Source organism: Heptranchias perlo, unplaced genomic scaffold (genome assembly GCF_035084215.1).
Source record: "Heptranchias perlo isolate sHepPer1 unplaced genomic scaffold, sHepPer1.hap1 HAP1_SCAFFOLD_47, whole genome shotgun sequence".
NCBI lineage: Eukaryota > Metazoa > Chordata > Chondrichthyes > Hexanchiformes > Hexanchidae > Heptranchias > Heptranchias perlo.
Genome location: NW_027139484.1, coordinates 9,428,099 through 9,572,277, shown reverse-complemented (window position 1 = coordinate 9,572,277; position 144,179 = coordinate 9,428,099). Strand labels below are relative to the sequence as shown.

General features: G+C 44.8%; 12 non-coding genes across 12 annotated transcripts; 5 read left to right on the top strand and 7 right to left on the bottom strand.

Annotated features, from left to right (window-relative positions):
- Positions 1 to 34,061: 34,061 nt before the first annotated feature.
- Positions 34,062 to 34,133, bottom strand: trnag-ucc (transfer RNA glycine (anticodon UCC)). Its single transcript has one exon. It is a non-coding gene; the product is annotated as a tRNA-Gly (tRNA).
- Positions 34,134 to 42,156: 8,023 nt separating this feature from the next.
- On the top strand, positions 42,157 to 42,239 carry trnal-cag (transfer RNA leucine (anticodon CAG)). Its single transcript has one exon. It is a non-coding gene; the product is annotated as a tRNA-Leu (tRNA).
- Positions 42,240 to 44,668: 2,429 nt separating this feature from the next.
- Positions 44,669 to 44,741, bottom strand: trnav-uac (transfer RNA valine (anticodon UAC)). Its single transcript has one exon. It is a non-coding gene; the product is annotated as a tRNA-Val (tRNA).
- Positions 44,742 to 45,181: 440 nt separating this feature from the next.
- On the bottom strand, positions 45,182 to 45,255 carry trnan-guu (transfer RNA asparagine (anticodon GUU)). Its single transcript has one exon. It is a non-coding gene; the product is annotated as a tRNA-Asn (tRNA).
- An 8,539-nt stretch (positions 45,256 to 53,794) lies between these two features.
- trnal-cag (transfer RNA leucine (anticodon CAG)) lies at positions 53,795 to 53,877 on the bottom strand. Its single transcript has one exon. It is a non-coding gene; the product is annotated as a tRNA-Leu (tRNA).
- Positions 53,878 to 55,161: 1,284 nt separating this feature from the next.
- trnav-uac (transfer RNA valine (anticodon UAC)) lies at positions 55,162 to 55,234 on the top strand. The gene has a single exon. It is a non-coding gene; the product is annotated as a tRNA-Val (tRNA).
- A 28,205-nt stretch (positions 55,235 to 83,439) lies between these two features.
- Positions 83,440 to 83,511, bottom strand: trnae-cuc (transfer RNA glutamic acid (anticodon CUC)). Its single transcript has one exon. It is a non-coding gene; the product is annotated as a tRNA-Glu (tRNA).
- Positions 83,512 to 83,824: 313 nt separating this feature from the next.
- trnal-uag (transfer RNA leucine (anticodon UAG)) lies at positions 83,825 to 83,907 on the top strand. Its single transcript has one exon. It is a non-coding gene; the product is annotated as a tRNA-Leu (tRNA).
- A 7,222-nt stretch (positions 83,908 to 91,129) lies between these two features.
- Positions 91,130 to 91,201, top strand: trnaw-cca (transfer RNA tryptophan (anticodon CCA)). The gene has a single exon. It is a non-coding gene; the product is annotated as a tRNA-Trp (tRNA).
- A 5,412-nt stretch (positions 91,202 to 96,613) lies between these two features.
- trnal-cag (transfer RNA leucine (anticodon CAG)) lies at positions 96,614 to 96,696 on the bottom strand. Its single transcript has one exon. It is a non-coding gene; the product is annotated as a tRNA-Leu (tRNA).
- A 5,750-nt stretch (positions 96,697 to 102,446) lies between these two features.
- On the bottom strand, positions 102,447 to 102,529 carry trnal-cag (transfer RNA leucine (anticodon CAG)). The gene has a single exon. It is a non-coding gene; the product is annotated as a tRNA-Leu (tRNA).
- A 263-nt stretch (positions 102,530 to 102,792) lies between these two features.
- Positions 102,793 to 102,864, top strand: trnae-cuc (transfer RNA glutamic acid (anticodon CUC)). Its single transcript has one exon. It is a non-coding gene; the product is annotated as a tRNA-Glu (tRNA).
- Positions 102,865 to 144,179: the final 41,315 nt, after the last annotated feature.

Sequence of the window (144,179 nt, the reverse complement as noted above, 5' to 3'; positions counted from 1 at the left end):
TGGTCTGTGCTGATTCTCTGATAGTTTACTGGGTAAAGGCCCTGATCCCTGGTCTGTGCTGATTCTCTGATAGTTTCTGGGTAAAGGCCCTGATCCCTGGTCTGTGCTGATTCTCTGATAGTTTACTGGGTAAAGGCCCTGATCCCCGGTCTGTGCTGATTCTCTGATAGTTAAATGGGTAAAGGCCCTGATCCCCGGTCTGTGCTGATTCTCTGATAGTTTACTGGGTAAAGGCCCTGATCCCCGGTCTGTGCTGATTCACTGATAGTTTACTGGGTAAAGGCCCTGATCCCCGGTCTGTGCTGATTCTCTGATAGTTAAATGGGTAAAGGCCCTGATCCCTGGTCTGTGCTGATTCTCTGATAGTTTACTGGGTAAAGGCCCTGATCCCTGGTCTGTGCTGATTCTCTGATAGTTTACTGGGTAAAGGCCCTGATCCCTGGTCTGTGCTGATTCTCTGATAGTTTACTGGGTAAAGGCCCTGATCCCTGGTCTGTGCTGATTCTCTGATAGTTTACTGGGTAAAGGCTCTGATCCCTGGTCTATGCTGATTCCCTGATAGTTTACTGGGTAAAGGCCCTGATCCCTGGTCTGTGCTGATTCACTGATAGTTTACTGGGTAAAGGCCCTGATCCCTGGTCTGTGCTGATTCACTGATAGTTTACTGGGTAAAGGTCCTGATCCCTGGTCTGTGCTGATTCTCTGATAGTTTACTGGGTAAAGGCCCTGATCCCCGGTCTGTGCTGATTCTCTGATAGTTTACTGAGTAAATGCCCTGATCCCTGGTCAGTGCTGATTCACTGATAGTTTACTGGGTTAAGGCCCTGATCCCTGGTCTGTGCTGATTGTCTGATAGTTTACTGGGTAAAGGCCCTGATCCCTGGTCTGTGCTGATTCACTGATAGTTTACTGGGTAAAGGCCCTGATCCCTGGTCTGTGCTGATTCTCTGATAGTTTACTGGGTAAAGGCCCTGATCCCTGGTCTGTGCTGATTCACTGATAGTTTACTGGGTAAAGGCCCTGATCCCTGGTCTGTGCTGATTCTCTGATAGTTTACTGGGTAAAGGCCCTGATCCCTGGTCTGTGCTGATTCACTGATTGTTTACTGGGTAAAGGCCCTGATCCCCGGTCTGTGCTGATTCTCTGATAGTTTACTGGGTAAAGGCCCTGATCCCTGGTCTGTGCTGATTCACTGATAGTTTACTGGGTAAAGGCCCTGATCCCCGGTCTGTGCTGATTCACTGATAGTTTACTGGGTAAAGGCCCTGATCCCTGGTCTGTGCTGATTATCTGATAGTTTACTGGGTAAAGGCCCTGATCCCTGGTCTGTGCTGATTCTCTGATAGTTTACTGGGTAAAGGCCCTGATCCCTGGTCTGTGCTGATTCTCTGATAGTTTACTGGGTAAAGGCCCTGATCCCCGGTCTGTGCTGATTCTCTGATAGTTTACTGGGTAAATGCCCTGATCCCTGGTCTGTGCTGATTCACTGATAGTTTACTGGGTAAATGCCCTGAGCCCCGGTCTGTGCTGATTCTCTGATAGTTTACTGGGTAAATGCCCTGATCCCTGGTCTGTGCTGATTCACTGATAGTTTACTGGGTAAAGGCCCTGATCCCTGGTCTGTGCTGATTCTCTGATAGTTTACTGGGTAAAGGCCCTGATCCCTGGTCTGTGCTGATTCACTGATAGTTTACTGGGTAAAGGCCCTGATCCCTGGTCTGTGCTGATTCACTGATTGTTTCCTGGGTAAAGGCCCTGATCCCTGGTCTGTGCTGATTCACTGATAGTTTACTGGGTAAAGGCCCTGATCCCTGGTCTGTGCTGATTCACTGATAGTTTACTGGGTAAAGACCCTGATCCCTGGTCTGTGCTGATTCTCTGATAGTTTACTGGGTAAAGGCCCTGATCCCTGGTCTGTGCTGATTCTCTGATAGTTTACTGGGTAAAGGCCCTGATCCCCGGTCTGTGCTGATTCACTGATAGTTTACTGGGTAAAGGCACTGATCCCTGGTCTGTGCTGATTCTCTGATAGTTTACTGGGTGAAGGCCCTGATCCCTGTTCTGTGCTGATTCACTGATAGTTTACTGGGTAAAGGCCCTGATCCCCGGTCTGTGCTGATTCACTGATAGTTTACTGGGTAAAGGCCCTGATCCCCGGTCTGTGCTGATTCTCTGATAGTTTACTGGGTAAAGGCCCTGATCCCTGGTCTGTGCTGATTCTCTGATAGTTTACTGGGTAAAGGCCCTGATCCCTGGTCTGTGCTGATTCACTGATAGTTTACTGGGTAAAGGCCCTGATCCCTGGTCTGTGCTGATTCACTGATAGTTTACTGGGTAAAGACCCTGATCCCCGGTCTGTGCTGATTCACTGATAGTTTACTGGGTAAAGGCCCTGATCCCCGGTCTGTGCTGATTCACTGATAGTTTCCTGGGTAAAGACCCTGATCCGTGGTCTGTGCTGATTCTCTGATAGTTTACTGGGTAAAGGCCCTGATCCCCGGTCTGTGCTGATTCTCTGATAGTTGACTGGGTAAAGGCCCTGATCCCTGGTCTGTGCTGATTCTCTGATAGTTTACTGGGTAAAGGCCCTGATCCCTGGTCTGTGCTGATTCTCTGATAGTTTACTGGGTAAAGGCCCTGATCCCTGGTCTGTGCTGATTCTCTGATAGTTTACTGGGTAAAGGCCCTGATCCCTGGTCTGTGCTGATTCTCTGATAGTTTACTGGGTAAAGGCCCTGATCCCTGGTCTGAGCTGATTCACTGATAGTTTACTGGGTAAAGGACCTGATCCCTGGTCTGTGCTGATTCACTGATAGTTTACTGGGTAAAGGCCCTGATCCCTGGTCTGTGCTGATTCACTGATAGTTTACTGGGTAAAGGCCCTGATCCCTGGTCTGTGCTGATTCACTGATAGTTTACTGGGTAAAGGCCCTGATCCCTGGTCTGTGCTGATTCACTGATAGTTTACTGGGTAAAGGCCCTGATCCCTGGTCTGTGCTGATTCACTGATAGTTTACTGGGTAAAGGCCCTGATCCCTGGTCTGTGCTGATTCTCTGATAGTTTACTGGGTAAAGGTCCTGATCCCCGGTCTGTGCTGATTCTCTGATAGTTTACTGGGTAAAGGCCCTGATCCCTGTTCTGTGCTGATTCACTGATAGTTTACTGGGTAAAGGCCCTGATCCCCGGTCTGTGCTGATTCTCTGATAGTTTACTGGGTAAAGGCCCTGATCCCCGGTCTGTGCTGATTCTCTGATAGTTTACTGGGTAAAGGCCCTGATCCCTGGTCTGTGCTGATTCACTGATAGTTTACTGGGTAAAGACCCTGATCCCCGGTCTGTGCTGATTCTCTGATAGTTTACTGGGTAAAGGCCCTGATCCCTGGTCTGTGCTGATTCTCTGATAGTTTACTGGGTAAAGGCCCTGATCCCCGGTCTGTGCTGATTCTCTGATAGTTTACTGGGTAAAGGCCCTGATCCCCGGTATGTGCTGATTCTCTGATAGTTTACTGGGTAAAGGCCCTGATCCCTGGTCTGTGCTGATTCTCTGATAGTTTACTGGGTAAAGGCCCTGATCCCTGGTCTGTGCTGATTCACTGATAGTTTACTGGGGAAAGACCCTGATCCCTGGTCTGTGCTCATTCACTGATAGTTTACTTGGTAAAGGCCCTGATCCCTGGTCTGTGCTCATTCACTGATAGTTTACTTGGAAAAGGCCCTGATCCTTGGTCTGTGCTGATTCACTGATAGTTTACTTGGTAAAGGCCCTGATCCCTGGTCTGTGCTCATTCACTGATAGTTTACTTGGAAAAGGCCCTGATCCTTGGTCTGTGCTGATTCACTGATAGTTTACTGGGTAAAGGCCCCGATCCCTGGTCTGTGCTGATTCTCTGATAGTTTACTGGGTAAAGGCCCTGATCCCTGGTCTGTGCTGATTCACTGATAGTTTACTGGGTAAAGGCCCTGATCCCTGGTCTGTGCTGATTCACTGATAGTTTACTGGGTAAAGGCCCTGATCCCTGGTCTGTGCTGATTCACTGAGAGTTTACTGGGTAAAGGCCCTGATCCCTGGTCTGTGCTGATTCACTGATAGTTTACTGGGTAAAGGCCCTGATCCCCGGTCTGTGCTGATTCACTGATAGTTTACTGGGTAAAGGCCCTGATCCCCGGTCTGTGCTGATTCTCTGATAGTTTACTGGGTAAAGGCCCTGATCCCTGGTCTGTGCTGATTCTCTGATAGTTTACTGGGTAAAGGCCCTGATCCCTGGTCTGTGCTGATTCACTGATAGTTTACTGGGTAAAGGCCCTGATCCCTGGTCTGTGCTGATTCACTGATAGTTTACTGGGTAAAGACCCTGATCCCCGGTCTGTGCTGATTCACTGATAGTTTACTGGGTAAAGGCCCTGATCCCTGGTCTGTGCTGATTCACTGATAGTTTACTGGGTAAAGGCCCTGATCCCTGGTCTGTGCTGATTCTCTGATAGTTTACTGGGTGAAGGCCCTGATCCCTGGTCTGTGCTGATTCTCTGATAGTTTACTGGGTAAAGGCCCTGATCCCCGGTCTGTGCTGATTCTCTGATAGTTTACTGGGTAAAGGCCCTGATCCCTGGTCTGTGCTGATTCACTGATAGTTTACTGGGTAAAGACCCTGATCCCTGGTCAGTGCTGATTCACTGATAGTTTACTGGGTAAAGACCCTGATCCCTGGTCAGTGCTGATTCACTGATAGTTTACTGGGTAAAGGCCCTGATCCCTGGTCTGTGCTGATTCACTGATAGTTTACTGGGTAAAGACCCTGATCCCTGTTCTGTGCTGATTCTCTGATAGTTTACTGGGTAAAGGCCCTGATCCCCGGTCTGTGCTGATTCTCTGATAGTTTACTGGGTAAAGGCCCTGATCCCTGGTCTGTGCTGATTCTCTGATAGTTTACTGGGTAAAGGCCCTGATCCCCGGTCTGTGCTGATTCTCTGATAGTTTACTGGGTAAAGGCCCTGATCCCCGGTCTGTGCTGATTCTCTGATAGTTTACTGGGTAAAGGCCCTGATCCCTGGTCTGTGCTGATTCTCTGATAGTTTACTGGGTAAAGGCCCTGATCCCTGGTCTGTGCTGATTCACTGATAGTTTACTTGGAAAAGGCCCTGATCCTTGGTCTGTGCTGATTCACTGATAGTTTACTGGGTAAAGGCCCTGATCCCTGGTCTGTGCTGATTCTCTGATAGTTTACTGGGTAAAGGCCCTGATCCCTGGTCTGTGCTGATTCACTGATAGTTTACTGGGTAAAGGCCCTGATCCCTGGTCTGTGCTGATTCACTGAGAGTTTACTGGGTAAAGGCCCTGATCCCTGGTCTGTGCTGATTCACTGATAGTTTACTGGGTAAAGGCCCTGATCCCTGGTCTGTGCTGATTCACTGATAGTTTACTGGGTAAAGGCCCTGATCCCTGGTCTGTGCTGATTCACTGATAGTTTACTGGGTAAAGGCCCTGATCCCTGGGTCCACCCAACCTTGTAATGTGCAGAATGTAATATAAGATATGGAGTGACTACAACCCATCTTGTATTGTACAGACTGTAATATAAGATATGGACTGAGTCCAACCCACTGTGTATTGTACAGAATGTAATATAAGATATGGACTGAGTCCAACCCACTGTGTATTGTCCAGAATGTAATATAAGATATGGACTGAGTCCAACCCACTGTGTATTGTACAGAATATTACATGAGATATGGACTGAGTCCAACCCACTGTGTATTGTACAGAATGTAATATAAGATATGGACTGAGTCCAACCCACTGTGTATTGTACAGAATGTAATATAAGATATGGACTGAGTCCAACCCACTGTGTATTGTACACAATGTAACATAAGATATGGACTGAGTCCAACCCACTGTGTATTGTACAGAATGTAATATAAGATATGGACTGGGTCCAACCCACTGTGTATTGTACAGACTGTAATATAAGATATGGACTGAGTCCAACCCACTGTGTATTGTACAGAATGTAATATAAGATATGGACTGAGTCCAACCCACTGTGTATTGTACAGAATGTAATATAAGATATGGACTTAGTCCAACCCACTGTGTATTGTGCAGAATGCAATGTAAGATATGGACTGAGTCCACCCCACTGTGTATTGTCCAGAATGCAATATAAGATATGGACTGAGTCCAACCCACTGTGTATTGTACAGAATATTACATCAGATATGGACTGAGTCCACCCCACTGTGTATTGTACAGAATGCAATATAAGATATGGACTGAGTCCAACCCACTGTGTATTGTACAGAATGTAATATAAGATATGGACTGAGTCCACCCCACTGTGTATTGTACAGAATGCAATATAAGATATGGACTGAGTCCAACCCACTGTGTATTGTACAGAATATTACATCAGATATGGAATGAGTCCACCCCACTGTGTATTGTGCAGAATGCAATGTAAGATATGGACTGAGTCCACCCCACTGTGTATTGTCCAGAATGCAATATAAGATATGGACTGAGTCCAACCCACTGTGTATTGTACAGAATATTACATCAGATATGGACTGAGTCCACCCCACTGTGTATTGTACAGAATGCAATATAAGATATGGACTGAGTCCAACCCACTGTGTATTGTACAGAATATTACATCAGATATGGAATGAGTCCACCCCACTGTGTATTGTACAGAATGTAATATAAGATATGGACTGAGTCCACCCCACTGTGTATTGTACAGAATGTAATATAAGATATGGACTGAGTCCAACCCACTGTGCATTGTACAGAATATTACATAAGATATGGACTGAGTCGAACCCACTGTGTATTGTACAGAATGTAATATAAGATATGGACTGAGTCCAACCCACTGTGTATTGTACAGAATGTAATATAAGATATGGACTGAGTCCAACCCACTGTGTATTGTACAGAATGTAATATAAGATATGGGCTGAGTCCACCCCACTGTGTATTGTACAGAATGTAATATAAGATATGGACTGAGTCCACCCCACTGTGTATTGTACAGAATGTAATATAAGATATGGACTGAGTCCAACCCAGTGTGCATTGTCCAGAATATGACATAAGATATGGACTGTGTCCACCCCACTGTGTATTGTACAGAATGTAATGTAAGATATGGACTGAGTCCACCCCACTGTGTATTGTACAGAATGTAATATAAGATATGGGCTGAGTCCAACCCACTGTGTATTGTACAGAATGTAATATAAGATATGGACTGAGTCCACCCCACTGTGTATTGTACAGAATGTAATATAATATATGGACTGAGTCCAACCCACTGTGTATTGTACAGAATGTAATATAAGATATGGACTGAGTCCACCCCACTGTGTATTGTACAGAATGTAATATAAGATATGGACTGAGTCCAACCCACTGTGTGATGTGCAGAATGTAATATAAGATATGGGCTGAGTCCAACCCATTGTGTATTGTACAGAATGTAATATAAGATATGGACTGAGTCCACCCCACTGTGTATTGTACAGAATGTAATATAAGATATGGACTGAGTCCACCCCACTGTGTATTGTACAGAATGTAATATAAGATATGGACTGAGTCCACCCCACTGTGTATTGTACAGAATGTAATATAAGATATGGACTGAGTCCACCCAACCTTGTAATGTGCAGAATGTAATATAAGATATGGACTGAGTCCACCCCACCTTGTATTGTACAGAATGCAATATAAGATATGGACTGAGTCCAACCCACTGTGTATTGTACAGAATATTACATCAGATATGGAATGAGTCCAACCCACTGTGTATTGTACAGAATGTAATATAAGATATGGACTGAGTCCACCCCACTGTGTATTGTGCAGAATGTGATATAAGATATGGACTGAGTCCAACCCACTGTGTATTGTACAGAATGTAATAAAAGATATGGACTGAGTCCACCCCACTGTGTATTGCACAGAATGTAATATAAGATATGGACTGAGTCCACCCCACTGTGTATTGTACAGAATGTAATATAATATATGGACTGAGTCCAACCCACTGTGTATTGTACAGAATGTAAGATAAGATATGGACTGAGTCCAACCCACTGTGTATTGTACAGAATGTAATATAAGATATGGACTGAGTCCAACCCACTGTGTATTGTGCAGAATGTAATATAAGATATGGACTGAGTCCAACCCACTGTGTATTGTACAGAATGTAATATAAGATATGGACTGAGTCCACCCCACTGTGTATTGTACAGAATGTAATATAAGATATGGACTGAATCCACCCCACTGTGTATTGTACAGAATGTAATATAAGATATGGGCTGAGTCCACCCCACTGTGTGATGTGCAGAATGTAATATAAGATATGGACTGAGTCCAACCCACTGTGTATAGTGCAGAATGTAATATAAGATATGGACTGAGTCCAACCCACTGTGTATTGTACAGAATGTGATATAAGATATGGACTGAGTCCAGCCCACTGTGTATTGTACAGAATGTAATATAAGATATGGGCTGAGTCCAACCCACTGTGTATTGTACAGAATGTAATATAAGATATGGACTGAGTCCAACCCACTGTGTATTGTACAGAATGTAATATAAGATATGGACTGAGTCCAACCCACTGTGTATTGTACAGAATGTGATATAAGATATGGGCTGAGTCCAACCCACCTTGCAATGTGCAGAATGTAATATGAGATATGGACTCAGTCCAACCCACGTTGTAATGTGCAGAATGTAATTTAAGATATGTGCTGAGTCCACCCCACTGTGTATTATCCAGAATGTAATATAAGATATGTAATGAGATCACCAGATATTTAATGAGTAGCCAACCGAGTGTCCCCAGTGATCCCGCAGTCAACCCACAATGATGCCAGGGTGCAGCCAGGGTTCCCAGCTTGCACCCAGTCATGCCATAGTGATGCCAGAGTGGCGGTCTTGATGTTCAGACCACCACCACAACAATAAAAACGACCACAACAATGTCCCAGTGACCACCCCCAGTGTCCCCTGAATGTCCCAGTGACCACCCCAAGTGTCCCCTGAATGTCCCAGTGACCCCCCCAGTGTCCCCTGAATATCCCAGTGATTCCAGTGTGCACCCAGTGACCCCAGAGTAACCCAGACATTACTCACGTGCTCCCCATCGGGTCCAGGCTGTGGTGAAGGTCTCAGTCAGTCAGTCCCCAGCGGAGAGAACGATGCTTGGCCCAGGATTTCTCCCACTCCTCCTCCTCCTCACAAAATGTCTCTTTCTGGATCATCTCCTTGCAGCATTTCATCAAAAAGATTCCTGAGGGGAGAGAGAGGGAATTGATTAAAATACAAAAGCAAGGGATTAAAAAGGCACAGCAAGAGGCCAGAACTCCATCCCTCCCACTCCCTCTCTCACTCTCTCTTTTTCTCCCCCCTCTCTCTCTCTCCCACTCCCTCTCTCACTCCCTCTCTCCCTCCCTCTCTCTCTCCCTCCCTCTCCCTCTCATTCTCTCTCTCCCTCCCTCTCCCTCTCATTCTCTCTCTCTCTCCCTCCCTCTCCCTCTCCCTCTCTCTCCCTCTCTCTACCCCTCTCCCTCTCCCTCTCTCACACTCCCCCAGTTGCACAGAATCTCTCCCTAATCCAAGTCTGCAGCTTGTTTCTCCCCTGCCTTTCCTCTGAATCCCTCTAAATGGTGCCGCACTGCCTGTCTGAGCTGCTCAGTGTTTGCTGCAGGGTCCAACCCTCCCCCTGGGTGTGTTTTCTCTTCTGTCCCTGGGCCTCGCCCACACCTGCTCTGGACATTGTTGCAACTTTAATTCTGGCAGTTGCTGTCAGCGAAAGGTCAACAGCTTTTCCCTCAACTGTTTTCTCCAGTTTGAATTAGAAGCTCGCCCCTCCCTGTTCAATCTCGACCTCTACCTCACCTTGTATTGTACAGAATGTAATATAAGATATGGACTGAGTCCACCTCACCTTGTAATATACAGAATGTAATATAAGATATTTACTGGGTCCACCCAACCTTGTAATGTGCAGAATGTAATATAAGATGCACGGTGCTCTCACTGTTTAAAATACAAGGTGCTCTCACAGTTTAAAATACAAGGTGCACTCACTGTTTAAAATACAAGGTGCTCTCTCCCCCTATCCCTCCTCTCTCTCTCCCTCCCTCTCTCCCTCTCCCCTCTCTCTCACTCTCTCCCTCACACTCCCCCAGTTGCACAGAATCTCTCCCTAATCCAAGTCTGCAGCTTGTTTCTCCCCTGCCTTTCCTCTGAATGCCTCCAACCGGTTCCGCACTGCCTGTCTGAGCTGCTCAGTGTTTGCTGCAGGGTCCAACCCTCCCCCTGGGTGTGTTTTCTCTTCTCTCCCTGGGCTTCACACACACCTGCTCTGGACATTGTTGCAACTTTATAATGCACGGTGCACTCACTGTTTAAAATGCACGGTGCATTAATGTTTATAATGAACGTTGCTCTCACTGTTTAAAATACAAGGTGCTCTCACAGCTTAAAATACAAGGTGCTCTCACAGTTTAAAATACAAGGTGCTCTCACTGTTTAAAATGAACGGTGCACTCACAGTTTAAAATACAAGGTGCTCTCACTGTTTAAAATGCACGGTGCACTTACTGAAAAAAATGCACGTTGCTCTCACAGTTTAAAATACAAGGTGCTCTCACTGTTTAAAATGCACGGTGCACTCACAGTTTAAAATACAAGGTGCTCTCACTGTTTAAAATACAAGGTGCTCTCACTGTTTAAAATACAAGGTGCTCTCACTGTTTAAAATGCACGGTGCACTTACTGAAAAAAATGCACGTTGCTCTCACTGTTTATAATGCACGGTGCTCTCAGTTTAAAATACAAGGTGCTCTCATTGTTTAAAATGCACGGTGCTCTCATTGTTTAAAATGCACGGTGCTCTCACTGTTTAAAATGCACGGTGCTCTCACTGTTTAAAATGCACGGTGCATTAATGTTTATAATGAACGGTGCTCTCACTGTTTAAAATACAAGGTGCTCTCACAGTTTAAAATACAAGGTGCTCTCACTGTTTAAAATACAAGGTGCTCTCACTGTTTAAAATGAACGGTGCACTCACAGTTTAAAATACAAGGTGCTCTCACTGTTTAAAATGCACGGTGCACTTACTGATAAAAATGCACGTTGCTCTCACTGTTTAAAATGCACGGTGCTCTCACAGTTTAAAATGCACGGTGCTCTCACAGTTTAAAATACAAGGTGCTCTCACTGTTTAAAATGCACGGTGCATTAATGTTTATAATGAACGGTGCTCTCACTGTTTAAAATACAAGGTGCTCTCACAGTTTAAAATACAAGGTGCACTTACTGATAAAAATGCACGGTGCTCTCACTGTTTAAAATACAAGGTGCTCTCACAGTTTAAAATGCACGGTGCACTTACTGATAAAAATGCACGTTGCTCTCACTGTTTAAAATGCACGGTGCTCTCATTGTTTAAAATGCACGGTGCTCTCATTGTTTAAAATGCACGGTGCTCTCACTGTTTAAAATGCACGGTGCTCTCACTGTTTAAAATGCACGGTGCATTAATGTTTATAATGAACGGTGCTCTCACTGTTTAAAATACAAGGTGCTCTCACAGTTTAAAATACAAGGTGCTCTCACTGTTTAAAATACAAGGTGCTCTCACTGTTTAAAATGAACGGTGCACTCACAGTTTAAAATACAAGGTGCTCTCACTGTTTAAAATGCACGGTGCACTTACTGATAAAAATGCACGTTGCTCTCACTGTTTAAAATGCACGGTGCTCTCACAGTTTAAAATGCACGGTGCTCTCACAGTTTAAAATACAAGGTGCTCTCACTGTTTAAAATGCACGGTGCATTAATGTTTATAATGAACGGTGCTCTCACTGTTTAAAATACAAGGTGCTCTCACAGTTTAAAATACAAGGTGCACTTACTGATAAAAATGCACGGTGCTCTCACTGTTTAAAATACAAGGTGCTCTCACAGTTTAAAATGCACGGTGCACTTACTGATAAAAATGCACGTTGCTCTCACTGTTTAAAATGCACGGTGCTCTCATTGTTTAAAATGCACGGTGCTCTCATTGTTTAAAATGAACGGTGCTATCACTGTTTAAAATACAAGGTGCTCTCACTGTTTAAAATGTACGGTGATCTTATTGTTTAAAATGCACGGTGCTCTCATTGTTTAAAATGAACGGTGCTATCACTGTTTAAAATACAAGGTGCTCTCACTGTTTAAAATACAAGGTGCTCTCACTGTTTAAAATACAAGGTGCTCTCACTGTTTAAAATGCACGGTGCACTCAATGTTTACAATGAACGGTGCTCTCACTGTTTAAAATACAAGGTGCTCTCACAGTTTAAAATACAAGGTGCTCTCACAGTTTAAAATGAACGGTGCACTCACAGTTTAAAATACAAGGTGCTCTCACTGTTTAAAATACAAGGTGCATTAATGTTTATAATGAACGGTGCTCTCACTGTTTAAAATGAACGGTGCTCTCACAGTTTAAAATACAAGGTGCTCTCACTGTTTAAAATGCACGGTGCACTTACTGTTTAAAATGCACGGTGCTCTCACTGTTTAAAATGCACGGTGCTCTCACTGTTTAAAATGCACGGTGCTCTCATTGTTTAAAATGCACGGTGCTCTCACTGTTTAAAATGCACGGTGCTCTCACTGTTTAAAATGCACGGTGCTCTCACTGTTTAAAATGCACGGTGCATTAATGTTTATAATGAACGGTGCTCTCACTGTTTAAAATGCACGGTGCACTGACTGAAAAAAATGCACGTTGCTCTCACTGTTTATAATGCACGGTGCTCATGTTTAAAATACAAGGTGCTCTCATTGTTTGCAATGCATGGTGCTCTCACTGTTTAAAATGCACGGTGCTCTCACTGATCAAAATACAAGGTGCAATTGCTGTTTAAAATACAAGGTGCTCTCATTGTTTAAAATGCACGGTGCTCTGACAGTTTAAAATGCACGGTGCACTCACAGTTTAAAATACAAGGCGCACTCACAGTTTAAAATATAAGGTGCACTCACAGTTTAAAATACAATGTGCACTCACAGTTTAAAATGCACGGTGCTCTCACAGTTTAAAATGCACCGTGCTCTCAGTTTAAAATACAAGGTGCTCTCACAGTTTAAAATACAAGGTGCTCTCACTGTTTAAAATGCATGGTGCATTAATGTTTATAATGAACGGTGCTCTCACTGTTTAAAATACAAGGTGCTCTCACAGTTTAAAATACAAGGTGCTCTCACTGTTTAAAATACAAGGTGCACTCACAGTTTAAAATACAAGGTGCTCTCACTGTTTAAAATGCACGGTGCACTCACAGTTTAAAATACAAGGTGCTCTCACAGTTTAAAATGCACGGTGCTCTCACGGTTTAAAATACAAGGTGCACTCACAGTTTAAAATACAAGGTGCTCTCACTGTTTAAAATGCACGGTGCACTCACAGTTTAAAATACAAGGTGCACTCACAGTTTAAAATACAAGGTGCTCTCACTGTTTAAAATGCACGGTGCACTCACAGTTTAAAATACAAGGTGCTCTCACAGTTTAAAATGCACGGTGCACTCACAGTTTAAAATACAAGGTGCACTCACAGTTTAAAATACAAGGTGCTCTCACTGTTTAAAATGCACGGTGCACTCACAGTTTAAAATACAAGGTGCTCTCACTGTTTAAAATGCACGGTGCATTAATGTTTATAATAAACGGTGCTCTCACTGTTTAAAATACAAGGTGCTCTCACAGTTTAAAATACAAGGTGCACTTACTGATAAAAATGCACGTTGCTCTCACTGTTTAAAATGCACGGTGCTCTCACTGTTTAAAATGCACGGTGCTCTCACTGTTTAAAATGCACGGTGCTCTCACTGTTTAAAATGCACGGTGCTCTCATTGTTTAAAATGCACGGTGCTCTCACAGTTTAAAATACAAGGTGCTCTCACTGTTTAAAATGCACGGTGCATTAATGTTTATAATGAACGGTGCTCTCACTGTTTAAAATACAAGGTGCTCTCACTGTTTAAAATGAACGGTGCACTCACAGTTTAAAATACAAGGTGCTCTCACAGTTTAAAATGCACGGTGCTCTCACAGTTTAAAATGCACGGTGCTCTCACAGTTTAAAATGCACGGTGCTCTCACTGTTTAAAATACAAGGTGCTCACACAGTTTAAAATACAAGGTGCTCTCACTGTTTAAAATGCACGGTGCACTCACAGTTTAAAATACAAGGTGCTCTCACTGTTTAAAATGCACGGTGCATTAATGTTTATAATGAACGGTGCTCTCATTGTTTAAAATACAAGGTGCTCTCACAGTTTAAAATACAAGGTGCACTCACTGTTTATAATGCACGGTGCACTTACTGATAAAAATGCACGTTGCTCTCACTGTTTAAAATGCACGGTGCTCTCACTGTTTAAAATGTACGGTGCTCTCATTGTTTAAAATGCACGGTGCTCTCACTGTTTAAAATGCACGGTGCTCTCACTGTTTAAAATACAAGGTGCTCTCACTGTTTAAAATGCACGGTGCTCTCACTGTTTAAAATACAAGGTGCTCTCTGTTTAAAATGAACGGTGCACTCACAGTTTAAAATACAAGGTGCTCTCACTGTTTAAAATGCACGGTGCACTTACTGATAAAAATGCACGTTGCTCTCACTGTTTAAAATGCACGGTGCTCTCACTGTTTAAAATGCACGGTGCTCTCACTGTTTAAAATGCACGGTGCTCTCATTGTTTAAAATGCACGGTGCTCTCATTGTTTAAAATGCACGGTGCTCTCACTGTTTAAAATGCACGGTGCTCTCACTGTTTAAAATGTATGGTGCTCTCATTGTTTAAAATGCACGGTGCTCTCACTGTTTAAAATACAAGGTGCTCTCACAGTTTAAAATACAAGGTGCTCTCACTGTTTAAAATGCACGGTTCACTTACTGATAAAAATGCAAGGTGCTCTCACTGTTTAAAATGCACGGTGCACTCACTGTTTAAAATACAAGGTGCTCTCACTGTTTAAAATGCACGGTGCTCTCACAGTTTAAAATACAAGGTGCTCTCACAGTTTAAAATGCACGGTGCTCTCACTGTTTAAAATGCACGGTGCTCTCACTGTTTAAAATACACGGTGCTCTCACTGTTTTATAATGCACAGTGCACTTACTGATAAAAATGCACGGTGCTCTCATTGTTTAAAATGCACGGTGCTCTCACTGTTTAAAATACAAGGTGCTCTCACTGTTTAAAATGCACGGTGCTCTCACAGTTTAAAATGCACGGTGCTCTCACTGTTTAAAATACAAGGTGCTCTCACTGTTTAAAATACAAGGTGCTCTCACAGTTTAAAATACAAGGTGCACTCACTGTTTAAAATACAAGGTGCTCTCACAGTTTAAAATACAAGGTGCTCTCTCCCCCTATCCCTCCTCTCTCTCTCCCTCCCTCTCACTCTCTCCCTCACACTCCCCCAGTTGCACAGAATCTCGCCCGAATCCAAGTCTGCAGCTTGTTTCTCCCCTGCCTTTCCTCTGAATGCCTCCAACCGGTTCCGCTCTGCTTGTCTGAGCTGCTCAGTGTTTGCTGCAGGGTCCAACCCTCCCCCTGGGTGTGTTTTCTCTTCTCTCCCTGGGCTTCACACACACCTGCTCTGGACATTGTTGCAACTTTATAATGCACGGTGCACTCACTGTTTAAAATACAAGGTGCTCTCACTGTTTAAAATACAAGGTGCTCTCACTGTTTAAAATGCACGGTGCACTCAATGTTTATAATGAACGGTGCTCTCACTGTTTATAATGCACGGTGCACTTACTGATAAAAATGCACGTTGCTCTCACTGTTTAAAATGCACGGTGCTCTCATTGTTTAAAATGCACGGTGCTCTCATTGTTTAAAATGCACGTTGCTCTCACTGTTTAAAATGCACGGTGCATTAATGTTTATAATGAACGGTGCTCTCACTGTTTAAAATACAAGGTGCTCTCACTGTTTGAAATACAAGGTGCTCTCACTGTTTAAAATGAACGGTGCACTCACAGTTTAAAATACAAGGTGCTCTCACTGTTTAAAATGCACGGTGCACTTACTGATAAAAATGCACGTTGCTCTCACTGTTTAAAATGCACGGTGCTCTCACAGTTTAAAATGCACGGTGCTCTCACTGTTTAAAATGCACGGTGCTCTCATTGTTTAAAATGCACGGTGCTCTCACTGTTTAAAATGCACGGTGCTCTCATTGTTTAAAATGCACGGTGCTCTCACAGTTTAAAATACAAGGTGCTCTCACTGTTTAAAATGCACGGTGCATTAATGTTTATAATGAACGGTGCTCTCACTGTTTAAAATACAAGGTGCTCTCACAGTTTAAAATACAAGGTGCTCTCACTGTTTAAAATGAACGGTGCACTCACTGTTTAAAATATAAGGTGCTCTCACTGTTTAAAATGAACGGTGCACTCACAGTTTAAAATACAAGGTGCTCTCACTGTTTAAAATGCACGGTGCACTTACTGATAAAAATGCACGTTGCTCTCATTGTTTAAAATGCACGGTGCTCTCATTGTTTAAAATGCACGGTGCTCTCACTGTTTAAAATGCACGGTGCTCTCACTGTTTAAAATGCACGGTGCTCTCACTGTTTAAAATACAAGGTGCTCACACAGTTTAAAATACAAGGTGCACTCACTGTTTAAAATACAAGGTGCTCTCTCCCCCTATCCCTCCTCTCTCTCTCCCTCCCTCTCCCCTCTCTCTCACTCTCTCCCTCACACTCCCCCAGTTGCACAGAATCTCGCCCGAATCCAAGTCTGCAGCTTGTTTCTCCCCTGCCTTTCCTCTGAATGCCTCCAACCGGTTCCGCACTGCCTGTCTGAGCTGCTCAGTGTTTGCTGCAGGGTCCAACCCTCCCCCTGGGTGTGTTTTCTCTTCTCTCCCTGGGCTTCACACACACCTGCTCTGGACATTGTTGCAACTTTATAATGCACGGTGCACTCACTGTTTAAAATACAAGGTGCTCTCACTGTTTAAAATACAAGGTGCTCTCACTGTTTAAAATACAAGGTGCTCTCACTGTTTAAAATACAAGGTGCTCTCACTGTTTAAAATACAAGGTGCTCTCACTGTTTAAAATACAAGGTGCTCTCACTGTTTAAAATACAAGGTGCTCTCACTGTTTAAAATACAAGGTGCACTCAATGTTTATTATGAACGGTGCTCTCACTGTTTAAAATGCACGGTGCACTTACTGAAAAAAATGCACGTTGCTCTCACTGTTTATAATGCAAGGTGCTCTCACTGTTTATAATGCACGGTGCTCTCAGTTTAAAATACAAGGTGCTCTCATTGTTTACAATGCATGGTGCTCTCACTGTTTAAAATGCACGGTGCTCTCACTGATCAAAATACAAGGTGCAATTGCTGTTTAAAATACAAGGTGCTCTCATTGTTTAAAATGCACGGCGCTCTCACTGTTTATAATGCACGGCGCTCTCACTGTTTATAATGCACGGTGCTCTGACAGTTTAAAATGCACGGTGCTCTCACAGTTTAAAATACAAGGCGCACTCACAGTTTAAAATGCACGGTGCACTCACAGTTTAAAATACAAGGCGCACTCACAGTTTAAAATATAAGGTGCACTCACAGTTTAAAATACAAGGTGCACTCACAGTTTAAAATGCACGGTGCTCTCACAGTTTAAAATGCACCGTGCTCTCACAGTTTAAAATGCACCGTGCTCTCAGTTTAAAATACAAGGTGCTCTCACAGTTTAAAATACAAGGTGCTCTCACTGTTTAAAATGCATGGTGCATTAATGTTTATAATGAACGGTGCTCTCACTGTTTAAAATACAAGGTGCTCTCACAGTTTAAAATACAAGGTGCTCTCACTGTTTAAAATACAAGGTGCACTCACAGTTTAAAATACAAGGTGCTCTCACTGTTTAAAATGCACGGTGCACTCACAGTTTAAAATACAAGGTGCTCTCACAGTTTAAAATGCACGGTGCTCTCACAGTTTAAAATACAAGGTGCTCTCACTGTTTAAAATGCACGGTGCATTAATGTTTATAATGAACGGTGCTCTCACTGTTTAAAATACAAGGTGCTCTCACAGTTTAAAATACAAGGTGCTCTCACTGTTTAAAATACAAGGTGCTCTCACTGTTTAAAATGAACGGTGCACTCACAGTTTAAAATACAAGGTGCTCTCACTGTTTAAAATGCACGGTGCATTAATGTTTATAATGAACGGTGCTCTCACTGTTTAAAATACAAGGTGCTCTCACAGTTTAAAATACAAGGTGCACTTACTGATAAAAATGCACGTTGCTCTCACTGTTTAAAATGCACGGTGCTCTCACTGTTTAAAATGCACGGTGCTCTCACTGTTTAAAATGCACGGTGCTCTCACTGTTTAAAATGCACGGTGCTCTCATTGTTTAAAATGCACGGTGCTCTCACAGTTTAAAATACAAGGTGCTCTCACTGTTTAAAATGCACGGTGCATTAATGTTTATAATGAACGGTGCTCTCACTGTTTAAAATACAAGGTGCTCTCACAGTTTAAAATACAAGGTGCTCTCACTGTTTAAAATGCACGGTGCACTTACTGATAAAAATGCACGTTGCTCTCACTGTTTAAAATGCACGTTGCTCTCATTGTTTAAAATGCACGGTGCTCTCACTGTTTAAAATGCACGGTGCTCTCACTGTTTAAAATGCACGGTGCTCTCACTGTTTAAAATGCACGGTGCTCTCACTGTTTAAAATACAAGGTGCTCACACAGTTTAAAATACAAGGTGCACTCACTGTTTAAAATACAAGGTGCTCTCTCCCCCTATCCCTCCTCTCTCTCTCCCTCCCTCTCCCCTCTCTCTCACTCTCTCCCTCACACTCCCCCAGTTGCACAGAATCTCGCCCGAATCCAAGTCTGCAGCTTGTTTCTCCCCTGCCTTTCCTCTGAATGCCTCCAACCGGTTCCGCACTGCCTGTCTGAGCTGCTCAGTGTTTGCTGCAGGGTCCAACCCTCCCCCTGGGTGTGTTTTCTCTTCTCTCCCTGGGCTTCACACACACCTGCTCTGGACATTGTTGCAACTTTATAATGCACGGTGCACTCACTGTTTAAAATACAAGGTGCTCTCACTGTTTAAAATACAAGGTGCTCTCACTGTTTAAAATACAAGGTGCTCTCACTGTTTAAAATACAAGGTGCTCTCACTGTTTAAAATACAAGGTGCACTCAATGTTTATTATGAACGGTGCTCTCACTGTTTAAAATGCACGGTGCACTTACTGAAAAAAATGCACGTTGCTCTCACTGTTTATAATGCACGGTGCTCTCACTGTTTATAATGCACGGTGCTCTCAGTTTAAAATACAAGGTGCTCTCATTGTTTACAATGCATGGTGCTCTCACTGTTTAAAATGCACGGTGCTCTCACTGATCAAAATACAAGGTGCAATTGCTGTTTAAAATACAAGGTGCTCTCATTGTTTAAAATGCACGGCGCTCTCACTGTTTATAATGCACGGCGCTCTCACTGTTTATAATGCACGGTGCTCTGACAGTTTAAAATGCACGGTGCTCTCACAGTTTAAAATACAAGGCGCACTCACAGTTTAAAATGCACGGTGCACTCACAGTTTAAAATACAAGGCGCACTCACAGTTTAAAATATAAGGTGCACTCACAGTTTAAAATATCAGGTGCACTCACAGTTTAAAATGCACGGTGCTCTCACAGTTTAAAATGCACCGTGCTCTCACAGTTTAAAATGCACCGTGCTCTCAGTTTAAAATACAAGGTGCTCTCACAGTTTAAAATACAAGGTGCTCTCACTGTTTAAAATGCATGGTGCATTAATGTTTATAATGAACGGTGCTCTCACTGTTTAAAATACAAGGTGCTCTCACAGTTTAAAATACAAGGTGCTCTCACTGTTTAAAATACAAGGTGCACTCACAGTTTAAAATACAAGGTGCTCTCACTGTTTAAAATGCACGGTGCACTCACAGTTTAAAATACAAGGTGCTCTCACAGTTTAAAATGCACGGTGCTCTCACTGTTTAAAATACAAGGTGCTCTCACAGTTTAAAATACAAGGTGCTCTCACTGTTTAAAATACAAGGTGCTCTCACTGTTTAAAATGAACGGTGCACTCACAGTTTAAAATACAAGGTGCTCTCACTGTTTAAAATGCACGGTGCATTAATGTTTATAATGAACGGTGCTCTCTGTTTAAAATACAAGGTGCTCTCACAGTTTAAAATACAAGGTGCACTTACTGATAAAAATGCACGTTGCTCTCACTGTTTAAAATGCACGGTGCTCTCACTGTTTAAAATGCACGGTGCTCTCACTGTTTAAAATGCACGGTGCTCTCACTGTTTAAAATGCACGGTGCTCTCATTGTTTAAAATGCACGGTGCTCTCACTGTTTAAAATGCACGGTGCTCTCACTGTTTAAAATGTATGGTGCTCTCATTGTTTAAAATGCACGGTGCTCTCACTGTTTAAAATACACGGTGCTCTCACTGTTTTATAATGCACAGTGCACTTACTGATAAAAATGCACGGTGCTCTCATTGTTTAAAATGCACGGTGCTCTCACTGTTTAAAATGCACGGTGCTCTCACAGTTTAAAATGCACGGTGCTCTCACTGTTTAAAATACAAGGTGCTCTCACAGTTTAAAATACAAGGTGCACTCACTGTTTAAAATACAAGGTGCTCTCTCCCCCTATCCCTCCTCTCTCTCTCCCTCCCTCTCACTCTCTCCCTCACACTCCCCCAGTTGCACAGAATCTCGCCCGAATCCAAGTCTGCAGCTTGTTTCTCCCCTGCCTTTCCTCTGAATGCCTCCAACCGGTTCCGCTCTGCTTGTCTGAGCTGCTCAGTGTTTGCTGCAGGGTCCAACCCTCCCCCTGGGTGTGTTTTCTCTTCTCTCCCTGGGCTTCACACACACCTGCTCTGGACATTGTTGCAACTTTATAATGCACGGTGCACTCACTGTTTAAAATACAAGGTGCTCTCACTGTTTAAAATACAAGGTGCTCTCACTGTTTAAAATGCACGCTGCACTCAATGTTTATAATGAACGGTGCTCTCACTGTTTATAATGCACGGTGCACTTACTGATAAAAATGCACGTTGCTCTCACTGTTTAAAATGCACGGTGCTCTCATTGTTTAAAATGCACGGTGCTCTCATTGTTTAAAATGCACGTTGCTCTCACTGTTTAAAATGCACGGTGCATTAATGTTTATAATGAACGGTGCTCTCACTGTTTAAAATACAAGGTGCTCTCACTGTTTGAAATACAAGGTGCTCTCACTGTTTAAAATGAACGGTGCACTCACAGTTTAAAATACAAGGTGCTCTCACTGTTTAAAATGCACGGTGCACTTACTGATAAAAATGCACGTTGCTCTCACTGTTTAAAATGCACGGTGCTCTCACTGTTTAAAATGCACGGTGCTCTCACTGTTTAAAATGCACGGTGCTCTCACTGTTTAAAATGCACGGTGCTCTCATTGTTTAAAATGCACGGTGCTCTCACTGTTTAAAATGCACGGTGCTCTCATTGTTTAAAATGCACGGTGCTCTAACAGTTTAAAATACAAGGTGCTCTCACTGTTTAAAATGCACGGTGCATTAATGTTTATAATGAACGGTGCTCTCACTGTTTAAAATACAAGGTGCTCTCACAGTTTAAAATACAAGGTGCTCTCACTGTTTAAAATGAACGGTGCACTCACTGTTTAAAATACAAGGTGCTCTCACTGTTTAAAATGAACGGTGCACTCACAGTTTAAAATACAAGGTGCTCTCACTGTTTAAAATGCACGGTGCACTTACTGATAAAAATGCACGTTGCTCTCATTGTTTAAAATGCACGGTGCTCTCATTGTTTAAAATGCACGGTGCTCTCACTGTTTAAAATGCACGGTGCTCTCACTGTTTAAAATGCACGGTGCTCTCACTGTTTAAAATGCACGGTGCTCTCACTGTTTAAAATACAAGGTGCTCACACAGTTTAAAATACAAGGTGCACTCACTGTTTAAAATACAAGGTGCTCTCTCCCCCTATCCCTCCTCTCTCTCTCCCTCCCTCTCCCCTCTCTCTCACTCTCTCCCTCACACTCCCCCAGTTGCACAGAATCTCGCCCGAATCCAAGTCTGCAGCTTGTTTCTCCCCTGCCTTTCCTCTGAATGCCTCCAACCGGTTCCGCACTGCCTGTCTGAGCTGCTCAGTGTTTGCTGCAGGGTCCAACCCTCCCCCTGGGTGTGTTTTCTCTTCTCTCCCTGGGCTTCACACACACCTGCTCTGGACATTGTTGCAACTTTATAATGCACGGTGCACTCACTGTTTAAAATACAAGGTGCTCTCACTGTTTAAAATACAAGGTGCTCTCACTGTTTAAAATACAAGGTGCACTCAATGTTTATTATGAACGGTGCTCTCACTGTTTAAAATGCACGGTGCACTTACTGAAAAAAATGCACGTTGCTCTCACTGTTTATAATGCACGGTGCTCTCACTGTTTATAATGCACGGTGCTCTCAGTTTAAAATACAAGGTGCTCTCATTGTTTACAATGCATGGTGCTCTCACTGTTTAAAATGCACGGTGCTCTCACTGATCAAAATACAAGGTGCAATTGCTGTTTAAAATACAAGGTGCTCTCATTGTTTAAAATGCACGGCGCTCTCACTGTTTATAATGCACGGCGCTCTCACTGTTTATAATGCACGGTGCTCTGACAGTTTAAAATGCACGGTGCTCTCACAGTTTAAAATACAAGGCGCACTCACAGTTTAAAATGCACGGTGCACTCACAGTTTAAAATACAAGGCGCACTCACAGTTTAAAATATAAGGTGCACTCACAGTTTAAAATACAAGGTGCACTCACAGTTTAAAATGCACGGTGCTCTCACAGTTTAAAATGCACCGTGCTCTCACAGTTTAAAATGCACCGTGCTCTCAGTTTAAAATACAAGGTGCTCTCACAGTTTAAAATACAAGGTGCTCTCACTGTTTAAAATGCATGGTGCATTAATGTTTATAATGAACGGTGCTCTCACTGTTTAAAATACAAGGTGCTCTCACAGTTTAAAATACAAGGTGCTCTCACTGTTTAAAATACAAGGTGCACTCACAGTTTAAAATACAAGGTGCTCTCACTGTTTAAAATGCACGGTGCACTCACAGTTTAAAATACAAGGTGCTCTCACAGTTTAAAATACAAGGTGCTCTCACTGTTTAAAATGCACGGTGCATTAATGTTTATAATGAACGGTGCTCTCACTGTTTAAAATACAAGGTGCTCTCACTGTTTAAAATGCACGGTGCACTCACAGTTTAAAATACAAGGTGCTCTCACAGTTTAAAATACAAGGTGCTCTCACTGTTTAAAATGAACGGTGCACTCACAGTTTAAAATACAAGGTGCTCTCACTGTTTAAAATGCACGGTGCATTAATGTTTATAATGAACGGTGCTCTCACTGTTTAAAATACAAGGTGCTCTCACAGTTTAAAATACAAGGTGCACTTACTGATAAAAATGCACGTTGCTCTCACTGTTTAAAATGCACGGTGCTCTCACTGTTTAAAATGCACGGTGCTCTCACTGTTTAAAATGCACGGTGCTCTCACTGTTTAAAATGCACGGTGCTCTCATTGTTTAAAATGCACGGTGCTCTCACTGTTTAAAATGCACGGTGCTCTCACTGTTTAAAATGTATGGTGCTCTCATTGTTTAAAATGCACGGTGCTCTCACTGTTTAAAATACAAGGTGCTCTCACTGTTTAAAATACAAGGTGCTCTCACAGTTTAAAATACAAGGTGCTCTCACTGTTTAAAATGAACGGTGCACTCACTGTTTAAAATACAAGGTGCTCTCACTGTTTAAAATGAACGGTGCACTCACAGTTTAAAATACAAGGAGCTCTCACTGTTTAAAATGCACGGTGCACTTACTGATAAAAATGCACGTTGCTCTCATTGTTTAAAATGCACGGTGCTCTCATTGTTTAAAATGCACGGTGCTCTCATTGTTTAAAATGCACGGTGCTCTCACTGTTTAAAATGCACGGTGCTCTCACTGTTTAAAATGCACGGTGCTCTCACTGTTTAAAATGCACGGTGCTCTCACTGTTTAAAATACAAGGTGCTCACACAGTTTAAAATACAAGGTGCACTCACTGTTTAAAATACAAGGTGCTCTCTCCCCCTATCCCTCCTCTCTCTCTCCCTCCCTCTCACTCTCTCCCTCACACTCCCCCACTTGCACAGAATCTCGCCCGAATCCAAGTCTGCAGCTTGTTTCTCCCCTGCCTTTCCTCTGAATGCCTCCAACCGGTTCCGCACTGCCTGTCTGAGCTGCTCAGTGTTTGCTGCAGGGTCCAACCCTCCCCCTGGGTGTGTTTTCTCTTCTCTCCCTGGGCTTCACACACACCTGCTCTGGACATTGTTGCAACTTTATAATGCACGGTGCACTCACTGTTTAAAATACAAGGTGCTCTCACTGTTTAAAATACAAGGTGCTCTCACTGTTTAAAATACAAGGTGCTCTCACTGTTTAAAATACAAGGTGCACTCAATGTTTATAATGAACGGTGCTCTCACTGTTTAAAATGCACAGTGCACTTACTGAAAAAAATGCACGTTGCTCTCACTGTTTATAATGCACGGTGCTCTCACTGTTTATAATGCACGGTGCTCTCAGTTTAAAATACAAGGTGCTCTCATTGTTTACAATGCATGGTGCTCTCACTGTTTAAAATGCACGGTGCTCTCACTGATCAAAATACAAGGTGCAATTGCTGTTTAAAATACAAGGTGCTCTCATTGTTTAAAATGCACGGCGCTCTCACTGTTTATAATGCACGGCGCTCTCACTGTTTATAATGCACGGTGCTCTGACAGTTTAAAATGCACGGTGCACTCACAGTTTAAAATACAAGGTGCACTCACAGTTTAAAATGCACGGTGCTCTCACAGTTTAAAATGCACCGTGCTCTCAGTTTAAAATACAAGGTGCTCTCACAGTTTAAAATACAAGGTGCTCTCACTGTTTAAAATGCATGGTGCATTAATGTTTATAATGAACGGTGCTCTCACTGTTTAAAATACAAGGTGCTCTCACAGTTTAAAATACAAGGTGCTCTCACTGTTTAAAATACAAGGTGCACTCACAGTTTAAAATACAAGGTGCTCTCACTGTTTAAAATGCACGGTGCACTCACAGTTTAAAATACAAGGTGCTCTCACAGTTTAAAATGCACGGTGCTCTCACAGTTTAAAATACAAGGTGCTCTCACTGTTTAAAATGCACGGTGCATTAATGTTTATAATGAACGGTGCTCTCACTGTTTAAAATACAAGGTGCTCTCACAGTTTAAAATACAAGGTGCTCTCACTGTTTAAAATACAAGGTGCTCTCACTGTTTAAAATGAACGGTGCACTCACAGTTTAAAATACAAGGTGCTCTCACTGTTTAAAATGCACGGTGCATTAATGTTTATAATGAACGGTGCTCTCACTGTTTAAAATACAAGGTGCTCTCACAGTTTAAAATACAAGGTGCACTTACTGATAAAAATGCACGTTGCTCTCACTGTTTAAAATGCACGGTGCTCTCACTGTTTAAAATGTACGGTGCTCTCATTGTTTAAAATGCACGGTGCTCTCACTGTTTAAAATGCACGGTGCTCTCACTGTTTAAAATACAAGGTGCTCTCTGTTTAAAATGAACGGTGCACTCACAGTTTAAAATACAAGGTGCTCTCACTGTTTAAAATGCACGGTGCACTTACTGATAAAAATGCACGTTGCTCTCACTGTTTAAAATGCACGGTGCTCTCACTGTTTAAAATGCACGGTGCTCTCACTGTTTAAAATGTATGGTGCTCTCATTGTTTAAAATGCACGGTGCTCTCACTGTTTAAAATACAAGGTGCTCTCACTGTTTAAAATACAAGGTGCTCTCACTGTTTAAAATGCACGGTGCTCTCACAGTTTAAAATACAAGGTCCTCTCACAGTTTAAAATACAAGGTGCTCTCACTGTTTAAAATGCACGGTTCACTTACTGATAAAAATGCACGGTGCTCTCACTGTTTAAAATGCACGGTGCTCTCACAGTTTAAAATGCACGGTGCTCTCACTGTTTAAAATACAAGGTGCTCTCACAGTTTAAAATACAAGGTGCACTCACTGTTTAAAACACAAGGTGCTCTCTCCCCCTATCCCTCCTCTCTCTCTCCCTCCCTCTCACTCTCTCCCTCACACTCCCCCAGTTGCACAGAATCTCGCCCGAATCCAAGTCTGCAGCTTGTTTCTCCCCTGCCTTTCCTCTGAATGCCTCCAACCGGTTCCGCTCTGCTTGTCTGAGCTGCTCAGTGTTTGCTGCAGGGTCCAACCCTCCCCCTGGGTGTGTTTTCTCTTCCCTCCCTGGGCTTCACACACACCTGCTCTGGACATTGTTGCAACTTTATAATGCACGGTGCACTCACTGTTTAAAATACAAGGTGCTCTCACTGTTTAAAATACAAGGTGCTCTCACTGTTTAAAATACAAGGTGCTCTCACTGTTTAAAATGCACGGTGCACTCAATGTTTATAATGAACGGTGCTCTCAGTTTAAAATACAAGGTGCTCTCATTGTTTACAATGCATGGTGCTCTCACTGTTTAAAATGCACGGTGCTCTCACTGATCAAAATACAAGGTGCAATTGCTGTTTAAAATACAAGGTGCTCTCATTGTTTAAAATGCACGGCGCTCTCACAGTTTAAAATACAAGGCGCACTCACAGTTTAAAATATAAGGTGCACTCACAGTTTAATACAAGGTGCACTCACAGTTTAAAATACAAGGTGCTCTCACTGTTTAAAATACACGGTGCATTAATGTTTATAATGAACGGTGCTCTCACTGTTTAAAATACAAGGTGCTCTCACAGTTTAAAATACAAGGTGCTCTCACTGTTTAAAATACAAGGTGCTCTCACTGTTTAAAATGAACGGTGCACTCACAGTTTAAAATACAAGGTGCTCTCACTGTTTAAAATGCACGGTGCACTCACAGTTTAAAATACAAGGTGCTCTCACAGTTTAAAATGCACGGTGCTCTCACAGTTTAAAATACAAGGTGCTCTCACTGTTTAAAATGCACGGTGCATTAATGTTTATAATGAACGTGCTCTCACTGTTTAAAATACAAGGTGCTCTCACAGTTTAAAATACAAGGTGCTCTCACTGTTTAAAATACAAGGTGCTCTCACTGTTTAAAATGAACGGTGCACTCACAGTTTAAAATACAAGGTGCTCTCACTGTTTAAAATGCACGGTGCACTTACTGATAAAAATGCACGTTGCTCTCACTGTTTAAAATGCACGGTGCTCTCACAGTTTAAAATGCACGGTGCTCTCTCAGTTTAAAATACAAGGTGCTCTCACTGTTTAAAATGTATGGTGCTCTCATTGTTTAAAATGCACGGTGCTCTCATTGTTTAAAATGCACGGTGCTCTCACTGTTTAAAATGCACGGTGCTCTCATTGTTTAAAATGCACGGTGCATTAATGTTTATAATGAACGGTGCTCTCACTGTTTAAAATACAAGGTGCTCTCACTGTTTGAAATACAAGGTGCTCTCACAGTTTGAAATACAAGGTGCTCTCACTGTTTAAAATGAACGGTGCACTCACAGTTTAAAATACAAGGTGCTCTCACTGTTTAAAATGCACGGTGCACTTGCTGATAAAAATGCACGTTGCTCTCACTGTTTAAAATGCACGGTGCTCTCACTGTTTAAAATGCACGGTGCTCTCACTGTTTAAAATGCACGGTGCTCTCACTGTTTAAAATGCACGGTGCTCTCATTGTTTAAAATGCACGGTGCTCTCACTGTTTAAAATGCACGGTGCTCTCATTGTTTAAAATGCACGGTGCTCTCACTGTTTAAAATGCACGGTGCTCTCACTGTTTAAAATGCACGGTGCATTAATGTTTATAATGAACGGTGCTCTCACTGTTTAAAATACAAGGTGCTCTCACAGTTTAAAATACAAGGTGCTCTCACAGTTTAAAATACAAGGTGCTCTCACTGTTTAAAATGAACGGTGCACTCACAGTTTAAAATACAAGGTGCTCTCACTGTTTAAAATGCACGGTGCACTTACTGATAAAAATGCACGTTGCTCTCACTGTTTAAAATGCACGGTGCTCTCATTGTTTAAAATGCACGGTGCTCTCATTGTTTAAAATGCACGGTGCTCTCACTGTTTAAAATGCACGGTGCTCTCATTGTTTAAAATGCACGGTGCATTAATGTTTATAATGAACGGTGCTCTCACTGTTTAAAATACAAGGTGCTCTCACTGTTTGAAATACAAGGTGCTCTCACAGTTTGAAATACAAGGTGCTCTCACTGTTTAAAATGAACGGTGCACTCACAGTTTAAAATACAAGGTGCTCTCACTGTTTAAAATGCACGGTGCACTTCCTGATAAAAATGCACGTTGCTCTCACTGTTTAAAATGCACGGTTCTCTCACTGTTTAAAATGCACGGTGCTCTCACTGTTTAAAATGCACGGTGCTCTCACTGTTTAAAATGTATGGTGCTCTCATTGTTCAAAATGCACGGTGCTCTCACAGTTTAAAATACAAGGTGCTCTCACTGTTTAAAATGCACGGTGCATTAATGTTTATAATGAACGGTGCTCTCACTGTTTAAAATACAAGGTGCTCTCACAGTTTAAAATACAAGGTGCTCTCACTGTTTAAAATGAACGGTGCACTCACAGTTTAAAATACAAGGTGCTCTCACTGTTTAAAATGCACGGTGCACTTACTGATAAAAATGCACGTTGCTCTCACTGTTTAAAATGCACGGTGCTCTCACTGTTTAAAATGCACGGTGCTCTCACTGTTTAAAATGTATGGTGCTCTCATTGTTTAAAATGCACGGTGCTCTCACTGTTTAAAATGCACGGTGCTCTCACTGTTTAAAATGCACGGTGCTCTCACTGTTTAAAATGCATGGTGCTCTCACAGTTTAAAATGCACGTTGCTCTCACTGTTTAAAATACAAGGTGCTCTCACTGTTTAAAATGCACGGTGCACTTACTGATAAAAATGCACGTTGCTCTCACTGTTTAAAATGCACGGTGCACTCACAGTTTGAAATACAAGGTGCTCTCACTGTTTAAAATACAAGGTGCTCTCACTGTTTAAAATGCACGGTGCACTTACTGATAAAAATGCACGTTGCTCTCACTGTTTAAAAGGCACGGTGCTCTCACTGTTTAAAATACAAGGTGCACTCACAGTTTAAAATACAAGGTGCTCTCACTGTTTAAAATGCACGGTGCACTCAATGTTTATAATGAACGGTGCTCTCACTGTTTAAAATGCACGGTGCACTCATTGTTTATAATGAACGGTGCTCTCACTGTTTAAAATGCACGGTGCTCTCACTGTTTAAAATGCACGGTGCTCTCATTGTTTAAAATGCACGGTGCTCTCATTGTTTAAAATGCACGGTGCACTCCTTGTTTAAAATGCACGGTGCTCTCACAGTTTAAAATAGAAGGTGCTCTCACAGTTTAAAATACAAGGTGCTCTCACTGTTTAAAATGCACGGTGCACTCAATGTTTATAATGAACGGTGCTCTCATTGTTTAAAATGCACGGTGCTTTCATTGTTTAAAATGCACGGTGCTCTCACTGTTAAAAATGCACGGTGCTCTCACAGTTTAAAATGCACGGTGCTCTCCAGTTTAAAATACAAGGTGCACTCACTGTTTAAAATGCACTGTGCTCTCACTGTTTAAAATGCACGGTGCTCTCACAGTTTAAAATACAAGGTGCACTCACGGTTTAAAATACAAGGTGCTCTCACTGTTTAAAATGCACGGTGCTCTCACTGTTTAAAATGCACGGTGCTCTCACTGTTTAAAATGCACGGTGCTCTCACTGTTCAAAATACAAGGTGCAATTGCTGTTTAAAATGCTCGGTGCTCTCACTGTTTTAAATGCACGGTGCTCTCACTGTTCATAATGCATGGTGCTCTCACTGTTTAAAATGCACGGTGCTCTCACTGTTTAAAATGCACGGTGCACTTACTGATAAACATGCACGTTGCTCTCACTGTTTAAAATACAAGGTGCTCTCACTGTTTAAAATGCACGGTGCTCTCACTGTTTTAAATGCACGGTGCTCTCACTGTTTATAATGCACGGTGCTCTCACTGTTTAAAATGCATGGTGCTCTCTCTGCCCATAATGCATGGTGCTCTCACTGTTTAAAATGCATGGTGCTCTCACTGTTTTAAATGCATGGTGCTCTCACGGTTTATAATGCATGGTGCTCTCACTGCTTATAAAGCATGGTGCTCCCACAGTTTGTCATGCAGTGTGCTCTCATTGTTTAAAATGCATGGTGCTCTCACTGTATATAATGCTTGGTATCTCACTGTTTACAATGCATGGTGCTCTCACTGTTTTTAATGCATGGTGCTCTCACAATTTATAATGCATGGTGCTCTCACAGTTTAAAATACAAGGTGCACTGTTTAAAATGCACGGTGCTCTCACAGTTCAAAATACAAGGTGCACTCACAGTTTAAAATACAAGGTGCACTCACAGTTTAAAATACAAGGTGCTCTCACTGTTTAAAATGCACGGTGCTCTCACTGTTTAAAATGCACGGTGCTCTCACTGTTTAAAATGCATGGGGCTCTCACTCTTTATAATGCATGGTGCTCACACTGTTTTAAATGCATGGTGTTCTCACTGCTTACAATGCATGGTGCTCTCAATGTTTATAATGCATGTTGCTCTCACTCTTTATAAAGCATGGTGCTCCCACTGTTTCTAATGCAAGGTGCTCTCACTGTTTATAATGCATATTGGTCTCACTGTTCATAATCAATGCTCCTCTCACTGTTTGTAATGCATGGTGCTCTCACTGTTTAAAATGCATTGGTCTCTCACTGTTGATCATGCATGGTCCTCTCACTGTTTAAAATGCATGGTGCTCTCACTGCTTATAATGCATGGCGCTCTCACTGTTTATAATGCATGGCGCTCTCACTGTTTATAATGCATGGCGCTCTCACTGTTTATAATGCATGGCGCTCTCACTGTTTATAATGCATGGTGCTCTCACTGGTTGAAATGCATGGTCCTCTCACTGTTTAAAATGCATCGTGCTCTCACTGTCTATAATGCTTGGTATCTCACTGTTTATAATGCATGGTGCTCTCACTGTTTAATGTGCATAGTGCTCTCACTGCTTATAAGGCATGGTGCACTCACTGTATATAATGCATGGTGCTCTCACTGTTTATAATGCATGGTGCTCTCACTGTTAATAATGCACGTTCCTCTCACTGTTTATAATGCATGGTGCTCTCACTGTTTATAATACACGTTGCTCTCACTGTTTATCATGCATGTTGCTCTCACTGCATTCAATGCATTGTGCTCTCACTGTTTATCATGCATGTTGCTCTCACTGCTTATAATGCACAGTGCTCTCACTGTTTATAATGCATGGTGCTCTCACTGTTTATAATGCATTGTGCTCCTACTGTTTATAATGCATGGTGTTCTGACAGTTTATAATGCATGGTGCTCTCACTGTTTAATGTGCATAGTGCTCTCACTGCTTGTAATGCACGGTGCACTCACTGTATATAATGCATCGTGCTCTCACTGTTTATAATGCATGGTGCGCTCACTGTTTATCATGCATGGTGCTTTCACTGTTTATAATGCATCGTGCTCTCACTGTATATAATGCTTGGTATCTCTCTGTGTATAATGCATGGTTCTCTCACTGTTTATAATGCATGGTGCTCTTACTGTTTATAATGCATGGTGCTCTCACTGTTTATAATGCATATTGGTCTCACTGTTCATAATCAATGCTGCTCTCACTGATTATAATGCATGGTGCTCTCACTGGTTATAATGCATGGTGCTCTCACTGTTTATAATGTATGTTGCTCTCACTGTTTATAATGCATGGTGCTCTCACTGTTTATAATGCATGGTGCTCTCACTGTTTATAATGCACGTTGCTCTCATTGTTTATAATGCATGGTGCTCTCACTGTTTATAATACACGTTGCTCTCACTGTTTATCATGCATGTTGCTCTCACTGCATTCAATGCATTGTGCTCTCACTGTTTATAATGCTTTGTGCTCTCACTGCTTATAATGCACAGTGCTCTCACTGTTTATAATGCATGGTGCTCTCACTGTTTATAATGCATTGTGCTCCTACTGTTTATAATGCATGGTGTTCTGACAGTTTATATTGCATGGTGCTCTCACTGTTTAATGTGCATGGTGCTCTCCCTGTTTATAATGCACGTTGCTCTCATTGTTTATAATGCATGGTGCTCTCACTGTTTATAATGCACGTTGCTCTCACTGTTTATCATGCATGTTGCTCTCACTGCATTCAATGCATTGTGCTCTCACTGTTTATAATGCTTTGTGCTCTCACTGCTTATAATGCACGGTGCTCTCACTGTTTATAATGCATGGTGCCCTCACTGTTTATAATGCATTGTGCTCCTACTGTTTATAATGCATGGTGTTCTGACAGTTTATAATGCATGGTGCTCTCACTGTTTAATGTGCATAGTGCTCTCACTGCTTGTAATGCATGGTGCACTCACTGTATATAATGCATGGTGCTCTCACTGTTTATCGTGCACGGTGCTCTCACTGTTTATCGTGCACGGTGCTCTCACTGTTTATCATGCGTGGTGCTCTCACTGTTTAAAATGCATGGTGCTCTCACTGTTTAAAATGCATGGTGCTCTCACTGTTTATAATGCATGGTGCTCTCACTGTTTACAATGCATGGTGCTCTCTCTGCTTATAATGCATGGTGCTCTCTCTGTTTATAATGCACGGTGCTCTCACTGTTTTAAATGCATCGTGGTCTCACTGTTCATAATCAATGCTGCTCTCACTGTTTGCAATGCATGGTTCTCTCACTGTTTATAGTGCATGGTGCTCTCACTGTTTATAATGCACGGTGCTCTTACTGTTTATAATGCATGGTGCTCTCACTGTTTATAATGCATATTGGTCTCACTGTTCATAATCAATGCTGCTCTCACTGATTATAATGCATGGTGCTCTCACTGTTTATAATGCATGTTGCTCTCACTGTTTATAATGTACGGTGCTCTCACTGTTTATAATGCACGGTGCTCTAACTGTTTAAAATGCATATTGGTCTCACTGTTCATAATCAATGCTGCTCTCACTGTTTGTCATGCATGGTGCTCTCACTTTTTTAAATGCATGGTGCTCTCACTGATAACAATGCATGGTGCTCTCACTTTTATAATGCATGGTGCTCTCACTTTTATCATGCATGTTGCTCTCTTAAAATCTATCGATCTCAGCTTTGAATATAACTCAACGACTGAGCATCCACAGCCCTCTGGGTTGTAGAGAATTCCAAAGATTCACAATCCTTCGAGTGAAGAAATGTTTCCTCATGTTGGTCCTAAATGGCCGACCCCTCATCTTGAGAGTATGAGCTCTCGTTCTTGACTCTCCCGCCAGGGGAATCAGACTCTCAGCATCCACACTGCCAAGCCGTCTAAGAATTTTATACATTTCAATGCGATCAACTCTCATTCTTCTAAACTCCAACCAATATTGGCCAATTTTGCACAATATTTCCTCATACTACAATTGCAGCAAGACCTCCTCACTCTTATATTCCAACACCCTTCCAAAAAAGGCTAACATATCATTTCCCTTCCTCACTCTCATTCGACCCTTGGCAAATCAGTATTTCCAGCATGTTTTTCCTCTTTTCCTTCGATAGGGAAAATAAATGAAGGTTGATAACATTTTACTGCAATTACACTCGATTCTGTCTTGGAAACAATTTCCAACTTAACTGCATCAAATTCGATTGTGAACTTAACAGTTTCTGATGGAAATAAACTAATAAGAACACTTAATTGCGATGGCCGGGAATCGAACCCGGGTCAACTGCTTGGAAGGCAGCTATGCTCACCACTATACCACCATCGCTGAAAATAACCAACATTAAAATAGTTCCCAAACATCAGATCCTGAACAGACACTGCAGGCTGTTGGATTTTGTTCTTCATTTTCACTGGTTTCTGACGGATCCTTTCTCGCTCTGTTGCAGTTCCTGTTTCCGCCCAGTAGATTTCACCAACCCCCAATCAATGGAAATTCCACACCAGCCAGTAATTCTTCACCTGATATCGGACTGAAGAGACAGTCGATACCTGCAATACTTGACCAGCTGGAAATACATTTTACCACAGCTCACATCAGCCATTGAGTAAAGTTAAATAATTCCATTAAATCATTACAGAGACCTGACTACCAACTGGGCAGGAATGGCAGCTTAATATTCAAGTCCATAAGAACTTTAAAAAGGACAGGGAAATAGGGAAAGGAGGAGGAGCAGCAATATTACTAAAGGTCAATATTACAGCAGTTCAAAGATAGAATATCAGTGAGGGTGAGCGGGCAGTGTAAACACTCTGAGAGAGACACATCACAAGTGCCCCCACTGTACTCCTCCAGAAGGTATAAGAAGGGCGAGTGCGGGAGGATTTCTTCATTCTTTGTGAAAGTGTTTGTGAGATTGTGGAAATGTCTGGAAGAGGAAAAACCGGCGGTAAAGCTCGGTCCAAGGCCAAGTCTCGCTCCTCCCGGGGCGGACTGCAGTTCCCTGTTACCCGTGTTCACAGGCTCCTGCGAAAGGGGAACTATGCTGAACGTGTGGGTGCCGGAGCCCCGGTCTATCTGGCTGCTGTGCATCAAGTATCTGACGGCTGAAATCCTCGAGCTGCCCGGCAAAGCGGCCCTGGACAAACAAGAAGACCCGCATCATCCCCAGACACCTGTGCAGCTGGCCATCCGCAACGACGAGGAGCTCAACAAGCTGCTGGGACGGGTGACCATCGCTCAGGGTGTTGTCTGATATCCAGGCCGTGCTGATGCCGAAGAAAACCAGCATTGTGAGCTCCAAGAGCAAGTAAACCGGCCAAGGCTTAATCTGATAACCCAAAGGACAGGACCAACCTTATTGAAATCTTTGAAGAAGGAACAGAAAGTGTAGACAAGTTTAATGCAGTAGATGTGATATATTTGGGTTTTCCGAAGGCCTTCTATAATGTACCACATTGTAGATTCATGGCTAAGTTCAGAGCACGTGGAGTCAGGTCAGGTGGCAGAATGAACAGTAAGTTGGGTACAAAATTGAAAGCCGAGAATAGAGGTTAAGGGTCGCTACTCAGAGTGGCAAAACGTGGGAAGTGGAGTTCCAGGTGATGGGACCACTGTTCTTCACAATTTACATTAACGATTTGGATTCGGGAATCGGAAGTACAATTCCAAAATTTGTGCACGACACCAAATTGGGGGATTTAGTTAATACAAAATGCAAGAGGACATTAATAAACTTGCAGAATGAAGAATCAGGAGGTCACACACTGCTTGGATAATAAGAGTCTAAACGGGATAGAGGAGCAAAGGGATCTCGTGGGACAGATACACAAATTACTAAAAGTAACGACCCAGGTTAATCAGGTCATAAAAAGACAAATCAAACACTAGGATTCATTTCTAGAGGGATAGAGTTGAAAAGCAAAGAAGTTATGTTAAACTTGTATAGAACCTTGTTTAGACCAGACTTGGAATACTGCGAACAGGTCTCGTCTCCATATTATAGACATAGGGGCACTGGAGAAGGTTCAAACAAGATTCACAAGGATGATACCAGAAATGAGAGGATATTCTTATCAGGAAAGACTGAACAGACTGGGTCTCGTTTCAGAAGAAAAGAGAAGGCTGAGGGTTGATCTGATCGAAATTTTTAAGATAATGATAGGGTTTGTTAGGATAGATGCAGAGAAAATGTTTCCACTTGTGGGGAGTCCAAAACTTCAGGTAATAAATATAAAATAGTCGCTAATAAATCAAATAGGGAATTCAGGAGAAATTGCTTCACCCAGAGAGTGGATAGAATGTGGAACTTTCAACTACAAGGAGTAGCTGAGACAAATAACATCGGGGCATTTCAGGGGAAGATAGATCAGCACATGAGGGAGAAAGGTATAGAAGGATATGCCGATAGGGTTCGATGAAGTAAGGAAGGAGGAGGCTCATGAGCAGCATAAACACCGGCATAGATTAGTTGGGCCGAATGGCCTGTTTCTGTGCTGTAGTTTCAATGTAACTCGGTGTAAAGGCTCTTTTCAGAGCCACCCTCTGTATCTGTGAAAGGCCTGGTTACTGTCTGAAGGGAGACGCTGATATGCTACCAGTGTGGCTTTGAGCTGCTTTTTTCTCGTTGTGGACGAGATGAGGTATTAATGGGACTGGAGTCGGGGCAGTGACTACAGTCCGGTACTTTAAACGGTGACTTATAGACCCCAGCCCACACATCACCAGATTTCTTGTATTTATTTAAACTACTTGCCATGCTGGGCTCGTAATGAATCACCAGAACTGCTCGATTAACCTTTCTACATCTGTGGAATTCAGCGCTTCGCTCCGTTTCTGTTCTATTTGTTGGATTATTTACATAACGCATCAAACTCACTGGGGAATCACTGAAATGTAACTCTGTACAGAAACAAATAACAGTGAATTGCCTGGTGCCCAGGAGATCAGGAACATGACTCGCCTTTCGTCCTGTTAACGAGTAAACCGTGTTTAGAGTCCACCGACCCGCTTTGGTTCCATATGGGGGATTAAACAGAGAAATCGGGAGGGGAGGAGACAGTCAGAGTGACAGAGCGGAGAGCGGCCTCTGATCTTCCAGCTCCACCTCCAGTTCTCTCCATCCGACAGTTTCAAACCGTTTATCGATAATAGAACCGAACCTCAGCGCTCCGCACAAACCCTGACAGACCCGGGCTTCATATTCAAGGATTCCCAAAACCCGAAGCTTTCAAATAAGCCCCGTTACAATGAGAAATCGTTAATATTCCTGCCTAAATACAGTCCATTCAATAACAAGTCAACTCGGCTCCTCCATTTCAGTCTGTTTCCCTGTTCTATCTCCCCACACATCCCCTCCCAGACGGGTTCAGCGTTTTACAAACACCTTATTCCAGCTTATTTGGAGAATCTCATGTGTTGGGGTTTGAGTTATGACGCGGAGTTTCTCCGCCAGTGTTACCGTCTCACAGAGACTCTCGCCCTGAATCTGTGAAAAGATTATGACCATGAACTGGGACTGGAGCCGAAACATCCCCAGTTACAGTGAGGCCCGGCCCGGCCATCGCATTCTCTCTATTTTATATCAGACAGTATCCCACTTTCATTTCCAGCAATAGAGCGAGAGATAGACAGTATCAGTCTTACACTCCCGATCTGTGTCCAAATCACGCTCAATAGCAGTATCCGCCTTCATGTACAGCACCAGAGAGAGAGAGGGAGGCAGACATGGTGAGAGAGACAGAGAGAGCGGTGAGTCACAGTGACAGACAGACGTTAACAGTATTAGTTCCAGACTGACCGGTAAAGTTGCTGTTTTATCGAGAAAGATCGCGTTGGAGAGACAAAAAATGCAATCTCATCTCTCACTGATATTGTACAAGGGTCAGAAACACTATTAATCCCACACTCAGCGACAGTACAGAGAGGGACAGAAACAATGGGTCACATTTAACCCTCTAATGCCTGTTGTACTATCTGCAGTTTTACAGCTCAGGGCTGTTCGATATTACTCTCAGTGACCTACAGTTTCACTCCGGTTACATTAATCTGCGACTGTTGCTGCCTGATATTAACCCTACACGGTCCCAGCAAATACACCGACTCCCACTTTCCTCCCATGTTTCTCCAGGATTGTTTTGAGAAATCCTCTCTCAGTCACACATTATAGGGGCCATTAATGAAGAGAATCCATTGGCTGATTTCACAGCCGCACACTTTATCTCTGAAAGGCTCTTTACCATCAAAAGACCCCGAGAGAAACAGCAGGGATGGAAACATCTAGTTTAATAGTTGGAGATTGTAAAGTCAGTCTGGATTCCAGCGTTAGGCACTGATGGAATCCCATCTGTTTCCCATTCTGCTGCCTGTTCCTGCACTGCCTGTGGACCCCATTCCCTCTGACCTTTCCCCCAGTCCCACTTCCTTTGCTCAGACTCGGAAAAATTCCAATTGGGGAAAGTTTCCATCGATTTTTGGATTGGGAATTGTGGGCGCCATTCCCTCAGTGAGCGGAAGAAGATGGTTTAAAACAGCCGGGAATGGAGAGATCACGGCCCCCGGGGGAAGGGAGCAAAGAGCAGCCTCGTTACAGCAGATCATCGCTTCGGGACCGTGTCCGCAGATGGGCTCAGACATCGGCATTGAGTCCGGGGGAAGGTCAGGGGGAGTCCGGGGGCTGTTTGTAAGAGGCGGAGTGGATCAGGAACTGGTCCCGGAACATGGAGTGAGAGGGGGGAAGGGAGAGGTCATTCTCGGACTGTGTGTGGACAGGGTGTGTCCAGGGGAAGGGAGAGAGAATGGGAAGAACCTGCTATTAAAATCATTGCTGCTTTCTCTCCCCAAACCAGTAGTGAATGGTCCTGGTTTAGTTCCAGCCTCACCCTGTTTATTGTTATTGGACAGTGAAGAGTGGAAACAGAGCCGGACAGTAAGGATGTGGGGAGTTATACAAAGAGCATCTATTGCAGGCATCAGGTGAGAAGTGTCAAGGACACATTTTAAACTGCGGCTGTTTGGTTTCGGTTGAACGGTTAGTCCCATGGGAGAGGGGATTAGAAACCTGACCTGTACAAAGGTCCCTGCCCCATCGGGTCGTCCCATTCATGGATCGGTGCAGGGGTTGGGCCGTGTCTGGATGTTATTAAATTGTTGTAAAACAGCCCAACACACCTGGTATGCAGAAGCGGAGTGCTGCAGTACTGCAGTGGAGTCAGACACTGACACTGTTTGTATCACTGGATTTCATTTGTGGATATTCAAAATGATCATTAACAGAGATATTAAACTGATCACTTCTGTCTTTTCTACCTCACCTGTTCCTGAGTAACAAGAGATCATTTTCTTTCTCCAGGCAAACCCTTGAACGATCCAGAATAAATGTGATGCTTCCTCCACCCGAGGCAGAAGGAACAGTACAGCCAGCTCCTTCTCACACACAGTAAGTATATTATCACTCACAGAGCACAGAGACACAGACAGGTCATCAGTTCCACAGTCTCAGACAGCAGGAGTAGTCAGTCCCACAATGATCACAATTTCCAGAGACACATTTTCAACCCAACAGTCAAGCAGAGTAGGTGAGGCAGACACTGTTCCATTTCCCCCTAACTCAGTCCCGCTGACAGGTAGATACAAAAATCCCAGTCCAAAATCACACTCTCAGAGTGAAAGGCACAGTGTCAATCTCACAATAGAGCAACATTAGCTACGAATTAAATACCAGATAGAAATCACACATGGTACCCGATTCAAAGGTACAGAATGAATCCCAATAATGTACCCCGAGATTCAAATTGAATACTAGCCCAGAACTCTCACACACATGACTTTAATCCATGGAATATCCATTCGAAAAGTGTATCATATGATACAAATTGCACACAAGTCCAAAACTCAGGCAGAGTATCAGAGTGAGAAATATTGAAAGATAGTAAACCTGAGAGACAAATTAGACACCTGTTCAGAATGAACTCGTAGAATGAGATTTAAAGATAGAGTATCAATTCTATTCGTGCAGACTGAGATACACATTACATACCAGTCCAAAAATCTCATACAATATTAGACTGAAAGATACGGTATCAATTCCATTTCTACAGACTGATCTACACATTACATACCAATTCAAAAATGTCACCTTATCAGTTTTAAAGATACATTATCATCCACAACAGTACTCACAGAGATACAGATTTAATAGTACTCCAAAAAGCACACAAATAATCTGGTTAAAACCTCCAGCATCAAATCCGAAAGTATGTCCATATTTACCAATTAAACAAGGAGTAAAACTATTTAAACATTGAGATATAAAAGCTGCAATATTGAACACCATAATTTAATCTGAGAGAATAATTACGTACAGATACAGAATGAATCTCACATTCAGAGACAGTACCAGAGACACACAGACACAGAATGACTCCAACTCTCACAGATGCAGAACGAATCCCAAACTCACATACAGTACAAGAGACTGACAGACACACAGTTAATCCCACACTCACACACAGTGCCAGAGACTGACAGGTACAGTATGAATCCCACACTAACATGCAGTATGAGTAACTGCATATATAGGATGAATTCAACTCCCACATACAGTACTGGAGACTGTATATACAGAATGAATCCCACAATCACATGCAGTATGAGTAACTGCATATATAGGATGAATTCAACTCCCACATACAGTACTTGAGACTGTATATACAGAATGAGTCCCACAGTCACATGGAGTACCAGAGACTGACAGATACCGAAAGAATCCCACACTAACACACAGTTTTATATAAAGAATTAATCACAAACTCTCACACACACTGCTGACAAGATACAGAATCAATTCCAAACTCACACACAGTATCAGAGAGTGACAGATACAGATGAATCCCACACTCACACACAGTACCAGAGACTGACAGATACAGAATGAATCCCACACTCACACACAGTACCAGAGACTGACAGATACAGAATGAATCCCACACTCACACACAGTACCAGAGACTGACAGATACAGAATGAATCCCACACTCACACACAGTACCAGAGACTGACAGATACAGAATGAATCCCACACTCACACACAGTACCAGAGACTGACAGATACAGAATGAATCCCACACTCACACACAGTACCAGAGACTGACAGATGCAGAATGAATCCCACACTCACACACAGTACCAGAGACAGACAGATACAGAATGAATCCCACACTCACACACAGTACCAGAGACTGACAGATACAGAATGAATCCCACACTCACACACAGTACCAGAGACAGACAGATACAGAATGAATCCCACACTCACACACAGTACCAGAGACTGTCGCAGCATGAAATGGTCCTTATCAAAGTCACAAATGATACCCTATGTGACTACCACCATGATAAACTATCCCTCCTCATCCTTCTCAAATACAATATCTCACCGTGCTGTTATGCTGTTAGACGAGTTTCCTCTCTCTGCTCTTATTTGGAATGTGTTGCTTTTCCATCTGATAACACTTGGTATCATCGTATTATGTTAGTCCACAAGAGGAGATCATTCGGCCCATCGTGGCTGTGCCGGGTCAAACACACGTATTCGTTCAAGATTCGTTCAGAGATAGATTGAGTGCTTTGTTATCAGAAAATTGCCTGAACCCCCACAGTCTACAGCTTTCCTCCTCGCTATCAACCACACGGCCTATTTTTGTGTCACCCGCAAATGTCTTTATCATGCCTCCGACGTTTAAGTCCAAATCGTTCATGTATACCACAAAAATCAAAGGACCAAGTACCGAGCCCTGCGGCACCCCACTGGAAACAGCCTTCCATCCGCAAAAACACCCGTCGGCCATTAACTTCCTGCCACTGAGCCAATTTTGGATCCAACAAGCCGCATTCCCTTGTATCCCATGGGCCTTTACTTTTTTGACCAATCTGCCATGTGGGAACTTTTCAAAAGGCTTGCTAAAATCCACGTAGACTGCATCAATTGCGCGACCCTCATTGATCCTGCTCGTCACCTCCTCGAAAAATTGAATCAGGTTAGTCAGACACGACCTCCCCTTGACAAATCCATGTTGACTGCCCTTGATTCATCCGTGACTTTCGAAGTGACAGTTGATCCGATCCCTCAGAATTGATTGCAATAATTCGAAATTGAGTCTTTCTCCTGCTTGCTGTCATGACAGATCAGGCGGTGAACAATACTCAGGCCCGGCCAGCTCAGTCGGACAGAACACGAAGCTCTTAATCGTGGGTTCGAGCCCCACGTTAGGCGAGTGCCATTTTAAACTTTTATGATGCTTTCACTGGCCAACAGTGCAGAAATGATGCAGAATAAAACATGAAATCGGTCGTCAGGATGGCCGAGCGGTCTAAGGCGCTGCGTTCAGGTCGCAGTCTCTTCTGGAGGCGTGGGTTCGAATCCCACTTCTGACATTTGTTATCTTTACTGTTACGTGGAAATATTTTATTTGTGGATTGGGCTGCAGCTGATTTTACTGCCAAGTCGATTTGCTCCTCCCATAAAAGCAACTGGCTTTGTCATGGATATGTGACTTGAGAAGTTTCGAACGGTGAAATGGTTGACATATTAATGACCTGGACAAAGAAATAGAGCCGCAGTGGAAACATTTAAAACGCTGATCAATAGAGTCCAGGAGAAATATATCCCACTAAAAAGTAAGAACAAACTAGCCAGAAATGACACACCAGGGATGAATAAAGAAATAAGGGCAAAATTGAAACGAAAGTAAAAGGCCCACACTGGACAATAAAGGAGAGGGGGAATGTGAAAAGACTGGGAAAGAAGTCTAAAGAACTATTAGAAAGGCAAAAAGGAATATCAAAAAAAGCAAAGTATTCTGGACACATCAACAGCCAAAGAAAGTTTAGGATAGGAATCGGGTCACTAAGGGATACACACGACAAACTCACAGGCAATGACAGCGAAATGGCAGAAATATTAAATAATCACTTTTCTTCAGTATTTACCAGGGAGACCAGCATTGAGTGCATGACAGTGGAAGAAGAGATCAAAAAAATATAAAGACATTTAAGATCGAAAGGGGGGGGGAGATAATTGATAATCTCATCAAAATGAGAGGGGAAATTTCATGTTAGGTGCCTCACCAGAGTTTCAAACCGCTCACCCACGCTAATTTCCGTATTACTGTTCAGATTCATTTCACAGGGACACGATTACTGTGCACCATTTAGAGAGGCTCAGTGAAAGGCGGAAATTGATCTATTAATGGAATCATGGAATAGGACAGCGCCATTCGAATGCCATTCGTCCCATCGTGCCTGTGCCAGCTCTCTGAAAGAGCTGTCCAGTTAGTCCCACTCGCCTGCTGTTTCCCCATAGCCCTGAAAATGTTTCCATCCAAGCGTTTATCCAATTCCCTTTTGAAAACTGTGAGTTAAAAAAACAATATTGAAAGGGGTGCTGGGGCCTGTGCAGCGTCGATGTAGAGTGTGTGATGATTGAAGTTATCAAGATGTTTCTTTACACATGGTATGTTGTGCAATCATCCTGAAATATCTTCAATATCCAACACAAATTGAATTGCAAACCTGACGGACCAACACTGGAAAACAAGTCACGAGTGAACGCAAATCATCTGGGACCCGTTTTCAGCCTCACGGCACTTTAAGTAAAGTGAAATAACTTTGCATTGAAAAGATTTGGAACTTGCATCTGTGCCTTTATCTGTTCCATTTCTTAAAGTTGCTGGTGTCTGATGATGTACACGCCGCTGCTCCCTCTATTGAACAAGAAAGGAGATGTTTGACGATGACGGGACCTGTTGGTTATGAGCTCATCCTTTACATTGAGTGGGTTCGCGTCTTTTGAACGGCGTCAACTTTAGCCCAGTGGTGAACTTCACAACAAACAAGTTCATCACCGTCTCACCGTGGGCGCTGACTGACATGTTTATTGTTATTTCTTTCAGACCTAAATAAATAGTAACCGTGATTTTAAATTTGCACTAAGTGATTTTTAGGTAGTCGCCTTTAAATGTTTCAAAAGCGACTCCTAATTTATGATCGTCCGCCATTTCTCCAGCCGTTTTGAAAACAAAACATGTCTCTGCTTTTCGCGTCTTTTTTGGAAAGGGAAAAAAATATATTTACCGTGACCTCTGAAGGATGTACAAGTACATTTCAGAAAGCTGAAGCAAGTTCACCGAGCTTAAATCGTCTGACCACGTTAAAGGCGCTATATACATATATATAAATATGTATATATATGTAATATATGCAAGTCGTTGCTGTCTGTTTCTGTGGCTGTCTTTTTTCTGTGTGTGTCCATCTGCAGGTCAATTTTGAATCAATACCAGTGTTCGTGTCAGTTTGTTGCATGAAATAAATGAGAGTATCAGGCGCTCCCCTCCCTGCCATTGGGTCGGTACTGAGTCAGGGTTTAGACCAAACTTCTGTTTTTTTTTGTGAAAAAGCAATTAAAACCTTCATTCGGGAATTATCCAGTCTCATGTGAGCGGTGAAAGAAACAGTGACCCCGATGTGATGTGAACACGCAGCCTTTTAATCCGGAGTCAGACCTTTGCACCACGCGCTCTGAAGACAGGATCCTGGATGTTATCATTTATATGAATGTTTCTCAAACACCGTTTCATTTCTCCCACCTTGGTTGAATCGATGGGGCTTATCAAATCTCCGCCAGATCCCACCGGGAATGAGACAGTATTGGAAGCAGCCTTCACCCCCACGATCACGCTGGCTTTCATCGCCTGCTCTCAGCGGACTGCATGAACAGGGCTGGGAGATATGGACTTTGTTCATATTATTCAGCAATGTGAATCGTTAAATATTTACTAATTTTTAATGGAAACAAGGTTTTAAAATGTTTCCGCCTGGTTTCGAACCAGGGACTTTTCGCATGTAAGGCGAACGTGATAACCACTACACTACGGAAACCTGATGCTGCAAACTCCGTGTTAGGGATATAACCCCTCAGCCAAACTAATTTCCGTATTACTGTCCAGGAGCTCATTTCACAGGGAGACATTTACTGCGCTGTATTTCGGAAGGCTGCAGAGAAGGATCGGTGGAGATGGTCAGGCAGGGAATCTCAGAGCATCGCGCCCACACAAACATTTCACTGTTTTTTATCATGTGCCTGATATCCGACCGCAGTGTAAATTATGGCGAATCAGGCATGCTCAGATGACATTGTTCACAGAGTGTTTTCTTGCAGCCAAATCACACATTAGAAAACGTGAAATGAGATGAAGAGATCGGAGCCATTTAAAGTGCTCCCAGTTACTGCAGATCAGGAATTGAAACATGGAACCGGCTTCAGGGCGATCAGAATGAGGCAATGAATCCAAAAGTGGGAAGAAAAAAAGCGCAATTTTCGTCCCTGGGTGGGCTCGAAGCACCAACCTTTAGGTTAACAGCCGAACGCGCTAACCGATTGCGCCACAGAAACCGCCCGGTGCTTTTTCTTGCAAGATACACTAAAGCAGCGTGTCACCTAGCCAAAGTTACATGTTGCAGCCACAGAAATGCAATTGTCCACTATCAGTCTTACTTTTCCAGAAATAAAGGATGGGACATTGTTTATGGAAACGGTCTGGTCTCGCTCACAGCATCGATATCACCGCGAACCAGCTCTCCTGCAACCGGCGCGCCCACCGGTGCTTTGTCTGTTATTGAGTCGGACTGTGGGAGAACCTTCACCACACGGACTCCAGCGATTCGAGAAGGCGGCTCACCACCACCTTCTCAAGGGCAATCAGGGATGGGCAATAAATGCCGGCCTCGCCAGTGACGCCCACAACCCATGAACGAATGAAGAAAAAGTATTCTCAGCGTCCTGACGCTGTTATCAGGTTTTGATGCCTGATCTGTAGTAACTGGGAGCGCTTTAAATGGCTCCAACCTCTTAATTTCACCCACAACATCAGAGTAACTGTTCCAGGGGGACATGCCGACTCAACTGCGTCTTGGCCGCCTGTCTGCTCAGTCCTTTATTCGTCTCCAATTCCGTTTCCCAAAGCGTATCTACAGATACACAAAGCTCTTTGTCATTTCGGTTCCTTTCGATTTGTCCAGCTCCCGATTGGCAATAATTTGCAAACCTGGTTGCAGCCCTCCGCCTTCCATCGTGTCCAGGGATGGGTTATGTGGAGAGACTGGAGAAGCTGGGATTGTTCTCCTTCGAGCAAAAAAAAAGGTTAAGGGGAGATTTAATAGAGGTGTTCAAAATTATGAGGGAATTTTGATAGAATGGATGGGGAGAAGCTATTTCCATTGGCAGGAGGGTCGATAACCAGAGGACACAACCTGCATTTATATAGCACCTTTAATGCAGTAAAACCTCACAAAGTGCTTCACAGGAAGAGTTTTTGAACAAAACTTGACACTAAGCCACATAAGGAGATATTGGGACAGGTGACCAAAAGCTTAGTCGAAGAGGTCGGTTTTAAGGTATGTGTTAAAGGAGAGAGAGGCGGAGAGGTTTAAGGATGGAATTCCAGAGCTGAGGGCCGAGGCAGCTGAAGACACAGCCGAAAATGGTGGAGCGATTAAAATCGGGGATGCGCAAGAGGCCAGAATTGGAGGAGCACAGAGATTTTTTTTATTCGTTCATGGGATGTGGGCGTCGCTGGCGAGGCCGGCATTTATTGCCCATCCCTAATTGCCCTTGAGAAGGTGGTGGTGAGCCGCCTTCTTCAAACGCTGCAGTCCGTGTGGTGAAGGTTCTCCCACAGTGCCGTTAGGAAGGGAGTTCCAGGATTTTGACCCAGCGACGATGAAGGAACGGCGATATATTTCCAAGTCTGGATGGTGTGTGACTTGGAGTGGAACGTGGAGGTGGTGTTGTTCCCATGTGCCTGCTGCCCTTGTCCTTCTAGGTGGTAGAGGTCGCGTGTTTGGGAGGTGCTGTCGAAGAAGCCTTGGCGAGTTGCTGCAGCTGCAGTGCATCCTGTGGATGGTACACACTGCAGCCACAGTGCGCCGGTGGTGAAGGGAATGAATGTTCAGGGTGGTGGATGGGGTGCCAATCAAGCGGGCTGCTTTGTCCTGGATGGTGTCGAGCTTCTTGCGTGTTGTTGGAGCTGCACTCATCCAGGCAAGTGGAGATTATTCCATCACACTCCTGACTTGTGCCTTGTAGATGGTGGAAAGGCTTTGGGGAGTTAAGAGGTGAGTCACTCGCCGCAGAATACCCAGCCTCTGACCTGCTCTTGTAGCCACATGATCTGTGATGGTTGTCGGGCTGGAGAAGGTTACAGAGATAGGGAGGGGGCGTTTGCCATGGTGGGATTTGAAAGCAAGAATGAGAATTTTTAAATCGAGGCTTTCCCGGACAGGTGGTTTGACTGGAGCGTCACAACGTCCCCTCTCGTGTTTACTGCCACAAACGTAAATTGGGACAGGGCTTGGGCGGATTTTTCTGTGTCTCACCCGGGGCCGCTGAGTCTCCTGCAGTCCCCCCGATCACCAACTCACCCAGTTTGTAAATTTAAACCGGAACAAATGCCTCGCAAAGAGCAAGAGATGAAGGCAAGGCTGGAGCCTCTGACAAAAAAAATTCTTGCCCACCAGCGAGGTTTGTGTACCTGAATCGTTAACTCTTCTTTTAAAGTTTTGACATTCATTGGACGCCACGCAGCACCTACAGACTTGTCTCTTGCACTCACAGTGAAGCGGAGGGCCGTTTTCACTCGCACGCCAGCAATTGTGATATCAAGAAACAGGTGGCGGAGAAATTCTCCATTTCAGCGAAAATGGAGCGCTGGGGACCGTAAAAGTGCAGCGTAAAAGTTGAAACTCGCACCCACGATCATGAGGTGAATGCCTCTCCCGACTGAGCTGGCCAAACCTGAGGAAACTGCAACTTCCTTGTCTGTTGTTGCAGCGAGCCGGCTGTTGGCTCCGCTCCAAGGGTTCAGTACAAACCATGAAACAGGTTCTCCTGAATTCCATGGTGTAGAAGGCAATCGAGTAACAAGTCGAGCAATGTATTCTGCTCAATCATTGATCATTCCATTCAGATCTTCTGCTTTTGCGCTGCACTTCCCCCAAACATTGCAATTAATTTTGCTCAGTATTTGTTTCGCTTGTTTAATATTTTGTTCGCCGGCTTTGCCAGATTAACATTTCATTTCAATTATCAATGACAGGGAGCAATGAACATCACTTGTAAAATTCCCTCGGGCCCATCAATGTGTCAGAATCAAGCACCCGGGCGTTCAAGCACCAACCAACTGAACGAAGACGGTTCACTCACTTGTCCCAACACCTGCTGTGCCTTAACTTGCTCACCGCTACCAGTAGTTTATTTTTAAATGACGCTTCCCTCCCTGACACCGCAGAACTTGTGACCAAAGTTCCGTTTATTGTTAAAAAGCATTAATTCCGAAATTATCCAGGCTTACATGCATGGTAATGTTAATAGTGACTTCCACGTGATTTGACACCGCATATTCTTATTGATTTGGAATCAGATGCGCTGCTATTGCGCTATGAGTTCGATTGAGAGCATAGATTATGCATGTATATAGAATTATTATATACTTAAATATATATGTTTGCTGCAATGTTCCTTGGTTGTTGGGAATAGTTCATTGCACAAAAATAATTCAAGTCTGTGAGACACTGAATGTTTTTTTTTATCACCATTAATACGTTCTGTTGCACACTGAAGAAAATGCTAACTTGTTTGCCATGTGACAATTAAAACGTTAATAAATCTTTGTGCTTTGCATGTCATGAACTTTTATCTCTTCCCATTTTACAAACTGTATTTTAGGAGTCTGCTTAAAAATGTTTAGTGCTTATTATACCAGGAATCTGGTGCAGCCGCTCTTAAATTTAAAAAGGTTTGTAGCCCCTTTCACGCATGAAGAAGCTCGTCTCTGGAGGTTTATGGGGAGCAAGTCCCAACAACATGCTTCCCTCCGAGGTCAAATCGGGAACATTCTGCGTGTAACTGGTGAACATGATAACCGCTTCACTACGGAAACGACAAACTTTTCGGTCTCAGGTCTGAAGGTAGTGTCTCGGGAAAACATGAACTGCTGACTCTCTTTACACTGACTCTTTTCACGAACATTTCATCGATCGAAACCATACAAGTCACAGGGAAAAAATGTCAAAGTCATTAAACTCCCGAATTAGCCCCAAAATCTATCAATCTCTGTTTTGAAATTTTCAATTGACCCCCAGCCTCAACAGCTTTTTAGGGGAGAGAGTTCCAGATTTCCACTCCCCTTTATGTGAAGAAGTGCTTCCTGACATCACCCCTGAATGGCCCAGCTCGAATTTGAAGGTTATGCCCCCTTGTTCTGGACTCTCCCCACCAGAGGAAATAGTCTCTATCTGCCCTGGCAAATCCTTTAATCATCTTAAACAACTCAATTAATCTTCTATACTCAAGGGAATGAAAGTCTCGTCCATGCAACCTGTCCTCATAATTGCTGATCAAGGATAGCCACCAAAAAGGGTTTTACGATGGCTGGATCTTAAGTGCATTGCTCGTTGTTATTGGTCTCGTTGGTCTCGGGGTATGATTCTCGTTTAGGGGTTTTTAGTCCAAATATGCGAGAGGTCCCGGATTGAAATCCCGGACGAGCCCTTATTTCACTTTTGATCTTGAACTTCCAAAGACAGAAAAGTACCCAAATCAGCCCACATGAGTGGAACAATTCCTATGTTTCATACTATTACCAACACAACTGCCCAACTTGGTTCTGATGAGAGGTTATTGACCTGAAACATTAACTCTGTTTCTCTCTGCACAGATGTTGCCTGACCCGCTGAGGGTTTCCATCATTTTCTCTGTTATCAGAGTATCACTTCCCTCATCACCTAACTACACTCCTCCACTAGATGTCGCCTTGTGGTACAAACAGGCTCCTTCCGCACAGCCAGGTGTTCTGCTTTAGGCATTAATTATAACTATAACTTTTGAACTTGTGAGTTAAAACATATGGCCTTGCCCATTGACCAGTGAGCAGAATGGTGTTTATCTCTCACCAGTGCAGCCCTTTCCCGCTGCGTCAGCTTGGAATGATACGGAGCAATCGTACAGATGTCACACCTCTCCTGCTTCCCTGTGAAGCTGTTAAGACGAATAGCACACAATGCTGTCTGACACACAAACACACCAGCTGTGAATGATTTAAAGGCCTTGTTATGATCGTCAGAGAATTGTTTATATCAAAAGGATAATTAAACTTATGAGTATTATGATATCAGCTCCGATCGAAGAGTTGCTGGACTTCAGAATCTACTAGTCTCTATATTAAACATATGCATGCATATAAAATGAAGCAAATCTGTCTTATGATTGTAGTTTCATTCTCCCAACAGAGATTTATACTTCCTTACTTAAGAGGCAAAAGGTAAAGGTTAATATTAATTCAATATAAAGACTAACTCTTTCCTTACAATACAGATACCCCAAACTAATATAACACCTCAAACTGATAGAGCTTCTCAAATTAAAACAATACCTCAAACTAATACGGTACCTCAAGCTAATACAATACCTGAAACGGATAGAGAACCTGAAACTAATATAATACCTCAAGCTAATACATCATCTCAAACTAATAAAGTACCTCAAACTAATACAGTACCTCAATCAAATACAACACCTTAAACTAATACATTACCTCAAACCGATACAGAACCTGAAACATAAATTAATACCTCAAACTAATACAGTATCTCAAAGCAATAAAGTACCTCAAACAAATACAACAGCTTAATCCAATACAGCACCTCAAACTGATGCAGAATCTGAAATTAATATTTTTTTTTATTCGTTAATGGGATGTGGGTGTCGCTGGCGAGGCCGGTATTTATTGCCCATCCCTAATTACCCTGGAGAAGGTGGTGGTGAGCCGCCTTGTTGAACCGCTGCAATCCGTGTGACGAAGGCTCTCCCGCAGTGCTAATAAGTAACAGACAAAGCAGCGATTAGCGCGCCGGTTGCAGGAGAGCTGGTTGGCGGTGATATCGATGCTGTGAGCGAGATCAGACCGTTTCCATGTTTCCACAAACAATGTTCCTTCCTTTATTTCTGGAAAAGTAACACTGATAATGGACAACTACATTTCTGTGGCTGCAACATGAAACTTTGGCCAGGTGACACGCTGCTTTCGTGTATCTTGCAAGAAACCACACCGGTTGGTCTCTGTGCCGCAATCGGTTAGCGCGTTCGGCTGTTAACCGTAAAGGCTGATGTTTCGAGCAAGAAAACACTCAATGAACAATATCATCTGAGCATGCCATTCGCAATAGTTTAAACTGCGGTCGGATAACAGGTACATGAAAAAAACAGTGAAATGTTTGTGTGGGCGCGATGCTCTGGGATTCCCTGCCTGACCATCACCACCGATCCTTCTCTGCAGCCTTCCTAAATACAGCGCAGTAAATGTATCCCTGTGAAATGAGCTCCTGGACAGTAATACGGAAATTAGTTTGGCTGAGGGGTTATATCCATATCACAGAGCTTGAAGCATCAGTTTTCCGTAGTATAGTGGTTATCACGTTTGCCGAGCAGGCGAAAGGTCCCCCGTTCGGAACTGGGCGGGAGCATTTTGTAAACCTTGTCCCCATTAAAAATGATTAAATATTTAACGATTCACATTGATGAATGATGTGAACAAAGTCCATATCTCCCAGCCCTGTTCATGCAGTCCGCTGGGAGCAGGCGATGAATGCCAGCGTGATATTCGGGGTGAAGGCTGCTTTCAAGACTGTCTCACACCCGGTGGGATCTGGCGGAGATTTGATAAGCCCTATCTATTGAACCAATATATGAAACGGTGTTTGAGAAACATTCAAAAAATATAATAACATCCAGGATCCTGTCTTCAGAGTGCGAGGCGCAAAGGTCTGACTCCAGATCAAAAGGCTGCGTGTTCAAATCACATCGGGGTCACTGTTTCTTTCACCGCTCACATGAGACTGGATAATTCCCGAATGAATGTTTTAATTGCTTTTTCACACAAAACGAAACAGATGTTTGGTCTAAACCCTGACTCAGTACCTACCCAGTGGCAGGGAGGGGAGCGCCTGATAACCTCATTTATTTCATGCAACAAACTGACACGAACACTGGTATTGATTCAAAATCGACCTGCAGATGGACACACACAGAAAAAAGACAACCACAGAAACAGACAGCAACTATTTGCACACACACATATATATATATATATATCGCCTTTAACGTGGTCAGACGATTTAAGCTCGGTGAACTTGCTTCAGCTTTCTGAAATGCACTCGTCCATCCTTCAGAGGTCACGGGAAATATATTTTTTGCCTTTCGAAAAAAGATTCGAAAGGTAAAGACATGTTTTGTTTTCAACACGGCTGGTGAAATGTCCGGACTATCATAAATTAGGGGTCACCTTTGAAAAATTTAAAGGAGACTACTTCAAAATCACTTAGTGCAAAATTAAAATCACGGTCACTATTTATATAGGACTGAAAGAAATAACAATAAACGTGTCAGTCAGCGCCCGCGGTGAGACGGTGATGAACTTGTTTGCTGCGAAGTTCACCGCTGGGCTAAAGCTGACGCCGTTCAAAAGACGCGAACCGACTCAATGTAAAGGATAAGCTCATAACCAACAGGTCCCGTCAACGTCAAACACCTCCTTTCTTGTTCAATAGAGCGAGCAGAGGCGTGTACATCATCAGACACCAGCAACTTTAAGAAATGGAACAGATAAAGGCACAGATGCAAGTTCCAAATCTTTTCAATGCAAAGTTATTTCACTTTACTTAAAGTGCGGTGAGGCTGAAAACGGGTCCCAGATGATTTGCGTTCACTCGTGATTTGTTTTCCAGTGGTTGTCCGTCAGGTTTGCAATTCAATTTGTATTGGATGTTGAAGATATTTCAGGATGATTGCACAACATACCATGTGTAAAGCAACCATCTTGATAACTTCAATCATCACACACTCTACATCGACGCTGCAGAGGCCCCAGCACCCCTTTCAATATTGTTTTTCTTAACTCACTGTTTTCAAAGGGGAATTGGATAAACGCTTGGATGGAAACATTTTCAGGGCTATGGGGAAACAGCAGGCGAGTGGGACTAACTGGACAGCACTTTCAGAGACCTGGCACAGGCACGATGGGCCGAATGGCATTAGAATGGCGCTGTCCTATTCTATGATTCTATTAATAGATCAATTTCCGCCTTTCACTGAGCCTCTCTAAATGGTGCGCAGTAATCGTGTCCCTGTGAAACAAGCTCCTGAACAGTAATACGGAAATTAGCGTGACTGAACGGTTTGAAACTCTGGTTCGGCTCCGAACAGGAAATTTCCTCTCGAGCTTTGATTAGTTTATGAATTATCTCCCCCATTTCGATCTTAAATGTCATTATATATTTTTTGATCTCTTCTTCTCCTGTCATGCCCACAATATTAGTCTCCCTGGTAAATACTGAAGAAAAGTGATTATTTCATATTTCTGCCATTTCGCTGTCATTGCCAGTGAGTTTGTCGTGTGTATCCCTTAGTGGCCCTATTCCAATCCTAAATTTTCTTTGGCTGTTGATGTGTCTAGAATACTTTGCTTTTTTGATATTTCTTTTTGCCTTTCTAATAGTTCTTTGGACTTCTTTCCCAGTCTTTTCACATTCCCCTCTCTCCTTTATTGTCTCGTGTGGGCCTTTTTCTTTCGTTTCAATTTTGTCCTTATTTCTTGATTCAACCCTGGTGTGACATTTCTGGCTATTTTTTTCTTGCTCTGTCGTGGGATATATTTCTCCTGGACTCTATTGATCAGCGTTTTTATTGCTTCCCACTGCTGTTCTATTTCTTTCTCCAGGTCATTAATATGTCAACCATTTCACCATTTAAAACTTCTCAAGACACATATGCATGACAAAGCCAATTGCTTTTGTGGGAGGAGCAAATCAACTTGGCAGAAACATCAGCTGCAGCCCAATCCACAAATAAAATATTTCCACGTCTTGGTAAAAATATGGAATGTCAGAAGTGGGATTGGAACCCACGCCTCCAGAAGAGACTGCGACCTGAACGCAGCGCCGTCGGCCGCTCGGCCATTCTGACGACCGATACCATGCTTTATTCTGCATTATTTCTGCACTGTTGGCCTGTGAAAGCAGCATGAAAGTTTAAAATGGCCCTCGCCTAACATTGGGCTCGAACCCACGATCCTGAGATTAAAAGTCTCATGTTCTACCGACTGAGCTCGCCGGGCCTGAGCACTGATAACCGCCTTATCTGTTCTTGCAGCAAGCAGGAGAAAGACTCCATGTCAAATGAGGGACAGGATAAACTGTCACTTCGAAAGGCACGGACCAATCAAGGGCAATCAGCATGGATTTGTTCAGGGGAGGTCGTGTCTCACGAACCTGATTGAATTTTTCGAGAAGGTGACAAAGAGGATCGATGAGGGTAGCGCAATTGATGTAGTCTACATGGATTGTCGCAAGGCTTTTGAAAAATTCCCACATGGCAGATTGGTCGAAAAAGTAAAGGCCCATAGGATTCAAGGGAATGTGGCTTATTGGATCCAAAATTAGCTCAGTGGTCGAAAGCAAAGGGTAATGGTCAATGGGTGTTTTTGCGGCTGGAAGGCTGTTGCCAGTGTTTTGCCGCAGGGCTCGGTACTTGGTCCTTTGCTTTTTGTGGTTTACATTAACGATTTGGACTTAAGCGTAGGGGGCATGATTGAGAAATTTGCGGGTGACACAAAAGTAGGCCGTGTGGTTGATAGCGAGGAGGAAAGCTGTAGACTGTGGGGGTTCAGGCAATGTTCTGATAAAAAAAACCACTCAATCTGTCTCTGAACGAATTTTGAACGAATACGTGTGTTTTACCCGGCACAGGGACGAGGGGCCGAATGATCTCCTCCAGCGGACTAACATAATACAATGATACTAAGTGTTGTCAGACGGAAAAGCAACACATTCCAAATAAGAGCAGAGAGAGGAATCTAGTCTAACAGCGTAACAGCACGGTGAGATATTGTATTTGAGAAGGATGAGGAGGGATAGTTTATCATGGTGGTAGTCCCATAGGGTATAATTTGTGACTTTGATAAGGACCATTTCATGCTGCGACAGGGGTGGAAACCAAAATGGAGAGATTCAGCCCGGGCGCGGCCCCATCGTGCGCGGTGAGACGGAGGGGGGCGGGTGGAAGCAGCATAAAAGTTTAAAACGGTACTCGCCCAACGTGGGGCTCAAACCCACTACCATGCGAGTTTTTAAAGATAAGGGGGAGCAGCCACTGTCTGTGTCTCTTGCTGCAATGGAAACAACACATTCCAAGTACGAGCAGAGAGAGCACACCATTCAGCTGTCCATTGTGTTACCTACCATATCATCGGTTTCTGTAGTGTAGTGGTTATCACGTTTGTTTTACATGCGAAAGGTCCCCGGTTCGATCCCGAGCGGAAACATTCTGTTGGAACTTGGTCTCCACAAACAGACAGATCGATTTTCTTCTCCTGCCAAAAAGGGACACAGTGGCTGCTCCCTTATTCTTTGTCAGCTGCATCTTTTACTTCATTGAACAGATAATTTTGAATGAGAGAAAACTGATCCACAGTGACGCTCTATTCAAGTTTTATCCCCTTTTAATCTGGAAGGATATATTGGCTTTGGACAGAGTGGCTTTTGAAAGGAGTTAGTCGGGTGGGATCGACAAAACTTTTCCGCTGGTGGGTGACAAGGGAACCGAACCAACCATCTCCCAAGCTCTCCCGAATTCTCCGGTTCAATGGGAAACCGGCCAACAAAAGCCCTTTCATTGACCGTGGAGGTTCAGACAATTTTCTGTTAACAAAGCGCTCAATCCATGTCTCTTGTCTATTTACCGATGTTTCCGGATGCTGTCTGCATCTCTGCCCTGTGTTTATCTCACTATGTGTCCACCTGCAGGGTGGTTTTTGAACTAAGATGTGTGTTTGTCTTCTGTTCTTTACATTAAATAAATGAGGTCATCAGGTGCTTCCCTCCCTGACACTGGGGAACCAGAGGCAGACTTCAGAGCAGGGTTCTGTTCATTGTGAAGACGCAAAGAAAATTTGAATTGCAGAATTGTTCAAACCGGCTCTCAGTGAAAAAACTGTGACCCTGACGTGATTTGAACACATAACTTTCTTATCTGGAGTCAGACGCTCCACCGTTGCGCCACGAGGCCTGGGTGTTTCATTGGGTGTTTGTTTCTATCAATGTTTATCAAGCACCGCTTTAGAGCTCCGAGATTGGAGGAATGGGTTGGCTTTCAAATCCCCGCCCACTCCCACCGGATGTCAGGCAGCATCGGAAGTATCCTTCACCTGTCAGCAGCAGCATGGCGCTCGCTTCCATCGCCTGCTGTCATCGGACTGCAGCAAATCCAATTACATTCATCCTGCGCCCAGAATTATCACATCACAGGAAAAGGATGTGGGAAACTGCTCAAGATACATAACAGGAGGGGGTCTTCTGAAAAACACTTAGACTTTCGGTGTTTCGATTTCGATTAGAACTGCAAAAAAGAACGTGTGAAAAAAGAAACTATGGTGTGATGTTTCTAAAAAAAGTGAATGTTTGTAAGCGGATTTCTCCCGTTACTGTTGCAACTATGGGTTGTTAATCCATCAACAATAACTTCCGCTTGATTTTAGCTCGAGTGGTTACAAAATAGCAAGTTTAATAGATTGACTTCCAAAAGAGTTGCACTACAGCTGCCTTCAACAGTTCATTCAACAGTATTATTATTATAATATAACTGTCTACAGATTACATTAATGACAAGCAATCAACACAACCTGACCTGTCTGCGAATCCAGGTATATCAGACATGATCTTTGCGGACTGCCTGTGGCAATGGACTTCTGATTGTCCCCTACTGAGAGCCCTAACATTTGACAAGGGAGCATGCCCTAACTTTATACAATTCGGCTGAATTGTTCCATACGTAAGCACCACTGATCTTAAATCATGGTCGTAAACCATCCCACTTTTCTGACTCTCAGGAAGCACCAAGGATTGTTTCATGTCTTAGTGTTTATTTAGCCTTTCTCTGTCATCACGTTTTATGTGCTTATACTAGGTTCGCACAACCTGGAGTTCAGGTGTCCAGGACACCCAAGTTGCTCTGGACATCAATATTTAATAGTTTCTCACCATTTCAAAAATATTCTGTTTTTCTGATCTTCCTACCAAAGTGAATAACCTCACATTTCCCCACATTATACTCCATCTGTCACCTTCTTACGCACACATTAACCTGTCTATATCCCTTTGCAGACTCTTTGTTTCCTCCTCACAGCTTACTTTCCCATCTAGCTTTGAATCATTAGCAAACTTGGATATATCACACTCGATCCCTTCATCAAGTCTTTAAAGTCTTCCACAGGCATATAAAAATAAACGGTGAGTAAGCGGAGGGGTAAGACCGATTAGGGACCAAAAAGGAGATCTACGCATGAAGGCATGGCTGAGGTACTAAATGAGTATTTTGCATCTGTCTTTATCGAGGAAGAAAATACTGCCCAAATCACTGTAAAAGGGGAGGTAGTTGAGATACTGGATAGGGTGAAAATTGATCAAGAGGAGATACCAGAAAGGCTGGCTGTACTTAAATTCACCTGGTCCGAATGGGATGCATCCGAGGTTGCTGAGGGAAATAAGGGTTTAAATTGCAGAGGTCCTGGCCATAATCTTTCAATCCTCCTTAGATACAAGGTTTGGTGCCAGAGAACTGGAGAATTGCAGATGTTACACCCTTGTTCAAAAAAGGGTGTAAGGATAAACGCAGCAACTACTGGCCAGTCAGTTTAACCACGGTGGTGGGAAGCTTTTAGAAATGATAATCTGGGACAAAATTAATAGTCATTTGGACAAGTGTGGATTGATAATAGAAAGCCACTGTGGATTTGTTAAAGGCAAATCATGATTGAGTTTTGTGATGAGTTAACAGAGAGGGCTGATGAGGTCAATGTGGTTGATGTTGTGTATATGGCCTTTCAAAAGGCGTTTGATAAAGTGCCACAAAATTGGCTTGTCAAAAGGGGCGATAGTGGCTGCTTCCTTATTCTTTAAAAGCGCTTTCTTTTATTTCACTCAACAGATAACTTTGAGTGAGCGAAAACTGATCCACAGTGACGCTTATTTCAAGTTTATACCCTTTGAATCTGAAAGGATATATTGGCCTTGGAAGGAGTGCAGCACAGATTCACCAGATTGTTACCAGGGTGCAATGTGTTAAATTATGAGAAGATGTTATATAAACTGGACTTAAAGTCACACAAGTCACACTGCAAAATGTTTTAATTTTTGATACATACATTAATGAGCTGGACTTGGGTATACAGGTTATAATTTCAAACTTTGCAGATGACACGAAACTCGGGAATTTAGTAAACATTGTGGTGGATAGTATCAGACTTCAGGAGGACATAGACAGCCTGGTAAATGGACTTTATTAATAGAGGCATATCGTATAAAAGCAACAAAGTTATGCAAAACGTTTATAAAACACTGGTTAGGCTGCAGCTGGAGTATTGCGTTCAATTCTGGGCACCACACTTTAGGAAAGATGTCAAGGCCTTTGAGAGGGTGCAGAGGAGATTTACTAGAATGGGAACAGGGATGAGGGACTTCAATTAAGTGGCGAGAATGGAGCATCTGTGATTATCCCCTTAGAGCAGAGAAGGTGAAGGGGAGATTTGATCGAGGTGTTCAAAATTATGAAAGGTTTTGATAGAGCAAATAAGGAGAAACTGTTTCAAGTCTCTGAGATGATTCTATTAATTACCATTAATAAACCCACAACTTTCTGTTTCGCAATGAACGAAATGCTAACAAGTTTGCCGGGTGACTGTCGAAACTACGCTAACTTTTCTGACTTTCATCCCTTCTCATTTTACGCACTTTATTTTAGGAGTCTGCTTAAAAGTGTTCAGTGGTGATGAGACCAGGAATGTGATGCAGCCGTTATTGAATATGAAAGGATTGCTGCCCAATTCACACGAGAGAAAGCTCGCGCCTGGAAGTTTGTGAAGAGCAAGTACCAGCAAATTGTTTCTGACCCGGGATTAAACCGGGAGTTTTTCGCGTGTGAGGCCAACATGATAACCATTACACCCCGAAAACATCTATTTAATCCAGCCCAGGTCAGATGGAAGTATTAAGGGAGAAAGTGAACTGCTGACTCCCACTTCTGGGGGATATCCCAAAGCGCTTCATGGAGTTGAAATCAAAAACATAGAAGCATAGAATCACAGGAGGCCATTCGGCCGATCGTGCCTGTGCCAGCTCTTTAAAATAAATGGTGCAATTTTAAAGGGGGTGCAGGAACAGGTACACCTGGCGGTATACGTACACAAATCTTTGAAGGTGGCAGGACAAGTTAAATAGATTGTAAAAAAAATGTATTCGGAATCGTTGACTTTATTAATAGAGGCATCGAGTACTAAAGCAAGGAACTTATGCTAAACCTTTCTAAATCACTGGTTAGGCCTCAGCAGGCCACGTCACAATTCTGCCCACCACACTTTAGGAAGGATGTCAAGGCCTTGGAGAGGGTGCAGAGGTGATTTACTAGAATGGTGCCAGGGATGAGGGATTGCAGTGAGGTGGAGAGACTGGAGAAGCTGGGGTTGTTCTCCTTTGAGCAGAGACGGTTGAGGGGAGATTTAACAGAGGTGTTCAAAATCATGAACGGTTTTGATAGAATAAATCAGGAGAAACTATTTCCAGTGCCAGAAAGGATGGTAACCAGAGGACACAGATTTAAGGTAATTGGAAACAGAGGTGAGATGAGGAGAATTGTTTTACGCAGCAAGTTGTCATGATCTGGAATGCACTGCCTGAAAGGGTGGTGGAAACAGATTGAATAATAACATTGAAAGGGGAACTGGATAAATAATTGAAGGGGAACATTTTGTAGGGATATGGGGGAAGGGAAATGGAGTGGGTCTAATTGGATAGCCCTTTCAAAGAGTTGGCACAGGCACGATGGGCCGAATGGCCTCCTTCTGTGATGTTTCCATGCTGTCATTCGATGTTATGGAGGATTTTCTGATGCAGTGGATATTCGGGGCAGAGGACCAAGTGGGGATTGAACTCGACGGCAAGTGTATACAGTTCGTTCAAAGGACTGAAGCCGATGGTTTCATTCTTCCCGTCGTTTAGCAGCAGGAAATTACTCGGCCATGCAGGCGACATTTGTCTTCGTTCATGGGATGTGGGTGTCAATGGCAAGGTCAGCATTTATTGCCCATCCCTAATTGATCTTGAGAAGGTGCTGGTGAGCCGCCTTCGTGAACTGCACCTTTCATTGACTGTGTCATTGACATTTTCTGGATAGATAGAAACTATTTTCGCTGTTTGGAGATTCTGGGACTAGGGGGCACAGTCTGAAAATTAGAGCCAGGCCTTTCAGGAGTGAGATTACAAAACTCTTCTACACACAAAGGATGGAAGAAGTTTGGAACTCTCTTCCCCTAACGGCAATTGATATTTGCTTAATTACTAATTTTAAATCTGAGATAGATAGCTTTTTGCCAACCGAAGGTATGAAGGGATATGGGCCAAAGGCAGGTATATGGAGTTCGATCACAGATCAGCCATGAACTTATCAAATGGCGGAGCGGGCTCGAGGGGCTGAATAGCCTCCTCCTGTTCCGATGGTACATTTCCCAAAGTGTATGTTCTCTCCATAGATGTTGAATGACCGCCTTGTGTTTCCAGCATATTTTCGTTTAAAGCATGATTTTGGGATGAGCCGGTGGGCGTCAAAACGTGCCGTGGATGGAGACCGGGTTGGTTATTGCGGGAAGAGCAAATCAATTGGGCCGAAAAATCAACTGGGCCGAAAAATCAACTGCAGCTCAAGCAACAAATAAAATAGGAGTCAGAATAATCGATGTCAGAAGTGGGATTCGCACCCACGCCTGTAAATGAAACTCTGATCCTAACGCAGCGCCTTAGACCGTTCGGCCATCCTAACTGACATAGAATTGGTTCGCTCGCCATCCTTTCCACATTGACACCCGCCCCCCCCCCCCCTCCCCACGGAGAAAGTTTCACTCACTCCAGTGCTTGGTAAGATAAGTGCTGCTGGAAAGGCTCGGTGAGCGGGATGCCACCTCCCCGGGTTTTCCTGAGCCTATTGTCCTTTATTCCTATTTAATCACGGGAATATCCGCAACCAGGAGCTAAAAAGGATTAAAAGCTGAATGACGGAGAAAGGGAAATCCACGTTAAATCTGATAACATTGCAAACAGGGTTCTTTGCTTGTCTGGTGGTTAGGATTCGGCGTTCTTATCTCTGTAACCCGGGTACGATTCTGATTTCTCGTCAGGGAAGCAGCTATTGAACACTTGTTATATTAATCGCATGTAAGAAAAATAACAATCTTTGTTTTATTCACCATTGATTAACCGATAATGTTATTTTGCAGAATGAAGGGCGACTGAGTGAAGTTGGAAAACGTTAATAATTTCTTTTGTGCGATGAACTTTTTATCCCTTCTCATTTTACACATTGTATTTTTAAGGGCTCGGTTTAAAATGTTCAGTGCTCGTGAGACCACGAATTGGTGTTAAATTGAACAAAACCGGCATTTTCACAGAGGGTTCATTTGCTGTTCCTGTTAAATCACTGTTGCACCAAAGTTAAAGGTACAAACTGAGTGAGACTGGCACGAGCTGATGTTTAACACAAAGACAGCGGTGCAGTGCGGGAATCAAAGACCAAAATGTGAACTTCTGCAAGAAAATGGATTAATATTTAGTTATTTGGACATAATTCTTACAGAGAAGGAGAGACCAGACATTCGGAGGAAAGGTCAAATGAGCCATTTGGTGTAAAGTTTGTAATTCTAGTTTATATTAAATAAATCAGTGTACAATTGGACTCAATCTGAATGTAGTTCTGATCTGGGATTTGGTTTATATCTCCATTATTCATATTTTTCTGTAATCTGAAACAATAACAGTATTTGTAACAGTAACAGATCAGGAGAGTGCTGCGGGACCCTGTCCAGTTTCGTAACACAGCAGAAGTGGTAAGAGTACAATGTGATTTATTACAGAATCCCAGCAGCTCACTGGGAAAGTGACACATGGTACAGATGGAGGAGCAAAAAAGTGCAAAGTGATTTCACGCTTTAATTTGGGGCAATTACTTTTTATCTCCACAAGGTTTAATTTAAAATTTAAATAATTGGCTCTTTATCCTAAAGAAACTTCAGGCACAAACCATGGCTTTATGAACAAAACAATCATTTATTATTATTAATGCACTAGAAAATTTACATTAGAATTTAATCAACACGTTGGATTTATGCCCGATTTAGAATTGCTTTCACACCAATCAAACAACATACTCTGAATTCCCAAAATGCATAACCGTTTGCAAATCCAATGTCTATCTTAGACGAAGCCCATAACGAAAGTGATATCCTTATGGTTGGCTCAAGCTTGCCAGGAAGACTCCAGGTACATTGATGGACACCGTTGCACTGTAGCCTGATTTTCTCTTGTATCCAGGTCATCTGCTTCACAGGCAATCTGTAAACTTGCATTGAGGCATTAGCTGGGAGGTCATGACCAGTCATGATGATTCCAGGTGAGATTGTGTTGCTAGGAAGTGAAAGGTGAGGTTGCAGCAGGAATGGTGGATCTGTGTCTCCCTCCATTCAACTTCTATCCGGCTTATAAAAACCTTTTAAACTCAGAATCACACCTCTGAGACAGTGGTTATCAACACTAGGTTCCTACAAATACAACCCATGATTGATTGACACTTCACTTGTTTTCTCTCAGTGTCCACCACGTAACCAAGTCAAGTCGGCAGGAGTTCAAACGACCTCTAGACCCCCTGGAATCGTTATTATTGGCATGGTGATCTATCCTCTCCTGTGTTTGCCTTTCACAACGTGACATAAATAGTTCTTTTAACAGCTCTTCCACCTTTTAATCGTCCTTTTCCTTCAGACATGCTGAAGCCGATTTAGACTCAGGCTTTCGTTTATCAGATGATTTTTTACCACACAGAGCAGCTGGGAAACTCCTGCAGTAAGTAATGGTCAGGGTCAGGTACACAAGGCTGAGTGACTTTATTGTGCAGCCTCCAGGCATCACCTCTCTCTTTGTTTCTCTCTGTGGATCTACTTTTTCCTTTCCCTTCCTTTTATCTGTCTCTTCCTCCTTCCCTTTTCATCTGTCTTTATATCATTCTGTTTGTTTCTCACTCTCTCCAACTCTACTTCTGTCCACTTCTTTCTCTCTGTTTCTAATTGACTTCTCGAACTCTTCTTTGAATCTGTTTCTGTATTTCATTCCATCTTTCTCAGTCTCTGTTTTAATCTTTGTATGTCTCCCTCTCGCCTGTTCTCTATTTTCTCCCTGCTTTCTGTTCATCTTTCTCTCTTCCTCTTTCTCGTTTTATGTCTGACACTCTCCTGCTCTGACTCTCTCTCAGTCTCTAGTTATTTTGAATTGATTTCTTCTGTCTATTTACCTCTCCACTCCTATTTCTCTGTAATTATTTGGCAGTGTCTCTCTCTCATTATATATATGTATATATATATATATACTTTCTTTCTCTCTTTATTTTTCTCTCTTGTCTTAATAACCTACTCTTTATTTCTCTCCATCTCTGAGTAACTCTGTCTCTGCCCCTCTTTATTTCTGCACTTTTCTAATTGCTACATTTATTTTGTCCTTGTGTTCTCTCTCCCTCTGTCCCTCTGTCTGTCTCTCGTCTCTCTCCCATTGTCTCTCTGCCTGTCTCTCTCTCTCACTCTCTCTGTCTCCCTCTCTCTCTGCCCTCTCTGTCTCTCCCTCTCTCTCTCTGTCTCTCTCTCCCTGCCTCTCTTGTTGTCTTTCTCTTGGTCTCTCTCTCTGTCTCTCACTCCTTGCCTCTCTCTTTGTCTCTTTCTCGGTCTCTCTCTCACTGTCTCTCTCTCTCTCTCTCTATCTCTCTCTTTCCCTCGCTTCCCTCTCTCTATATCTCCCTCTCTGTCTCTCAGCCTCTCCGTCTTTCTCTCCCTCTCTCTCGCCCACTCTCTCTCCCTCTCTCACCCTCTTCATCTCTCTTCCCCCTTGTCTCTCTTCCTCTGTCACTCTCTCTGTCTCTATCCACCTCCCTCTTTGTCTCTGGCTTTCCGCCTCTCATTCTCTCTGTCTCCCTCTGTCTGTCTCTCTCTGTCTCTGCCTAATTGCCTCTCCCTTTCACTCCCTCTTTCTCGCTTCCTCACTCCCTCTTTCTCTCTCTCTCTCTCTCTGCCTCCAGCTCTCCGCCTCCCCCCCTCTCTCTCTGTCCATCTCTCTCTCTGCCTCTCACGCTCTCTCTCTCTCTCTGTCTCCCGCTCGCCCCCTCCTTCTCTCTATGTCTCTCTCTCTCTTTGTCTCTGTCTCCCTCCCTCTCTCCCTTCCTCTCTGCCTCTGTCTCATCATTTATGTGGAGTACACACATTCTAATCAGGACCACAGAAGTGACTTTGATTTCCAGATTTGCCTATTTTTCCTTGCGGTCAGTTAATTAAAGTCCAGCTGAGCTCTTTCGTGCCGCCATTTTGAGCAACAATTCACGTGTCATCTGCAAAGCAAATCCTACCTCAATCGGTCAGATTATCAATAAAATATAATTTCAGATTCAGATTTAGGATCATTCCAGGGCTCTGTGCTGCTAATATAAAATGTACGTTCCATCCCCCGGGAAGTGTAGGGGATGGAGAATGAAATGGGATTTAGTTCTAGTGCTTGAAACCCTTCAGCTCTTTCTATGATTTCACTAATTTAACAATTAGATTGATTGGGTATTTCACCGCGTTCTTCATCTCCTCTCTGAATTTAGTCTGGGTCAGGACATAAATACACGTGTTTGTGCAGGAACTGAGAAGCTGAAGCATCTTTGATGTGTGTTCTGTGAGAACAACAGAGTCAGTGTTGGAGGAATAATACCGAATGTCTGCAATTCGCACATAAATATAAAAGACAACCCGTGTCAGCCACAACAGTATAAAACTGCCCGATATACTGAAGAGTAAAATGATGGATTTCTTTCGGTTCTCCATCTCTGGATCACTCCGATTCTCTCCATTGCTGCGGCCCCGGAGTCCCCTGCGGACTCGACTGGACACTAAAATACGCCTGACCGTCAGAACATTGAGCAGCAAAATCAGACAGAACGGGACACAAGGGGTTAGAATGAGGTGAAACATCTCAAATGCGGCCCATGCGGGGGAAGAACGGAAGCTCGGTTTACTCACACAACCCCAGGGAACATTATCAATTATATAGTAAGGTTCATATGTAAAGTACCAGGGGACATTCACCGAACAGCCCAGCACACTCACTGTTCCCAGAACCACAGCCGCCGTTCTCTCGGTGCAATATTTAATTTTCAGCTTCTCACAACAAATGGCAACAAATCGATCAAAGGTGAAAGTGACTGTGAACCAGACAGAAACACCCGTGGCTGCATTACTCAAGGAGGCAATAAAACTACACACTGGAGTAATGAGCAGGAATGAAACTCCTAAATACATCATACCAATCCAATTCAATATCACACCAATGATAACAACCATGAGATCGCCCACTGCCATTCCAACGAGGTAGACACTGATACATTTGGAGAGACCGCACTTTCCTCGGGACAGGATCACAATCGCCACCAAGTTAACTGCAAGAGAGAGAAAAGGAATCAGAGAAATTACTGATCAGACCTGGAGCCAAAGCAGCAGTTTGAGAGGATCTGGGCTGCAATTTCCAGCATTTTCAGAGAGATGTTTTTAAACACAATGACCAATAATGAATTGGGAGATGGATACAGAAAGTGAATAAAGTGAACACTGGATCCACTGGAAGGGTTGAGTGAGGGCGCAGTGCGGGTGGGGAAGGGAGAAGGGGTTTTACACACCGGGAATCCAGCGGATTAAAGACGGGTTTGGGCTCCAGACGGACGGTGAAAGAGAGCGAAGGGTCGCGAAGGTGAGGGGACAGGGGGAGGTGCATCTGGTTTGTTGCTCTGGGTTAAGAGAGCCGACCGGGGTGGCATTAATCGAGAAAGTCAGCTGAAGACCGAGCCAGTGAGTGAGATTGGGAGGGAGACAAGGAAAAGGACATGCAGGAGCTGGAGGAAAGTCAGGAGCAGATAGTTTGGGAAAGTGGACATACTGAAGAAACGGATGAGGAGACAAAGGATTCAATGCGGTGGGAGGAGAGGCTGGAATTCGGAGGGAGAGACTGCAGCAGAGTGTTAGAGGAAATCTAATCTATTGGTCCCACCAACACAATCCAACCAATACATTCACCTGTTCATTTATGTGGTTATTGGTGTCAGGGAACCTGTGTTGGGTATAAAATGTGTTCATTCAATTAAAATTAAATTAAAAAGTATCAACAAACTCCACCTCGTTGTTTATTGAAGTCAGCAGAGCTTTAAAAATACAGTATCCCAATATTTCATCACGATGAAGAAATTACTGATTCTATTCTTGAATTTTAATGATGTTTAGTGTTAATGTGGAAAACAAGGAACATTCACAAAAACAGACTGAGGACCTGACAGGGATATAAACATGAGGAGCGAGTCCGACAATAAAAACTCACCCAATCTGACCGCATCATAATAACACCTTCAAATCACATTTTCTCTGTTTAATTGTACTGGAAGTTTCAGCAGTTCATTCTGATGAATTATTCACACCACAGCCTCTCGCTTTCCCTCTCAGTCGCCCTCTCTATCACTCACTCTACTCTCAATCTCAAGTCCATTTTCATATCCGATTAAATCCTATCATCCTGTGCCTGCATTCTGTTCACCAGCCCCGTGTTCCACCGATCATAAGAACATAAGAAATAGGAGCAGGAGTAGGCCAATCGGCCCCTCAAGCCTGCTCCGCCATTCAACAAGATCATGGCTGATCTGATCCTAACCTCAAATTTAAATTCATGTCCAATTTCCTGCCCGCTCCACGTAACCCCTAATTCCCTTTACTTCGAGGAAATTGTCTATTTCTGTTTTAAATTTATTTAATGAAGTAGCTTCCACAGCTTCCTGAGGCAGCAAATTCCACAGACCTACTAACCTCTGAGTGAAGAAGTTTCTCCTCATCTCAGTTTTGAAAGAGCAGCCCCTTATTCTAAGATTATGCCCCCTAGTTCTAGTTTCACGCTTCCTTGGGAACATCCTTACCGCATCCACCCAATCAAGCCCCTTCACAATCTTATATGTTTCAATAAGATCGCCTCTCCTTCTTCTGAACTCCAATGAGTAGAGTCCCAATCTACTCAACCTCTCCTCCTTTGTCCACCCCCTCTTCCCCGGGATTAACCGAGTGAACCTTCTTTGTACTGCCTCGAGAGCAAGTATGTCTTTTCTTAAGTATGGACACCAAAACTGTATGCAGTATTACAGGTCCGGTCTCACCAATACCTTATATAACTGCAGCAGTACCTCCCTGTTTTTGTATTCTATCCCCCGAGCAATAAAACCAACATTCCGTTGGCCTTCTTGATCACCTGCTGCACCTGCATACTAACTTTTTGATTTTCTTGCACTAGGACCCCCAGATCCCTTTGTACTGCAGTACTTTGCAGTTTCTCGCCATTAAGATAATAACTTGCTCTCTGATTTTCCTGCCAAAGTGCATCACCTCACATTTTCCAATATTGTATTGCATCTGCCAAATCTCCGCCCACTCACCCAGCCTGTCTATATCCCCTTGTAGGTTTTTTATGTCCTCCTCACTCTCTACTTTCCCTCCCATCTTTGTCTCATCTGCAAACTTTGACATGTTACAGTCGATCCCCTCCTCCAAATCGTTAATATAGATTGTAAAGAGTTGGGGACCCAGCACCGACCCCTGCGGAACACCACTAGCTACTGGTTGCCAGTCCGAGAATGTACCATTTATCCCAACTCTCTGCTTCCTGTTCGATAACCAATCCTCCACCCGTGCCAGAATATTACCCCCAATCCAGTGATTCTTTATCTTGAGCAATAATCTTTTATGTGGCACCTTGTCGAATGCCTTCTGAAAGTATAAATACACTACGTCCACTGGTTCCCCTTTATCCACCCTGTACGTTATGTCCTCAAAGAACTCAAGCAAATTTGTCAGACATGACTTCCCCTTCATAAAGCCATGCTGACTTTGTCCTATTAAATTATGTTTATCCAAATGTTCCGCTACTGCCTCCTTAATAATAGACTCCAAAATTTTACCCACCACAGATGTTAGGCTAACTGGCCTATAATTTCAAGCCTTCTGCCTACTCCCCTTTTTAAATAAGGGTGTTCCATTAGCAGTTTTCCAATCTGCCGGGACCATTGCCGAGTTCAGAGAATTTTGGATCCTATTCTCATTGTCGGTTTGTTAAATCGTGAAGCCTCTGTGGAATGGTTTAATGTTTCTACAGATCATTCAATTCTCTATTTGTTCACCTACACTGTTCACTTCATCTACAAATCATGGAATAAACAGAATCGAATGCCTCTTCCAGACAGATCTCTCAACAATTGGGATTCCTTTTCCTGCAATTATAAAGTAAAGGGATAGATGGCGGGATTGTTCAATTAACAAGCCGCTAACATCACACTTATTATCTACAGATAAATAGAAGGACTCCTGATTCCAGCAGATACAGTGCAAACTACGAACATACGGACATACGAATTAAGAGAAGGATTAAGCCATTCGGCCCGTCAAGCCTGCTCTGCCATTTTTTAAGATCATGGCTGAACTGATTGTGACCTCAATCTTACTTTCCCGTTTACCTCCTATAACCTTTGACTCCCTTGTTAATCGGGAATCTATCTAACTCAGCATTAAAAATGCTCAATGACCCTGCCTCGAGCGCTCTCTGGGGAAGGGAGTTCCACAGACTCAGGACCCTTGGAGAGAAAAAAATCTCATAATCTCCGTCTTAAATGGGAGGCCCCTTAGTTTTAAACTGTGACCCCTGGTTCTAGTCTCTCCCATAAGGGGAAACATCCTCTCAGCATCTACGCCTTCTGGTCCCCTCAGGATATTGTATGTTTCAATATGACGACCTCTCATTCTGCTAAACTCCAGTGTGTGCAGGCCCAACTCGTCCAACATTTCCTCATAAGATAGCTCCCTCATCCCAGGAATCAGTCGATTGAACCTTCTCTGAACCGCCTCCAAGGCAATTATGTCCTTTCATAAATAAGGAGACCGAAACTGCACGCAGTATTCCAGATGTGGTTTCACCAATGCCCTGTACAACTGGAGCAAAACATCACTGCTTTTATTTTGCATTCCCCTTGCAATAAATGACAACATTCCATTTGCCTTCCTAATCATTTGTTTTATCTGCATACTAACTTTTTGAGATTCTTGTACGAGGACCCCCAGGTCCCTCTGCACTTAAGAGTTCTGCAATCTCTCTCCATTTAAATAATATACTGCTCTTCTGTTCCTCCTGCCAAAGTGGGCAAGTTCACATTTTCCCACATTATACTCCAGCTGTCAATTTTTTGCCCACTCACTTAACCTATCTATATCCCTTTGCAGATTCCTTACGTCCTCTTCACAACTTACTTTCCTACCTTCATTTGTGTCATCAGCAAATTTAGCAACCATACATTCGGTCCCTTCATCCAAGTAATTAATACAGCATAATATCGAAACATTTAATTTCACAGTGAAGTCCAGTAACAGTCAGCGCATTCATCCAGAGTGAAGCAGAGAAGGAGATGTGAAAGAGGCAGCAGCAAACTCAGTTCAGTAACCAGACATCTGAAGCGGCGTCAGAAACACACATAATGAAATAATATTTCATAACAGTGATCACCAATAAATACATTGAAATCCAAGTTAAACTGAAACATATTATTGGGGATGGAAGACACGCGCTGCCTCCTTGTGAACACTGAGACCTTGATCTGTCTCATTATCAATCACTGAAAACACATTGATGAAAACATATTCCACGACAGGTTAGTTCAACAACAAGAAACTGTTATCAGCTCCTGATGGTCTCATATCAACTCTTAGCCCAGACACCTGATTGCAATACATTCAGTACAGAGAAAAATCCAGTGACAATGCCAGTGTTGGATATACAATGTTCATTACAGATATCTGGACTGTGATGGAATACTCTCCACTTGCCTGGATGAGTGCAGCTACAACAGCACTCAAAAAGCTCGACACCATCCAAGATAAAACAGCCCGCTTGATTGGCACCCTGTCCACCACCCTAAACATTCACTCCCTTCACCACCGGCGCACTGTGGCTGCAGTGTGTACCATCCACAGGATGCACTGCAGCAACTCGCCAAGGCTTCTTCGACAGCACCTCCAAAACCCGCGACCTCTACCACCGAGAAGGACAAGAGCAGCAGGCGCGTGGGAACAACACCACCTGCACGTTCCCCTCCAAGTCACACACCATCTTGACTTGGAAATATATCTCCGTTCCTTCATTGCCGCTGGGTCAAAATCCCCGCACTCCCTTCCTAACAGCACTGTGGGAGAACCTTCACCGCACGGACTGCAGCGGTTCAAGAAGGCGGCTCACCACCACCTTCTCAAGTGCAATTATGGATGGGCAATAAATGCCGGCCTCACCAGCGACGCCCACATCCCATGAACGAATATAGAAAAAAATGCATCTCCTACAAGATCCATTCCATCATTCAACCAACAAAACAGAACAGGTAACTGTTAAAATATGCAGGGTGAAGGAACAATTTTCCAAGTACAGCAGCAGAGGTAACACCGATTTACACCATTAACAGATGAGATAACGGCTTACCCGGAACACCAATGGCTGCAAGAACAGGATAATAAATGCGTGTTATCTGAAAAATTACTGGATATTCCATTTCTGTGAGAAGCACTGATTTCTGTTACCCTGGAAACCACAGCTCCAGCAGGCACTCTGAGCTGATCCATTCCAACAAGCCCTGATTTATACAGGGGATAAGTCTCCACTGACACGGTTATACTCCTGACCATTGCTATTAGTTGCAGTCAGTTTAACAAACACATTACATCAGCAGCTTTGACTCCGATGTAAATAATGTGGCGAATAAAACACAAACATCTCAAAGTCCAGGATATTATCTGAATCAGATCTCTCTCGGGAATAAAGTTTAAATCTGTTCTCATACAGGACTGATCCAATAATAATGCGCGGGTCCATTTACAGTTTTTATACAATTGTATTGACCATGTTCACTCCTGGTGGTTCATTCATAAATATTACCGATTCTCCGCAGTGTCGACTGAATCCAGGGACACAAGCAGACCCGTTTCACTCTGTTCCTTCAGTATCCCAGTTAAAATATGAATTGTGAGTCTCTGACACGGGGACAGTTAAAGGGCAGGTTGAGGATTGCAGCCCAGAAATGACTGTGGGTGATATTAGGGGACGGACACTGAACGTGTCCCATTGACATTCCTCTCTCCGCTATTTTACTGCAGATGTTTACCCGTTTATTCCACATTGGTTAACGACTGCATTAAAATTGGTCCCGTGTAAAACCGAGCTGAGCTCATGACCCGATTTGACCTCCATCACAAAGGACCCGTGATTCCATCACCCGTCTCCATTCCTTCCTCAGCCCATTGCCATTGAAACCTTCATCAAGGCCTCTGTCCCCTCCAGACTCCATTCCTCCAATTCACTCCTGACCGGCCACACAACCTCCACCTTCCATAAACGTGAGCTCGTCCAAGGCTCTGTTGTCCGTGTCCAACCAGCACCAGGTACTGCTCGGCCTCACTGACCCTCACTGGCTCCTAGTTCCATATCCCTTAAATTTAAAATCCTCATCCTTGGGTTTAAAACCCTCCATAGCCCACCCATCCCCGTCTCCATACCTACAGACAACTCACCCGTCGCCTCTTCATTCATCGGACGCTGGTCTCTTTTGCTGGGACTTCCCTCACTTGGTTCCATTCACCTATCTGATCAGAGCCAGGAGAAGCTTCTCTTCTCAACCCAAGACCATTATCTCTGATGTTTCTAAAGGTTCAGTCCTTGGCTCCCTCCTCTTCATAAGAACATAAGAACAAAAGAAATAGGAGCAAGAGTAGTCCAATCGGCCCCTCGAGCCTGCTCCGCCATTCATTAAGATCATCGCTGATCTGATCCTAACCTCAAATCTAAATTCATGTCCAATTTCCTGCCCGCTCCCCGTAACCCCTAATTCCATTTACTTCTAGGAAACGGTCTATTTCTGTTTTAAATTTATTTAATGATGTAGATTCCACAGCTTCCTGGGACAGCAAATCCCACAGACCTACTACCCTCTGAGTGAAGAAGTTTCTCCTCATCTCAGTTTTGAAAGAGCAGCCTCTTATTCTAAGATTATGCCCCCTAGTTCTAGTTTCACCGATCCTTGGGAACATCCTTACCGCATCCACCCTATCAAGCCCCTTCATAATCTTATATGTTTCAATAAGATCGCCTCTCATTCTTCTGAACTCCAATGAGTAGAGTCCCAATCTACTCAACCTCTCCTCATATGTCCACCTCCTCATCCCCGGGATTAACCGAGTGAACCTTCTTTGTACTGCCTCGAGAGCAAGTATGTCTTTTCTTAAGTATGGAGACCAAAACTGTATGCAGTATTCCAGGTGAGGTCTCACCAATACCTTATATAACTGCAGCAATACCTCCCTGTTTCTATATTCTATCCCCCGAGCAATAAAAGCCAACATTCCGTTGGCCTTCTTGATCACCTGCTGCACCTGCAAACTAACTTTTTGATTTTCTTGCACTAGGACCCCCAGATCCCTTTGCACTGCAGTGCTTTCCAGTTTCTCGCCTTTAAGATAACAACTTGCTCTATGATTTTTCCTGCCAATGTGCATAACCTCACATTTTCCAATATTGTATTGCATCTGCCAAATCTCCGCCCACTCACCCAGCCTGTCTATATCCCCTTGTAGGTTTTTATGTGCTCCTCGCTCTCTACTTTCCCCCCCATCTTTGTATCATCTGCAAACTTTGATATGTTACACTTGGTCCCCTCCTACAAATCGTTAATATAGATTATAAAGAGTTGGGGACCCAGCACCGACCCCTGCAGAACACCACTGGCTACTGGTTGCCAGTCCGAGAATGAACCGTTTATCCCAACTCTCTGCTTCCTGTTGGATAACCAATCCTCCACCCATGCCAGAATATTACCCCCAATCCAGTGATTCTTTACCTTGAGCAATAATCTTTTATGTGGCACCTTATCGAATGCCTTCTGGAAGTCGAAATACACTACGTCCACTGGTTCCCCTTTATCCACCCTGCACGTTATGTCCTCAAAGAACTGATGCAAATTTGTCAGACATGACTTCCCCTTCGTAAAGCCATGCTGACTTTGTCCTATTAAATTATGTTTATCCAAATGTTCAGCTGCCTTCTCCTTGATAATAGATTGCAGAATTTTACCCACCACAGATGTTAGGCTAACTGGTCTATAATTTCCAGCCTTCTGCCTGCTACCCTTTTTAAATAAGGGTGTTACATTAGCAGTTTTCCAATCTGCCGGGACCTTTGCCGAGTCCAGAGAATTTTGGAAAATTATTACCAAAGCATCCACAATCCCTACTGTCACTTCCCTCAAGAGCCTCGGATGTAAGCCATCACGTCCAGGGGATTCATCCGCCTTGCGTCCCATTATTTTACTGAGTACCGATTCCTTAGTGATTTTAATCGTATTTAGCTCCTCCCCCCCCCCCCTCGAGCCCCCTGTTTGTCCAGTGTTTGGATATTCTTAGTACATGCTTCCTCATCGACATGCTGCCCTTTGGTGACACAGTACGCAGACATGGACCAGCTTTCAGATGGACGCTGACAAAACCACTGCCTCTCTTGACCCTTCCAATATCCTTGTGTTGTCAGGCCCACATTCTGTTTTAGATGAGCCACAATTCACTCAAGTTAAAAATTGGGAAGTCATGATCTTTGGCCCCAAAATCTCCACATCCTTGCCAGGAATTCCATCCCCATCCCTGGCTTTTTGATTGGTGAGTTGCTCACCAACCACCGAAGCCCTTACTGACCTGTATTGGATTCCAGTCTCCTAAGCCTGTAATTTATTTATATTCTTTCTTACACTTAATTGAATCAGGGCATCACCCCTCCCTATCTCTGTAAACTCCCCAGTCCGACAGCCCCTCCCAAACACTCTACTCCTCCACCTCTGGCCACTTGTGCATCCGCAGTCAATTTGTCCTATTTTTGAAAGCCGTGCCTTCAGCCATGGCCACGCTCCTGAATGCCCTCCCGAAGCCCCTCCATCGCCCTCTCCTCCTTTCAGGTGTCAGACGTGGCTCAGTGTTCGCAGTCTCATCTGTGAGTTAGAAAGCTGTGCATTGAAGTCCAATTCCAGAGACTTGAACACATAATCCGGGCTGACATTGCAGTGCAGTACTGAGGGGCCACTAGTGCAGGTTAGTAGTGAGGTCGTGGTGCACTGTCGGAAAGTCACGACTGAGGGAGTGTAATACTGTCAGAGGCTCAGTACTGAAGGAGTGCTGCATTGTCGGGCAGTCAGTACCGAGGGAATGTTGCAATGTCGGATGGTCAGTATTGAGGGAGTGCTGCATTGTAGGAGGGTCAGTACTGTGGGAGTTTTGAACTGTGGGAGAGTCAGTACTGAGGAAGTGCTGCACTGTCGGAGGGTCAGTACTGAGGAAGTGTTGCACTGTCGGAGGGTCAGTACTGAGGAAGTGCTGCACTGTCGGAGGGTCAGTACTGAGGAAGTGTTGCACTGTCGGATAGTAAGTACTAAGGAAGTGCTGCACTGTCGGAGAGACAGTACTAAGGAAGTGATGCACTGTCAGAGACTCAGTACTGAGGGACTGGCACTCTGTTGGATGGTCAGTGCTGCGGGATCTCAGTACTGTTGAGGATCAGTACTGAGGGAGTGCTACACTGTCGGAGGTTTCGTACTGAGGGAGTGGTACATTGTCGGAGGGTTAATACTGAAGGAGTGCTACACTGTCGGAGGCTTCATACTGAAGGAGTGCTACACTGTCGGAGGCTTCGCACTGAGGGAGTGCTACAGTGTCGGAGGGTTAGTACTGAAGGAGTGCTACACTGTCGGAGGCTCAGTATTGAGGGAGTTTTGCACTGACGGAGAGTCAGTACTGAGGAAGTGTTGCACTGTTGGAGAGTCAGTACTGAGGAACTGTTGCACTGTTGAGTGGTCAGTACTGAGGGAGTGGCACTCTGTTGGATGGTCAGTGCTGCGGGAGCTCGGTACTGTTGGAGGGGCAGTACTGTGGGAGCGCTGTACTGTCGGAGGTGCCAACAGTAGGATACGTTAAATCGAGGGCCCATCTACCCTCTCAGATAGATGTAAAAGATCCCATAGCAATATTCGAAAAAGTGCAGGGGAGTTCATTCCGGTGTCCTGGCAAATATTTATCCCTCAACCAACATTACTGCAGCCGATTTTCTGGACATTTATCTCATTGCAGTGTGTGGGATGTTGCTGTGTGCCAATTGTCTGTCACGTTTCCTACATTACCACAGTGACTACACTTCACAATGTTCTTCATTGACTGTTCTGGGCGTCCTGACACCTTGAATAGCGCATTATAAAGGCAAGTTATTTCCTTCTTTCAGACCTTTCATGAAACCTATTTCTTGCTTCAAGCTTTTGTCATCCCTCCTAATATCACCTTCTTCGGCCGGGGGTCCATTTTTGTCCTTCAGACATCGAAATTCTACTCTTGAAAACCAATCTTAACCCCTCCTACTCTCCATTTACTTCTCTTCCTTTAAACACCCTCCTTAAAACCACTCTTTCACCAGTCCTCCTGATATATTGTTACTCCTTTTACTTCTCCGTGAATCCCCTTGGGAATGTTTATTAAATAAAGGGCGGACTGTGAATTATTTTTTATTTTTGTATTCGTTCGTGGGATGTGGGCGTCGCTGGAAAGGCCAGCATTTATTGCCCATCCCTAATTGCCCTTGAGAAAGTTGTGGTGAGCCGCCTTCTTGAACCGCAGCAGACCGTGTGGTGAAAGTTCTCACTCCCACAGTGCTATTAGTTAGGGAGTTTCAGGATTTTGACCCAGCGACGATGAAGGGACGGCGATAAATTTCCAAGTCGGGATGGTGTGTGACTTGGAGGGGAACGTGCAGGTGGTGTTGTTCCCATGTGCCAACTGTCCTTGTCCTTCCAGATGGACGAGGTCGCGGGTTTAAGAGATGCTGTCGAAAAAGCCTTGGGGTGTTGCTGCAGTGCATCCAGTGGATGGTACACACTGCAGCCACAATTCGCCGGTGGTGAATGGAGTGAATGTTTGGGGTGGTGGATGGGGTACCAATCAAGCGGGCTTCTTTGTCCTGGATGGTGTCGAGCTTCCTGAGTGTTGTTGGAGCTGCACTCATCCAGGCAAGTGGAGAGTATTCCATTACACTCCTGACTTGTGCTTTGTAGCTGATGGAAATGCTTTGGGGAGTTAGGACGTGAGTCACTCGCCGCAGATTACCCAGCCTCTGACCTGCTCTTGTAGCCACAGCATTTAGGTGGCTGGTCCAGTTCAGTTCCTGGTCAATGGTGACCCCCAGGATGTTGATGGTGGGGGATTCGGCGATGGTAATGCTGTCGAATGTTAAGGGGAGGTGGTTAGACTCTCTCTTGTTCGAGATGGTCATTGTCCGGCAGTTGTCTGACGCAAATGTTACTGCCACTTATGAGCCCAAGCCTGGATGTTGTCCAGTTCTTGCTGCATGCGGGCACGGACTGCTTCATTATCTGAGGGGTTGCGAATGGAACTGAACACTGCGCAATCATCAGCGAATATCCCCATTTCTGACCTTATGGTGGAGGGAATGTCATTGATGAACCAGCTGAAGATGGTTGGGCCTTGGACATTGCCCTGAGGAACTCCTGCTGCATTGTCCTGGGGCTGAGATGATTGGCCTCCAACAACCACTACCATCTTCCCTTGTGCTAGGTATGACTCCAGCCACTGGAGAGTTTACCCCCTGATTCCCATTGACTTCAATTTTACCATTGCTCCTTGGTGTCACACTCGGTCAAATGCTGCCTTGATGTCAAGGGCAATCACTCTCACCTCACCTCTCGAATTCAACTCATTTGTTTGCACCAAGGCTGTAATGAGGTCTGGAGCCGAGTGGTCCTGACGGAACCCAAACTGAGCATCGGTGAGCAGGTTATTGGTGAGTAAATGCCGCTTGATAGCACTGTCAACGACACCTTCCATCACTTTGCTGATGATTGAGAGTAGACTGATGGGGCGGTAATTGGCCGGATTGGATTTGTCCTGCTTTTTGTGGACAGGACATACGTCGGCAATTTTCCACATTGTCGGGTAGATGCCAGTGTTGTAGCTGTACTGGAACAGCTTGGCTGGAGGCGCAGCTGGTTCTGGAGCACAAGTCTTCAGCACTACAGTCGGGATGTTGTCGGGGCCCATAGCCTTTGCTGTATCCAGTGCACTCAGCCGTTTCTTGATATCAATTGGAGTGAATCGAATTGGCTGAAGACTGGCTTCTGTGATGGTGGGGATATCGGGAGGAGGATGTGATGGATCATCCAATCGGCACTTCTGGCTGAAAATGGTTGCAAACGCTTCAGACTTGTCTTTTGGACTCATGTGCTGGACTCCGCCATCATTGAGAATGGGGATGTTTGCAGAGCATCCTCCTCCCGTTAGTTGTTTCAGTGTCCACCACCATTGACGACTGGATGTGACAGGACTGCAGAGCTTTGATCTGATCCGTTGGTTGTGGAATCGTTTCGCTCTATCTATAGCATGTTGATTCCGCTGTTTAGCATTCACGTAGTCCTGAGTTGTAGCTTCACCAGGTTGGCACCTCATTTTTAGGGACTCTCAGTGCTGCTCCTGGCATGCTCTTCTCCACTCCTCATTGAACCAGGGTTGATCCCCTGGTTTGTTGGTAATGGTAGAGTGAGGAATATGGCGGGCCATGAGGTTACAAATTGTGCTGGAATACAATTCTGCTGCTGCTGATGGCCCACAGTGCCTCCTGGATGCCCAGTTTTGAGCTGCTCGATCTGTTCTGAATCGATCCCATTTAGTACGGTGATAGTGCCACACAACACGTTGAATGGTGTCCTCAGTGCGAAGATGGGACTTCATCTCCACGAGGACTGTGCGGTGGTCACTCTTACCAACACTGTCCTGGACAGATGCATTTGCGACAGATAGATTGGTGAGGACGAGGTCAAGTCAGTTTTTCCCTCTTGTTGGTTCGCTCACCACCTGCTGCAGGCTCAGTCTCGCAGCTATGTCCTTCAGGACTCAGCCAGTAGTGGTGCTACCGAGCCACTCTTTGGTGATGGACATTGAAGTCCCCCACCCAGAGTACATTTTGTGCCCTTGCTGCCCTCAGTGCTTCCTCCAAGTGGTGCTCAACATGGAGGAGGATGGTAAGCGGTAATCAGCAGGAGATTCCCTTGCACCATGTTTGACCTGATGCCATGAGATTTCATGGGGTCCAGAGGCAATGTTGAGGACTCTCAGGGACACTCCCTCCTGACTGTATATCACTGTACCACCACCTCTGGTGGGTCAGGACAAACCCAGGGATTGTGATGGAAGAGTCTGTGACGTTGGCTGAAAGATCTGATTCTGGCAAAATCAGGATGTTGCCTGACTAGTCTGTGGGACAGCTCTACCAATTTCGGCACAAGTCCCCAGATGTTGGTGAGGAGGAGTTTGCAGGGACGACTGGGCTTGGTTTGCCGTTGTCTTGTCCTTTGCCAGGTGGTCCGTCCGGTTTTATTCTTATTATGACTTTTCGTAGCGAGATTTTGCAACTGAGTGGCTTGCTCGGCCATTTCAGAGAGCAATTCAGAATCAACCACATTGCTGTGGGTCTGGAGTCATATATTGGGCAGACCGTGTAAGGATGGCAGGTTTCCTTCTCTAAAGGGCATTGGTAAACCAGATGGATTTTTACGACAATCCGGTAGTTTCATGGTCACCATTATTGATACTAGTATTTTAATTCCAGATTTTTATTTAATTAATTGAATTTAAATTCACCAGCTGCCGTGGTGGGATTTGAACTCATACTGCTAGATTTTTAGTTCAGTAACAGAACCACGATGCTGCCGTACCCTTTTAACATGGTTACCAGTTTACAGGGAATAAAGTTAGAATTAATTAGTTAAATTGAACGTGGTGACCTATGTACAGGGAATAAAGTTGGAGTTAATTGTTAAATTGACAGTGAATAAATTTAAAGATAACTGTTAAATTGAACATGTTAACCAGTATACAGGAAACAATTTTCCAGATATTTGTTAAACTGAACATGGTAAGCAGTATATGGGGGTTAAATTTCCAGGTAATTGTTAAATTGACCATGATGACTCGTATACCGGAAATAAAGTTACAATTAATTAGTTAAATGGAACATGGTAACCAGTATACAGGGAATAAAGTTACATCTAATTGTTATATTGAAGATGGCAACCAGTACGCAGAAAATAAAATAACAGTTAATTGTTAAATTGAACATGGTAAAAAGTATACTGGCAATAAAATTGCACTTAATTGATAAATTGAACATGGTAACCAGTATACTGGGAAAAAAGTTGCAATTAATCAGTTAAATTCAACATGGTAAGCAGTGGACAGGAAATAAAGTTACAGATAATTAGTTAAATTGAACATGGTCACCAGGATACACGGAAAAATGTTACAGATATTTTTTAAATTGAACATAGTAACCAATTTACAGGGAATAACGTTACAGGTATTTGTTCAATTGACATGGCAACCAATATACAGAGAATAAAGTTCGAGCTAATTGTTAAATTGATCATGGCAATCAGTATGCAGGGAATAAAGTTACAGTTAATTGTTAAACTGATCATGGCAACAAGTATACGGGGAATAAAGTTACAGTTAATTAGTTGAATTGGACATGGTAACCAGTATGCAGGGAATAAAGTTACAGTTAATTGTTAAATTGGACATGTTAACCAGTATACAGGGAATAAAGTTACAGTCATTTGTTCAATTGTGATGGCAACCGGTATTCAGGGAATAAAGTTCGAGCTAATTGTTAAATTGATCAGGGCAATCAGTTTACAGGGAATAAAGCTACAGTTAATTAGTTGAATTGGACATGGTAACCAGTATACAGGGAGTAAATTTACAGGATTTTTTTGGATTGAACATGATAACCGGAATATAGGTAAAAAAGTTACAGTTAATTATTAAATTGAACATGGTAACCAGGATACAGGGAATACATTTACAATAGTTAGGTAAATTAAAAATGGTAACTAGTATAGAGGAAATATAGTTACAGTTAATTGTTAAATTGAACATGGTAACCTGTATACAGAGAATAAAGTTACAATTAGTCCTTAAATTCAACAAGGTTACCTGTGTACAGGGAATAAAGTTAAAAATAATGGTTAAATTGGACACGGTGACCAGTATACAGGGAATAAAGACACAGTTAATTGTTAAATTGAACATGGTAACCAGTATACAGGGAATAACGTTACAGTCATTTGTTGAATTGTGATGGCAACCGGTATTCAGGGAATAAAGTTCTAGTTAATTGTTAAATTGATCATGGCAATCAGTATAGAGGGAATAAAGTTAAAGTTAATTAGTTCAATTGGACATGGTAACCATTATACAGGAAACAAAGTTAGAGTTAATTATTGGAATTTAAAATGGTAACCAGTATACAATGGACAACGTTACAGCAAATTAGTTAATTTGGACATGGTAACCAGTATACAGGGAATCAATTTACAATTAATTGTTAAATTGGACCTGGTAACCAGTATACTGGGAATAATGTTACAGTTAATTGTTAAATTGAACATGGTAGCAAGTATACAAGGAATAATGTTACAGATAATTAGTTGAATTGAAAACGGTAACCAGTATACAGGGATGTGGCTAGTGGAGTCCCGCAGGGATCTGTCTTTGGGGCCTCAATTTTTCAAAATAGTTATTAACGACTTAGATGAAGGCATAGAAAGTCTCATATGTAAGTTTGCCGATGACACAAAGATTGGTGGCATTGTAAGCAGTGCAGATGAAAACATAAAATTAAAAAGCGAATTTGATAGATTAGGTGAATGGGCAAAACTGCGGCAAATGGAATTCAATGTAGACAATTGTGAGGTCATCCACTTTGGATCAAAAAAGGATGGAACAGAGTAGTTTCTAAATGGTAAAAAGTTAAAAACAGTGGATGTCCAAAGAGACCTAGGGGTTCAGGTACATAGATCATTGAAGTGTCATGAACAGGTACAGAAAATAATCAAGATGGCTAATGAAATGCGCGCCTTTATATCTAAAGGACGAAAGTACAAGGGGGCAGAAGTTATGCTGCAGCTATACAAAACCATGGTTAGAATGCACCTGTGAGTAGTTCTGGGCACCGCACCTTCAGAAGGACATATTAGCCTTGGAGGGAGTGCAGCATAGGTTTACTATAATGATACCCGGATTTCAAGGGTTGAATTACGAGGATAGATTACACAAATTGGGGTTGTATTCGCTGGAGTCTAGATGGTTAAGGGATAATCTGATCGAAGTTTATAAGATATTAAGGGGAACGGATAGGGTGGATAGAGAGAAACTATTTCCGCTTGTCGGGGATTCTCGGAGTCGGGAGCACAGTCTAAAAATTCGAGCCAGAAATTTTAGGAGCGAGATTAGAAACATTTCTACACACAGACGTGATAGAAGTTTGGAACTCACTTCCACAAATGGCAATTGATACTGGCTCAATTGCGAAATTATATCTGAGATTGATAGCTTTTTGGCAATGAAAGGTATTAAGGGATATGGGCCAAAGGCAGGTGTATGGAGTTAGATCACAGATCAGCCATGATCTTCTCAAACGGCAGAGCAGGCACGTGGGGCTGAATGGCCTACTCCTGTTCCTATGTTCCTATGATATTATTTATATGGAATTCTGACAGGTATTTGATAAGTTTCCACACAAGAGACTGTTGGCAAAAATGAAAGCGCATGGAACTTGAGGCAAAGTATTGACATGGGTAGAGAATTGGTTAGGAGATAGGAATCAGAGAGTAGGGATAATGGGTACATACTCCAATTGGCAGGATGGGACTCGTGGTGTCCCCCAGGGATCTGTAACTGGGGTCTCAGCTTGTCACCATATTTATCAATGTTTTAGATGAAGGAACAGACAGTCGTATATCCAAGTTTGCTGATGACACTAAGTTAGGTGGTACAGTAAGTAGTGTGGATGAAAGTGGAAAGTTGCAAAGGGACATTGATAGTTAAGTGAGTGGGCAAAACTATGGCAGATGGAGTTCAATGTTGGGTAATCCTCGTTGGAACTATGGTCAGGATATTTTCCAAATGGTAAGAAGCTCGGAACTGTGGAGAAGCAGAGAGAATTAACGGTTCATTTACATAAATCAGTAAAAGCTAACGGACGGGTCCAAAAATAATTTAAAAGGCTAACGGAATGTTAGCCTTTATCTCAGGGGGCTGGAATATAAAGAAGTGGAAGTTATGTTCCAGTTATATAAAGCTCTGGTTCGACTGTGTCTGGAGTAACTGCGTTCAGTTTTGGACACTGCACCTAAGGAAAGATAGATTGGCCTTGGAGGGGGTGCAGAGCATATTCACCAGAATGTTACTGGGGCGAGAAAGGTTAAATTATGAGGACAGGCTGCAGAGATTGGGCTCATATTCCCTCGTGTATAGAAGATTGAGGGGCGGTCTGAGCGAGCTGTTTAACATGTTTAAATAATTCGATAGAATAGAGAGAGAGAATCAATTTCCTCTGGAGAATGAAGAACGAGGGGAACATAACCTTAAAATTAGAACCATGCCATTCAGGTTCGAAATCAGGAAGCACTTTTTTACACAAAGGGCAGTAGAAGTCTGGAACTCTGACCCCCAAAAGGCTGTGGATGCTGGGGGTCAATTGAAGCTTTCAAGACTGAGATCGATAGATTTTTGTTGGGTGAGGGTATCGAGGGATAGGGAGCAAAGACGGGTAAATGGATTTGAGGTACAGATCATCGATGATCTAATTGAAGGGCGGAACAGGTTCAAGGTGCAGAATGGCCTCCTCCTGTTCCCAATGGAAATGTTGAAAATATGCTTTGTTGAGGCTGTGACGTCTGGGTCAACCCCTGTCCAAACAAGGCAGGCCACATTTGGGAGTTTAATAACTTTGAAATGAACATTTTTCTTTTGTGACTTGTGCAACTTCGATCATTTGAATAGTTATGAAAGAGAATCAATGCAGTCATTCTAACTTCTGGCTGACAACCAAAGCAGAGGTTCCTGTAGTGTAGTGGTTATGACGTTTGTTTCACACGTGAAAGGTCCCCGGTTCAATTCCAAGCAAAAACATGATGTTGGGGCAAATTAATTTTTTCTCTGTGAAATAGCCGGTCCTATTAAATTTAAGGAGCATTGAACATTTTAAACCGAGCCCTTCAGAATACAGTGTGCAAAATGAGAAGGGTTAAAAAGATCATCGCACAAAAGAAATTATTAAAGTTTTCCAACTTCCCTCAGTCGCCTTTCATTCTGCAACATAACGTTATCAGTTAATTCATGGTGATTAAAACAATCATTGTTTTTTTTTCCCACAGACTTTGAGTAAGTTCTTGCGACCAATATAACAAGTGATCAAAAGTTGCTTCCCTGACCGGGAATCGAACCCGGGCCGCGGCGGTGAGAGCGCCGATTCCTAACCACTAGACCACCAGGGAGGTCTCGTGGTTAGGATTCGGCGCTCTCACGGTCTGGTGGTTGGTTTATCAGAGATAATATGGATTTCCCTTTCTCTGTGATTCAGCTTTTAATTATTTTTAGCTCATGATAGCTGATATTCCCGTCATTAAATAGGAATAAAGTACAATAGGCTCAGGAAAACCCGGGGAGGTGGCAACCCGCTCACCGAGCCTTTCCAGCAGCATTTATCTTACCAAGCACTGGAGTGAGTGAAACTTTCTCCGGTTTGGTTGGGGGGGGGGGGGCGGTTCGCAATGTGGAAAAGGTGGCGAATGAGTGAGTTATTTATCAGTCAGGATGGCCGAGCGGTCTAAGGCGCTGCGTTTAGGTCGCAGTCTCTTTTGGAGGCGTGGGTTCGAATCCCACTTCTGACATCGGTTATTTTGACTCCGATTTTATATGTTGCTTGAGCTGCAGTTGATTTTTCGGCCCAGTTGATTTGCTCTTCCCGCAACAACCAACCCGGTCTCCATCTACGGCACGTTTTGACGCACACCGGCTCATCCCGAAACCGAGCTTTAAACCAAAATATGCTGGAAAGACAAGGCGGTCATTCAACAAATATGGAGAGAATGGACACTTGGGGAAATGTGCCAAAGGAACAGGAGAAGGCCATTCAGCCCTTCGTGCCTGCTCCGCCATTTGATAAGATCATGGCTGATCTGTGACCCTTCCCCAGTGTCAGGGAGAGAAGAGTCTAATTCCCTCATTTATTTATTGGAGGAAACATACACATACACAGTTATTAATTCAAAATCAGCCTGCAGCTCCACACGCACAGAGATAAACACCGGGAAATAGGCAAACCGGTTTCTCAGAGAATTGCCTGTACCTCCACGGTCGAATGTAAGGGCTTTTGTTGTTCGCTTTCGTTCCACACCTTGGAATTCAGGAGAATCTGGTACATGATTTGTCGGACAAGGCACGGGCGCGATGGCCCGAATGGCCTGCTTCTGAGCTGCATCCTTCTACGATTCTAAACTCAGCCCCTGGTGTGTTGGCCTTTTTGCAAGGAGGTTGGAATATAAGAATAAGGAAGTCTTGCTGCAATTAAATAGGGCTTTGGTGAGAACACACCTGGAGTACTTTGTTGTCGTCTACTTGGATTTTAGCAAGGCTTTTGACAAGGTCCCAATTGACAGACTGGTCAAAACAGATGTGATTGCACCAGAGAGGGTACAGAGGAGATTTACGAGGAGGTTGCCAGGGCTGGAGAATTTTGGCTGTGAGGAAAGATTGGATAGACTGAGGTTGTTTTCTTTGGAACAGAGGAGGCTGAGGGGTAATTTAATTGAGGTGTACAAAATTATGAAGGGCCGAGATAGAGTGGATGGGAAGGACCAATTTACCTTATCAGGGAGATCAATAACCAGGGGGCATAGATTTAAAGTGATTGATAGAAGGATTAGAGGGGAGCTGAGGAGAAGTCTTTTCACCCAGAGAGTGGTGGGGGTCTGGAACTCACTTCCTGAAAGGGTGGTAGATGCAGAATCCCTCGTTACATTTAAAAAATATTTAGCTATACACCTGCAGTGGTGTAACCTCCAAAACCACGAACCGAGTGCTGGAAAATGGGATTGGACTCGATGGCTCATTTACGGCCGGCGCGAACGCCGTCCGAATGGCCTCCATCTGTGCCGCAAATTTGCGATGATTCTACAAAATTGACAATGCTTTTTATGAGATTAAATTCCCTGACTGGGCATCGCATCGGGGCCACGGCGGTGAAAGCGCCAAATCCAAAGAACTGGACCACCAGGGAATGCATATAAGGTTTCTAAATATATCTGGGAGTTTGTATTTGGTCCAAATAATATTTCTGGTTTGGTGACTCTGTTAGTTGCAAATGTATTCCATGTATCTGTCGTATATATTTATTTATTTATTTATTTATTTATTTATTTTTTATTCGTTCACGGGATGTGGGCGTCGCTGGCAAGGCCGGCATTTATTGCCCATCCCTAATTGCCCTCGAGAAGGTGGTGGTGAGCCGCCTTCTTAAACCGCTGCAGTCCGTGTGGTGACGGTTCTCCCACAGTGCTGTTAGGAAGGGAGTTCCAGGATTTTGACCCAGCGACAATGAAGGAACGGCGATATATTTCCAAGTCGGGATGGTGTGTGACTTGGAGGGGAACGTGCAGGTGGTGTTGTTCCCATGCGCCTGCTCCCCTTGTCCTTCCAGGTGGTAGAGGTCGCGGGTTTGCGAGGTGCTGTCGAAGAAGCCTTGGCGAGTTGCTGCAGTGCATCCTGTGGATGGTGCACACTGCAGCCACAGTGCGCCGGTGGTGAAGGGAGTGAATGTTTAGGGTGGTGGATGGGGTGCCAATCAAGCGGGCTGCTTTATCTTGGATGGTGTCGAGCTTCTTGAGTGTTGTTGGAGCTGCACTCATCCAGGCAAGTGGAGAGTATTCCATCACACTCCTGACTTGTGCCTTGTAGATGGTGGAAAGGCTTTGGGGAGTCAGGAGGTGAGTCACTCGCCGCAGAATACCCAGCCTCTGACCTGCTCTCGTAGCCACAGTATTTATATGGCTGGTCCAGTTACGTTTCTGGTCAATGGTGACCCCCAGGATGTTGATGGTGGGGGATTCGGCGATGGTAATGTCGTTGAATGTCAAGGGGAGGTGGTTAGACTCTCTCTTGTTGGAGATGGTCATTGCCTGGCACTTATCTGGCGCGAATGTTACTTGCCACTAATCAGCCCAAGCCTGGATGTTGTCCAGGTCTTGCTGCTTGCAGGCTCGGATTGCTTCATTATCTGAGGGGTTGCGAATGGAACTGAACACTGTGCAGTCATCAGCGAACATCCCCATTTCTGACCTTATGATGGAGGGAAGGTCATTGATGAAGCAGCTGAAGATGGTTGGGCCTAGGACACTGCCCTGAGGAACTCCTGCAGCAATGCCCTGGGGCTGAGATGATTGGCCTCCAACAACCACTACCATCTGCCTTGGGTGTATATATTGTAAAGCTACTTTTGGCGCTGATAAGAGTCCATATAATTCCGCAATTAATGTTTTATTTGCGTTTTCACAATAACAAGTCTGTCTCACTGGTTCCCCAGTGTCAGGGAGGGAAGTGTCTAATGCCCTCTTTTATTTAATGTTACAAACAGAAGACAAACACTCGTATTCGTTCAAAATCAACCTGCAGGTGGACACACACACCGAGATAAACACAGCTAATGATATGGATGTCATGTTGGGATTGCTGCACATGCATACCCAGGGGCGAGTTTACTGCAATGACAGACAAGAGTGCTATGTTCGTTCACGCCCGGCTAGCTCAGTCGGTAGAGCATGAGTCTCTTACTCTCAGGGTCGTGGGTTCTCTTTTAAACTTTTTATGTTGCTTTTAGGAGCGAACCCCAGCTCTGACGCACCCCGACCTCCCGTGCAGTGTCACCGCGCACATTGTGGCCGCGCCCGGGCTGATTTCTCTCTCTCTCACCCGGGACCGCTGAGTCTGATGTACCGTGATCACCAACTCACCCAGTTTGTGAATTTAAACCGGAACAGGTGCCTCGCAAAGGGCAAGAGAAGTCGGGAAGGCTGCAACCTCTGATAAAATTTCATTCCCATTAGAGGTTTGTGCATCTGAATCCCTGACACTTTCTGCATCTTTTAAAAGTTTTGACATTCACTGTACAGGACGCGGCACCAAGAGGCTCGTCTCTTACACTCACAGTGATGCGAAGGGCCGTTTTCACTCGTAAAACAGCTATTGTGATATTGTGATATTGGCTTCGACTCCCTTAACAGTGGAAAGAGTTTGTCTAACTACCTTTTAAAATACACAAAAATCTTCCATATTCCAAGGAATACAAGTATGTAACCGCTCCTCATAATTTAACCCTTCGAGCCCTGCTGACATTCTGGTAAATCTGGGCTGCGCTCCTTCCAAGGCCAATATACCCTTTTGGAGTAAAAGGGAATAAAACTTGAAATGAGCGTCACCGAGGATCAGTTTTCTCTCACTCAAAGTTATCTGTTTAGTGAAGTAAAAGATGCCGCTTTTCAATAATAAGGAAGCAGCCACTGTCGCCCTTTTTGGCAGGGGAAAAAAACTCCTCCATGGAGGTTAATGGAGAGCAAGTTTCAATATAATATTTCCACTCGGGAACCTTTCACGTGTAAAGCAAACGCGATAACCGCTATACTAAGGAAACCGCTACATCTCATTAAAAACAATGGGGAACTGACTTACTCTCCTGTCTCTATTCTGATTTGGAATGCGTTGCTTCTCCGTCCAGCAACACTTAATATGTTACAACACAGAAGGAGTTCATTCGGCCCATCGTACCTGTGCTAGCTCTTTGAAAGAGCTATCCAAGTAGTCCCACCACCCATAAGCTCTCTTTCCTCATAAGCCCTGCAATTTTTTTTCCTTTTCAAGTATTTATCCAATCCCCTTTTGAAAGTTACTATTGAATCTGCTTCCACCGGCCTTTCAGGCAGCGCATTCCAGATCATAACAACTCGCTGTGTAAATTATGTTCCCTCATGTCGCCTCTGGCGCTTTTGCCAATTACCTGAAATCTGTGTCCTCTGGTTACCGACCCTTCTGCCACTGAAAACAGTTTCTCCTTATTTGCTCTATCAAAACCTTTCATGATTTTGAACACTTCTATCAAATCTCCCCTTAACCTTCTCTGCTTTAAGGGGATAATTCCAGCTTCTCCATTCTCACCACATAACTGAAGTCCCTCATCCCTGTTACCATTCTAGTAAATCTCCTTTGCACCCCCTCCAAGGCCTTGACATCTTTCCTAAAGTGCGTTGCCCAGAATTGAACACAATACTCCAGCTGCAGACTAACCAGTGTTTTATAAACGTTAAGCATAACTTTGTTAAATAAGAACATTAGAAATAGGAGCAAGAGTAGGCCAATCGGCCCCTCGAGCCTGCTCCGCCATTCAATAATATCATGGCTGATCTGATCCTAATCTCAAATTTAAATTCATGTCCAATTTCCTGCCCGCTCCCCGTAATCCCTAATTCCCTTTACTTCAAGGAAACTGTCTATTTCTGTTTTAAATTTATTTAATGATGTCGCTTCCACAGCTTCCTGAGGCAGCAAATTCAACAGACCTACTACCCTCTGAGTGAAGAAGTTTCTCCTCATCTCAGTTTTGAAAAAGCAGCCACTTATTCTAAGATTATGCCCCCTAGTTCTAGTTTCCCCCATCCTTGTGAACATCCTTACCGCATCCACCCGATCAAGCCCCTTCACAATCTTATATGTTTCAATAAGATCACCTCTCATTCTTCTGAACTCCAATGCTTTTGTACTCTGTGCCTCTATTAATAAAGTCAATTTCACCAGGCTGACTATGTCCTCCTGAAGTCTGATACTATACACCATATTGTTTACTATATTCCCGAGTTTCGTGTCATCTGCAAACTTTGAAATTATACCCTGTATACCCAAGTCCAGGATATTAATGTATGTATCAAAAATGAAAACATTTTGCAGTGCGACTTGTGTGATTTTAAGCCGTGTTTACAAAACATCTTCTCATAATTTAACGCATTGCACCCTGGTAACAATCTGGTGAATCTGTGCTGCACTCCTTCCAAGGCCAATATATCCTTTCAGATTCAAAGGGTATAAACTTGAAATAAGCGTTACTGTGGATCAGTTTTCGCTCACTCAAAGTTATCTGTTGAGTGAAATAAAAGAAAGCGCTTTTAAAGAATAAGGAAGCAGCCACTATCGCCCCTTTTGACAGGCCGATTTTGTGGGCACTTTATCAAACGCCTTTTGAAAGGCCATATAGACAACATCAACCACTTTGCCCTCATCAAACCTCTCTGTTAACTCAGCACAAAACTCAATCACGATTTGCCTTTAACAAATCCACAGTGGCTTTCTATTATCAATCCACACTTGTCCAAATGACCATTAATTTTGTCCCAGATTATCATTTCTAAATGCTTCCCACCTCCATGGTTTAACTGACTGGCCTGTAGTTGCTGGGTTAATCCTTACACCCTTTTTTGAACAAGGGTGGAACATCTGCAATTCTCCAGTTCTCTGGCACCAAACCCTGTATCTAAGGAGGATTGAAAGATTATGGCCAGCACCTCTGCAATTTACACCCTTACTTCCCTCAGCAACCTCGGATGCATCCCATTCGGACCGGGTGACTTCTCTACTTTAAGTACAGCCAGCCTTTCTAGTATCTCCTCTTTATCAATTTTCACCCCATCCAGTATCTCAACTACTTCCCCTTTTACTGTGATTTAAGTAGCATTTCCTTCCCCAGTAAAGATAGATGCAGAATACTCATTTAGTACCTAAGCAATGCCCTATGCCTTCATGCGCAGATCTCCTTTTTGGTCCCGAATCGGTCTTACCCCTCCTCTTACTACCCGTTTACTATTTATATGCCTATAGAAGACTTTTAATGACTTGATGAGGGGATCGAGTGTAATGTATCCAAGTTTGCTGATGATACAAAGGTGGATGGAGAACTAAGATGTGAGGACACAAAGATTTTGCAAAGGGATATAGACAGTTTAAATGAGTGGGCAAGAAGGTGGCAGATGCAGTATAATGTGGGAAAATGTGAGGTTATTCACGTTGGTAGGAAGAACAGAAAAACAGATTATTTTTGAAATGGTGAGAAAGTATTAAATGTTGATGTCCAGAGAAACTTGGGTGTCCTGGACACCTGAACTCCAGGTTGTGCTAACCTGGTATCAGCATCCAAAACCTGATGACAGAGAAAGGCTAAATAAGCACTAAGACATGAAACAATCCTTGGTGGTTTCTGAGAGTCAGCAAAGTGGGATGGTTTACGACCATGAGTTAAGATCAGTGGTGCTTACGTACAGAACAATGCAGCCGAATCGTATAAAGATAGGGCATGCTCCCTTCTCAAATGTTAGAGCTCTCAATAGGGGACAGTCAGAAGCCCATTGCCACAGGCAGTCCGCAAAGGTCAGGTCTGATATACCTGGATTCGCAGATAGGTCAGGTTGTGTTGATTGCTTGTCATTAATGTAATCTGTAGACAGTTGTATTATAACAATAATACTGTTGAATGTAATGTTGAAGACAGCTGTAGTGCAACTCTGTTGTAAGTCAATCTATTAAACTTGCTATTTTGTAACACTCTGGCTAAAATCAAGTGGAAGTTATTGTTGATGGATTAACAACCCATAGTTGCCACAGTAACGGGAGAAATCCGCGAACAAACATTCACTTCATATTTTAACATCACACCCATAGTTTATATTTTCACACGTTCTTTTTTGCAGTTCTAACCAAAGTCCAAACATCGAAAGTCCACGTGTTTTTCAGAAGTTTCCCGTCCTGTTATGCATCTTGAGCAGTTTCCCACATCCTTTTCCTGTGATGTGATAATTCTGGGTGCAGGATGAATGTAATTGGATTTGCTGCAGTCCGCTGACAGCAGGCGATGGAAGCGAGCGCCATGCTGCCGCTGACAGGTGAAGGCGACATCTGATGCTGCCTGACATCCGGTGGGAGTGGGCGGGGATTTGAAAGCCAACCCATTCCACCAATCTCAGAGCTATAAAGTGGTGCTTGACAAACATTGATTGAAACAGACACCCATTGTTACAGCCAGGCCTCGTGGCGCAACGGTAGCGCGTCTGACTCCAGATCAGAAGGTTGCGTGTTCAAATCACGTCGGGGTCACAGTTTTTTCCCTTCGAGCTTGTTCGGATAATTCCGCAATTAATGTTTTCTTTGTGTCTTCACAATTCACAGAACCCTGCTCTGAAATCTGCCTCTGGTTCCCCAGTGTCAGGGAGGGAAGCACCTGTTGCCCTCATTTATTTAATGTAAATAACAGAAGACAAACACACGTCTTCGTTCAAAAACCACCCTGCAGGTGGACACATAGTGAGATAAACACAGGGCAGAGATGCAGACAGCATCCGGAAACATCTGGAAATAGACAAAAGAAATAGATTGAGCGCTTTGTTAACAGAAAATTGTCTGAACCTCCACGGTCAATGAAAGGGCTTTTGTTGGTCGATTTCCCATTGCACCTTATAATTCAGGAGAACTTGGTAGATGATTGGTTGGGTTCCCTTGTCCCCCACCAGCGGAAATGGTTTGTCGTTCCCACTCTACGAACTCCTTTCAAAAGCCACTCTGTCCAAAGCCCACACATCCTTCCAGATTAAAAGGGAATAAAGTCGAAGTGAGCGTCACTGTGGATCAGTTTTCTCTCACTCAACGTTATCTGTTCAATGAAGTAAAAGATGCTGCTGACAAAGAAAAAGGGAACAGCCACTGTCTCCCCTTTTGGCAGGAGCAAAAAATCAAACTGGATGTTGATGGAAACCAAGTTCCAACATAATGTTTCTGCTTAGGATTGAACGAGGGACTTTTCGCGTGTAAAGTAAACGTGATAATCGCTACAATAAAGAAACTAATCGAATGACAATCAACACAATCGGCAAATGAATGGTGTCCTCTCTCTGCTCTTACTTGGACCGTGTTGTTTCAAGGACAGCAAGAGACACAGACAGTGGCTGCCCCCCCCCCCCCCGACCTTTTCTTTAAAAACTCTTCATTTTACATCAATAAACAGATACGTTTGAGCAAGAGGATGTGGAAAACTATACAGACCACATTAATGTAGAAATACGTGAATAGTTACTTGACCATAAAAGAGAAAAGCATGATGGGTATTTGACCAATGTTAACTCCTTGACTCCCATACATAGGGTAGTTACAATTTCGCACACACACACATTAATGTGGTCTTTATAGTTTTCCACAAGAGAACTGATCCACAGTGACTCTCATTGCAAGAGCATCAGATCTCAGGGTAGTGGGTTTGAGCCCCACGTTGGGCGAGTACCGTTTTAAACTTTTATGCTGCTTCCACCGGTGAGCCCCAGCTCTGACACTTCCCCCCGCCCCCCACTACTCCGTATCACCCCGCACCATGGGGCCGCGCCCGGGCTGAATTTCTTCATTTAGCTTTCCGCCCCTGTCGCAGCATGAAATGGTCCTTACCAAAGTCACAAATGATATCCTATGGGACTTCCACCATGATAAACTATTCCTCCTCATCCTTCTCAAATACAATATCTCACCGTGCTGTTTTGCTGTTAGACTAGTTTCCTCTCTCTGCTCTGATTTGGAATGTGTTGCTTTTCCGTCTGACAACACTTAGTATCGCATTATGTTAGTCCACAAGTCGAGATCATTTGGCCCATCGTGCCTGTGCCGGGTCAAGCACACGTATTCGTTCAAAATTCGTTCAGAGATAGATTGAGTGCTTTTTTTTATCAGAAAATTGCCTGAACCCCCACAGTCTGCAGCTTTCCTCCTCGCTAGCAACCACACGGTCGATTTTTGTGTCACCCGCAAATTTCTTAATCTTGCCCCCAACGTTAAAGTGCAAATCGTTAATGTATACCACAAAAACCAAAGGACCAAGTACCGAGCCCTGCGGCACCTCACTGGAAACAGCCTTCCAGCCGCAAAAAACACCCGTCGACCATTATCCTCTGCTTCCTGGCATTGAGCCAATTTTGGATCCAACAAGCCACATTCCCTTGGATCCCATGGGCTTTTACTTTTTTGACCAATCTGCCATGTGGGAACTTTCCAAAGCCTTGCAAAAATCCATGTAGACTACATCAATTACGCTACGCTCATCGATTCTTCTTGTCACCTCCTCGAAAAATTCAATCAGGTCAGTCAGACACGACCTCCCCTGAACGCTCAGAATACTTTTTTTTTATTCGTTCATGGGATGTGGGTGTCGCTGGCGAGGCCGGCATTTATTGCCCATCCCTAATTGCCCTTGAGAAGGTGGTGGTGAGCCGCCTCCTTGAACCGCTGCAGTCCGTGTGGCGAAGGTTCTCCCACAGTGCGACAGAGTGACAGACAAAGCACCGGTGGGCGCGCCGGTTGCAGGAGAGCTGGTTGGCGGTGATATCGACGCTGTGAGCGAGACCAGACCGTTTCCATGTTTCCACAAACAATGTCCCATCATTTGTTTCTGGAAAAGTAACACTGATAGTGGTCAATTGCATTTCTGTGGCTGCAACATGGAACTTTGGCAAGGTGACACGCTGCTTTAATGTATCTTGCAATAAAAAGCCCAGGACGGTCTCTGTGGCGCAACCGGTTAGAGTGTTCAGCTGTTAACCGAAAAGTTGGTAGTTCGACCCCACCCAGGGACGAAAATAAGACCTTTTTCATCCCACTTTCGGATTCATTGCCTCATTCTGATAGCCCTGAAGCCGGTGCAAGGTTTTAATTCCTGATCTGCAGTAACTGGGAGTTCTTTGAATGGCTCTGATTTCTTAATCTCTTTTCAAGTTTTCTAATGTGTGATTTGGCTGCAAGAAAAGACTCTGTGAACAATGTGATCTGAGCATGCCTGATTCGTCATAATTTACAGTGCGGTGGATATCAATAACATGAAAAAACAGTGAAATGTTTGTGTGGGCGCGATGCTCTGGGATTCCCTGCCTGACCATCGCCACCGATCCTTCTCTGCAGCCTTCCGAAATACAGCGCAGTAAATGTATCCCTGTGAAATTCGCACCTGGACAGAAATACGGAAATTGTTTGGCTGAGGGGTTATGTCCCTAACACGGACTTTTAGGTATCTGGTTTCCGTAGTGTAGTGGTTATCACGTTCGTCTCACACGCGAAAAGTCCCCAATTCGAAACTGGGCAGAAACATTTTGAAACCTTGTTCCCATTAAAAAAGAGTAAATATTTAACGATTCGAAGTGCTGATCAAATGTGAACAAAGTCCATTTCTCCCAGACCGATTAATGCAGTCCGCTGGGAGCAGGCGATGAAAGCCAGCGTGACATTGGGGGTGAAGGCTGCTTCCAATACTGTCTCATTCCCGGTGGGATCTGGCGGAGATTTGATAAGCCCGATCCATTTAACCAATACATGAAACGGTGTTTGAGAATCATCCATATGGATAATAACATCCAGGGTCCTGTCTTCAGAGTGCCTGGCGCAAACGTCTGACTCCAGATCAAAAGGCTGCGTGTTCACATCACATCGGGGTCACTGTTTCTTTCACCGCTCACATGAGACTGGATAATTCCCGAATGAAGGTTTTAATTGCTTTTTCACAAAAAAAACAGAAGTTTGGTCCAAACCCTGACTCAGTGCCTACCCAGTGTCAGGGAGGGGAGCGCCTGAGACCCTCATTTATTTCATGCAACAAACTGACACGAACACTGGTATTGATTCAAAATCGACCTGCAGATGGACACACACAGAAAAAAGACAACCACAGAAACAGACAGCAACTACTTACATATATATATATATTAATATATAGCGCCTTTAACGTGGTCAGACAATTTCAGCTCGGTGAACTTGCTTCAGCTTTCTGAAATGTACTTGTCCATCCTTCAGACGTCACAGGAAATATATTTTTTGTCTTTCGAAAAAAGACGCGAAAAGCAGAGACATGTTTTGTTTTCAACACGGCTGGTGAAATGGCCGGACTATCATAAATTCAGAGTCGCCTTTGAAACATTTAAAGGAGACTATCTAAAAATCACTGAGTGCAAATTTAAAATCACGGTTACTATTTACTTAGTTCTGAAAGAAATAACATTAAAAACGTCAGTCAGCGCCCGCGGTGAGACGGTGTCGAACTTGTTTGCTGTGAAGTTCACCGCTGGGCGAAAGTTGACCCCGTTTAAAAAACGCGAACCCACTCAATGAAAAGGATGAGCTCATAACCAACAGGTCCGTCAACGTCAAACACCTCCTTTCTTGTTCAATAGAGGGAGCAGAGGCGTGTTCATCATCAGACACCAGCAACTTTAAGAAATGGAACAGATAAAGGTACCGATACAAGTTCCAAATCTTTTCAATGCAAAGTTATTTCACTTTACTTAAAGTGCCGTGAGGCTGAAAACGGGTCCCAGATGATTTGCGTTCACTCGTGACTTGTTTTCCAGTTTTTGTCCGTCAGGTTTGCAATTCAATTTGTATTGGATATTGAAGATATTTCAGGATGATTGCACAACATACCATGTGTAAAGCAACCATCTTGATAACTTCAATCATCACACACTCTACATCGACGCTGCAGAGGCCCCAGCACCCCTTTCAATATTGTTTTTCTTCACTCACAGTTTTCAAAAGGGAATTGGATAAACGCTTGGATGGAAACATTTTCAGGTCTGTGGGGAAGCAGCAGGCGAGTGGGACTAACTGGACAGCTCTTTCAGAGAGCTGGCACAGGCACGATGGGCCGAATGGTATCCGAATGGCGCTGTCTAATTCTATGATTCTATTAACAGATCAATTTCCGCCTTTCACTGAGCCTCCCTGAATGGAGGACAGTAATCGTGTCCCTGTGAAATGAGCTGCTGAACAGCAATACGGAAATTAGCGTGGCTGAGCGGTTTGAAACTCTGGCCAGGCAACTAACAGTAAATTTCCTCTCTAAGTTTGATTAGTTTATCAATTATCTCCCCCCTTCGATCTTCAATGTCTTTACATACTTTTTGATCTCTTCTTCGATTGTCATTCCCGCAATACTCGTCTCTCTGGTAAATACTGAAATAAAGTGATTATTTAATATTTCTGTATCCCTGAGTGGCCCTATTCCTATCCTAAATTTGCTTTGGCTGTTGATGTGTCGAGAATACTTTGCTTTTTTGATATTCCTTGTTGCCTTTTTGATATTCCTTGTTGCCTTTCTTATAGTTCTTTAGACTTCTTTCCCAGTCTTTTCACATTCCCCTCTCTCCTTTATTGTCCAGTGTGTGCCTTTTTCTTTAGTTTCAATTTTGCCCTTATTTATTTATTCATTCCTGGTGTGTCATTTCTGGCCAGTTTTTTCTTGCTTTTTCGTGGGATATATTTCTCCTGGACTCTATCGATCACCGTTTTAAATGTTTCCCACTGCTGTTCTATTTCTTTCTCCAGGTCATTCATATGTCAAACATTTCACCATTCAAAGCTTCTCAAGTCACATATGCATGACAAAGCCAGTTGCTTTTGTGGGAGGAGCAAATCAACTGGGCAGAAAAATCAGCTGCAGCCCAATCCACAAAGAAAATACTTCCACGTTTTCGTAAAAATAAGGAATGTCAGAAGTGGGATTCGAACCCACGCCTCTAGAAGAGACTGCGACCTGAACGCAGCGCCTTCGACCGCTCGGCCATCCTGACGACGGGCAGCATCTTTCATTCTGCATCATTTCTGCACTGTTGGTCAGTGAAAGCAGCATAAAAGTTAAAAATGGCACTCGCCCAACGTGGTGCTCAAACCCACTACCCTGAGAGTTTTTAAAGAAAAGGGGGAACAGTCACTGTCTGTATCTCTTGCTGCACTTGAAACAACACATTCCAAGTACGAGCAGAGAGAGGACACCATTCAGTTGCACAATGTGTTGAACCAATTGCTATCAGTTTCTGTAGTGGAGCGATTATCACGTTTGCTTTATACGCAAAAAGTCCCTGGTTCGATCCCGGGTGAAAGCATTATTTTGGAAATTGTTCTCCATGAACATCCAGATCGAATTTCTTCTCGTGCCAAAAAGGGAGACAATGGCCGCTCCCTTCTTCTTTCGAAGCTGCATTTTTCACTTCATTAAACAGATAAATTTGAGTGAGAGAAAACTGATTCTCAATGACGCTCATTTCAAGTTTTATTCCCTTCAAATCTGGAAGGCTTTGAACAGAGTGGCTTTTGAAAGGAGTTCGTTGGGTGGGATCGACCAACTTTTTCCGCAGGTGGGAGACGAGGGAACCGAATCAATCACAAACCAAGTTCTCCTGAATTATAAGTTGCAACGAGAAACCGACCAACAAAAGCCCTTTCATTGACCGTGGAGGTTCAGACAATTTTCTGATAACAAAGCGCTCAATCTATTTCTCTTGTCTGTTTCCCTATGTTTCCGGATACTGTCTGCATCTCTGTCCTATATTTATCTCATTATGTGTCCACCTGCAGGGTGGTTTTTGAACTAAAACGTGTGTTTGTCTTCCGTTTGATGCATAAAATAAATGAGGTCATCAGGTGCTTCCCTCTCTGACACTGGGGAACCAGAGGCAGACTTCAGAGCAGGGTTCTGTTCATTGTGAAGACGCAAAGAAAATATGAATTGCAGAATTATACAAACCAGCTCCAAGGGAAAAAACTGCGACCTCACCGTGATTTAAACACGCAACCTTCTAACCTGGAGTCAGACAGGCTACCGTTGTCAACGAGGCCTGAGTGCTGCAATAGGTGTTTGTTTCTATCAACATTTGTCAAGCACCGCTTTATAGCTAACAGATTGGGTTGGCTTTCAAATGCCCGCTCACTCCCACCGGATGTCAGGCAGCATCAGAAGTGTCCTTCACCTGTCAGGGGCAGCATGGCGCTCGCTTCCATCGCCTGCTGTCAGCGGACTGCAGCAAATCCAATTACATTCATCCTGCACCCAGAATTATCACATCACAGGAAACAGATGTGGGAAACTGCTCAAGATACATAACAGGAGGGAAAACTTCTGAAAAACATTTAGACTTTCGGTGTTTAGACTTCGATTAGAACTGCAAAAAAGAACGTGTGAAAATATAAACTGTGGGTGTGATGTTGATATATGTAGGAAACTGCTCAAAATACATAACAGGACGGGAAACGTCTGAAAAACACGTGGACTTTCGATGTTTGGACTTTGGCTGGAACTGCAAAAAAGAACGTGTGAAAATATAAACTACGGGTGTGATGTTTATATATAAAGTGAATGTTTGTTCACGGATTTGTCCCGTTACTGTGGTAACTATGGGTTGTTAATCCATCAACAATAACTTCCACTTGATTCTAGCCCGAGTGGTTACAAAATAGCAAGTTTAAGAGATTGACTTACAACAGAGTTGCACCACAGCTGTCTTCAACATTACATTCAACAGTATTATTATTGTAATACAACTGTCTACAGATTACATTAATGACAAGCAATCAACACAACCTGACCTGTCTGCGAATCCAGATATATCAGACCTGACCTTTGGGGACAGCCTGTGGCAATGGACTTCTGACTGTCCCCTATTGAGAGTTCTAACATTTGAGAAGGGAGCATGCCCTATCTTTATACGATTCGGCTGCATTGTTCTGTACGTAAGCACCACTGATCTTAACTCATGGTCGTAAACCATCCCACTTTGCTGACTCTCAGAAACCACCAAAGATTATTTAATGTCTTAGTGTTTATTTAGCCTTTCTCTGTCATCAGGTTTTAGATGCTGATACTAGGTTAGCACAACCTGGAGTTCAGGTGTCCAGGACACCCAAGTTGCTCTGGACATCAACATTTAATAGTTTCTCACCATTTCAAAAATGTTCTTTTTTTCTGTTCTTCCTACCAAAGTGAATAACCTCACATTTCCCCACATTATACTACATCTGCCACCGTCTTGTCCACACACTGAACCTGTCTATATCCCTTTGCAGACTCTTTGTGTCCGCCTCACAGCTTACTTTCCCATCTAGCTTTGAATCATCAGCAAACTTGGATATATCACACTCGATCCCTTCATCAAGTCATTAAAAGTCTTCCATAGGCTTATAAATAGTAAACGGGTCGTAAGCGGAGGGATAAGCCCGATGAGGGACCAAAAGGGAGATCTTCGCGTGAAGGCATCTGGCATGGCTGAGGTACTAAATGAGTATTTTGCACCTGTCTTTACCGAGGAAGAAAGTGCTGCCTAAATCACTGTAAAAGGGGAGGTAGTTGGGATTCTGGATGGGGTGAAAATTGATCAAGAGGAGATACTAGAAAGGCTGGCTGTACTTAAAGTCACCTGGTCCGAATGGGATGCATCCTCGGGTGCTGAGGGAAGTAAGGGTTTAAATTGCAGAGGTCCTGGCCATAATCTTTCAATCCTCCTTTGACACAAGTTTTGGTGCCAGAGAACTGGAGAATTGCAGATGTTCCACCCTTGTTCAAAAAAGAGTGTAAGGATAAACGCAGCAACTACTGGCCAGTCAGTTTAACCACGTTGGTGGGAAGCTTTTAGAAATGATAATCTGGGACAAAATTAATAGTCATTTGGACAAGTGTGGATTGATAATAGAAAGCCACTGTGGATTTGTTAAAGGCAAATCATGATTTAGTTTTGTGATGAGTTAACAGAGAGGGCTGATGAGGGCAATGTGGTTGATGTTGTGTATATGGCCATTCAAAAGGCGTTTGATAAAGTGCCACAAAATAGGCTTGTCAAAAGGGGCGATAGTGGCTGCTTCTTTATTCTTTAAAAGCGCTTTCTTTTATTTCACTCAACAGATAACTTTGAGTGAGCGAAAACTGATCCACAGTGACGCTTATTTCAAGTTTGTACCCTTTTAATCTGAAAGGATATATTGTCCTTGGAAGGAGTGCAGCACAGATTCACCAGATTGTTACCAGGGTTAAGGAGTTAAATTATGAGAAGATGTTATATAAACTCGGCTTAACGTCACACAAGTCACACTGCAAAAAGTTTTCATTTTTGATACATACATTAATATCCTGCACTTGGATATACAGGGTATAATTTCAAAGTTTGCAGATGACACGAAACTCGGGAATGTAGCAAACAATGTGGTGGATAGTATCAGATTTCAGGAGGACATCGACTGCCTGGTGAAATGGACTTTATTAATAGAGGCATGGATACAAAAGAAACAAAGTTATGCTGAACGTTTATCAAACTTTGGTTGGGCTGCAGCTGGAGTATTGTGTTCACTTTTGGGCACCGCACTTTAGGAAAAATGTCAAGGCCTTGGAGAGGGTGCAGAGGAGATTTACTAGAATGGCAACAGGGATGAGGGACTTCGGTTATGTGGCGAGAATGGAGAAGCTGGGATTATCCCCTTAGAGCAGAGATGGTTAAGGGGAGATTTGATAGAGGTATTCAAAATTATGAAAAGTTTTGAGAGAGCAAACAAGGAGAAACTGTTTCAAGTCTCTGAGATGATTCTTTTAATTACCATTAATAAACCCACAACTTTCTGTTTCGCACTGAACGAAATGCTAACAAGTTTGCCGAGTGACTGTCGAAACGAGGCTCACTTTTCTGACTTTCATCCCTTCTCATTTTACGCACTTTATTTTAGGAGTCTGCTTAAAAGTGTTCAGTGGTGATGAGACCAGGAATCTGGTGCAGCCGTTGTTGAATGTGAAAGGATTGCAGCCCAATTCACACGGGAGAAAGCTCGCGCCTGGAAGTTTGTGAGGAGCAAGTTCCAGCAAATTGTTTCTGACCCGGGATTAAACCGGGAGTTTTTCGTGTGTGACGCCATTACACCACGAAAAATTTATTTAGTCTAGCCCAGGTCAGATGGAAGTGTAAAGGGAGAAAGTGAACTGCTGACTCCCACTTCTGGGGGATATCACAAAGAGCTTCATAGAGGGGTAATCAAAAACATAGAATCATAGAAACACAGGCGGCCATTCGGCCCATCGTGCCTGTGCCAGTTCTTTGAACTAAATGGTGCAATTTTAAAGGGGCTGCAGGAATAGAGAGACCTGGGGGTATACGGACATAAATCTTTGAAGGTGGCAGGACAACTTGAATAGATTATTAAAAAAAGTATTCGGAATCGTTGACTTTATTCATGGAAGCCTAGAGTACAAAAGCAAGGAACTTATGCTAAACCTTTATAAATCACTTGTTAGGCCCAGCTGGCCACCACACAATTCTGCCCACCACACTTTAGGAAGGATGTCAAGGCCTTGGAGAGGGTGCAGAGGTGATTTACTGGAATGGTGCCAGGGATGAGGGAATTCAGTGAGGTGGAGAGACGGGAGAATCTGGGGTTGTTCTCCTTCGAGCAAAGAAGGCTAATGGGAGATTTAACAGAGGTGTTCAAAATCATGAAAGGTTTTGAAAGAATAAAAAAGGAGAAACTATTTCCAGTGCCAGAAAGGAGGTGACCAGAGGACACAGATTTAAGGTAATTGGCAACAGGGGTGAGATGAGGAGAATTGTTTAACGCAGCGAGTTGCCATGATCTGGAATGCACTGCCTGAAAGGGTGGTGGAAACAGATTCAATAATAATATTCAAAGGGGAACAGGATAAATACTTGAAGGGGAACATTTTGCAGGGCTATGGAGAAAGGGAAGGGGAGTGGGTCTAATTGGATAGCTCTTTCAAAGAGTTGGCACAGGCACGATGTGCCGAATGGCCTCCTTCTGTGATGTTTCCATGCTGTGATTCGATGTTATGGAGGATTTTCTGATGCAGTGGATATTCGGGGCAGAGGACCAAGTGGGGATTGAGCTCGACGGCAAGTGTATACAGTTCGTTCAAAGGACTGAAGCCGATGGTTTCATTCTTCCCGTCGTTTAGCAGCAGGAAATTACTCGGCCATGCAGGCGACTTTTGTCTTCATTCATGGGATGTGGGTGTCAATGGCAAGGTCAGCATTTATTGCACATCCGTAATTGATCTTGAGAAGGTGCTGGTGAGCCACCTTCGTGAACTGTACCTTTCATTGACCGTGTCATTGACATTTTGTGGATAGAGAGAAACTATTTCCGCTGTTTGGGGATTCTTGGACGAGGGGGCACAGTCCAAAAATTAGAGCCAGATCTTTCAGGAGTGAGATTAGAAAACACTTGTACACACAAAGGATGGAAGAAGTTTGGGACTCTGTTCCCCGAACTGCAATTTATATTTGCTTAATTTCTAATTTTAAATCTGAGATCGATAGCTTTTTGCCAACCGAAGGTATGAAGGGATATGGGCTGTTCTATAGTTCTCTCTATAGTTGTTGCCTTGTGTTTAAAGCATATTTTCGTTTAAAGCTCGGTTTAGAGTTGAGCCGCTTGGCGTCAAAACTTGCAGTGGATCGAGACCGGATTGCTTATTGCAGGAAAAGCAAATCAACTGGGCCGAAAAATCAACCGCAGCTCAAGCAACAAATAAAATAGGAGTCAAAATAACTGATGTGAGAAGTGGGATTCGAACCCACGCCTCCGAAAGAGACTGCGACCTGAACGCAGCGCCTTAGACCGCTCTGCCATCCTGACTGATAAATTATTTCTTCACTCGCCACCCTTTGCACATTGAGACCCCCCAGAGAAAGTTTCACTCACTCCAGTCCTTGGTAAGATAAATGCTGCTGGAAAGGCTCGGTGAGCGGGATGCCACCTCCCCGGGTTTTCCTGAGCCTATTGTACTTTATTCCTATTTAATCACGGGAATATCCGCAATCGGGAGCTAAAAAGAATTAAAAGCTGAATCACAGAGAAAGCGAAATCCATATTACACCTGATAAAGCAGCTAACAGAGCTCCCTCGTGGTCTAGTGGTTAGGATTCGGCGCTCTCACCGCCGCGGCCCGGGTTCGATTCCCGGTCAGGGAAGCAACTTTTGAACACTTGTCGCATGAACTAACTCAAAGTCTGTGGGAAGAAAAAAAACAACCATTGTTTTCATCACCATTAATTAACCGATAACGTTATTTTCCAGAATGAAAGGCTACTGAGGGAAGTTGGAAAACTTTAATAATTTCTTTTGTGCGATGAACTTTTTATCCCTTCTCATTTTACACACTGTATTTTTAAGGGCTCGGTTTATAATGTTCAGTGCTCGTGAGACCACGAATTTGTGTTAAATTTAACAGGACCGGCTATTTCACAGAGAAAAAATAAATTTGCCCCAACATAATGCGGCTGTCCGAGATTGAACCGTGGACTTCTCACGTGTAAAGCGAACCTGACAACCGCTACACTACAGAAACTTCGGTTTTGGTTATCAGCCAGAAGTTCGAATGACTGCATTGATTCTCTTTCACAACTATTCAATTGATCGAAGTTGCACAAGTCACAAAAGAATAATTTAAAAGGCTAACGGAATGTTCGGCTTTATCTCAGGGGGCGGGAATATAAAGAAGTGGAAGTTATGTTCCAGTTATGTTCATTTCAAAGTTATTAAACTCCCAAATGTGACCTGCCTTGTTTGGACAGGGTTGACCCTGACGTCACAGCCTCAACAAACCATATTCTCAACATTTCCATTGGGAGCAGGAGGAGGCCATTCAGCCCCTTGAACCTGTTCCGCCCTTCAATTAGATCATAGATGATCTGTTCCTCAACTTCATTTCCCCGCCTTTCTCCCGATCTCTCGATACCCTTACCCAACAAAATCGATCGATCTCAGTCTTGAAAGCTTCAATTGACCCCCAGCATCCACAGCCTTTTGGGGGACAGAGTTCCAGACTTCTACTGCCCTTTGTGTAAAAAAGTGCTTCCTGATTTCGAACCTGAATGGCATGGTTCTAATTTTAAGGTTATGTCCCCCTCGTTCTTGATTCCCCAGAGGAAATTGATTCTCTCTCTATTCTATCGAATCATTTAAACATGTTAAACACCTCGCTCAGACCGACCCTAAATCTTCTTTACTCGAGGGAATACGAGCCCAGTCTGTGCAGCCTGTCCTCATAATTTAAGCTTTTTAGCCCCGGTAACATTCTGGTGAATCTGCTCTGCACCCCCTCCAAGGCCAATCTATCCTTCCTGAGGTGCAGTGTCCAAAACTGAACGCAGTTACTCCAGACGCAGTCGAACCAGAGCTTTATATAACGGGAACATAACTTCCACTTCTTTATATTCCCGCCCCCTGAGATAAAGGCGAACATTCCGTTAGCCTTTTAAATTATTTTTGGATCCGTCGGTTAGCTTTTACTGATTTATGTAAATGAACCGTTAATTCTCTCTGCTTCTTACCATTTGGAAAATACCCTGACCATAGGTCCAAAGTGGATTACCCCACATTGAACTCCATCTGCCATAGTTTTGCCCACTCACTTAATCTATCAATGTCCCTTTGCAACTTTCCACTCGCATCCACACTACTTACTGTACCACCTAACTTAGTGTCATCAGCAAACTTGAATATACGACTCTCTATTCCTTCATCAAAGTCATTGATAAATATGGTGACAAGCTGAGACCCCAGTTACAGAGGCCTGGGGGACACCACGAGTCCCATCCTGCCAATTGGAGTATGTACCCATTATCCCTACTCTCTGTCTCCTATCTCCTAACCAATTCCCTACCCATGTCAATACATTGCCTCAAGTTCCATGCGCTTTCATTTTTGCCAACAGTCTCTTGTGTGGAACCTTATCAAATGCTTGTCGGAATTCTATATTAATAATATCATAGGAACATAGGAGCATCGGAACATAGCCTTTGTATGTAGAAGTGTTTTCTAATCTCACTCCTTAAAGGTCTGGCTCTATTTTTTAGACTGTGCCCCCAAGTCCTAGAATCCCCGACCAGCGGAAAAAGTTTCTCTCTGCCCATCGTGCGTGCGCCAGCTCTCTGAAAGAGCTGTGCAGTTAGTCCCACTCGCCTGATGTTTCCCCATAGCCCTGAAAAAGTTTCCATTCAAGCGTTTATCCAATTCCCTTTTGAAAACTGTGAGTTAAGCAAAACAATATTGAAAGGGGTGCTGGGGCCTCTGCAGCGCCGATGTGGAGTGTGTGATGATTGAAGTTATCAAGATGGTTGCTTCACACATGGTATGTTGTGCAATCATCCTGAAATATCTTCAATATCCAATACAAATTGAATTGCAAACCTGATGGACAAACACTGAAAAACAAATCACGAGTGAACGCAAATCATCTGGGACCCGTTTTTAGCCTCACGGCACTTTAAATAAAGTGAAATAACTTTGCATTGAAAAGATTTGGAACTTGCATCTGTGCCTTTATCTGTTCCATTTCTTAAAGTTGCTGGCATCTGATGATGTACACGCCTCTGCTCCCTCCATTGAACAAGAAAGGATGTGTTTGACGTTGACGGGACATGTTGGTTCTGAGCTCATCCTTTGCATTGAGTGGGTTCGCGTTTTTTAAGCGGCGTCAGCTTTAGCCCAGCGGTGAACTTCGCAGCAAACAAGTTCGAAACCGTCTCACCGCGGGCGCTGACTGCTATGTTTATTGTTATTTCTTACAGACCTAAATAAATAGTAACCGTGATTTTTAATTTGCACTATGTGATTTTTAGCTGGTCGCCTTTAAATGTTTCAAAGGCGACTCCGAATTTATGATAGTCCGGCCATTTCACCAGCCGTGTTGAAAACAAAAAATGTCTCTGCTTTTCGCGTCTTTTTTCGAAAGGCAAAACATATATTTCCCGTTACCTCTGAAGGATGGACAAGTACATTTCAGAAAGCTGAAACAAGTTCACCGAGCTTAAATCGTCTGACCACGTTAAAGGCGCTCTATATATATATGCAAGTAGTTGCAGCCTGTTTCTGTGGTTGTCTTTTTTCTGTGTGTGTCCATCTGCAGGTCGATTTTGAATCAATCCAGTGCTCGTGTCAGTTTGTTGCATGAAATAACCGAGAGTATCAGTCGCTTCCCTCCCTGCCACTCGGTAGGTACTGAGTCAGGGTTTTGCCCAAACTTCTGTTTTTTTTTTGTTGAAAAAGCAATTAAAACCTTCATTCTGGGATTATCCAGTGTCATGTGAGCGGTGAAAGAAACAGTGACCCCAATATGATGTGAACACGCAGCCTTTTGATCTGGAGTCCTGGATTTTTATTATACATATGAATGCTTCTCAAACACCGATTCATTTATCCCACCTTGGTTGAACAGATCGGGTTTATCAAATCTCCGCCAGGTCCCACGGGGTGTGAGACAGTGTTGGAAGCAGCCTTCACCCCCAACATGACGCTGGCTTTCATTACCTGCTCGCAGCGAACTGCAATAACAGGGCTGTGAGATATGGACTTTGTTCACATTGAATCAGCAGTGTGAATCGTGAAATATTTACTCATTTTTAATGGGAACAAGGTTTTAAAATGCTTCCGCCTGGTTTCGAACCAAGGACCTTCGTGTGAGGCGAACGTGATAACCACTACACTACGGAAACCTGACATCTGACGCTCCGTGCGAGGAGCAAACCCCTCAGCCAAACTAATTTCCGTATTACTGTCCAGGCGCTCATTTCCCAGGGATACATTTCCTGCGCTGTATTTCGGAAGGATCGGTGGCGATGGTCAGGCAGGGAATCCCAGAGCATCGCGCCCACACAAACATTTCACTGTTTTTTTCATGTGCCTGATATCCGACCGCAGTGTAAATTATGGCGAATCAGGCATGCTCAGATGACGTTGTTTACATCGTGTTTTCTTGCAGACAAATCACACATTAGAAAACTTGAAATGAGATTAAGAGATCAGAGTCATTTAAAGTGCTCCCAGTTTCTGGGTGGACTCGAAACACCAACCTTTCAGTTAATAACCGAACGCGCTAACCGAATGCACCAAAAAGACCATCTGATGTTTTTGTTCTTGCAAGATACACTAAAGCAGCGTGTCACCTAGCCAAAGTTACATGTTGCAGCCACAGAAATGCAATTGTCCACCATCAGTGTTACTTTTCCAGAAACAAAGGATGGGACATTGTTTGTGGAAACATGGAAACGGTCTTGTCTCGCTCACAGCATCGATATCACCGCCAACCAGCTCTCCTGCAACCGGCACGCTAATCGGTGCTTTGTCTGTTACTAATTAGCATTGTGGGAGAACCTTCGTCACACGGACTGCAGCGGTTCAAGGAGGCGGCTCACCACCACCTTCTCAAGGGCAATTAGGGATGGGCAATAAATGCCGGCCTCGCCAGCGACGCGGCGCCCACATCCCATGAAAAAATAAAGATGAAGTGTTGTGAGCGTTCTTGCGCTCATGTCAGGTTTTGATCCCTGATCTGCAGCAACTGGGAACGCTTTAAATGGCTCCGACCTCTTAATTTCAAATACAGCATCAGAGTAACTGTTCCAGGGGAACATGCCGACTCAGCTGCGTCTTGGCCGCCTGTCTGGTCAGTCCTTTATTTGTCTCCAATTCTGTTTCCCAAAGCGTATCGACAGATTCACAAAGCTGTTTGTCATTTCGGTTCCTTTCGATTTGTCCAGCTCCCGACTGGCAATAATTTGCAAACCTGGTTGCAACCCTCCGCCTTCCATCGTGTCCGGGGATGGGTTATGTGGAGAGACTGGACAAGCTGGGATTGTTCTCCTTCGAGCAAAAAGAGGTGAAGGGGAGATTTAATAGAGGTGTTCAAATTATGAGGGGATTTTGATAGAATGAATGGGGAGTAGTTGTTTCCATTGGCAGGAGGGTCGATAACCAGAGGACACAACCTGCATTTATATAGCGCCTTTAACGTAGTAAAACATCACAAGGTGCTTCACAGGAGCGTTATTAAACAAAACTTGACACTAAGCCACATAAGGAGATATTGGGACAGGTTACCAAAAGCTGAGTCGGAGAGTTAGGTTTTAAGGTATGTGTTAAAGGAGAGAGAGGCGGAGAGGTTTAGGGAGGGAATTCCAGAGCTTCGGGCCTCGGCAGCTGAAGGCACGGCCGCCAATGGTGGAGCGATTAAAATCGAGGATGCGCAAGAGGCCAGAATTGGAGGAGCACAGATTGTTTTTATTCGTTCATGGGATGTGGACGTCGTTGGCGAGGCCGGCATTTAGTGCCCATCCCTAATTGCCCTTTAGAAGGTGGTGTTGAGCCGCCTTCTTGAACCGATGCAGTCCATGTGCTGTTATGTCGTGAGTTCCAGCGACGATGAAGGAACGGCCGATATATTTCCAAGTCAGGATGGTGTGTGACTTGGAGGGGAACGTGCAGGTGGTGTTGTTCCCATGTGCCTGCTGCCCTTGTCCTTCTAGGTGGTAGAGGTCGCGGGTTTGGGATGTGCTGTCGAAGAAGCCTTGGCGAGTTGCTGCAGCTGCAGTGCATCCTGTGGATGGTACACACTGCAGCCACAGTGCGCCAGTGGTGAAGGGAATGAATGTTTAGGGTGGTGGATGGGATGCCAATCAAGCGGGCTACTTTGTCTTGGATGGTGTCGAGCTTCTTGAGTGTTGTTGGAGCTGCAATCATCCACTCCTGACTTGTGCCTTGTAAATGGTGCAAAGGCTTTGGGGAGTCAGGAGGTGAGTCACTCGCCGCAGAATACCGATCCTCTGACCTGCCCTTGTAGCCACATGATCTGGGAGGGTTGTAGGTTACAGATGTAGGGTGGGGCGAGGGCCATGGTGGGATTTGAAAGCAAGGATGAGAATTTTAAAATCGAGGCGTTCCCGGACAGAAGGTTTGACTGGAACGTTACACCGTCCCCTCTCGTGCTTACTTCCACAAACGTACATTGGGACAGGGCTTGGGCGGATTTTTCTGTGTCTCACCCGGGGCCGCTGAATCTCCTGCAGTCCCCCCGATCACCAACTCATCCTGTTTGTACATTTAAACCGGAAAAAGTGCCTTGCAAAGGGCAAGAGATGAAGGCAAGGCTGGAAGCTCTGACAAAAAAATCTCTTATCCACCACCGAGGTTTGTGCACCTGAATCACTAACTCTTCTTTCAAAGTTTTGTCATTCATTGGACGCCACGCGGCACCGACAGACTTGTCTCTTGCACTCACAGTGAAGCGGAGGGCCGTTTTCACTCCCACGCCTGCAATTGTGATATCAAGAAAAAGGTGGCGGAGAAATTCTCCATTTCAGCGAAAATGGAGCGCTGGGGTCCGCTCATGAGTGCAGCATAAAAGTTGAAACTAGCACCCACGATCCTGAGGTGAATGCCTCTGCCGACTGAGCTAGCCAAGCCTGAGGACACTGCTACTTCCTTGTCTGTCGGGCCCATCAATGTGTCAGAATCAAGCACCCGGGCGTTTAAGCAACAACCAACTGAACTAAGACGGTTCACTCACTTGTCCCAACACCTGCTGTGCCTGAACTTGTTCACCGCTACCAGCAGTTTATTTTGAAAAGAAGCTTCCCTCCCTGGCACCGCAGAACTAGTGACCAAAGTTCCGTTTATTGTTAAAAAGCATTAATTCCGAAATGATCCAGGCTCCTATGAATGGTAAGATAAATAGTAACTTCGTCGTGATTTGGACACGCAGCTTTCTGATTTGGCGTCAGATGCGCTACCGTTGCGCCACGAGGTTAACTGATGGCATCGATTATATATGTAAATATACTTATTACTTACTTAAATATATATGATTGATGCAGTGTTCCCTTGTGGTTGGGAATAGTTCATTGCACAAAAATAATTCAAGTCTGTGAGACACTTATTGTTCTTTTCAATCACCATTCATACGTTCTGTTACACACTGAAGGAAATGCTAACTTGTTTGCGAACTGACAATTGAAACGTTAATAAATCTTTGCGCTTTGCATTTCATGAACTTTTATCCCTTACCATTTTACATACTGTATTTTAGGAGTCTGCTTAAAAATGTTTCGTGCTTATTATACCAGGAATCCGGTGCAGCCGCTGTTAAATTTAAAAAGGTTTGTATCCCCTTTCACACTTGAAGAAACTCGACCCTGGAGGTTTATGGGGAGCAAATCCCAACAAAATGCTTCCCTCCGAGATCAAATCGGGCACTTTCTGCATGTAACTGGTGAACACGATAACCGCTACACTATGAAAACGACAAACTTTTCGGTCTCAGGTCTGAAGGAAGTGTCAATGGAAAACATGACCTGCTGACTCTCTTTACACTGACACTTTTCACGAACATTTCATCGATCGAAACTATACAAGTCACAGGGAAAAAAATGTCAAAGTCATTAAACTCCCGAATTAGCCCCAAAATCTATCAATCTCAGTTTTGAAATTTCAATTGACCCCCAGCCTCAACAGCTTTTTAGGGGAGAGAGTTCCAGATTTCCACTCCCCTTTGTGTGAAGAAGTGCTTCCTGACATCACCCCTGAACGGCCAAGCTCTAATTTTAACGTTACACACCCTTGTTCTGGAGTCTCCCCACCAGTGGAAATAGTCTCTATCTGCCCTGTCAAATCCTTTAATCATCTTAAACACCTCAATTAGATCACCCCTTAATATTCTATACTCAAGGGAATGCAAGTCTAGTCTTTGCAACCTGTACTCATAATTGCTTATCAAGGATAGCCACCAAAAAGTGTTTTACGATAGCTGACTCTTGAGTGCATTGTTTTGTATCCGTGGGCTGGTTCATCCAGGGGTTGATTCTCGCTTTGTGGTTATTAATCCAAATATATAAGAGGTCCTGGTTCAAATCCCGGAGGAGCCCTTATTTTACTTTTGATCTTGAACTTCCAAAGACTGAAAAGTCTCCAAATCACCCCACATGAGTGAAACAATTCCCATGTTTCATACTATTACCTAACACAACTGCCCAACGTGGTTCTGATGAAAGGTCATTGACCTGAAACATTAACCCTGTTTCTCTCCCCACAGATGCTGCCTGACCTGCTGAGGGTTTCCAGCATTGTCCATGTTATCAGAGTATCACTTCCCTCATCACCTAACTACACTCCTCCACTAGATGTCGCCTTGTGGTGCAAACAGGCTCCTTCCACACAGCCAGGTGTTCTGCTTTAGGCATTAATTATAACTAGAACTTTTGAACTTGTTAGTTAAAACATATGGCCTTGCCCATTGACCAGAAAGCAGAATGGTGTTTATCTCTCACCAGTACAGCCCTTTCCCGCTGCGTCAGCTTGGAATGATACGTAGCAATCATACAGATGTCACACCTCTCCTGCTTCCCTGTGAAGCTGGTAAGACGAATAGCACACAATGCTGTCTGACACACATACACACCAGCTCTGAATGATTTAAAGGCCTTGTTATAATGGTCAGAGAATTGTTTATATCGAAAGAATAATTAAACTTACGAGTATAATGATATCAGCTAAAATCAAAGAATTTCTGGACTTCAGAATCTACCAGTCTCTATATTAATCATATGCATGGATATCAAATGAAGCAAATCTGTCTTATGATTGTAGTTTCATTCTCCCAACAGAGATTTATACTTCCTTACTTAAGAGTCAAAAGCAAAAGGTTAATATTACTTCAATATAAAGACTAACTCTTTCCTCACAATACAGATACCCCAACTAATATAACACCTCAAATTGATAGAGCTTCTCAAATTAAACAGTACCTCAAACTAATACAGTACCTCAAACGGATAGAGAATCTGAAACTAATATAATACCTCAAGCTAATACATCGTCTCAAACTAATAAAGTACCTCAAACTAATACACTACCTCCAACAAATACAACACCTTAAACTAATACAGTACCTCAAACCGATACAGAACCTGAAACTAATATAATACCTCAAACTCATACAGCATCTCAATCTAATACAGCATCTCAAACGAATACAACACCTTAATCTAATACAGCACCTCAAACTGATACAGATTCTGAAACTAATATAAAACCACAAACTACTACAACACCTCAAACTAATACAGCACCTCAAACTAATATGCACCTCATACTAATAGAGCACCTCAAGCCAATACAACACCTCAAACTAAAGAACACCTCAAACTGATACAGCACCTCAGGCTAATACAGTACCTCAAACTAATATATTGCCTTAAATTAGTACAGCATCTCAAACTAACGCAGCACCTCAAACTAATACTGTACCTCGAATTAATACAGTACTTCAAACAAATACAGTACCTCAAACTGATACCGTATCTCGAATTAATACAGCACCTCAAACTAATACAGCACCTTAAACGAATACTGTACTTCGAATTAATATAGGAACTCAAACAAATACCGCACGTCAAACTAATAGTGTTCCTCAAACAATACAGCACTTCAAACTAATAGTGTTCCTCAAACAAATACCGCACCTCAAACTAATAGTGTTCCTCAAACTAATACAGTACCCCAAACTAATACTGGACCTAAACAAATACAGCACTTCAAACTATTAATGGTCCTCAAACAAATACAGCACGTCAAACTAATACTGGACCTAAACAAATACAGCACCTCAAACTAATAGTGTTCCTCAAACAAATACAGCACCTCAAAGTAATAGTGTTCCTTAAACAATTACAGCACCTCAAACGAATAGTGTTCCTCAAACAATTACAGCACCTCAAACCAAGAGTGTTCCTCAAACAATTACAGCACCTCAAACCAAGAGTGTTCCTCAAAAGAATCCAGCACCTCAAACTAACACAGTACTGCACACAAAGGGTGGTAGAAGTTTGGAACTCTCTTCTGCAAACGGAAAATTGATACTAGCTCAATTGCTAAATTTAAATCTGAGATAGATAGCTTTTTGGCCACCAAAGGTATGAAGGGATATGGGCTAAAGGCAGGTATATGGAGTTAGATCACAGATCAGCCATGATCTTATCAAATGGTGGAGCAGGCACGAGGGGTTGATTGGCCTACTCCTCTTCCTATGTTCCGATGTACCCCAAAACTAATCATTAACTCAAATGTCAAAGTCCGAACAGGTCAAGCAGGTTGACTTTGATAGGCGGCGGATCTGTTTAGAGGATATTAAGGTGAAGGAGAAAGTCCCGTTCAGGAACTGCAGTTGGATTCAATTAATTTCGAGTCTTTTCTCAACATTCGAACAGAGAAACACGTGATATGTAGTATCACTGCAGGGCCTTCCATGGTCGGCCTAACTCAGTACAACATCTCCAGTCCATTTAGTCTGAAGCTCATCACTCGATGCCTTTCAAGTAACCTTTGCTGATTTGATGCCGTTCAGTTTGGGTGTCAATAGAGTTGTTTCTTTACCAGCATAGCTTTATTGGGGCGAGGGATATTTGAGTTTGTACCGGGCAATTTGTAGTTGTCCATTGCTAATTGATCTTCAATTGAATCAATACATTTCAATTAAACTATCACAAAAAGACAGACTATTCCTGCATCCACTCCCCGCCCCCAATGTTCCAACTTACTCCACTTCTCCATCGCTCCTTCTGCCAATCTCTAACTCTGTCTCTAATTATAAATCTGTCTATCGTGCTCTCTTTCTACTAATTTTATATTTCTTTATCTCTTTCACTATATCCATTGTTATTTTCACCTTATTAAAAATCAATATAAATCTACTTCGACTGATTTGTATGTATTGTTGCCTCTCCACTGCTTTAAATGTATCTATCTATCTATCTATCTCGCCATCTATCTATCCATCTATCTCTCTATCCATATTTCTCTCTATCCATCTATCTACCTATATATCTTTCTATCCATCTATCTCTCCATCCATCTATTTAACTATCTATCTACCTGTCTCTCTATCTATTTATCTCTCTATCCATCTATCACACACACCGCTCTTCACACTCCCACTGGGGATGGAAGGGCCGCTGTCACTTCACACTGAGGAGCCGCTCTTCACACTCTCACTGGGGAAGGAAGGGCCGCTGTCACTTCACACTGAGGAGCCGCTCTTCACACTCCCACTGGGGAAGGAAGGGCCGCTGTCACTTCACACTGAGGAGCCGCTCTTCACACTCTCACTGGGGAAGGAAGGGCCGCTGTCACTTCACACTGAGGAGCCGCTCTTCACACTCCCACTGGGGAAGGAAGGGCCCCTGACGGTCCACATGTTCAACACACATGTGCCCGTCATGGATGTGCTGACATTCCTCAGGAGAAACGTGGATGGCGCGGACTGGAGCATCAACATCGAGGTAATGTTCGTGATCTGGACGAACGAGAGGAGCATCACGGCGACGCTGAGTGTGAATGGCCCGCGAAACATCACTCACCTCCCCTCAAGCTTCGTGATTGGGACGAGTCGTGGGTGTGCGGTGTACCAGGGGCAGCCCAGAGTGTGTCGCTCCTGCGGCAAACCCGGGCACGAGGCGGCCTCCTGCAAGGTGGTGATCTGTAGAAACTGCAGCAAGATGGACAACAGGCACTGGACTGACAGGAGGGCAGGCCACGCAGGTGAGGAAAGCCGCAGTCGTGGCTGCACCAATGGAGGTCAGACCCCTTCCCCCACTTCGGCGACTCCTGTGAAAAAGCCAAAGACCAAGAGGAGGAAAAGGAAAAGGCAGGGAGCGTCCAGAAAACCAACCAAGCCCCGACAGTCGACCCCGAGACTCTCCCTGAGCCGACGGAAGGTGAACCAGGGGCGGAAGAAGGATGGTCCACACAGAAAAAGAAAAAGAGGAAGTCCTGTCGGATCAGGGGAATTGACATCAAAGGTTGGACCGGCAGCAAAAGGCGCTTCGAGCCCTCAATGGACAACAGCTGCTGCTCCTCGACTGATGAACAGGAAAAAAGGGGGAAGACCCCGCCTTCATCAAAGGAAGTGGCAAAACGCAACAGTGAGAAGAGACACAGACAGCACGCTCCCGGTTCCAGGGATTCGGGAGCAGGTATATCCCGCTCTGGGGCACCGGGAGAAGCGACACATACAGCACGCTCCAGCTCCAGGGACTCGGGAGCAGGTATATCCCGTTCTGGGGCACCGGGAGAAGTGTCACAGACAGCACGCTCCAGCTCCAGGGACTCGGGAGCAGGAGCATCCCGCTCTGGACCACCGGGAGAAGTGAGACAGACAGCACGCTCCAGCTCCCGGGACTCGGGAGCAGTAACACCCCGCTCTGGGACACCGGGAGCAGGGACGCATCCAACGCACCCCAAATCCGGAACACTAGGAGCAGCACGACAGTCACGGAGAACGCACAAACAGCAAAGGCCGAGGAGCTGGACTTGGCCGCAGAAGTGACGGACATACCACCACAAGAAATCCCGCCGTTGACCGCCGAACGCAGACTCTCTCCCAAAGGAGGACAGGCCTATGTCGTCAGCCCAAGGACTGTCCAGAAGTTCCTGCACATGACACCAATGCAAAATCTGGCCCGAGGGTTGAAAATGGACGGTAACGTTGAACCTGGACTGATGCAATTGGAAGACGTTAATGGTTGTCCTTTGTATTTTTAAAATGGCTTTCAAAATTGCATCCTTAAACGTGTGTAGTATTAAAGCTACTACACGGTGTGCTGAAACTCTGAACGACCTGTCGAGGGTGAAGAAGGACATGCTGTTCTTGCAGGAGTGTGGGATCCCGCACCTTAGCAACTACCGACAGTGGTCACGCATTTGGACCCACGGGCAGTCGAACTGGTCGGGAATCAACGATAGTCAATCCTCGGGCCTGGGGATTCTGCTGCAAGGACTTCAATTCACCATCACCGAGGTTAAGGAGGTGGTGGAGGGCCGCCTGCGCATAGCAGACATTCTGTAGAAGAACATCCCGCTCTGACTGTGGCCAACATAAAAGGGAATCCCAAAGTCTTCTACAGGCATGTAAGCAGTAAACGTGTAATAAGAGGAGGGGTGGGCCTGATTAGGGACCATAAAGGAGATCTACTCTTGGAGGCAGAGGGGATGGCCGAGGTACTAAATGAATACATTACATCTGTCTTTACCAAGGAAGAAAATGCTGCCAGAATCTCAATATAGGAAGATATAGTTGAGGTACTGGATGGGCTAAAAATTGGTAAAGAAGAGGTAATTGAAAGGCTAGCTGTGCTTAAAGTAGATAAGTAACCCGGTCCAGATGGGATGCATCCCAGGTTGCTGAGGGAAGTAAGAAACGATAATCCGGGACAGAATTAACAGTCACTTGGACGAGGGTGAATTGATTAGGGAAAGTCAGCACGGATTTGTTAAAGGCAAATCGTGTTTAACTAACCTGATAGAGTTTTTTGATGAGGTCACAGAGAGGGCACATGAGGACAGTACAGCTGATGTGGTGTCTCTGGACTTTCAAAAGGCGTTTGATAAAGTACCGCATGGTAGGCTTGTCATCAATATGGCAGCCCATGGAATAAAGAGGGCAGTAGCGACATGGATACAGAATTGGCTAAGGGACACGAAGCAGAAAGTAGTGGTGAATGGTTGTTTTTCGGACTGGAGGGGGTGTACAGTGGTGTTCCACAGGGGTTGGGGCTGGGACCACTGCTTTTCTTGATAGTTATTAATGACTTGGACTTGGGTGTACAGGGCATAATTTCAAAATTTGCAGATGGCACGAAACTTGGAAGGGTAGTGAACAGTGAGGAGGATTGTGATAGACTTCAAGAGGATATGAACAGGCTGGTGAAATGGGCGGACACGTAGCAGATGAAATTTAACGCAGAAAATTGCAAAGTGGTACATTTCAGTTGGAAAAACGAGGAGAGGCAATATAAACTAGAGGACACAATTCTAAAAGGCGTACAGGAACAGAGAGATCTGGGGATATGTGGACATACATCGTTGAAGGTGGCAGAACAGTTTGAGAAAGCGGTTAAAAAGCATACCGGATCCTGGGCTTTATCAATAGAGGCATAGAGTACAAAAGTAAGGAAGTCATGATGAACCTTTATTAAACACTGGTTCGGCCACAACTGGAGCATTGTATCAATTTCTGAGCACCGCACTTCAGGAAAGATGTGAAGGCCTTAGAGAGGGTGCAGAAGAGATTTACTGGAATGATTCCAGGGATGACGGACTTTAGTTACGTCGATAGACTGGAGAAGCTGGTGTTTTTCTCCTTGGAACAGACAGGTTTCAAGGAGATTTGATGGAGGTATTCAAAATAATGAAGTGTCCAGACAGAGTAGATAGCGAGAAACTGTTCCCTTTGGCAGAAGGGTCAAGAACCAAAGGGTGTAGATTTAAGGTGACTGGCAAAAGAAAAGGAAAAACTTTTCGACACAGCCAGTGGTTATGATCTGGAATGCACTGCCCGAGGGAATGGTGGAGGCAGATTCAATCATGGCCTTCAAAAGGGAACTGGATCAGCACTTGAAAGTTAAAAAAAGCAGCGCTACGGGGATAGGGCGGGGGAGTGGGACTAGTGGATTGCTGTTGCATTGAGCGGCACTGATTCGATAGGCTGAATGGCCTCCTTTCGTGCTGTAAACTTTCTATGATTCTATGATTCTAACGTGTACGATCCTCAACACCGAGATTCTGGAGGTTTTCCAGCATCTCCCGATGCTGCTGGCGACGTCCAGGCCGATCGTTCTCGCCGGAGGCTTCAACTGCATCATCAATGCGGCTGGACGATCCAGCGGGGGCGGCGGAATACTGGACACCACTTCCAAACTCCTGATGGAAGCAGTGAAAGAAGCAAAGCTTCATGTCGTCTTCAGCAACTCGGCAGACCGAGCGCCGCAGAGGTACACCTGGTCCAGGCCAGACGGGACTGTCCGTTCCAGGATAGACTTCCTATTTGTGTCCCCAACACTCAAGATCAGGTCCACCCACGTCCAGCCGGTGTTTCTTCCTGACCACTGCCTCCTACTGGCCGACTGTCAATCGCTGGAGGACAAGAGGGCGGGTAGCGGGATCTGGAAGCTGAACGTGGGTCTGTTGACCCCGGAGAACATCAAGGAACTAAAGAGGGATTACAAAGGTTGGAGGACCGTACAACCCCCCTTCGACTCCACGGTGCACTGGTGGGAAGCGATCAAGTCCAACATCAAGCGGTTCTTCATCCTCAAAGGCGTTCAGAAGACGATAGAGAGGCAGAGGGAAGTGGCACAGCTCCAGAAAAGCATTCAGGATCTGCCGCAGCTGCAGTCGATTGGTGTCGATGTCTGGGAAGAACTGCAGGCGGTGAAGGGCCAGTAATCCTCGCTCTTCTTCTCCGAGGCCTCAAAGAACATCTTCCGGTCCAGTGTCCGCTCCGTGGAGCAGGGTGAGAAATGCTCGCGCTTCTTCTTCCAGAAGCTGCACAGAGAGATCTCTGTGATCAGCAGCCTGAAGGAGGAAGACGGCTCAGTTGCATCTTCACAGACCGACATACTGAGGATCAGCAAATCCTTTTATGCGGGAGAGTATGAATCGGCCACTGACATTGGACGAGCTGACAAAGGCCGTCCAGTCCTTCGAGAAGAGTAGAACTCCGGGGAGTGATGGTTTACCTGTTGAGTTGTACTCGGCTCTATGGGACTGGATAGGGCCAGACACACTGGATGTGTACGGGGGTCTGCTTCTGGCAGGCAACATGTCAGAGTCCATGAGGAAAGGCATCATCACCCTTATCTACAAGCGGAATGGGGAGAGGGAAGAAATCAGAAATTGGGCACCCATTTCCATGTAAGTGTTGACAACAAGATTCTGTCGAAGGTCATCGCCAATAGGCTCAAGTCTGCTCTGGAGCGAGTGATCCACCCGGATCAGACCTGTACTGTACCCGGCAGGAATGTCTCTGATAGCCTTGTGCTGCTCAGGGATCACCCTGGACCAGGAGCAGGCCTTTGACAGAATATCCCACACGGACATGATGGACGTGCTCTCCAAAAGATGTTTTCAGGAGGGAATCCGCGATTGGATCTAACTGCTCCACACAGACATCCGTCGCACGGTCCTAATCAACGGGCAGGAGTCGGAAAGCTCTCGGATCAGATCTGGAGCCAGGCAGGTCTGTCCTCTCTCCGCAGCCTTGATCGTATGTTACATCGAGCAGTTTGCTGCGTTCATCAGTTCGGATACAGATATCATGGGGTGACGATCCTGGGCAGCGGATGTTCTCAGGTTCAGGCCTCCCAATACATGGACGACGTCACCGACGTTTGCTCCAATCAGCAGTAAGTTCACTGTCCTCAGCACCACCGTGAGCTTCCCTCGAGGCTGCAGCGGGGAGGAGACTGCCGTCCATCTACTGGTGAGCTGCCCCTTGGTGCAGAAACTCTGGAGACAGATGTATTTGTAACACATGATGCTGTGCTCTACGGGCAGTCCCCCAGGACGCACACAGGGACAGATATCAACTGCTACTGGAAGACCATCAACTCGGTGAAGGAGTCCCTTTGGTCCACCCGAAACCTGCTGGTCTCCCAGCTGATAGAGCTGTCCATGATCGAGTGTTGCCGACTGTCACACTCCAAGGTACAGGAGTACGCCCTGAGGGATATAATGAAGCGAGGTGCGACCTACGAAAAGGCTCTATGGGAAAAGGCCACTGTGTGAGGCCATTTCACATTGTATTGTACAGAATGTACAAGAAAAATAAAATCTTGGGGTACAATTACACAAATCACTAAAAGTAGCGACACGGGTTAAAAATGTAAATCAAACAAAGGGCTTAAATTCTCGAGGGATAGAATTGATACACAGTGATACGATAGCGTATGTGCAGAACAGCAGGGGGAACAGCTGGTTCATCAGCCTCGACCAGGAGAAGGCCGTTCACAGAATATCCCACATGAACATGATGGACGTGCTCTCCAAAATGTAGTTTGAGGAGGGAATCCACGATTGGATCGGTGCGCTCTGCACAGACATCTGTAGCGCAGTCCTGATCAATGGGTGGACATCGGAGATCGTTCCAATCAGATCTGGAGTCAGGCAAACTGATCTCTCACCGTGGTCTTGTTCATGTCTTGTACCGATCCGTTTGCTGTGTCCATCAGGAAGGACGCAGGTATCGGGGTGGGCTGGGGCGGGTGACGATCCCAGGCAGTGGAAACTCTCAGGTTAAGGCTTCCCTGCACATGGACGACGTCACCAACTTTTGCTCCGATCAGCGGTCGGTTCAAAGACTGATGGGCATCTGCAAACTTTTCCAGCTGGCCTCGGGGGCCAGAGTGAACCGAAATAAAAGCGAAACCATGTTATTTGACAGGTGGGAGGCCCGGTCCCTTGTCCCCTTCACCGTCAGGTCCGACTACCTGAACGTGCTGGGGATCTGGTTCCGGGGTCCCCTGACCTGCACCAAGAACTGGGAGGAGCGGGTCGCCAAGGCCGAACAGAAGCTTGGTACTTGGGTGGGGCGCTTCCTCTCCATACCCGGCAAGAACCTGGTGATAAGGTGTGAGATACTCGCGGTGTTGCTCCAAATGGCCAAGGTCTGGCCCGTTCTGCGCTGATCCGCCGTCACATTCACCCGAGCTATCTTCCACTTTACCTGGAGGTCCAAGGCAGAACGTGTCCACAGGGACACCATGTACAAGACCCCAGATTAAGGGGGAAGTGTGTCCACCACGCCGCTCTGATCCTGATGGGCACCTTTGTGTCTGGCTGCCTCTGGAGATGTATAGACCCCCAGTACTCGAAAACCAAGTGTCACTACGTGCTGAGTTTTCAGCTGTCCACTACACTGAAAAGATTGGGTCTGGCCACGCTGGCCGAGCAGATGCAGCACGTCCAATCCAGCTGGTCTGTAAACTCCCCCCACCTGTCCCAGGTGGATGGGTTCCAGGCGACCACAAATCCGTCAGACTGTGATCAGCACGAAATGTTCTGGGAGTCCTGCTGGTAAAGGAGAGGGTGGATCCGATCGGGCAGTTTCCCGACCAGACGGTCGGGGAACTGCCCGATCGGCAGAACGTCTCATTGCCAGAACTGATCAACAGGCACCAGGATGTAGCCTGGATGGTCGTGAGAAGGGCCTTCCCAGTGCGGTCCCACCAACACATACACAACCCGAGCACCACTGCGAGCTGCCCTCGAGGCTGCGGCGAGAAGGAGACCGTCGCCCATCTCCTGCTGGGTTGCCCCTGGTGCAGAAGGTGTGGAGACAGATACGTTTGTATTTGTCCTGGTTCATCCCCAACACTTCAGTATCAAAGGACATTGTGCACTACGGGCAGTTCCCCAGGACGCACACCGAGACAGATATCAACTGCTAATGGAAGACCATCAACTCGGTGAAGGAGGTTCTTTGGTCCGCTGAAACCTGCTGGTCCTCCAGCTGAAGGAGCTGTCCACGACCGAGTGTTGCCGACTGGCACACTCCAAGGTCCAGGAGTACGTGCTGAGGGATGGAATGAAGCGAGGTGCTGCCGAGCATAAGGAGCTATGGGGCAAGGCAACCGTGGAAGGCCATTTCACCTTGTATTGTACAGCATGCATTCGAAGATATGTACTCTGTTTTGAATTGTATTAATGAGGTCAAAGTGTTTACGATCTGTATTGTATTGTTTTGAACGGGAATTGTGTCATTTACATTTAAATCTGTATATCCTTAAATTTTATGAAATAAAGTATATTTTGAAATTTTCCTAAAATCTTCTGGCACAGATGCACAAATCACTAAAAGTAGCGATGCAGTTTAAAAAAGGCAAATCAAACACTGGGGTTCAAATCTAGAGGGATAGAATTGATTAGCAAAGAAGTTATGTTAAACTTGTCCGGAGCCTTGGTTAGACCACACTTGGAGTGCACAGTCTGGTCTCCATATTATAGAAAGATATAAAGGCATTGAAGAGTGTGCAAAAAAGATTCACAAGGATGATAGCAGAACCGAGAGGATATCCTTATCAGGAAAGGCTGAACAGGCTGGGGCTCTTTTCTCTAGAAAAGAGAATGCTGAGGGGTGACCTGCTCGAGGTCTTTAAGATAATGATAGGGTTTGGTAGGGTAGACGTAGAGAAAATGTTTCGAATTGTGAGGGAGTCCAAAATTAGAGGTCATAAATATAAAATAGTCACTAATAAATCAAATTGGGAATTCAGGAGAAACTTCTTTACCAAAGAGTGGTAAGAATGTGGAACGCACTAACACAAGGAGCAGTTGAGGGAAATAACGTCGATGCATTTAAGGGGAAGCTGGATAAGCACAAGATAGAGAAAGCAATAGGGTATCCTGATAGGGTTAGATGAAGAAGGGAGGGAGGAGGCTCGTGTGGAGCATGAAAGCTGGCATAAACCAGTTGGGCCGAATGGCCTGTTTCTGTGCTGGAGTTTCGATGTAAGTCAATGTACTATTTTGAGGGTGGTGGAAGAACAGACGGACCTGGGGGCGCATAGTCACAAAACTTTGAAGGTGGCAGGGCAAGTTGATAAGGTGGTTCAGCAAGCGTATGGGATATATGGGTTTGTAAATAGGGGCATTGAATACTCAAATAGGGAAGTGATGTTAAACCTTTACAAAAGACTGGATAGGCCTCAGCCGGTCGATTGTGTACAGCACTGGGTACCACACTTTAAGAAGGATGGCAAGGCCTTGGAGAGGGTTCAGTGGAGATTTACCAGAGTGATACCAGGGATGAAGGACTTCAGTTATGTGCCGAGATTGGAGAAGCTGGGATTGTTCTCCTTAGATCAGAGAAGGTTAAGGGGAGACCAAATAGAGGTGTTCAAAATAATGAGGGTTTTTATAGAGCAAACAGGGGAAACTGTTCACTCTGGCAACTGGATTGGTAACCAGAGGTCATAGGTTTAAAATAATTGGCAAAGCAACTAGAGGGGAAATTAGGAGAATATTTTTCACACAGAGGGTTGTTAAGCTTTGCCTGAAAGGATGGTGTCCCTTATAGAGGTTGTCTTCGTGTCAGAGACTCAAAATTCATATTCTAAGTGGGAAACTGCAGAAGCAGAGTGAAACGGTTCTGCTTGTGTCCCTGGATTCAATGTACAATGTAGAGAAATCTGTAAAATTTATAAATGAATCGGCAGGAGTGAACATGGTCAATACAATTATATGAAAACTGTAAATGAAGACGCTCATTGTTGGACCAGTCCTTTCTGAGCACATCTTTTCACTTTATTCCTGAGAGAGGTCTCATTAAGACAAGGTTCTGAACTTTGAGAAGTTTGTGATATATCCACGTCATCATTATCATCGGAGGCAAAGCTGCTGATGTAATGTGTTTGTTCAAATGACAGTAACTAATTGCAATGATCAGGGGTATAACCGTGTCAGTGGAGATTTACCCCCCGTATAAATCAGGGATCGCTGTAATGAATCCACACAGACTGCCTGCCGGAGCTGCGGTTTCCAGGCCAACAGAAGTCATTGCTTCTCACAGAAATGGGATATTCAGTCATGTATCAGATAGAATGTATTTATTATCCAATTCTTGCAGCCGTTGGGGTTCCAGGTAAGCCATTATCTCAGCTGTTCATGATGTAAATCCATATTTACTCTGCTGCTGTACTTGGCACTATTTTTCTCCCATCGTGTATTAAGCAGTGGACTGTTCTGTTCTATCAGTTGATCGACTGTCCTAAGTCTCTTGTCTTTTTGTCTTGCAGCAGTTGCATTGTATGCGTTATGATCTTGTATATCTAACCTTGTCATTGTTACTGAAATATTCTCTGTACTGAATGTTTTGGAATCAGGTGTCTGGGCTAATAGCTGGTATCAGACCACCAGGAGCTGTTAACAGTTTCATGTTGTGGAACTAACCTCTCCTGGAATATTTTTTTCATAAATGTGTTTTCAGTGATTGGTCATGAGACAGCTCACGGTCTCGGTGTTACAAGGAGGCAGCGCAATGTCCTCTCTCCAAGATAACATGGTTCAGTTTAACAGGGATATCAATGTATTTATTGGTTGTCACTGTTATGAAAGATTATTTCATTGTGTGTGTATCTGACGCCGCTTCAGATGTCTGGTTACTGAACTGAGTTTGACGCTGATTCTTTCAATCTCATTCTCTGATTAACTGTGGATGAATTGACTGTAAAATGCAATATTTTGAGGTTATGTTGTATCAGTTTGCACTTTATCTGTTGGAATCACGAGCCCTTCTCTTTATCTGTCGATTACAAGCAGCAGCGGTGATGTTGGTGTTTTGTTAATTGAACAATGCCGCCATCTAATGCTGCACTTTGTAATTACAGGAGAAGGAATTTCAATTATTGTGAGGTCTGTCTGGAAGAGGGATTCAATTCTGTTTATTCCATGCATTATAGATGAAGTGAACAGTGAGATGAACAGGTGGAGACTTGGGTGATCTGTGGACATATTAAACTGTTCACAGATGCTTCACCATTTAACAAACTGACATTAAGAATAGGATCGTTGGAACACAGGGCTGGTGAAGAGAAAGCAGGCGCAGGATGTTCGGATTTACTCGGATGTGAAAAGGGGCATTGAGAAAGAGAGTAGAGACAGTGCGGAGACATAGAGAGGAGCGATAGAGAAAGTAACTGAGAAGGAAAACGAGAGGTAGGGGAGAAGAAACGAGAGAAAGAGAGAGACAGAGAGAAAGATACACACACAGAGACCGAGAGAGGGGGAGAGAGAGAGCAGCAGCGGTGTGAATAATTCATCGAAATAAACTGCTGGAACTTCCGGTACAATTATGAAGAGGGAATGTTACTTGAAGGCGTTATTAGGATGTTGTCAGAATGTGAGAGTTTTATTCTACTCTCGCCGGGTGTGTTTATCGCTATCAGGTCCTCAGTCTGTTTGGGTGAATGTTCCATTGACTTGTTTACTGACTGAATAAATAAACATAATTGAAATGTGTTTAAAGAATAAAATCAGTGATTTCTTGATCGCATTGAATTATCAGGATATTGTATTCTAGATGCTTTGTTTCAAATTAATTCAATAAAGAACGAGGCTAATTCAATTGATGCATTTTAATGTAATTTTATTGAATGTGCAAAGTAAATTAATTGAAAACATTATGGAACCAACGAACTGTTCCCTGACACCAATAACCACAGAAATTATAGCTTGAATTCATTACTTGCATTATGTTACTGGGACCGAGAGATTAGCTTTCTCTCAACTCTCTGCTGCAGTTTCTCCCTCTGAATCCCAGACTCTCCTCTCACTGCATTGAATCCTCTGTCTCCTCATTCGTTTCTTCAGTTTATCCGCTTTCCCAGACCACCTGCTCCTGTCTCCTCTCCAGCTCCTCCATGTCATTTTCGATATTTCCCTCCTAATCTCAGCCACTGGCTCGGCCTCCATGGTGCCTTTTTCCAATCCGCTCCGAAAACTCAAACACACCGATTCGAATCTCGGCCGTTCCCGTCCTGTGCTGGCCCATGTTCACTCTCTCAAACTAACAGCACTGTCCCATCACCTTCCGGGCCATCGTTCATTTTCCCGTCCACCTGGAGCCCAAATTCGAATGAAACCCGTTGGATTCCAGCTCATTAAAACACCTTCTCCTTCCCCACCAGCACTGCGCCCTCACTCGGCCCTTCCAGTATATCCAGTGTTCACTTTATTAACTTCCTCTTCCAACTTCCCAATTCTTTATTGAAAATTGTGTTTAAAAACATTTCTCTGCCCGAAAGCGTTGCCCAGGTCAGTGAATCAGTTTCCATCGTTTGATGCAGCAACAAAGCTGGAAATTTCACCCCAGATCCTCTCAAACTGCTGCTTTGTCTCCAGGTCTGATCAGTAATTTCTCTACTTCATTTTCTCTCTCTTACAGTTAACTTGTTGGCGATTGTGATCCTGTCCCGAGGAAAGTGCGGACTCTCCAAATGCATCAGTGTCTACCTGGTGGGAATGGCAGTGGCCGATCTCCTGGTCGTTATCACTGCTGTCATAATGTGGCGAATTGCTGATATTTATTTCCCAGTATCATTCTTGACCATTACCCCCGTGTGCCGTCTCATTGTCATCCTGAGTTTCGCAGCCACAGCGACCTCTGTCTGGTTCACTTCACTGTAGTTTTCACCTTTGATCGATTTGTGGCCATCTGTTGTCAGAAGCTGAAAACAAAATATTGCACTGAGAAAACGGCGGCTGCTGTTATCGGGGTGGTGAGTGCGCTGAGCTGTTTACTATTTGACCCGGAATATATAATGGACAATGTACCCCGGGGTTGTGTCTTGAAACTGACCTTTTTCACTTCACCCCCATGGGCAGCGTTTGACTTATTTAGTCTTGTGTTAACTTCTTGTCTCCCATTCATTCTGATTTTGTTGTTCAATGTTCTCACCGCCAGGCACATTTTAGCGGCCAGTGGAGTCCGCCGGGGACTCCGGGGCCGCAGCAATGGAGAGAATCACAAGGATCCAGAGGTGGAGAACCGAAGGAAATCCATTATTTTGCTCTTCAGTACATCAGGCAGTTTTATATTGTTATGGAGCACTGGAGTTATTTATATTATCTCTGTGCGTACAACAAACACCCAGTACGATATAGCTGGTGACATTGAGTCAGCCGGACACATGCTTCAGCTTCTCAGTTCCTGCACCAACACGTGTATTTATGCTGTGACCCAGACTAAATTCAGAGAGGAGCTGATAAACGGAGTGAAAGACCCACTGAATCTAATTGTTTCATTCGTTAAATCGTAGAAATATCTTAAGTCTTTGCATCCGAAATTAAATAAAAAGTCAATGAGAGTAGATTTTCACGCTTGGCGGTGGCGTAAGACGGGCGGTAGCGGATCGGGAGCCCGTTATTCACCGCGCCTGATTTTACTATCCATTGACATCAATGAGTTCACTAAAGTAACTGATATCAATCCAATAATTTATTAAATTTGGAAATTCCAGACAGGAATTATATTTTACCCGATAAATGCGGTGTTGTGAAATGATACAAGATGTGATTCTAACATGAAATTTCTTGTTGTTATTCGTCTGGAAATAATATGATTTCAATATTAAATGTTTAATCCTGTAATGTATAAAATCAAATCTTCCTTTTCGGTTGATGATTATTTCCCATCACACACACTGCCCGGTGGGATGGACTGAGGGTGAGCTGTCAGGGTCAGTCAGTGTCCTGTTCATTGGGACATTTGTTTTGATCAGAACAGAATAATAATGGACCAACACCCGGACCGTTAGCTGTGGAAGCTACATCATTAAAAAAAATTAAAACAGAAATAGACAGTTTCCGAGAAGTAAAGGGAATTAGGGGTTACGGGGAGCGGGCAGGAAATTGGACATGAATTTAGATTTGAGGTTAGGATCAGATCAGCCAGGATCTTATTGAATGGCGGAGCAGGCTCGAGGGGCCGATTGGCCTACTCCTGCTCCTATTTCTTATGTTCTTCTGTTCTTATGTTACTAACTGGCAAAATATTAATGTAATTTCAAATTCCAGTGGGGAGTTCCGGAGATCGTTTCCTCTCTGAGCTGCTGTGCAGCAATGTTTACTCACTGCAGGGAGTTTAATGGGACGTGAGGCTGGGCCTGGTTACACAGATCTAAAAGGAAACCTCCTGATACATTTCGGTGACGATCAGGGGTCAGGAGATTTCGCTCGACCGCAGCAGGCCAAGGGAAAGCTCTCCTGCTTCTCCTTGCCCCAGAAATTATCAGTTATTAAGAAACTCCTCCGTGTTCTGGACCACTCAATGCCCATCGACAGGGCGGCTCATCCGTCCATTTGTAACCAACATTAAATGGTGTCCCGTGTACGTCATAATGCTCTGATTTACATATTACACGTGGCCTGACCGGAAACAGGCGGATGTTGCTCCGTCTGCTCTTCTCAGGACCCTACACACGATGGTGGAGGCAGCAGCGCCAGTGTTAAAGGGGCGGTAAGTGACCTGACAGCATTTACCAGTCTCTCCCACCCCATTTCCACCAGGCGGAGATACTTAAAATCGGCCACACCTTTCCTGACCTCCGCCCTAGTATCAATCTTCGAAGTCCACAAGCTGGTCCATTGTCTCAAATTGCCTGTATTCACAATACGTGGAGGGATAATTTCACCATCGCTGGGGGCTGAACTGGTGGAGCGGATCACCCGCCCCTTATAGAAATGGCCCGATTTTAATTTCTGCTCCATCAGTTTACCGACCAAGCAGTGAAGGTGAAATTACCCCCTCCGTCTCTGACCCCAAGGTTCGACAGGTGTATGAAAGACATCGGACAGTGTTTGCCAAACATTGACATGAATGCGGTCGAATGGATCCGTGTACTCGGGTAAAAGGTGATAACCCCCCTCCACAGAGACAGAATCCCGATACCATGGAGTCGAAGAGGGGTTCACCCCCAACAGTTCAGTAACACAGGACGCTGTGCTCTACGGACTGTTCCCCAGGATACACACTGAGACAGATATCAACTGCTGATGGAAGACCATCAACTCGGTGAAGCAGGCCCTTTGGTCATCCTGAAACCAACTGGTCTTCCATCTGAAGATTCTGTCCATGACTCAGTGTTGCGGACTGGCACACTCCAAGGTCCAGGAGTACGTGCTGTGGGACGCACTGAAGCAAAGTGCGACCTGTGCAAAGGCCACTGTGCAAGGCCATTTCACTTTGCATTGTACAGCATGTATTGGAAGATATATACCCTGTTTTGAATTGTAATAATGGAATCATAGTGTGTACGATCTGTATTGTATTGTTTTGAATTGGTTAAGTGATATTTACATTGAACTGTGTGTCCATTAATTTAATGAAATAAAGTATATTTCGAAATCTAAAAAATGTTAAAGTCTCACCGTGTCTGTTATTATTGGACAGTGAACAGTGGAAACATAGCTGGACAGTAAAGATGTGGGGAGTTATACAAAGAGCATTTATTGCAGGCATCAGGTGAGAAATAGGAATAATTTCTTAATGGTGAGAAACTAGTGACTGTAGAGGAGTAAAGGTATTTGGATGTCCAGGTACACCAATCAATAAATGTTTGTGCACATGGATAAATAATAATGATCCCAATTTCAAGACTGTCACAGCTTTATGTGAGTTTTGACATTTCTGTTTTAAATGCAGATTATTGCATTTGCGGTTTTTTCCCTTTTTTGTACATTTCTGTCTTTATTTCATTCTTGCAGATTTTGCATTTTAAACAAAATCTCCAAACCCTGTGCGCAGTGAATGCTGACTCCAGGCCCTTTGATTGACAGCTCTCACCTCCAACCCAGACCCCCGCCTCCTCCTGGGCTGAATCCTCCCATCACGTGACACGCGAAAGCAACACGACGCGAACGTGGTGCCCCCACCCGAGGGACGCCGCGCATGCGCAGCGCGGTCCCTGTGCCGCATTCCAATCGCAACAGGCCGGCGGCGGGAGGATGATGATGGCGGCCTCGGGCCGGGCGGGGGCGAGACCGACAGAGGGAGGGCCCGTACCCGGGAATGGTGCAGTGAGAGCTGTCCGAGCTGAAGATCATCCGATTCCAGGCCCGAGCGGCGTTAATGGGGCCGCGACCCCGGGATGGAGGGACCGAGACCCCAGGAACGGAGGGCCAGAGACCCCGGGATGGAGGGACCGCGACCCATGGGACGCAGGGACCCAATCTCCAGCCGATGTAGCAGCAAAAAGCGCGACTTGGAACATCAAGGCAGGAAATGGGAGGAGGAGGGTCTGAGGGAGAGGAGATGGGGAGACGGGAGAATGGAATGATGGGGGCTGGAGAGGGTCTGAGGGAGGGGAGGTTGGGAGACGGGGAGGGGAGTGACTGAAGTGGGAGACGGGGAAGGACGGGAGGGTGAAGGTCTGAGGGGGAGAGATGACGAGACGGGAATGGGAGGGACTGAGGGGGGTAACCGCGGGAGGGAATGAAGGAGAGGGGGAGGGTCTGATGGCGGGAGGTAGGGAGACATGGAGGGGAGGGACAGAGTGCGGAGCGATGGGGAGATGTGGAGGGAGGGACTGAGGGGGGAGACGGGAGAAGGGACTAATGGTGGACACGGGAGAAGGGACTGATGGGGGAGTGAGATGGTCTGAGGGCGGAGAGGTGGAGAGACGGGGAGGGGAGGGACTGAAAGGAGAGAAGGGAGACGGGAGAATGGCCTGCTGGGGGAAGGGGAGGGTCTGAGGGCGGAGAGGTGGGGAGACGGGGAGGGGATGGACTGAAGTGGGAGACGGGAGAAGGGACTGATAGGGCAGGGTAGGGGCTGAGGGCGGAGAGGTGGAGAGAAGGGAAGGGGATGGACTAAAGGGGGAGATGGGAGAAGGGACTAACAGTGAAGGGGGGCTTTTGAGGGCAGAGAGATGGGGAGAGGAGGGGCTGAGGGGGAGACGGACGGAGGGGCTGATGGGTGATAGGAGGGCCTGACCCGGAAGAGGTGGGGAGACTGGGAGAGGAGGGACTGAGTGCGGAGACGGGTGGAGGGACTGATGGGGGAGAGAATGATGGGTGATAGGGAGGGACTGAGTGGGGAGAGGTGGAGAAATGAGGAGGGGAGGACCTCTGGGTGAGACAGGGAGGGACGGGAGGGTGAAGGTCTGAGGGGGAGAGGTGCAGAGTCTGGAATGGGAGGTACAGAGTGGGGTAACCGGGGGAGGGACTGACGGGGACGGGGAGGATTTAAGGCGGGGGAAGTGAGGAGACGGGTGGAGTTACTTGGGGCCTTCTGCGGTCCCTGTGAATATTGACTCTGGCAGCGCCCAGTGTCCAGCTGGTATTATAACTGGAGAGCCATGTGTTGAAGTATAGAATACTAAAGCCTGGTCTTCAGTTGCTTCCAAGTCTTTATTCACAGAGACCGACACAACCCACCCCCTGGATAATCTCTTGTATAAATGATATAAGAGAGTCCCCAATTGATACGAACCAGCTGAATACAATTAACACTAATTGATATAAATCACATGGATACAATTAACAGCTGGGCTCGGGGGAAGGGGAGGATGGAGCGGTCACTCTGCCGTCTCCCAGTCAAATGGGCAGTGAGTCGGAGCCCAAAAGTGACCGAGAATCAAACAGCAAAGGAAGAGGCCACTCAGCCCATCGCGCCTGTCCCGGCTCTGTGAAAGGGCGAGCAGATTAGTCCAACTCCACTGCTCTTTCCCCAGAGTCTCGCAAATATCCCCCCTTCAAGGATTGATCCAATTCCCTTTTGAAAGTTATTATTGAATCTGCTTCCACCACCCTCGTCTCCTCACCTCCCCACCTGGCCCTTTTGCCGATTATTTTAAATCACTTTCCTCTGATTACCGTCCCTTCTGCCATTGGGAGCAACCCCAGCTTCTCCAGTCTCTCCGCAAACTGACGTCCCTCATCCCTGGTACCATTCTGGTAAATCTGCTCTGCACCCTCTCCAAGGCCTTGACATCCGTCACAAAGTACAGTGCCCAGAATTGGACAGAATTACTCCAGCTGGGGCTTAACCAGTGATTTATAGAGATTTAGCATAACTTCCTTGCTTTTGTACTCTGTGCCTCTATTTATAAAGCCAATGATCCCGTGTGCTTATTTAACAGCCTTAGCATCGCCCGGCCATCATAAAGTCTCTCTATTCCTGCACCCCATTGAAAATTGTACAACAAAAAAAAACGCAATTGTTACTTTTTATTAAGTGGGTTGTGCTGGGTATCTGGAGGCTGTAATTCGGTGAGTAGAAAGCAGTGGGAGGATAAGTCTGTAGATTAATTTTGGGAGATGGAGAAGACGGTGAGCGTCGATTCAGACAAGGGAGGGAGGTGGTCTTTGAGACCGTCCGTGCTCTGTTGTAAGATCTCTCTGTGTGTGTCTTGTTCCAGCCGTTCCCATTTGTACCAATGACCTGACTGGGGGAGTCTGTGAACTCGCCTGTCGCTGTGACCCTGACTGTTCCCCCTCGGACATCAATGTCTTCTCCACCTGTCTGCCGGGCAGTGAACCGTATGTTTCTGTTCGTGTGTTACTACATTGGCTCCCGCTCCGGCAATGCCTCGATTTTAAAAACCTCACATCGTGTTCAAATCCCTTCCTGGTCTCGCCCCCTCCCTAATTCTGTCACATTCTCCAGCCCAACGACCCTCCGAGATCCCTGTGCTCCTCCAATTCTGGTCTCTTGCACATCCCTAGTTTTGATTGTTGCACCTTTGGCGAGTGTGCCTTCAGTTGTCTTTGCCCTAAGCTCTGGAATTCCATCTCTAAATCTATACAATCTCTCCCTTTCCTCCTTTAAGATGCTCCTGACAACAGACTTTCTTTGCTCAGTTAACTGATCTCACCCGGTGTGGAACTGAGCCCCAGAAAGTTTCAATACAGAATAACTGAAACCAGGGAGTGAGTTCCAGACTGGAATGTAATCGAGGGCTTCGGGTCGTTTATATATGGAAGAGCAGGTATCCAGGAGTGAGTTACAGGCTGGAATCTAATCGAAGGGTTCAGATGGTTTATATATAGAATAACGGATACTCGGGAGATTTACAGGCTGGAATCTAATCGAGGTGTTCGGGGGGCGGGGTTATAAATAGAATAACGGATACCCGGGAGTGAGTTAGAGGCTGGAATCTAATCGAGCTGTTTGCGGGTGGGGGGTGGGGGGTTATAAATAACATAACGGATACCTGGGAGTGGGTTGCAGGATGAAATCGAATTGAACGAAGCTCAGGGGAGTTCTCTGCGGCCAAATGTTTTCTGGAATACTATGAACACTCTCCCCTATCATGAGCTCTACCCACCCATTTTAATCTCCCCACGCAGCCCATGTACACTCTCCCCCATCATGAATTCTATCCACCCATTTAATCTCCTCCCACAGCCCATGAACACTCTCCACCTTCATGGATTTAACAACCCATTTCATCTCCTCCCACACCGCATGTACACTCTCCCCTATCATAGACTCTACCCACCCATTTCATCTCCTCCCACACCCCATGTAAACTGTAACCTATCATAGACTCTCCCCACCCATTTCATCTCCTCCCACACCCCATGTAAACTGTAACCTATCATAGACTCTACCCACCCATTTCATCTCCTCCCACACCCCATGTAAACTGTAACCTATCATAGACTCTCCCCACCCATTTCATCTCCTCCCACACCCCATGTACACTCTCCCCTATCATAGACTCTACCCACCCATTTCATTTCCTCCCACACCGCATGTACACTCTCCCCTATCATAGACTCTACCCACCCATTTCATCTCCTCCCACACCCCATGTACACTCTCCCCTATCATAGACTCTACCCACCCATTTCATCTCCTCCCACACCCCATGTACACTCTCCCCTATCATAGACTCTACCCACCCATTTAATCTCCTCCCACACCCCATGTAAACTGTAACCTATCATAGACTCTACCCACCCATTTCATCTCCTCCCACACCGCATGTACACTCTCCCCTATCATAGACTCTACCCACCCATTTAATCTCCTCCCACACCCCATGTACACTCTCCCCTATCATAGACTCTACCCACCCATTTAATCTCCTCCCACACGCCATGTACACTCTCCCCTATCATAGACTCTACCCACCCATTTAATCTCCTCCCACAGCCCATGTACACTCTCCCCTATCATAGACTCTACCCACCCAATTAATCTCCTCCCACACCCCATGTACACTCTCCCCTATCATAGACTCTACCCACCCATTTCATCTCCTCCCACACCCCATGTAAACTGTAAGCTATCATAGACTCTACCCACCCATTTCATCTCCTCCCACACCCCATGTACACTCTCCCCTATCACAGACTCTCCCCCACCCATTTAATCTCCTCCCACACCCCATGTACACTCTCCCCTATCATAGACTCTACCCACCCATTTAATCTCCTCCCACACGCCATGTACACTCTCCCCTATCATAGACTCTACCCACCCATTTAATCTCCTCCCACAGCCCATGTACACTCTCCCCTATCATAGACTCTACCCACCCAATTAATCTCCTCCCACACCCCATGTACACTCTCCCCTATCATAGACTCTACCCACCCATTTCATCTCCTCCCACACCCCATGTAAACTGTAAGCTATCATAGACTCTACCCACCCATTTCATCTCCTCCCACACCCCATGTACACTCTCCCCTATCACAGACTCTCCCCCACCCATTTAATCTCCTCCCACACCTCATGTACACTCTCCCCTATCATAGACTCTACCGACCCATTTAATCTCCTCCCACAGCCCATGGACACTCTCCCCTATCATGGAATCTACCCACCTATTTAATATCCTCCCACAGCCCATGTGCACTCTACAGTTCCGGTCTGCATATTATCAAAAATAAAGAGAGGCACTGGACAAGTTGCAAAAAAGATTGACAAGGATGATGCCACAACTGAGAGGTGATAAGTGTCAGGAAAGATTGAGCAAGCTAGAGCATTTTTTTCCAGAAAAAAGACTGAGTGAAGACTTGATATAGGCTTTTAAGATTAGGAAAGCGTTTATTAGGGTGGAATTAGAAAAGATGTTCCCACTTGCAGGGAGACAAGAGCTTTACTCAGAGAGTGGTTAGAATGTGCAACTCGCCTTCATGAGGAGTTGTTGAGGTGAATAGCATAGATGGATTTAATGGGAATTTAGATAAACACTTGAGGGAGAATTAAATGGAAGAATATGCTGATAAGGTTAGATGAAATAGGGCGGGAGGAGGCTTGTGCGGAGCTTAAACACCGGCATTGACCTGTTGGGCCGAATGGCCTGTTTCTGTGCTGTGCATTCTATGCAATACTCTATCAGGGACTCAACTCACCCATTTAATTTCCTCCCACCACCCATGTACACTCTCCCCTATCATCGACTCTACCGACCTATTAACCTCCTCCCACATCCCATGTGCAGTCTCCCCTATCATGGACTCTACCCACTGTTGGGACTGGAAAAGTAGGCTTGTGAACAGAAATCCAAAACCTCCAGCCTCCCCTCACCTAACCATTTATATATATATATATATATATATATATATATATATATATATATATATATATATATATATATTTATTAAAGAATGATTAGCCACTCCTTTCCCCAAATACATAAGTAGTTAAATCGCACACGCAGCATTTAGGCAGCAGCAAATCGTGATGGGATACCCGACCATTATGATAGCAGTTCGTAACCCACACTGTAAAAGCTGACAAAGGCAGGTTTGTTGGATTTATGGCCACCCCCTCGCTTATCTCCAGAACACATTAAGGAATGTTTAACAAGGGCGAGGCTGACATTGTTTATCCTAACCAGCTTACTTCGGATGATTAAGGGAGGAGCGGTGCAGATCTCCAAGGTCACCCCAGCACAAAAGGGAGTGAGGGATTAACGGATCGAGGGTTTGGGAAGACCCTCCGTGTAGTCTCAATGTCTGGGACTTATGTGATTACTGATAAGGGTCCTCCTCAGGAATGTGAGATGTTTAATGTTATGGGATGACCCAAGGCAGCCCCTGACAAGTGAGTGGCAGACGATACCACCCTTTGAAACCCACTGTAGTTACGTAAACATGTACCCTCACCTTTCACAGCAGGTGGGTGTTGCTTATTGAAGGTATAAAGATGCTTGTAGTGCTGATGTTCCTTTGAGAGTTTGGTGCGAGCTTCAGGAAGCTTACCACTCTCCCTTTGTGTGCAAAGCTTTCGAATAAACTTTAACTTGGTCAGCAGTTCCGTCTCCATCTGGTTTTGCTCCAAAAATTCGAGTCTAACAGTTGGTGTCAGAAGTGGCATACTGCGCTGCAGATCGGCTAACGGATCCTGTATTGGAGGGGACGTGGTAGTATCGTGAGACAGGTTAGCCCTGTGCTCGAGACAGGGGGTGCCCCTGTATAAAGCCCTCGAGGGTGAGGCCGGTACCTATGGTAGGGGCTCGGCTCATCATTGGAGACAGGATTGGCAATGGCACTTGCCACAGTATTAAAATTATCCATGCAGTAAAATTCCTCACGGAGACGACGGATTGACGGAATTGACTAGACCTGTAGGTACATAAGATAGAATATAAGTGTTTGTTTACTTATAGTACAAGTTTATGCTGTTATTCCGATACAGTATAAGATTGGATTTTGAGAGTCACATGGTGATCAACATGGACAAGGGTGGCGGTTTATCTCAAACACCGAGCCTGAGCCTGAATTAAGAGGACGTAGTCCCACGTGACGGCCAGGATTAAGTAGGCGTCGGGAACTACAAACATCACAGGATTGTGATCCCATGACCAGTGAGTGTGTATAAATTAGAGTATAAGGTGATCCGTTTGTGCCGATTAAAGTGTAAGATTAGAGTAAAATAAATTAAAGTATAAGATAGAGCATAAGGATATACATAATGATTGACATGAGTAACGAGGGGTAACCCCTTCCTCCGGACGTCCCGCCTATGCCCACCAGCGTTGCTGTTGTAAAACGAGTCCAAGAGGCTACTTTAAAATATCAAAGTGAAATGATCAGGAACGGAAGGAAGGAGACGAGTCCAGTAGTTGATCAAATTAAGTGGTGGGCGGGGCAAAAGGCTGCTAAACAAGCTAATTATGGTACTGTTTTGCTCGCTAGTTGGGCAGGTCAAACAGGACCTTTAATCGTGGACAAATGGGGGAGACTGTATCATCTGCAGGACTTTTTGAGACCTGTACAAGAGGCTAAATCTCGAGTTAGCAGTCTTTTGGATCTGGAAGCGCCAGCAACGGAGGAGTTAGACGATTTACAGGATTGGGGGGGGGGAATTGTTAAGGCAATGGAGGCTCAGCAGCACAAAATGCCGCAGCCGGAGTGCCTGCCCGAATACAACCGTATCTGCCCTTCGACACCGGTACAACCTGGAAATGGGGAGCCGAAATCCATGACCCCTGTCCGAGTAAACCCAGCCGGAGGGGCAGCAAATTGGGAAATGGGAGGCAGGGGGACACTGGGGAGATCTCAGCCTTTTACACCACAGGAGAGATCCAGCGTGATCCTTCTCATTCCCGACTTGAAGCGACATAACCCCAATGTTGACGTCTGGGCAAAGATACGCAGCGCAGCGCGACATTTCAATCTGTCCATGCAGGACATAAAAGATATCATTGAGGTTAAGTGCCCCTCCGCTGTCTATGGGGCGTTGCCCCCTTGGAGTTTGCAGGTCCCAGCCACTATGGTAGAGTATAACACCCAATTTGACGGTCTAAGGACCCGGGTTCAAACTGGATTGGGAAACGGCACTGCTACCTGGAAAGGACTCACGGCCCTACGACAAAACCCAGGGGAAGACCCCAATGCGTATATTGACCGGGTAATTGAATGGTGTGAACATTGGGGACAGACCAACGGCATCACCGCTAACCGCAACGATCCAACATTTATAGATAGCTTAATTCGGCGACTGGATAAACCATACCAAACAGCGCTTCGGATGGGGGCCAGTCCACAGGCCACTGAGGCAGGGCTTCGGAAATGGACGAGTCGGCTTTTCGGGTTCCATCTGACACACACCCACACTCACCGCCAGGGCCACACCCCATCCGTCCTGCCGTGGACCCCACACCACACTAGCCCAAAAATTAAAAGAGAACCAGTAGCAGTAGCCCGAGAGGATCGTGCCTGCTATAATTGCCAGGAAACAGGCCATTTATATCGAGATTGCCCCGTGAAAAGGAAACCATGCACCAATTGTTGGCGCCCGGGGCATAGCCAAACCATGTGTTACAGAAAGGAGGGGCAAGGGAGGACAGGGGCCCCGGGGGACCATCAGGGGTCGCAGAGACCACCAAAGGGGGGTTTATCCGACCGTGAATTGGAGGGACTGCGAACTCTCCTCCACCCATCTTCCCCTCATCAAGGTCTCCGTCGGATAACCGGGGGCCACCCGCCCGTGTCTAAACGTCCTGTTAGGAGGCCCGAAGTATTGTGCTCTTTCGACACGGGAGCCTCGGTGTCGATAACCGACTCAGATTTTCCTACCGTAAACAAAAAAATACATATCAGCGGGGTTAGTGGGGAGAGCGTAATCATTCACCGGAGCATCACAATTCCCATACAGCTATCCCCCGGAGGATGAACCTGGTGGGTCACGCTCTGGGTAGGTCCCAATAACGAGGGTCTGATTCTGGGAATGGACATCTTGCACCAGATAGAGGCGAACCTGCTTCTAAGTGACCATTCAATGCAAATAAGGGGGCCGGGAGGGGGGAGGTTTCCCTTTTCAGCAGATTCTACCCAACAGTGTAGGGTACAGGTCCTCCGATCGATTGAGCGTGCTTGAGCGGAGGACGGGCTCCGGGGGAAAGTTTGCGCAGTTCACCCTCTCACATGGGCCACCCACAAGCTAGATTGCGGTCGGGCACAGATGGACCCTGTCAGGTCCAGGGACCCTACCACGAGGCTCACCGGCAGTATCCCCTTCGGCTGGAGGCCCAACGTGCCGTTGAGTCAATAGTGGGAGATTTGTTGGAAACCGGGATAGTGATTGAGACCCGTTCCCGGACCAACTTCCCCGGATGGCCTGTGCAAAAGCCAGATGGGTCCTCGAGGCTGATCATAGACTCTACGGCCCTGAACAAAGTCACAGACAAACTCCATGCTCTCGTAGCAAACCCCGCTATCAAACCCTGGCCTCCACCCAGGTCTGTCCATATTTACGGCACTGGACATCCAAAACGGGTTCTGGACCTGTCCTCTGGACGTTGGGTCCCGGGAACGTTTTGCCTTCACTGTGCGGTCCATTCAATATACCTGGACGCGGCTGCCCCAGGGATTCCACAATTCCCCCATTATTTTTCACGAGAGTCTGGAAAAGGCTCTCCAACCGACAATGGTGGATGTCCGCATGCAAACCTCCGCTGGTCTCCAGTATGCAGACGACATTCTCATCGGAAGCCCTTCACCCTCAGATCATTTAGACGCCCTAACATGTGCCTTGGAGACGCTAATCGTAGGAGCTTTTAAACTGAATCCGACTAAGGCCCAAGTGGGGCTCCCACGGTTTATCTATCTGGGTCAGATCATCTAACCAGAAGGGAGAATGTTAACCCCCGAGAGGGTCCAAGCACTTTTACAAATACCACGACCGGCAACCGTCTCCGGCCTGCGGAGTGTAATGGGTTTGTTCAATTACTGCCGCATGTACATAGCCGATTTCACCGAATTGACAAGTCCCTTAAACAACCTCCTAAAGGGAGGGCCCCCGGGAGAGGCGAGACTGGATTGGACACCTGAGGCAGTCGAAGCCATTGAAATGGTCAAAATCACTTTGGTTAATGCACCTTCCCTGGGTCTCCCGGACCCTGCAAAACCCTTCCTTTTGTGGATTTGGGTGGGCAATCGGGCGTATAGTGCGGTGGTGGGACAATTTCGGGACGTTCGCATCCGGTCGATGGGGTACTAATCCTGCACAATACCATCCTCCATGGCAGGACAGTCTCCATGTCCAGCCGCCAGCGACTGGGCGGCATGGGCTGTAGAAGCAATAGAGCCCATCGTAGATCCCGGTAAAGTTATCCGACACACCCGGCACAGCCTCGTTAAACTTCTCACAGGCAGCCGAAAACCAATTTCCAATCAGAGCCGTGCGAAATGGGAGGCGTGTTTGTTAGGTCAGGGTATCCGGGTCGAGGTGATAACTGACACTCGAATGAACCCGGCGCCTTTCCTGATTGATGAAGGGACCCCTCATGAATGTACGACTATTTCACGCTGCGAGAGTCAGGGACCTCTCCTGACGGAACCCACAGTCGGGGCCTGTTTAGAAATGGATGTAGACGGGTCCAGCTTTTACCACGAGGGCCAACGGGTCACCGGATGGCAAGTGGTAGGTCCGTCAGGACAGACCCTTGTTCAAGGGACCTTGGGACCGGGGTGGGGGGGCGGTGGGGGGGGCAACTTGCAGAGATCACCGCGCTCACCAAAGCCCTCCAATTGGCGGAAGGGACAACGGCGAACATATACACCGACAGCCAGTATGCTTACTCTGTCGTCCATGATTACTCGCGCCTCTGGCAGCGACGAGGCTATTTGACCACCTTAGGCAACACAATTAAGCACGCCCCTGCGATCGCCGAGCTTATTCGAGCAGCGGTTGGTCCCACCTTGGGGGCTGTCATTAAGGTTCGCGCCCATCAGACGGGGGAGACCCCGGAAATCAGAGGGAACCGGGCTGCGGATTGGCCGCTAAGCAGGCTGTCTTCACCCTTCCTGTGACGGCTCCTAATTGTGCAGAGGGGAAGCACAAGGGAAAATATTCCCAAGCTAGCGAGGTAACAAGGGAGTCCCTTCTAACCGCGTACCTTTCTGAGTCTCCCGAGAATATCCACCTCTGGGTACCAGAGTGAGCACATCAAGAAACCCAGGGGTTTTGGCTTCATGAGACCCGGTATGTGGTCCCTGCAGCGCTTAGACGAGCCCTGATACAATCATACCATGAACCCGCACACCTGGGAGGGTACAAATTATACTACCTCACAGCTGACACCTGGTAGTGGCCCAGCATGGCCAGGGAAATCCACGAAGATAGATGAGGGCTGTGCAGTCGACGTGGTCGACATGGACTTTAGCAAAGCCTTTGACAAAGTACCGCATGGTAGGTTGTTACATCAGGTTAAATCTCACGGGATCAAAGGTGAGGTAGCCAATTGGATACAATATTGGCTTGACGACAGAAGACAGTTGCAGAGGGTTGTGTTTCAAACTGGAGGCCTGTGACCAGCGGTGTGCCTCAAGGATCGATGCTGGGTCCGCTGTTATTTGTTATTTATATTAATGATTTGGATGAGAATTTAGGAGGCATGGTTAGTAAGTTTGCAGATGACACCAAGATTGGTGGCATTGTGGACAGTGAAGAAGGTTATCTAGGATTGCAACGGGATCTTGATAAATTGAGCCAGTGGGCCGATGAATGGCAGATGGAGTTTAATTTAGATAAATGTGAGGTGATGCATTTTGGGAGATCGAATCGGGCCAGGACCTACTCCGTTAATGGTAGGGCGTTGGGGAGAGTTCGAGAACAAAGAGATCGAGGAGTACAGGTTCATAGCTCCTTGAAAGTGGAGTCACAGGTGGATAGGGTGGTGAAGAAGGCATTCAGCATGCTTGGTTTCATTGGCCAGAATATTGAATACAGGAGTTGGGATGTCTTGTTGAAGTTGTACAAGACATTAGTAAGGCCACACTTGGAATACTGTGTACAGTTCTGGTCACCCTGTTATAGAAAGGATATTATTAAACTAGAAAGGGTGCAGAAAAGATTTATGGGATGCTACCGGGACTTGATGGTTTGACTTATAGGGAGAGGTTGGATAGACTGAGACATTTTTCCCTTGAGAGTAGGAGGATTAGTGGTGATCTTATAGAAGTCTATAAAATAATGAGGGGCATAGATAAGGTAGATAGTCAAAATCTTTTCCCATAGGTAGGGGAGTCTATAACGAGGGGGCATAGATTTAAGGTGAGAGGGGAGAGATACAAACGGGTCCAGAGGGGCATTTTTTTCACTCAAAGGGTGGTGAGTGTCTGGAATGAGCTGCCAGAGGCAGTAGTAGAGGCGGGTACAATTTTGTCTTTTAAAAAGCATTTGGACAGTTACATGGATAAGATGCGTATGGAGGGATATGGGCCAATTGCAGGTAATTGTGACTAGCTTAGTGATATAAACTGGGCGACATGGACATGTTGGGCCGAAGGGCCTGTTTCCATGTTGTAAACTTCTATGATTCGATGATTCCAGTATGGGCGCTTATGTTTGCCCTTTCTCCAAACGGGAATTGGGGGTCACGTACAGAAATAGACAGTTTCCTACCAGTAAATGGAATTAGGGGTTCCGGGGAGCGGGCAGGAAATTGGACATGAATTTAGATTTGAGGTTAGGATCAGGCCAGCCATGATCTTATTGAATGGCGGAGCAGGCTCGAGGGGCCGATTGGCCTCATTCTGCTCCTATTTCTTATGTTCTTATCACAGCGGTTCCATATCCCCTACCATCCTCAATCGTCTGGAATGGTAGAGCGAATGAACCATCACGAAAGCCATTCTGCAGACCGGTAAATGGTGGCACACCGTCCTCCCCGCTGTTCTTTGTGGATTACGGGCCACGCCAGCCAAAAGCACCGGCTTTGCACCATTCGAACTAATGACTGGACGGGCCATGGTGTTACCCCAAGACGGTTACCCCGATATCTCCACCATCACGGAAGCCAGTCTTCGGCCAATTCGATTCACTCCACGTGATATCAAGATACGGCTGAGTGCACTGGATACAGCAAAGGCTATGGGCCCCGACAACATCCCAGCTGTCGTGCTGAAGACTTGTGCTCCAGAACTAGCTGCGCATCTAGCCAAGCTGTTCCAGTACAGCTACAACACTGGCATCTACCCGACAATGTGGAAAATTGCCCAGGTATGTCCTGTCCACAAAAAGCAGGACAAATCCAATCCGGCCAATTACCGCCCCATCAGTCTGCTCTCGATCATCAGCAAGGTGATGGAAGGTGTCGTCGACAGTGCTATCAAGCGGCACTTACTCACCAATAACCTGCTCACCGATGCTCAGTTTGGGTTCCGCCAGGACCACTCGGCGCCAGACCTCATTACAGCCTTGGTCCAAACATGGACAAAAGAGCTGAATTCCAGAGGTGAGGTGAGAGTGACTGCCCTTGACATCAAGGCAGCATTTGACAGAGTGTGGCACCAAGGAGCCCAAGTAAAATTGAAGTCAATGGGAATCAGGGGGAAAACTCTCCAGTGGCTGGAGTCATACCTAGCACAAAGAAAGATGGTAGTGGTTGTTGGAGGCCAATCATCTAAGCCCCAGGACATTGCTGCAGGAGTTCCTCAGGGCAGTGACCTCGGCCTAACCATCTTCAGCTGCTTCATCAATGACCTTCCCTCCATCATAAGGTCAGAAATGGGGATGTTTGCTGATGACTGCACAGTGTTCAGTTCCATTCGCAACCCCTCAAATAATGAAGCAGTCCGAGCCCGCATGCAGCAAGACCTGGACAACATCCAGACTTGGGCTCTTAAGTGGCAAGTAACATTCGCGCCAGATAAGTGCCAGGCAATGACCATCTCCAACAAGAGAGAGTCTAACCATCTCCCCTTGACATTCAACGGCATTACCATCGCCGAATCCCCCACCATCAACATCCTGGGGGTCACCATTGACCAGAAACTTAACTGGACCAGCCATATAAATACTGTGGCTACGAGAGCAGGTCAGAGGCTGGGTATTCTGCGGCAAGTGACTCACCTCCTGACTCCCCAAAGCCTTTCCACCATCAACAAGGCACAATTCAGGAGTGTGATGGAATACTCTCCACTTGCCTGGATGAGTGCAGCTCCAACAACACTCAAGAAGCTCGACACCATCCAAGATAAAGCAGCCCGCTTGATTGGCACCCCATCCACCATCCTAAACATTCACTCCCTTCACCAGCGGCGCACTGTGGCTGCAGTGTGCACCATCCACAGGATGCACTGCAGCAACTCGCCAAGGCTTCTTCGACAGCACCTCCCAAACCCGCGACCTCTACCACCTAGAAGGACAAGAGCAGCAGGCGCATGGGAACAACACCACCTGCACGTTCCCCTCCAAGTCACACACCATCCCGACTTGGAAATATATCGCCGTTCCTTCATTGTCACTGGGTCAAAATCCTGGAACTCCCTTCCTAACAGCGCTGTGGGAGAACCGTCACACACGGACTGCAGCGGTTCAAGAAGGCGGCTCACCACCACCTTCTCGAGGGCAATTAGGGATGGGCAATAAATGCTGGCCTCGCCAGCGACGCCCACATCCCGTGAACGAATAAAAAAAAAACCCAAGACGCACCCCGACAGGGCACAGGGGACACTTCCCAGTTCCAAAACACCCTGCTGACATACCAGCGTCTGCACAGTGAGCCCAACCAGGTTAATCATTTCCGGGTTCAGCATTTACAGGAGGCACAGGATGCTAAGAAATTGGAAGGGGTTTGGAAAGCACCCCCATGTGTGGGACAATGAGTGATGGTTCAGCGACCGGTTCGAGGTAATTTTGAGCCACGCTGGGATGGGCCGTACCAGGTCCTTCTCAGTCCGGGAACCTCGGTGTGCTTGCAAGGGAAATTGGATGTAAGATGGAGACACCGGAGCCAAACCATGCCGGTGATGGCACCCGGGAAGGGAGTTGCACTAATTCTTAAAAGAAACCCTTTGTTCAGTACCCTACCTCTCTCTCTAGAGGTCAGCGTCTCCCTCCTCAAGCTGATTGCTGCAGCGTGAACGGATCGGACTGGATTGGAACATGACGTGTGGCGGTGTTAACAGATGCGTAATATATCATTAAGAACAATGCGAATCAGCTCTCTTGTTTTTGTTTCAGGACCAAGGTCAGAAGATCGAGTCAATTGTTTCGGTTGTTATGTATCTCTCTCTCTCTGCCTTACAGGTATACAGGCCAACCCCAGTACTGTCACCGGTACTGGATATATTGACTCTCCAACGCTCCGTGCTATTGATTACCCAGGCTGGAATATTTCCTTTCTTTTCCCTCCTTTTCCTCCTCCTCTCTGTTTCCCTCCCCTTTTCCCAGGTCTATCGGACCCCTCTTCGCTTACCACGGCTCAGCACTGGT